The 144,179-nt window shown below is 43.3% G+C and overlaps 1 protein-coding gene across 5 annotated transcripts; it reads right to left on the reverse strand.

Moving 5' to 3' along the window:
• Positions 1-6,814: 6,814 nt before the first annotated feature.
• On the reverse strand, positions 6,815-65,257 carry CYYR1 (cysteine and tyrosine rich 1). Of its 5 annotated transcripts, none has more exons than XM_074600127.1 (4): positions 65,081-65,257; positions 62,914-63,016; positions 10,955-11,112; positions 6,815-7,838 (listed from the first exon to the last, which is right to left on the reverse strand). In XM_074600127.1, exons 1-4 carry the CDS (start codon positions 65,172-65,174, stop codon positions 7,705-7,707), a joined length of 489 nt encoding a protein of 162 aa, XP_074456228.1. In that variant the 5' UTR covers positions 65,175-65,257; the 3' UTR covers positions 6,815-7,704. The 5 variants fall into 5 exon arrangements, with proteins under 5 accessions (XP_074456228.1, XP_074456220.1, XP_074456238.1 ...); XM_074600119.1 differs by having other exon boundaries at positions 62,914-63,019; XM_074600137.1 differs by lacking the exon at positions 65,081-65,257 and adding an exon at positions 64,890-65,068 and having other exon boundaries at positions 62,914-63,019.
• Positions 65,258-144,179: the final 78,922 nt, after the last annotated feature.

Raw genomic sequence — 144,179 nt, forward strand, 5'->3', positions numbered from 1 at the left:
CCCTGCAGAACCAGGGAGCAGCCACTTGTACTGCTGGGTGTGAGGACTCACGGGGTGGGAGAGGGAAGCCCTCTCCAGTAGGGAAGGATTGCTAAACTGCCCTAGTTTGGTTGTAATCACATAGTGAGAGCTGGTGGAAACTTTGTTTTACTCTACCAGTCTCTCAGATATGACAGGGACCACTTACAACTTGCCATAGCCTCTTGTAGATTATGAAGATGGATATATAGGGCTAGCGTAGCAAGGGCTGTGGGTGACAGCCTGCTTAAATAGGGTTTATAGTTTGTGGGTAAGGAGCCCAAATCTATCACCCAGCTAGGATGGTTTATCTCCAAGTTCATCACTATGTGTACACACACATAGAATCAGAGAATGGTTTGGGTTGGAAGGGACCTTAAAGACCATCTAGTTCCAACCCCCTGCCATGGGCAGGGACACCTCCCACTAGACCAGGCTGCTCAAAGCCCCATCCAGCCTGGCCTTGAACGTGTATCCACTGATTTCCCAGTCCTGAATCAGACGGCCAATCCCCCACCCTCCACCTCAGAGGAAGAGCACCACCAAATGAAGAACAGCAATGCAGCACATAATGTATTTATTTTCATTCTTAAATCTCAAGAACTTACCTGATGAGCTCTCAGCTGAGGCACGGTAGTGGAGGCTGCACTACCACAGCAATTCTTTGATGAATGCCCACAAGAACTCTGCCTTGTTTTTTAAACACAGAAATAATGATGATGATAATTGACAAGGGCAGCCTCAGCTGATTTCCCAAACTCTTGTTATGTGAGGTAGCAGGTACAGAAGCAACCTTGTCTTTTGCCTGTCAATAAATGGCAGGTACCCTGGTATCCCTTTATGCCTTGGCAAGCAATCAGCCACCCCAAGCCCATTACCATAACAAAGCAGCTCACTGCTATGATACTCAGCCTCAAACAAGGGCCAGTCACAAATACACAGATTTATTCCACCTGTATGTTCTGCATATCCCGCCGTACAATCTACATAATCTGTAGTTGTCGAGTTATTATTCAAGCTTCAGGGTATAATGAAAGCGTTTGAGTCCCACTACGTAGGTCCACTGGATTCCCAGCCACAGATGAACATTTTGTTTAATTAAGCACAGACTAATCACCAACAAGTTACCACCTGTGTAAGACCAAAGAACATTAGACATCTAAAAATTAAGCCAGGAAGTGTATTACACTTCAACAAAAAGGGTAAAAACAATTTCCCAGTTGAGTGACTGTTCACAAAGGTCCAGACACGAAGCAGGGGGCTACAGGTACTGAAATCACAAGGCAGCCCCAGGGAACGTCTTGGCTTTGCAGTTGCGCAGATGGCCAGAGAGCACCCTCCCCATCCATTAAAGATGCTCTCCAGTGAAGGAAAACAGAAACATTCAGAGAAGAGGAGACATACTATCAACCTGATAGCTGACAATACACAGGGAAAAAGACATTCCGTAGACCTGAGCTAAACCAGAAAGCAGATGTGGCCATGACTTCTTTGTCCATTTCCCTTTCTTCTTGTTAAACTTACTGACCACATACACAAGAGTTTCATCACAAGCAAGGCTTGGGCTGAGGGTGATCTCAGGATGGCTGCCGGACAGCTGCCCTTCCTCCCCTGAAGAGGAGGCAATGTTTAAAACCAGAGTAAGGCTGACTCTTTCAGAGCCAGGCCCCTCCCGGGACGCTCCTCACCGTGGTGGTGCAGGGAGGCAAGGGCTTGGAAAGTGTTTCCTTGTGATCAGCGCTCTTCGGAAAAGCTCTTTGGCAAAGCAGCAGTAAAAGAAGGACACAGCCCTGAGGGATCTTGAGGGTGCATGTAAAATAAGGGCAATTGAGATGAGTCACCGGTAAATATGCTGTTAATATAAAAAAGACAAGGCAATTTGGATAAACTGGCGAAGGTTGTACCAGCGTTCAGATTAGTTCCTGTAAAGGAGGACTTCCCATCAATACAATGAGGGATCTAATGAGAGAAAGTTGGGGGTGGTTTACTGGCCATGAATAAAATGGTTTTGCCTGTGTTCCTGAAAATGAACGTAGCATAGATGTGTTGCGAAGGGCTAAGATGCGTTGTGTCATGGGCTACGAATGGCCAGCTTGGCATTAATGCAAGAAGGGAAAACTGCCTTGAAGCGCCCCCCCTCCCCCCAGCAGGTTTCTTGTGCGTGAGCAGAGGGCTCAGGTGAAGACTCAGGCCTGGGGAAAACCAGCATTACACAGCTCCCACTTCAGCTTCCCTCCTGCAGCCTTTGGCTCTTTCAAATCAGCTGCCTTCGCTGGCAGCAGGCCAGCTCGCCTCCATGAAGGAACCGGCTCCATATGCCAGGCTGACAAAAAAAAAAACCCACCTTCTTCAGAAACATCTAAGTCTTTGGCTTTCCTTTTGTTTCTGTTGGCTTTAGTCCATTCTTAGTCATCGCTGTGATGGCAATGGCATCCCAAGGCTGCCCTTTCCTAGTCTCCTCCAAGGTCGCAAAATACTAATAGTGCATAGCATAACAAAAATAATTCACATTTTCCATTTCCATTTCCAGTGCTGTGTAAATATTGACCATTTAATCTTCACAGCAAACCAGACAGATAAACATTTCTGCTCCAGTTATTGCTTCCAGCACCTTGAGTTACAAAGTCTCTGAGCCAGAGCTCCCTGGATCCTTCTCTGGGCTGTTCTCCTGATGGCATGGCCGCTCCTCAGCGCACTCTGTGCTCTTTGCTTTCCCTCTTCCTACAGCGACAGGCACTGGCAGCAGCACCAGCGAGCCGTCCTCTGTAGCTCACACACACTCAAAAAGCCTTCACCATCTTGTTTCTCACCGTCTCCTTCCCTTTTGTGAAGTGAGGTACCATCACCCCTCCCTTCTTCAGTCCTCTGTGTGTTCATCTCTTTTGGCTGCACACCAAAATCATGACGGGGTGGGAAGGGTGTTTTTACAATAGGTGCACTGGAATCCAGGCTTGGACCAGGGATCTGCTCTTCTGACCTCAAATGTTGCTGCAACATAAAACCCACCCGTAGACTGGGGGTAGCCACTGGACAATAATAATGGGGACCACTTGATGTAAGGTCTTGGTCATTATTTTCTCAAGGTGTTTTGTCCAAGCACTGACATTTCAGTGAAACTGAAGAAATACATTCAATTTCTCTTAAATCTTTTGTGCAATTTCTGCCTCGGGGTGTTACATACTATTACTGTGTGCTGTTAAATACCTGTTGTGTTTTATTCCAAGGTGACTAAAATAATTATTTTTCTAGTTACTAAAGTATTTGGAGAGCTTCCAGCATGAAAGTGAATACAAAAATGCCAAACATGTACTATTCTAATAGACAGTCATCAGCGCTTTATGAACTATCCCATTACACCCAAAAAATATCATTGTGGTTTCACAAAGGGTCTCAAGAACATTCCCTTTAAATTGAAAGACTCTATTTCTACTATACCAAGAGCAGTGTTAATATCGATCCAGGTGCTCTGTGGAGCAATCTAATCTTTTCATCGTGGCACTATTGAAAATCTGGTCTAGTACACTGGTAAAACTGCATCTTTCAAAGTTACCAACATTAAAAAAGCAAATCGTTACATTTTTCATTAATTAAAAAAGGCTTATAATAGCATTAATGATTCTTTCATCGGAGTGTGTCATTTAGGTAATGGCAGCCTAGCACATTAACTTCCCTTGGCTTTGCCTTGGCCTTTTAACTCCTCCAACTGATTATTACCTAATTTGTAAAGTCTCCCAAATGGGTCATTAGCCCTTAAATACATTTCTCCTGCTGTTTGGTATGTACCCTAGAAACAGTAGGCTGTCAGAGAGCTAACTGGTTTGGAAGTAGCTCTTCCTGGGGAAAAAAAAAAAAAAAAGTTAAAGAAATGCCAGATTAAATTAAGTCTGTGAAATGAATCATGGCTTGAAATATCCCCGATACATGATTAACTAAGACATCACACAGAATGTATTTTTTTCCACAAAGGAGGACTGGCACCAGCGTGTATGCAAGCATATGTGCCCTTGTAAGCACCTGCAACTCCTGCTGCTTCCAACCCCTAACAGCGCCCGTGCAACCAGGCAGTCATCTAATGTGCTAAACTAGGAAACCACGGAGAAAGGCTGACGGCACCAGGTCCTGTACTCCTGACACAGTGACCTTCCCGCTCTGCCTCCCCAGCTAAGCCTCGAAATTGTGAGCCAAAAGCAGAACCACCCGAGATCACAAGAAAATCGATAGCAACCCAAGACCACAAGAAAATCAGTAGCATTTGGTCCAAGTATATGAACTGCCCTGGGCAACGCTACATTCACCACCCAAATTAGCGATATTGTCCACCGCCAAGCAAAAAAAGCAAAAGATCACTTGGCCTTTCTCAGCCATAGATCACATTCTGGTATTTTTTTCTCATTTTCCAATATGATGTAGGGCATGAGACTGAAATAAGTCGGTGTGACTAAGTAAAAACTCTTTGTACTAACCCACTCATCTGCAAGGAATTCATGCGAAACAGAATAAATGACTACTGGCCAGCAGTATCTGCACTGCAGGAACTTTGAATATGGAGGGAGGTATTGAACAAATTACATGTTTCCACACAAAGAAAATAACACTTAAGGTATAATAACACTTCAACTTTTTCAACTATATAAACTAATACAACTTTAGCATTAGCGAATGGTCCCACTCGTTTATGCAGCAACAACTTTGTTCGATTCCTTTACTTTTATAAATCTTTCAGACTCCCTCCTCCTCTTTGGCTGTCTCAGTTGGCTTGCTTCTCTGTACAAGTTCTACCTGGTTTGCTGGAAGGGCAACACCTTTATGTTTTATGTCCTCAGCAAGGACAAGAGATGTGATGTCCTTTGAGATAAAAATCATTGTCTGGTATGACCCAACATACGCAGATGTGCAGAAGGTTAATTAACATATTAAAATCAACACCCTCACTAGTGTTTTCACAGCAAACAAACAGCTCTTTATCACTATTAAATTCTCAATTTCCATATTTTCCCCTGGAATAAGCCACATATACACTGTAGGTACTTCGGTCACTGTGACCTTTGTGCAGTATCATCAGAGGCAACATGCAGTTGCAAAGCTGAAGAACAGAGGACTCTGTGATCAAAGACTTCTAGTTATTTTCCAGAAATGCCTTTTTATTTAAGAAATCTGCTTTATAACTTGTTCTGACAAATCTCATGGCTGGAGAAATTCTTCCTCTAAGGGAAGATTTACGATCCATAGGATAGTTTTCTTTCTCTGTGTTTTTCAGGAGACTGGACTCGTCAAATACAAACTGCTCTTTGATTTGTTTGTCTGCATGTTCAGCACAAAGAAATGAAATAGAAGAATGGGAAAAATGACAATACTCTTTATCTATAGGTAACTTTTTGGCACAGAAATATCATCCGGTGTGATCACCTGGAAAGTGCTGAGGTACTAGCGTAGAATGATGTGGTAGGAACAGATTTCCCGCAGAGAAAACTGCTTATTCTGTTCTTCACGCTGGCCACCACGTTGGCAGGCACATCAATACCCTAGCAGATGGTTTTGAGTAGGGACTGCCAAAATACCGCATGCAGAAGGTTGCCCTTCATGGAAGGATTTCAATTGAGGAATATCCACCTCTTGAGAGGTCATGGTACCAGCTGAAATGTCACAGGGCATAGCCCAGAGCAGGAATAGCTGTAAAGATAACATGTTCGGGACAGAAATGAGAATACAACTTTCCTTCCCTTGAGAAGACTCCAAGGAACGAGCAGCAACCAAAACCTGTGACACAGCTCAGTTTTCCTCTGACTGGTTTGCAAATGCCCAGGTGGCTAATGGGCTGGTGACTCAAGGCTCAGTTTGGCCAAGGGCCACAACACAGATCTTCTGAACTTACAGCGTCAAGGACTGAGGCCGCTTGCGCTTTCAAGTGGGGTTTCGAGAGGATAAGCTTAGTCAGCCTGGAAAGGACAAATACAACTACTAACCCTGAGCAAGAACAGTCAATAAGGTCTTGTTTACAAGAAAGCCTCTGAATAACTTTTGTGCTCAAAGTTAAAAGGTTGCTTGAGCTCTTCCCTGAATCAGGATTGAATGACAAAAATATCAGGCCTAGGGGCTGACAAGAGGTTGTCAGCGGACCTCACTTGGGATATGGTACCACCTTTTGCAAGCTGTTTTTTTATTCATCAGTACGCTGGTATGCCTGAAAATAAGATGAGGGCTACACTGGAAAACATTTAAATATGTTCTGATCTCTGGGAATCAGAGGTAACCTGCAGTCTCTCCCTCTGAAATGGACCTGATGCCACAGCTGTCCTAAACTGTAGGTGCCATATTTTTTGTCACCTTCTGCAATTTTGGCTGTAGCATTCTCAAATTCCCAGCTACCCAACTCAAACTAAGGACGTTCGTCACTTTTAAATCCCCAAAGGGAACCACTGTCTTTGTGTTTCACATATAAAACTGAGAAAAATACTAGCTTTACCATTGAAGAACAATGCTTTAGGTAACCGGATGCTCTATTCTGAAATCAAATAGCTGCTGCTGAATTACAGTTAGCCCCATAAGTATAAGGAACGTTTTAAATCACGAAGGCCTGTATTTCACATAGTAGAGATTCAGTAATTTTGAACAATATGCGTGACAAATGCAAAAAATATTACTGATCACTTACAGTTTTAAAATGCCCAGGACAACATTCAAAAGTAATCTCATGCTCACAGTCTTTCTACTCATTGCTTTGGTTAGGCTGAGTATCATTATTATTGGTAAACAATATGATTTGTTTTTTTAAAAAAATAGTCTTTATGCGATTCAATTGAAGACAAACTATGATGTTTTAATATTTGGGTTGTATTTCTTCTCCCACTTATGAATTTCCCGATTCAGTTGTTTTTTTTTTTTTTTTTAAAAATCAAAGTATCATTTGCTGATATAAAAAGCATTGTAGCATATTCCCAATGTATACAGTATTTAAGTCCAGGTAAAAGTAAATCAGCTATAAATTAGTGTTATTTCACATATAAAAATGCTCTTTGTGTTTACATTTGAGGCCACAAACTAGTCCCAAACTGTTTAAAAGTTGGCACTTAAAACAACCTGCACATGGCTAAAAATAGCATCCATCATTTTTTGGTTATCAAATAACTCCAACAGCACTTCTCTTTGTAATATGCTTTTCAGACCAATATGCACAGCTGATCATTGGGCATTATCAGCCTGAAGCAGAAACTGAAAATAGCTTCAGTCTTCCTTGTTCTTCCTTATTCCCCTTATTTCAAGGAAAGGCACAACACCTGAAGACAACAGTTGGGAGTTTTCTGCCAGAATAAGCCCCATGCGCTGCCTTTTGCGCTTTGGGAACAGCTCGTTGAACCGTTTGCATCACTTGCATGTTCTTACATGGGCAGAGCCCCGGTCCCACCCACTGTAGAGGGCTGCGGCTGAAGCCAAGCACTGATGCAAAGTACTGCTCATCAGGCATTAACTTACAGGAACTGTTTCTTTGGTCACATGTTGTTTAATCATGAAACACAATGGTCTGGAGCGGACAGTATTTTTCTTCATCCTGGCCATGGCAATCCTCACAGGTTATTCCAACACCTGGTGTTGATGCAAACCCCATCCTATGTCCCTGAGCTGACAGTATTTGTCCCAATGGTGCTGGCTGTTTCAACAGGCTGTTAATATCCACGTCAAGCCATGTAATTATTTCCCTGAATATCCAGGGTAAGGAGGGGGTGGGGGATACTGTATTGAAGTCTGTGGAGTTGGCGTGTAAGGTGGAGGTAGGTCAGCTGGGTACTCCATTTCGTATTCGTAACTGTATGGTGGTGGAGCCACTGAAATGGGAGAAAAAAGAAGAGATAGTTAAAAATCTTTTTTTCAGAGGAAGGCCCCCAAGTATTTCCTAGTTGACATTCAGACTTCCATACAACAGATGTAAAGTCTCCTGGCAAATGCGCTCACTCTTTTTTCAGGCTGTCATTATATAGTCGCTATATGTCAATGCAAGTCCTTGCTTATTGCCCTGTCCTTCTCTGCTTAGCCATGTGCCCACCGACATGTTATGCTGCTAACAGTGTTTTGAGCGGCCACATGGCAGATGATACCAAGGTGATGTGACAGAGCTAAACTTTTTCAGGGGAGGAAGGTTGGGTTTTATCAGATCCATCCCCATTCACCCCCTTCAGCAGCAACATGGACTTACGTTGTCTCAAATTAATGGTGTATCCAGGGCTGTTGCTGATCTCGACAGAGCTCTCGACCACCCTCTGGATCCCCAGGAGATGTGTGCCACGTCATGCCATGCCATGCCAAACACAGCTGAAAGCTCCTCACTGCACAGCAGCGTCACACCTTCCAGGGCAAATGCTGGACATCTTCCCAGGATATTCCCTGGGCTCAGGCTGAGGAAGAACAAAGCTTTCACCGTGTTTACCCCAATGGAGACATCTGAGAAGCGCCCTCCATTTGTAAATGGTGATAAATATTCACAAACAGCTGAAAACATTTTCTCAGCTACTTCTAATAACCTTACAGAGGAAGGATGAATTCCGTGATCAAGAAGACAATAAATTCTGCAGAATGATAGCACGGTAGGAACCTAAGGCTCCGTATCAAGACCTCATGAGAGTAGTCTCTACAAATTTTAAGGTCCAGAGCCTGCTTCTTCTCTGTTCATGTCATCATGGATGCTCTCCTAATCTCTTCCTAGATGTCTCAGGCAGACTGGCAGTGAAACAGCACTTGAATAGAGAGGAGAAAGAAACCTAGGATGTTTGTGGTAGGGGATGAGACCCAAATCCCAACGTGCCATGTAAAGCGCTCCCAGCTCTCTGAAAAACCATCTGCGACTGTGTCTGAGGCCAAAGGAAGGACATCCCCTCGCTTGCTGTTCCTGTTTAAAACAGGTAATGGCAGGGGGGAGGGTTGATCACAAATCCTGCGGCCAAAGCCAGGTCAGTCGTTACTCCAGAAGTGTTCATGACAACGGGGAGCAGAGAAATAATTTCAGAGCTTCCCCATCCTCCAAAATCCTGCTGCTGCTGAGAGGAAGAACTGCTCGAACTAATGTTTGCAGCAGGAAAGGGGAGCATGCAGAGTCAAACTCCTGGAGGTGGAGAGACAGGGGTGAGTCATTGCAGGGGCAGACTTGGGGAGGAAAAGGCTACAGCCTTGGAGTCTTCATTTTGCTCTTGTTTTTACAGCTTGCAGCGACTATTAGATTCTGAAATAGCTCTTCAGCAACTCATGGCTGAGAATATTGCGATTTTCTTTCATTACCCATCTCTCTATGCAAAACAATGTTGCAATGATAAGGATGATTATAGATGGTTTTAGTTTAACTAGAAAATAAGAGCATGAGAGAGAAAACAGACACTCAGAGCAGTCAATGTGATAAAGGAACACATAATAAATATTGCATAGCTTGCCTGTAAGTATACATAATGCACCTGGGGTTTGCTGCAACCTTCACAACAGGAGGGAATATAAAGGCAGGGAATCTCTAAGAGTGGGATGAGGGGACTTCATCCGTGAAACACCATTGCCTTTTGTTGCAGTGAACTCTCAAGTTATCCCAAGGCGATTGCTCCCAGATTTGTAATTAACAGTGTCACTGGAGCAAAGACGTGGCTGCATTACATAAACAATGTTATGCTGCTTCCAGGGTCAGCTTTCCTCTTCAACAACAGGGCCACTTTCACATGGTAGGGAGTCCAGACAAATGAGCCTTGCAGACCTCAGCTGGCTGGGTGCGGATCCACCTTTGGATGTACCCCAAAGGCTGGGGTAGCACCTTTGGTCCTGTACCTCAATCCTAGACTGCCACGAGTTGGCAAGTGTGTCGCAGACAGTGGCTCTGCACAGAGCTAGCTCAGGTGCAGCCTGATGTACCAGTTCCCACTCACTATGGGCACAACTGCACTGCAGCAGACCCATGAGAGGAGGTGACTGTCCCCTGGGGTGCCCCAGAGCCTGTGACAGCTTATTAGCTCAGTGCCAGATCTGACTAAAGCTCTGTGCCTCCCCTGGTGCTGCCCTGCACCTAAAAACACATTACACCAAACCAATGTAAATCCACAGAGAAGCCTGCGCTGAGCACGTCCAGCACTAAAAGCCAGAGCTAACAAGCACCGCCAGATCTCAGCTAACTTTGACCAAGGCACTGTGAGCATCTCTGCGCCGCGCTCCAAGTTCCTATCATTTCAGGCAGGGTGCCAGGAGGATGCAGAGAGCTCGCTCCGATCCAGCACCGCCTGCCAGCCAGCAGTCCCTCCTGGGACACACAGCAGAGAACACACCGCAAAGGCGCTTGGGTGCCTTTCTAGAAGTCATCAGGGATCCCGCAGCACCCAGCAGGGTTTGTGAGCTCTGGCCGAGTACCAGCCAGCTCGGGCTGCGTTGGACTCCACATGGCACCACTCAAAGCCTTTGCGCTATGATCCACAGACCTTATTCTCCAGGTTTTCCCCTCTCTGTGATATGCCAGGCCCCCATTATATCAGACAATGAAAGGGAGCCGACTGCACGTGAACAAGAGCAAATACAAGAACCAGAACACAAAAGAAGAATAACTGATCTGTCGCCAGAGAGCCTCTGGCACAGGGAGAAGGTCTATCCTGCACTATGCAGCATCGCCCTGAGCGAGGTCCCAACGTGCTACTGCAGGCACCACTAGCCATACAGCTGTGTGAGTATGGCACCCCGCCAGACCTCATTAGCCCACTGAGGAGCTGAATAAATTAGCCCAGGCAGAGCGCTGCACTGACGAACGCTGTGCACATGGAGCCGTCTTGCGTTTCTCAGCAGGGAGTCGTGCTGTTCCCCTCTGGACTGAGAAGAGCCGGCTGCTGTATTCACGTCCCCCCTTTACTGCGGAGCCGTAACTATCCAACGATATGGTTCTTACCATGAACACGGGTACTCATGCAGGGGTGTTATTTTGCTTCCTTACCTGGGTATGTACTGATAGTGTTGATGTGCGTAGTTCGGATGACCCCTACTCGAGTCCCACGGTTGTTCTTCATGCACATGCAGATACAGATGGCAATCCCGGCAATCACTCCCATTATAAATACTATACCGAAAACAATTCCAGCTATTGCAGTGCCTCTGCAAGGGGAAGGGAAACACGCAGTCAGTCTCAGCCAAACAGTGTTTACAAAAAAAATTCTTTTCTCAAGAGTGGCACCCATTTGAGAAAAAAAAGGACATATTTATTACTGAAAATGCTGCAAATTTTGATCCATCAGGGCACCTGAACAGAAGAAATGAAAGATCTCTGAGACCAAAATGAGAAACTCTTTCAAAGTCGCCTTTGCAATCGTGCCAGATCGCTCTGCTGATTTACCATACATAGAATATGCCCATTCAAGGCCTTCTGAATTCAACAACTTTTAAATATTATCAAGAATAATTTCTTCCCTTTCCCCTCATCACACAAGACTTTTTTTATTTCCCTAAAGGCATCGGTATGATTTTCTTTTGAAAAGAAAGACTAAGTTATCCTCAGTAATACATTCCAGAAGCGTCCCGAAGAGCTTGCATGCTGTGCTTCCACAGGAATGGTTTTGTCATTGTTTTATCTTAGGTCAAAAAGTCCTGCTGCTGCGCTTCTGAGCCCACAGATTAAGGAGAGACTCCTCTTCTTGAGGATGAGCAGCAAGAAGCAAAGCAAATGCCCACTCTTTCACACATCTGCTGCTGCAGCCAGCGTAAGCATTTGAGGCTTAAACGATTTCTTTTAAAACGGTCCAGAGGAAAGAATTTAGCTCAGCCCCTTAAGTAATGAATCAGACTTGCCTTGACATTATATACAGAAAGGAAAGGAAGCCTTATTGCACTGACACATGGGAGAAAAACCTCACCAAGAGGCACAGAAGAACTCCCAATAATACTGAGGGCAAAATCAGCTTTTCTGATGAACCCTAGTTCACTCAGGTTTGTTGTCAGGCGCATAGGCAGTGAAGCATATGTTACATGAAAGATGGTATTTATAGCCTGGCCTTTTTATGAAAAAAACCCGGTGACTTGCCAGAAATATTCTTATTCTGTGCATCTCTTCATCTCCCAGCAAAGATTTCAAATAACAGCCTTGCTGGTAACTTTTTTACTGGACATTTTAATCAATCCAAACTGATAGTCTGTCAACATGAATAAGCTCCGCTAGGAATTGTTGCAATGCAGGGAATAAAACAGGCACTGCAATACGACAAAGACAAACATTAAAAGGAGTCTAAACCACTGTTTGGCTTCCCCATACAAGTGTAGGAATAAGCAGCAGGCCTGATTTTCAAAATGCTGCTAGCCTACTGGCTTCCAAAAAAGTTAACAGTCAGGAGGGACTCAATACTTGAAAAATCCGTCCTTCTATTGAGGAACCTAAATATGAATTTAAGAGCCTGTTTTTAGGCCCCAGCTATTGAGGAACTTGGCCAAGATTTGCAGTAGAATTACTGAATTACATAGCAGAAGTAAACACAGACAATTTGCTGTCTTACTAAAATACACTGCCAGGGAGCTAAATTGCTCTCTCCTGTTATGTAGCAACGAATGAAGAGTGTGCAGGGAGAGCAAACCTGTTAATATTTTGCAGAATATATAAAGGCCTAATTTATGAAACCTTAACTCATGGCAGCAAGCACCTGTCCATAAAACCAGTAGCTCAAGACAGGGATGTGATCAAGTGCTTTGGTATTAACCACTACGAGCAACTGAGAACAACCCTCCCCACCCCCCTGCATCCCTGATGGTTTGCATCTAAGGAAAAGATAATCCAATGCTCTTGGAAGATGTGATCAAGACACTCCCAGTTTTCCCATCCAGCTCTCTCTGGGAACTTTATCTCTACCTTGAGAGAAACTGCCCTATAAGAAAACAGTTTGATGCAGGAGGAGACACTTTAACACAATACTCTCTTCATTCCAGAAAGTTTTCTTATAATACCACAACTAAAAAATCCGGCATAGTGCTAGGTACCCCTATTAAAAAAACACAAACAGTGAATCACTAATGCTTTTGCTATGCTCATTTAGTGGATGAATCACTGTGCTCTTTGCTGGGAGCATTGCATTGCAGAGTTGCAGGGAACTCTACTATGCTGAAATAATCCCTCTCCCAGGTGGAAGATGCAGAACCAACCACTGCTGACCACTGGCCTCAGGTCCTGCATTGCATTTCTGCTTCGTACACAGCCCACTGCTGCCCAGCTCCTGAATCCCAGGCTGGGATGCAGGAGCTGATCTGCCTGGCTGAACTGCTCCAGTCTCAGAAACCACAACAGTTTCTTGCACGTCTAACCAGCTACACCCCGAGCAAAAACCAACCTCCATCCTAAAGGCTGACAGAGGTGGGTAGCAAATAGCACACGTTACCTTCCCAGCGCTAAATCCAAAGTTCTGTATTAACAAAGCCCAGTTTAAACACAGTTTAAACAGCGTTTGTCTCAGCTGTCTTCAAAGGCAAAGGTGTCCCATTTGTTGCAGACGTGGTCAGCCAGATGCCATTCAGTCATCTGCCCTGAGTGATGGGTTGCGCTCTTCAGGCACCGGTGCCTACCCGACAGCCAGCCTCACTCCCAAAGCCCCCTCTCCTCTTCTGCATGAACAGGAACTGCTCCAAAGCAATATCGCTCCACTAATTTAAATGACAATTCCACGATACTTCACATAAGATGTAAGAGTGTTCATACGGAAAGGAAAAGAGATGACAAAAGGTCCAATACCACCTTCAAAAGGAGTTCCCACCTTTCCTGAGATATTAAGCAGATACCTATAAACCTGCCAGCTTGCTTTGGGTGACAGAGCTGAGATCTGAGGATTCACTTGCAGTCCCACAGCTTTTCCTAGTGCCCCTTTGGTGGTGCTGGCTGACTGGCACTAACTTGCCTCTGCGGCAGGGCAAAACAGTGGCAAGGCAAGATACAGCTCTAGAAAGCCCATCTGTATCTGCCCGCATCTGAAATTCAAAAAAGGCTGAAGTCCACTGGCAGAACTTCCAAGGTGGAAAAGGCCTCTCAGTCTAAACACGACTATACTGGAAAGCAAAACATGCTTCTGACAGGATAGCAAACCCAGGTCAGCAAAATAAGGAATACCTGCTAAAGCATTCTTTTGCTGATCCCCACCCTAGCTCCTGTTGGTACAGCCATGAACCAGAAACAGAAATGGTCACCAAAGGAAATATTCACCGGCTTAGCTCTGCTGAGGAAACCGTTAAGTGCAAGTCTCACTCACAGTTCTGAAATCAGGACAAAAAAGCAGTTTAAATAGCTAGACCCACCGCTGCTCATGGATTCAGGTTTTCACACTGCAGTGGTAAATTTAGACCACCCATGGATAGTTACGAAAAGAGAGCCTGAGATATGGAGCAAAAAATGTAGGTCACTTTTTAAATCCGGTTACAGCCTGAGTACCAGCAGAAAGGCGCTTGCTGGTCTCAGTGGGCTTCAGATCAGTCCCAGTGCCACACACGTGAAACTGTTCTAGGAATCGAGCATTTGAGTTGAAAAGGATCTGTTCGAGAGGACTTCAGGAGATGGACTCTCCCAAATACCTGTAACAGAGTATATATAACGCTATACCACTCTCTGATGGTGAGCCAAAACGTAAACCCATCCTGATTCGGAGACCTCCAGGCCCTGCCATTCACAACAGCCCCCGGTATAACCAGGGGCACTCTGCCACTGACCATCAGGCTGCACCTTCTCAGCACCGAATCGCAGGGTAACAGTCATGCAGTAGCTGTTCTGGGCACACAGCAGAAAAATAAAAAATAATTGCTGGTTCTTTTTGTGGAAAGCCTGTGGTATGATCAGAATGCATGAAGAAAAATAAGCATGTACTTTTTATAAAATGGTGAAGTTTCTCTTCATGTTATTAGGGAATTTTTGAAAATAAATATCCTATAAATAAATAGCCCTTACTTTATATTAAAAAATGGTTGCTTTGTCTCTCTTTTTCTCACTGATATTTTAGACTTCTGTAGAGAGACACAGAGGGAAACAGAGATTTTTCATGCTATCACCGCTGTAGAGCTGCTCAAGCAAAAGTGCCTAAGAGAAAAAGGACACTGTAAAGCAAAAGACGACCTAGAAACCACACAGCAGAGTCACACCGCAACTAGGAAGTTTGAAATATAGGGAAAACTTTGAAATGGAGCAATTTGAAGGAAAACATTATGCGAAGTCCTTTACAGAAGCAAAACCAATGAAGAGAAAAAGACTCCCACAGAAAAACAATGCACAGAAAAGGAGAGGGAAAAGTAATGTTAAAGCTGTGGAAATGTCAAGAGAAACTGTCCAGGTAAAAATTAGATACTCAAAAAAGCAGCTTCCAACTGCTTTTAGCAATATCCTGCTGGACAGAATATAACTCTCATTCCCAGCTTAGCGCTTCTGGCCCAGCAGAGCCCCACGCAGGGGCTCAGGCCTTTTGCTGGGTGGCACCAAGGCCCTGGCAATGCTGGAGCCAGGCTGGGCTCTCGCCGCTCTTGCGGACATCACCGCTGAGGTGCCCGGGGCCAGAGAACCCATCCCTGGGGGAACCGGTAACTTGGGTGTCTTACACAAGTGGCAGAGGCATCACCAGTAGTTGCTCCAGCCTGTGACTGCTAGGGTTGAGATGACTGGGGAGAAGGAGAGAGACCGACGAGCGGTCCTGCTTCTTCAGGTCTTAACGAGTGGGAACGGAGTTCATTTAGCGCCACTTTCCCCTCCATAAGGCTACTAATTTGGGCATTAGGCAAGCAAACTGGATGTCAAACTTGCTTAAGACAAGTACTGTCTCCGCAGTTATCTCCACTTTGGGACCAGTGTATCTCAGAGGCCTAAAAATCTTCTGGCTCAATAGGTTAGTGCTTCCTTAAGGAAGAATGATTACTAAATAGGTATCAATTTTTAAATGCATTGCCAAAATTTGCAAGCCAAGCCTCCATAGCCTGTACTGCTATATGGCAGGGACTTCATAGTCCGTTGGAATCATCATATTGACTGTTTTTCCTTCTCAGGTTCTGCCCTAACTTTGCACGTAGTATCGCATGGAGCATAAAACTTCGCCAGGGACCCTGGTTTATTAGCACAAAACTGCAAAGAAAAGAAAAAACCTTTCAGTCAGCCTTTCCAGAAAGCCCACAGACTGTAACGCAAAATGTCTTCATTTCACTGGCCCTGAGACAGTTCCTCCTGAGACTGCCCCCTCCACCCCCGCTTCCCACCCAGGGACCCCCAGCCAAGTGTACGTCCCCAAACTCCCCGTGTCACCGCAGCTGAGGGATGCTGCACAGCGTCTCCCTGGCTTCCTCCTGCCCCTGAGGCATCCTCAACAGGGGATCACGCACAGGTTGGACTCCAGGTACGGGTCAGGACAAACCAGGTAGGGTGACAGATGCCTTGCCAGCCCAGCCTCCAGCCACATCCTTGCACCTCAACGTTGCTTTAGTTTCCCACCAAAACCCTCCTGATGAGGCTTGGGCTGCCCTCCTCCGCTCACGTTAGCACTCATGGCTCCACACCTACACCTCCTCCATGTGCCAGGACAGCGCAAGCTGTTAGCAACATCTTCTGAGGATGCCACAGGGCTGATTTGCATCTGCATGTCATCCTGCGTCCCCACCTGGCAGCACTCCTCGTCCCCTGGGTGCCTTGGAGGCAGGGGGTGCTGCCTGGTGCTCTGCTTGCTGTCCCCGCGCCCCCGACTCTTCAGCTTCGGGTTGTGCGATCCTCACGCCCCTGCCCCTTTTTGCATTTGTTGCTCTTCCCAAGCACATGGTTTTTCTTGATTCCTGTTTTCCTTTAGCCCTTGCCCTCCCTGGAACACCTTTAAAGGCTTTTTTAAACTGGAGAAGCCACTAGGGGCAAGTAGCCAAAAAGACGCCTCGGGAAGAGCATAAGAAAAAGGAGAAAACTTTCTCTCCTGGCCTCCTTCAGTGTTTCGCACCTCAGCAACTTTCTGACCCAGACAGGTTGGTTTGTTTTTTAACTGTATCACTCAGTGGATTTCTCCTCTGCAAACCTGCCTGGCCTCATCCTGAGCTCATGTAAATTTTAGCATCCACAGTCTCACGTGGGAAAGAGCTTCCCAGCTTAATTACGTATCTGAAGAACTGTCTCCTCTGATCTATTCTGAACTGAATGCCCGGGAGATCCACCCAAGCCTCCCAGCTCTCAGCTTGCCAGCCGCCAGCTACCCGCTTCGCACTGCCCTTCCACACAAACCTTCAGCATCACGCCCGGCAGCCAACTCTTCCCCATCCGGCAGGAGCCCCATCCTACTTGGATGTTGTGCATCTGGGGACCGCTCCATGCCTCTCATCACCCTGGCCAACCCTCCTTGTACTTTTTCTCATCCTCTTGTTTTCTGAGAGCCGCAGCAGAAGCAAATATGTCACAAAGGCACAATAACATTTGCTGTTTTCCTCTCTATTTTCTTCTTAAATAATCCGAAGCATTAGATCTGTTTTTTCTTGACTGTCAAAACAGTCAGGAACAGAGATTTTATGACACTATTTACCATAATACCAAGTCTCGTTTCTGAAAGGTAATGTTAGCCCAGAGCCCATCAATTGACGTGGGAGTTTGGGTTGTTTTTCCCTGTATGCATTACATAGTGTTTACGGGCCCTGGATCTCCTGCCTGGACTCATGTCCTCTACCGGCAGTGGCAGGCTAAAGCTAGCACTGGTGAACTTAAGCTACCAGTTTTTCCAAAGCCCAGTTCACTCTGTAATGCTGCATCAATTTAGAAACTGTCATTGCAGAAGTGACAGAGCTCCACACCAGAGATGCATTTATATTGGCATAAAGGTCTTTTCATCCTGTAAAAGCTCATGTTAGCAATTTTACAGAAATTTGACCGAGTATGGCAAGAAGTTGTTAGAAGCATGCGAAGATCAGTATTCCCACTCTGCCTTCACTGTATTTCATTACCATATTAGTGCAAGAAAGACGTGCCATTCTCAGTCTTCACTTTGCTCAGCTGATCTCTTCCATCTCATAATCTTTCCTAATTTCCAGTACTTTTTTAGCTCTCCAATTAATTTATTGCCATCTCTCTGTATCTATGATTTGCTGGCACTGCATCTCTAGAATAATATTAATAATAATGCACGCAATACATTTTGGAATACTACTGCTAATGCTAATAAACACCCTTTCATTTTTTTCCCCTTTCAGGCATTCAGAAAGAAGCTGGTAAGGGATTTTTTAAAACTCATTCTCTGAGATAAAATAAAAAAAAAAAGGTCAATCATTGATCCTCTGATCCAGCCATTGACATTTTGAAAAATGTACTCTTTGGACTCTTAATCAGACTTGATGTTACTTGGAGGGAGGGGATGGTTGGGCTATTTGTTTAATTTTCTTGGCAAACCCTGTTTTACTTGGACCAACATCAGAAGTGCCGTGGGGTCGCACACTGCCTTCTCCTGCCTCCGCCATAGCAGGCAGACCTGTTCTGGGGGGTTTGCCCCCCTCCACGGTTGTCCCTTTATTTACATAAGGACAACACCACGTAGTGAGTGATCCTCTAAGAGACTAGCTTTGCTGTCTGGGGCACTTTGGCTTTATCACTGGGGTATCTTGAGAACGCCATGGTGAAAGCTGATGGAGAAGAGACTGAATCAGCCGGGGTACCCCATGGCTGAGCCAGCAGCCTTCTCACCAGAGTTTTACAGCCCCAGAATGCAGATAATGGGGTAGCATGGACTGAAACGTCATCCAAGTCAGGAATCAGTTAAATAGTCAGCTAGCTGCTGCTTACTGTTTTAAATAAAATAATTAGTTTACAGAGTAGCAACTCAAATGGACCAGGCTTGCCTTTGAGGCTTTACTTTGCAAGTTGTACTTAGACAAAATTCCAACTACACTTCCTTTAAATACACTTTCTACCACAGGGAGGAAGATGATGATTGTTGGCTTCCGTAAACAAATTCTGCCTGCCTGTTAAAACTGGGTACAGACTGTACTTCGGAGAGTACTTCCTTTCTTTTGCTCCTACTTGTTGTATTTAAGGTGTGTTGTTAATGTTTGACTCCTTCCGAATAGTTTCCTCTGTGCCGTTCCCTCTCTACCTTGTTATATTTGCAAGATTATTAACTCAAGCACCAAAATATCCTGAGCAGCAGCTGTACAATGACATGGTAGTGGGTAATCATCCCAATTCCTCACCTCCCTCCTCCCAGCTCCTTGCGTACAGGTCATCACTTTGAGACTGCTCCATATTGTTAAGCTACAGAATTTTGCAGAGGGTTCAAGGATGGTATGTACTGTCTTTTAGTATTGCCAGTGCCTGAGCAATAGGCACCTTCTACAGCTTGTTAAAAGGCTGCTGAGCCACTGAAGCGTAACTGTGGCATACTTGCAAAACCAGAGAAAATCATAAACTGCAAACCAAAAGGACACATAATTACAGCTTGTTCCGGTTTGAGATATCATCGGACAGACTTTTCAGACAATTTGCCTTTTGAGAGATATGTAGACATTTTATGCTTACTTCCTTTATGCCAAACCATACACTTTTCTCCCCAGCACGTTGCCGGCGATGCTGCTTGGCCAGTAGTGCTGCAAAGTGCTTCAAATCAGCGATCCTGGAAAGGCTACGGTAAAGGGAGAGCAGAGAAAACAAGCTCTTCCTCTAGTTGGTTCCCAAACTGCTTCTCCTGCCCATGTATGACAGGCCTGAGATCCTTCCCCTGCCCTAGACAGAGGGGGCGGAGGGAGGGGTGGCATCACTTCCACCCTGCTGAAGACTCACCGTAGGGCTGGCTCAGAAGTAATTTTATGGACAGAGGGAATGGTGCATGAAACATAGCTGGGAGGTGCATGCTGCAATATAGCAAGCACAATACTTAATACGCAGTGGCGTTATTAACTGATCATGGCTAAGCAAATACATTTTGATCAGTCCCAGCCGGTCCAGCATTTTCATCAGACGAATACATGCACACATGCAGATGCTGCTTTTGAAACACTAAGTCTATCTGTCTGGCAGTCCAAAAATTTCAGAACACTGCCAGAATGTGAAAATGAAACCCCAACAATGCATACTTAAATGAAAACAAGAGATTAAAAAGAGGCAGAAATACAGACGTAATGGGGGGAAGCTTTTTTTTCCGAACCTTTTATGTGAAAGAATTCTAATTAAGATATTGCAAGGTTCCCAGTTACCACTTTTCACCCTCGTGCTCTCCTGCTGCTTCTCTGTCCTTGTTTTGCAGCAGCTCCTCTCGCCCCACCTTTCCCTCTCAGACATCCTGTGCTGCTCCCTGCAGTCGTGACCTTCCCTCGCTCCCTAATGTGCTTCACATGCTTCCTTGGAAAGGAAACAGAAGCCATAATGCAATTTCCACTTTCCAAAACGTTCCGCATTGTGCTCACGAATGCAAGGCCCAACCTGATGTTAACCTAAACAGAAAATTATGGCACAATTGTACCTAATGTAGTCTTTGCTTTAATTCAGGGATTTTAATTCTTTTTATGCCTGCAGTTTGCATTGCTGGCTGAGCCTGCCATTTAAAACACTTTCTGAATCAACAGCAACGGGAGAGGCTGGAACTGATGCCCAACTTCCAGCCCTTTGACCATCAAAGAGCAAGAGGTCAGGACAATATGGTGGGCTTCCAAGAAGACCACAAAAGTTAGTAACCCCCAGTAATAACTCACTTTTGGCAGCTGAGTTACTGGGTATAAACACTTCGTAGAATCCCAGGAATATTATCTTTCTGGTAATTCTTAACATACTCTTTCTGACAGTGATTTTATGTATACCAGCTTCTGCAAACGCCTGACTTGGCACGCTCCATGAGCTCAGCGCAGGAGAATCCCGCAGCTCCCCTCCTAGGAAGTTCTTGCTGTAGGAGCCTGACTTACTACTGCACCTCTTGCCTGTCAGATCCTGAAATCTCTGAGCGATCCAAAGTCAAATCTGCCTAGTTTTACCCAGGCATGCATCTAGAGTGTATTTGTACCCGGTCTGAAGCCAAGCCTGTAGAGTCATGGCTGCTAGCAGGGTTGATAGCTCGGCACCTTTCGGTACGCCTGCTGCCAGCTTTGCGCCTGTAACAAACCCCGAAGCCAGCCACGCGTGGAGTGACTCTGATGTGCCAGGGAACGTTCTGCACAGGGCTGACTGCATTTTGGTCAGTGAAACAAGTGAGCAGGAACTAAGGGAAAGGGTCAAAGGATGGGGCTCTTAACTTTTGCTCTATGAGGCAGAGGAACACCAAGGCAGGATGGAGGTGACCCACATATTAATTAATTTTAAAAGAGAAAGAATTGTGATGGTTGCAATTGAGAAGAGCAGTTCCTCACGATTTCCAAGGCAATTGGATAAACAGAGAAGTAAATGCTAGATGTGGAAACCAAAGGAGAGCTCTACCGCACTCCAAGATGTCTTCTGTGTCCTACCTTCATTTTCTTCCTGTTGGCCTTGATGTCTGTTTTCGTAGTTTCACACCACTCTGCCCGTTCCAATCAACTTCACTTGCAAAGTGAAAGCTGGTCCTTACTGCATTTAATTTTCTCCATCGCAAGACTGTCCTCTTCTCAACAGCCTTGTGTATGCCATCTAGCCACTGCCCCGAACACTGCAGCACGAGCTGTAATTGCTGGCAGAGCTATGAGTCAACCATCCTCTGCTGCCACATTCCCTTTGGCTCAAACAAAGGAACCAATGTAAGAGAATGAACTGGTTGTTGGCAGAAAACCCTCTACCCCTTAACTTGACAACCGCACCTTTTAGTTGAAGTTTCTGAAAAATGACAACAAAAACAACAGAAAAAAATAGCAGTAGCACTCTCTGTGTTTCATTTGGGTGTCAGGGTTAAAGAGGGTAGGCATCAGGGTGACTTTCCTCAGCTGTTAAGAGCCGGGACCTGATTCCTGGACAAGGCACCCTCCAGGCATTTCACAGAAGTGCTCGTGCTGGCACGGCAGAGGCCAGGGCTGGGTGGCTCAGGAGGCCAGCGCTGGAACAGACTTCCCCTGCCCGTTCCTGGTGGCAGCACAAACTCGCACCAAACTCAACTGACCGTCTATCTCTGGCTGAAACTCAATGACTGAGTGAATCGAGGTAAAAACACATTATTTCCCTGCCAGTTAAATACTTTCCATGACAGGGTCATCTCTGAGAAGCAAAATGCCACTGAACAGAACTCTAAGACAATGTTATTATTTGGTTTGCTAATGAGAAACCTGTTTGTATTATGTAAAAGTGGCTCTTCTAGGCTACAACCCTGGACTTTCTAGGTTCCCCTCAGAAGCTCCCAAAGAAGGCCATGGTTCAAGCCTTCAGTCTCAAAATACTCTAATGGAGGCAAAAGCCCAAACTTGGTATCTTGCATTCAGCCCATGCTTCATATAAAATTGTATGTTGCTGACTCAAGATCTCCTTCCCAATTATGGAAAAGTTGAGGCCAACAGAAACATTTTTTTCCTTCTTGGTGGTCAGCTCTGAAGACGAAAGTAACCTAGATGCCAATCTAGGAGCTTATGTAGATTGCTAAGTAAGACATATTTTTAATATTGAAAGATTTCTGCCTAGATGCAATGTAGCCCCTAAATAAACACTTGGTGAATCATTGCAAAGAAGTGCACTATCAGCTCCCAACAGAGACAGCACAAGCCAAATATGAGCCTTCAGAGGAATGACGACCACAGAGTGCAGAGGGAGAAGCCACCAGGCAAATGCCACAGACCAGATATTACAAAACCGACTGCAGCTCCTTCTTGTGTGCACTGAACCGGATAAGCAGCATAGAGACTCTCATCCCTGAAATGCTCCCTGCTCATTCAGCCCGTTTTTCAGGAGTCTATCATTCTCCCTCAAGGGGGATAACAGATCTTATTCTGGCATCCTAGGATATATCCTCATCACCTATTTGAAAGTTGCATGGGACCTCAGATCATCCAACTTCTTTTCAGCAACACACTGTTTCTTCATGAATTGCCTCTCTCTGAAGTAAGTACTGTCTTGGGAGAGATACACCTGAGCGCAGCGACGCCAGGCGTGCAAACCTTATTTATCCACAACATCACTGGAAAAGCATACACAGAGTATGAACAAATTGGAGGCTTTTGGCTCCCCCCTGTAACTTCTGGCAAGACCAGCAATGCTTCTGCTCCTTTTAATGAAATGTCGTGTGGACACCAGCACCGTGAGGGAGGGAGCACCGAGACCCACTTGCTGAAGCAGTCTCAGGGCTGGTGCCAATTACCTGGTGACTAAAAAACAGCTTTGATGGTGAAAAGCCAAGCCCCTTCCAGTTCCTGCAAAGCTCAATGCACGTGACATGCAATTCATAGTCCTTCCCTAACTACTAGTATTGTTTCAGTTGTACTCTTTCACTGACATTAGTGAGCTATAAATTACTCCTGGAGCAGAAGTTTATTAACTCCAGTCTTCTTTTTTTTTTTTTTTTTCCTAATTCTTGGAGCTTGAGGGAGGAAGAAGGAGAGAATTTTGCTATTTTATGCAATGAAGAAGAGGAAGAGTGTAACCAAAAATCCTTTTTCACAACAACAACGAAGTGAAAACAACAGAATAAGACAAAGCAATAAGTTAAATGAACATGAAAATATGCCTGCAAACAACACTACTTTATGGACCTGAAAAAAGGTTTTTGACTTTTTCAGAAATCTGATTCTCAGAATATAAACTGTGGCCCCAAATGCACTTATGGTTTATTAAACTTCAACTCAAATTGGAAGATTTTACTGCTTTTAGAATTCCATCTGTTAGACAGAAAAATGAAAAAGATGTAGGATTTTTTTGAACCTTGAATAATCTGAAGTGGTTCCTGGAAGATCTGGGAGAAAAAAAACTGGATTAAGAGATTAAAACCACAACGTCATAAATTATTCGATTCCATTTTGAAAAGAAAATCATAAATTATGTGCATTGCCTCAGTGACAGTGCGATAGCTTTTTAGAAAGGCGGTGCTAGCTAGTACTGTGTATTTTGAGTCTAAATAAATCTATCTGGGCTTTGAATTATCCAGCATTGGGATTTTTCCCTCATATCTTCCAATAAAAATAATAAGACACTGAGAGTTTAATTTTAGAAATTCTGGAGCAGAGTGAAAGAAAAAAATGTTTTTCATCTTCTCTATCTTCCTTTTTCTAATGTACTTTAATATTCAACTCTCACCCCTGTGAAAGCAATAAAAGAGCCTCTTCTGCATTCTTTTCTGCATCAGATTTATAGCACCAATTCCATTTTTCTTTCTCATTCTCTCTTCCCAGGTGCTGTGTCAGAGTTTATGAGGACCACAAAGACCCACTGAGTCTAAGCCAGGGGACATTCTGGCTCTAAGTCACCATTTGCAAAAACCTACAATGAACTTAAAAGTATTTACATAAGTCTTTGCAGGATTCAAACCTTATTATGTAGCATAAGCAAGTTATGGCTTTAGTGGTTTGGAATACCCTCATTAAGCATGCATGAAGTGCCATTTACAAATGTAAAAGGAGTTAAGTGCTTGGGTATATGAATCATTTTATGTTTCTGCAGAAAAGGACTATGAGTCAGAAAACTAAAAAAACCTGAAAATTAAACTGTAGTTACAAAAACATGCTGTGGCTCTTACAGGTTCCATAAAATGATGAAAGCTGCTTTATCTGACAGCAGCTATGCTGAGGATGCAGAAGTCACCGCACGATAAAAACGTGTGCACACGCTACATTAAATAACGTTGAGCTAGGTTTGACCTCTTCCACCTCAGGAGCTGTTTGGGGGCTGGAAAAGAGCCAGTTACTGATGAATCAGCAGTAACTTCCCTTGCAAGTGCATGAAATCCTTGTTCAATTGCCTGCATGGCCCGAACGAGGGACAAGGAAACCCTACCGAGCAGCGAGGGAGAGCAGTCCAAGGACCCACTCCCTTCCTTGCCTTTCCCAGGAGAAGGGATGTTGCTTGTCACTGTGGAAGTGTGCAGAAGAGACACCCCTTTGCCCTGGTCCCTTCTTCACAGTTTGGTATCGCTTTACCTTGCTTTTTCTGCTAACAAGATGTAGCAAATAAAGTGCCCTGATTTCTTTAGGCACAGAGCCCAATGCCTTTTCCCCTCTCATGCAGGGAAGGTGAGAAGCGCTCACTTGGAAACCTCAGGAATGAACTTAAACATATGCTTAGGTTTAAATACCACGCTGCCAATGAAGTCCAAAGTCTTCATGTGCTTCGCTGAATTACAGCCTAAATCCACTGTCTGCCAGACAATTAAAATGTTATCCTTCCATTTTAGTTTTGCCTAAGGTAACAGCTTTGACGCTTGCTCGACTATTTGAGAAGACACGCTCTGCTCCCTCCTCTCGGAAAGGCGAGGAAGCCTGGCAGAAGGCTCTCCCATGCTGTGATTATCACATTTGACAGTCGTTAAACACAACCGGGAACACCAAAGCGCAGGCAACCTTCAGGTGTCCTTTGCCATGCCGCATGCTCTAGTAAGTTCATGCTCTTTAACAGGGCTGAGCGTTCGTCATGGCTCTGTGGAACAGCAACGGCAGCCACAAGCCAGGAGGGCTCGTATCCACGCAAAGGTCTCTGGCAGCAAAAATAGAGATGTAGCGACAATCTGAGCTACTGTGACAGAATGATCTGTAAACGTAACATTTTGCAAAGTTTTCCTTCAGGCTTAAAGTACTGCTGTTATGTCATGACCTGTTACTAATCTAAACTTCACACCATTTTGCAACAGTGTGAGGGAAGTGACTGAATGCCGCTACATGGCTTGCAAAATATTCAACATCAAAAGCATCCACAACCACAAAACCACAAACTAATACAGTTTTCCTTGAGATATATGCTCACGGAGTCAATTTTTTTCCACGTGTCACAGCCCATTACAGTCATTTCACATATATGTGCAACTGTTGGAAAGAGTCAACAGCATGGTGAAGTAACACAGAGAAGTGTTTCCCCAGGAAAACAGAACAAACCCCATTGTACCCCACTGATCAAGCAAGAATTATGCTCTTGAATCAAGAAATGTACTTTAGCCTACACAGTTAATTAATATACCGAACTGGAACACTATGGTACACACAAGGACATGTCCTCTGCCACGCAGGGGCACCCCAAAACAACTCCAGTCTGGAAAACACCATCACTTAAGAAGGGATCAAAAAACCTACTTCAGAGTTTTACATCAAAATGGCATGTGCAGGGTCAATTTAGAATATTACTAGAATTAACACACTTGTAGAGGAAGCTTGCAAAAGAGAAGATTCTCAGTGATCAGAAGAGTCTGGCTCTGAACAGCCTTCCAGCAGATACAGCAGGGGTTAGCTACTCGAGAAGTGCGAATATTAAGCTTGGCACATTTCAGAAAGCAATCACGTGATGGGTTGCCTGTGATAGCGGGAGCCCAGTCACAGTGACCCGGGAGTGCAACGCAAGCAAAAGTTCTGAATTCAAAGCTAAGCTGCAGTAGGTTTAAAAAAAATAAAATGCAAGACATCAAAAGGACTCAGGTCTCTCTGAGTCAGTGCTAAGTCACCAAAGCTCTGGGAAAGCTCTGGGCTCAAAGATTGGGAGAAGGATCTAATTAGCAACCTCCATTCCAGACTTCTCCAAATTTTCAATTCTTTTCTATCTGAATCATAGAATCACAGAATGGTTCGGGTTGGAAGGGACCTTAAAGATCATCCTGTTCCACCCCCCTGCCATGGGGCAGGGACCCCTCCCACTAGACCAGGCTGCTCAAAGCCTCATCCAGCCTGGCCTTGAACACTTGCAGGGATGCGGCATCCACAGCTTCTCTGGGCAAAGGGAAGCTGCTTCCCTGAAGCAGCTGTATGCATTAACTGTTCCCATACAAAACACAGGAACGCTCTTGTATAAAGCAAACTTTTACTCCAGCACAGATATTTTTATCCCATCAGGACAAACAGAGGTGAGATCATACCCTCAGACAGGTCTCATGGCACGTGAAGTGGCATTCTTGGTCACCTACCTGATGGAACCGGACACATGTCACAGACCAGCCAATCTGAACTGCCAACTCAATTAAACTAACTGTACTGTACAGCAAATTTTCTGAGGTATAAAGTAGAATTATGCTTCCCAACTCTGTAGAAGACAAGTGGTAAATGAAAAAAGGCCAGAGTGATGTCAAACAAAAAGGCAGATGGTACAATAAGAAGGCAAAGAAAGTAAAAAATGGGAATCTAAGAGCAACTAGACTGAAGAACCAAAGAGACTAATAAAAGAATTAATTGCTCCTCCCTGTGCCTCTGAGGATCTCTCCTTGTGCCTTTCAAACTTCAAAGGCTACTTGCACTCAAGCAGGCTGACTTGAATGCAAAGGCCCTGACTCAACAAAACACTTCATCACTTAGAGTTGAGCATATGTTTAAATGCTTTGTGGCACCGGGACTCCAGCGCTTAAGGGGAACGAGGAAAGCAGGAACAGAAAAATAAGTGGCAGTATGTTGGACTTGGCAGGAGCAGCAGAACACGCTGTGTCTAGTACGTGACATGAGCTGAAATGGAAGGAGGCTGGGGACAGAGTTAAGAATTAACAGGGTGTCATGGTTTAACCCCAGCCGGCGGCTAGGACCACTAGACAGAAAATTAACTCCATCCTAGCTGAAACCAGGACACAGGGTTTTAAGTACCAACAGCCTAGATGACATAATGGCCAAGAAGGTCATTTATGGTTCAGACCTCAAGTTAAGTGAAGCTAATGCGGCACAGTGATTTCTCTGACACAGATCAGAGTTTAACGAGCAGTGGTGCTCTACCTGTGGATTGCGCCTTGCTTTTGAAACAATGGCCTTGCAGCTTCTCACCCTTCACGTGAACAGTGAACATTTCAACTGAACTGAAGGTTTCGGACAGTCACGCTTCAGGAATCGTGGGAGTGAGCGAGCATGGGAGTGATGGGATTGTCCAAATTCCAGTCGCCTGACGGGAGAGCATCCAGAAGTATGAGACATAAACCAGAAACCTGCGGCTGTCCCACCTGGCACACACGGGCTCCCGTCACAGAATGAGGTCCCATCATGGGAAGCCACCATGTTTTGCCCACATGATGAAGATAAGTCCAGGCACAAATTGCAAAAAGGGCAATGGAGAATGAGAACAGCGGTTGAGTAAGGTATTGGCTGCATTAATTAGCAAATTGGCCACTCTCATATTTGAGGAAATTTATTCACTGCACAAAAGCAGAGAACCACCAGGAACACTAAAGAAAGATTTTAAGACTTCAAAAAAAAAAGGAGAAAAGCAAAGCATTACTGTGTATAATGAAGAAACTAGAGAAAACAGGGGAAAATATGAAGGTGTTCTATCACACAGTTCTCATTTTCAGGCTTTTGCAATGGACATCTTACACTCTGAGTGGCTTTTTTGCAGTTTCACTATTTCAGACTTCAGCTATGTATGTCTGCCTGAACAAAAAACATGACTCAACAATAAGATAAATGCATTTTTATCTGCCTGTCTCTAATGTTACCCTCTTGTCTACAGCACTGAATAGAAGGTAAAGTCAATACGAAACCCATAAAGCAAGAGAATACAATGACTGGTGGAGATGACTTAATGGTGTAATTTAACGGACGTATTTCCTGCCATAAAAATGCACTTGTGCCTTTCTTATGACCTGCCAGCTTGTAAGTAATGAAATATGTGATCTTCCAGCTACTTAATTATCGTAATGTTTCTGTAGTTTGGTTTTGCTTAGGAATTATTTAATAATCCTTTTTCCCACATTGTGTTTCTACTGTGCTTTATCACATAGATAATTACAAAGAAAGTGATTTACAGCTTTTTTTTTTTTCTGATCAGAGAACTCATGTGGATAAAGTAATACACATGCTTGCATGTTTTATAAGACCTTAATTTCAAACATCAGGATACCACTTGATTTTCAGCCTTCATCTCCTGCATTCACCAAAGACAACACAGCTTCTAACAGGACTGCGTCAATGACAAACCACCATTATTTTTAAGAAGTAATTTGCATTTTTTAAAGTGAATATAGGAAAGTAAAATAAAAACAGTCTCTGTAATTCTGACATCTAAGGTATTTATTTTGCAACTACTGTTCAGGACATGCCTGCACATGTTAAGTACAGTCCCCACAGTAAGATATAAATATTGCAGCTGCCAAAGAAGTAGCATGAAGTATCCAAGGAATCATTTCAGCCTTTGCTTTTCTTTATCAGCAACTTATCTTGAAAGGTGTTTCATCTATTTCAAAATCTTTTTACAACGCCCTAATTTCTTTAATGGGTTTGGGAATTACGAACAGACCCTCCCACTACAAGGGAATCACATAATGCTCAGATAAACATCTGTTTAGAGACTGAAGGTTGTGGTAGACCCATTACCAGATTACAAGTGGTCTGGAGACCCTGTTGTAAACACTAACTTTTGGGAAACAGAGAAACAGATAAATTAAATCCTTTCATTTCAAAGCAGCAATTTGATAAAGTGCATTTCCCCCCCCCCCCTCAAAAGTAGGGTTCAGGAGATTTCAGAGAAAAAGGTTTTTACCACTAATGAAAGGCTTAGCTGAAAGCTCATACGATTTAAACCACAGTGTTCCTTTCTTCCTATTTAATTGCCAAAGGGAACAACCATGTTTTAATTTTGCCTTTTCTTCATTTACTAATTGCACAGAAAGCTGTTTCATTTAGCTTATTTAGTTCCTTACAGAATTAAACTCTACAAAAACAAACTGTAAATCATGCTCAATCATCGACAGTTTAGACTACCGGCAAGCAGTTAGGTCTGATTTGAAGTAAGACAGAGTTTAAATGCATATTCCATTCGGAAGTCATGATCAAACACTCCGCTTTTCCAAGCCTTACAGCTGTGCTGGATTTTCAGAGAGGCCCACCAAGATAGGGGTTTTGACTGCCTTTGACTGACGTTCTGCACTGTGCTTCTGGTCCCACTGCTCAACCTTCAGCCTCAGGTGAGAAAACCATCTCAGGGTGAGGGAAAGCAGGAGGTGAGGAGAGAGAGAGGAGATCTCTTTCCCAGCTTCCTAAAGAGCCTCACCTATTTTTAATCAGTCGACACCATGCATGTGTGACAATATTCACAATATGGAAAATAGCTTCTCCTTTCTTTCCTGAGGACAGAAAAGCTGCTTCAGATCCCCAGCTGGCTTGAGAGGCTGACAAATATTAATGCGGATATTCACCAGCCAAGGACCTAGCTCAGAGGGTTTTAGAATAATTTCTCCTGAGTAGCATTCAAATGACCCTTACTGTACTTCCTCTGTGTAAAACTATGGCCAATGACAGAAGAGATAGTTTCTCCAACTCCCCAGCACTGCACAGAGCAGGTACCCACACTGCAGCCCACAGAGGAGTGTGGAGCAAGGGCAAAGTGTGATGAGAAAGGAGCGGCAGAGAGGAGCTGATATGGACACACCACACCCCCCATTCTCCATCCTCCCTGTGCCACTCAGGACAGGGAGGCAGAAGAGCTGGGGATGAAGCAGTGAAGTTGAGCCTAGGATGAAGCCTGGGGCAGGGGGTGAGGTAAGGGGAAGGTGGTTTAGTTTTTGTCTTTGTTTCTCACCATCCAACTCTACTCTTAATCAGCAAAAAATTAAATTACATTTCCCCTGGTCGAGTCTGTTTTGCCCATGATGGTAATCGATAAGTGATCTCTCTGTCCTTATCTCAACCCAGAAGACTTTTCATCTTATTTTCTTCCACCTCTCCTGTTGAAGGGAGGGAGTGAGAGAGTGGCTGGGTAGGCACCTGGCAGCCATCCAAGGTCAAACCACCACAAGCAGATAAATGATCTAGAGATCCAAATCTAATTTTCTTCAATAATTCTGGGTCTCAGAGAGAGATGTTCCAAGATATCCAAGTAGCCAGGACCTACGGCAGGAGGAGTCAGATTTTTAGCTGATTAGAAGGGAAGATCTATCTTAGAAACCCCCGGGACTGGCCCTTAGCTGCCCACTTCACCTCCTCCCCACCATCCACACTGCGGGGACCGTTCAGGTTTCTGTAATTACTTACTCAACTACCACAAATTACAGTCTGGTGTATTAAGAAGACACAAAACTGGAGCAAGTTTACCTTAACTGCATAAAGCTTGACTGCCATTTTAGGGCAGGGGGCATAGTTTTTTCCTTGAATGTCTGGGTTGTTTTTTTTTTGTTTTGGTAATGTTAATGTGACCTCCGAATCAGGGCAGTAGAAAATTCCTCCTCTTCCAAAATTTTCTGCTTGGTGAGAGCAAATACAAAGGAATTCACTATAAAGATATCAGAACTGGCACAGACCAGCAAAGAATACATTATATTTAAAAACGTATCACACAGGTGCTCAGAGGTTAAGCTCACCTATTCTGGTCTCAAGCTGACACGACATAAAATCAGAGGTAGAACAGCTTTTGTGAACCGAGCTGAGGGAACAGGCCATTCATTAAAATGTCACACTGAAAAACTGGAGATAAGTGACAATAGTTTAAATAGAAAGAAAAAATAGAATGAGGGGCAAAAAAAAAATCCCTATTTAGCAGTCCAATAACATTTTAAAGACTTGATAGTAGCTGGTTAACCACCACTTCCAGAAAAAACACAAAGATCTCCCTGATTTAATGTGGAAAGTGAAAAATAAAGACAACCCAAACACCACAAAAGAAAAGGAAACACATTCCCTGTCTTTAAGGCTAAATTCAGCAAATACCCGTTTATCATCTAAATTTACGAAGATAAAGCTAGATCACACCTCTCGCAAATATCTGTGCCCACCTTACGAACCTTCCACAGAGAAACCTTAGGTGCTTTTTTTCGGATGTGTGCGTCATCCTATTATGTGGAGCCATAAAGAAATTAGTGCTGGAAAGGCAAAGCTGGGAAATGCAGCCAAGAAAATCATAGCCTAGAAGTTCCAGTGGTGGCAGAAAGAAGATTTGCTGTTGTCCTGGGGCTAACCGGGAGAAGTGTATGATATTTAGTCCTTTTCCATCCTACCAGTCTCCACTCCTGGGGACAGGATCTGAGTAAGTTTGGCTGAACCAATCAAATAAAATGGAGATGTCATGCTGGAAGGGATAGCCTGGCTGGACTAACTAGAGGTCACAGGCTGGATTTTGCCTCCAGTGCCTGCCTTCTCTTCACTATCTGAAAAGGCAAATGGATTCTTTATACGTTCACTCCTACGTAGCAGGTTTGCTTTGCCAAGATAAACACTGGAAATCATATTTTTTAAGTTGTGGAAGTTGATGCTGGTGTCCCTAACTGAGTTTTACAAATCTTGTTTATGACAGAAAATTAGCTTTATTAAAGCACTTCCTTAAGGTAAGTAAACAACAACCCCATTTTAGGAAAAAAGAGGAGGCACAAGAGGTTGAACTGCAGCAGTTCCTGAAAAAGAACCCAGGATTTCCAGTCCTCCTACATAATAGCTGCTTCCCACAAGCATCCATCTCCCTGCTGCAAAATAAAGCTTTATAATTTCCAAGTGTTTCACTGCACTGATGTGGAGATACTGAAAAGCAGTGCTAGAGGCTTCCTCAAGAGTCAGAGCACGAAGATCTGTAGAGAAATGCAGAGTTTGATGCAGGCTGTAGGATCCTTTCCTTTCCCTTAGCATATGCATTCAAAGGGTCTAACACATAAAGAATGTGCTCCAGAAACTGGTGCTGAGCTGAAGAGCCTTCCAGTGATTCAGTCTGACTCCAGGCTTGAATTTCCTTCATCACTCACAAGGAGTTCTCACACAAGGAAGCTGGCAGTCATAAATAAATGTACAGCAGTTTGTGGCTACCAGCAAATTTCCATGATCAGTTAGTTTGATTCTGGGCTAAATATGAAACGAAACTGACGAAGTTACGGGTTAAGGCACTGATATATAAGCAAGGCTGGCAATAAATGGAAAAGTGCAGCCCCAGAACATACTACAGGTATCTTCAATCCCATCCAGGCACCTCTACTCAGAAACAGACTTTTGGTTTATTGGGTGCTTCTCCTGCCTCGGGCACTGTGGCAAAAAGGACCCTTACTGAAACACTAACCTTCGATGTGCTCAATACATAAGCATTGAGGGCTGCAAATAAGCTGGGTGTAGCTGCTGGAAGTAATGAACTCCAGGCCTTTCCCCTCTTTTGTACAGGAACCCTTAGATGTTTTTCTCACCCTTTGACTGGAGGATGAATGGAACAAGTGAATCCAAAGAGTTACGCTGTAGGTTTGCTTGCTGTGTAGAATGGGGAGGGGGGAAAGGCCACCAGCTTTCCTCAGGTCCAGGTAAATACAGAATACTTCTTCCACTTGGCACTAAGTCATGGGCCAAGAAGCTGGATGGAATGGAGTCACTCCCCAGGAGAAAGACATAGGTATTCTCACCTATCTGTTAATAAACAGGAAAAAATCTGGTAGCGCATCTCATTCTTCCTTGTATTTTCCACTTCTGTGCGGCCATTTACATTCACGCAAAACCACAGTGAAACGCCTGCAAATTAAAAGGGTAGGAGTTTACACTCACTTTGCTGCTGTATAAACGTGCAAGACAAAACGCAGTGGAGGAGGGGGAAAAAGTGAATCAGGCATTGATGGTAGAAGTGGTAGGCAAAAGGAGATTGCAGTGCTTCCATGAAATCCTCATGGCAGATTGTAGAAGAGCCTTTTAAGCGCAACACTGAGACCTTGCTATGCTGGGATCCCGCCATGCCCTATGGGCTATGCATGGCCCGAAGCCCCTGTCAATCTCTGTGATACTCCTTGCACACAACTGGTGCTGTAGCAGAGGGCGAGTTATTTGACAAGCAATGTGCATTTCTCAGATCATTATTATATGCACAGACCTTAAAACCCAGGAGTGAAATGGTGGCACCACTGTAATACAGGAAGACAGTACGCGCTGCTCTGCGAATGTTAATGGCCTTGGGAATCTTAATGGCACTGTTGTGCACTTTTGCACCAGGCAGAAAAGTCAAGAAGGTATGTAATAAAATAGAAGTGAGCTTTTGTAGAACAAGTATGATCAAAATCCCCGCCAATGTGTTTCCCCCCTTCAACATTTCAGTTCTTCTGATCTTTGTGTCAACTTCCCCGTGTTTCAAATAAACCAGGAACTATTAATGCATTTTCTTTCATTTCAGGAAGGAGGCAGGCTCTTAGCTCAGGACTTGGTGATTGGAAACAGTTATTTTGCCTCAGCAAAATGAGTCTGCATGAACATAAAATGCTTTGGAAGCCACGATGGCATTGGCAACATAATTCTTTCAATGTTATCCATGTGGTGTAAATCCAACCTTTTTTGAAATTCATTGCCTGCCAGGCAAAACTATTCATGCATAATACATATCTTGGAGATGGACACAAGATTACTGACATTGTATTACTCCTTATTTCTTTTGTCCTGGAAGCTCTACATTCCTGGTAAATAGGAAAAAAAATAATCTTACATCTCTCATAAAGAAAGATCTCTCAACTATGTTTTTATTTACCATTTCTGAGCACTTACTCAAAGTTTAAGAGTTACTCCTGTTCCTCCTTTTCATAAAGTTTTGAATTTGTTTGCATTGTTCATATAATACCTTCAAAATGGCATTAAGAGCAAGCATGCTTTACAACAAGCCCAACCACAGTACAAGTAAGAGCATGTGTTATAAAGAAGGCATGTATCAGTCATTCTTGGGGTAATTCTAGCTGCAACAAAGTAAAAAATGAAGCAACTCTGAGGTAAACCCGTAACTGGATTAATTGTATTGGATGTAATTGTATTGGATGGGGCTTTGAGCAGCCTGGTCTAGTGGGAGGTGTCCCTGCCCGTGGCAGTGGGGCTGGAACTAGGATGATCTTTAAGGTCCCTTCCAACCCAAACCATTCTACAATTCCATGAATTTTTCTCTGAAAGTCTTAAGTCTACATTCTTCTAATATTCTTCACACTTTTATAAGGCAAGACAGTGCCACATTTTGAGCTTTGCTTTGTCATCTTTTTGAACCTAAGTGTCTCATTAACCACCCTAAAAACAAACACTTGTTCCCAGGAAGAAATATGTGTGTCAGTACTGTGTTGCACACATGCGGTAAGGGCAGTGCATCCTGGACACAACAGGGCTGCAGATATTCAGGAAAACCAACTTCAAACCACGCCAGGCTAACTGTCTCTGTGTCAATGGTATAGTGCCTGCTCATGAGCTTCGCAGACTACAGAAATCTCAGCCGTACTGTGCACAGCTGTTATCTTTGGACACAGATGATCAAAGTCTGACCCCTGGGGCGTTCACGATGGAAATCCTCCTGGTTATGGGAAGTCCCAGGACCCAGCATCAGGTCTGCACTGAGATGGCCCAGGCCTACCCCTCATGTCCATGAGCATGACAGAAGAATGGCCAAAGATGGGTTTGGTAGATCATAGACTCATAGAATAGTTTGGGTTGGAATGGACTTTAAAAGGTCACCTAGTCCAGCCCCCTGCAATAAGCAGGGACATCTTCAACTAGACCAGGTTGCTCAGAGACCCATCCAACCTGACCTTGAATGTTTCCAGGGATGGGTTTTCTACCACCTCTCTGGGCAACCCGTTCCAGTGTTTCACCACCCTCAGTGTAAAAAAAATTCTTCCTTATATCTAGTCTGAATCTACCCTCTTCTAGTTTAAAACCATTCAAATAATTTCTAGGGGCTAGCAGTGGGTCAAATGCAAAAGAAACGCAGCCTCTGAGATAATTAAAGACAGCCTGTAACCACATTCTTCTAAGTTGTCCCACTGGCCACTTGGGAATGTGACTATTCAACTGATCAAAGTTATTTTTAAGGTGTTTCCAAGAAAATTTTTTTGAGTATGTCAGTATGATTTCAAATCTTGGCTTTGTACTAGATAATAGTACAGTGAGCACGATAAATATGCAGAATTACATTGTGTAGCAGAAGTCATGCTGGCAATGGCTGCTAGCAAGGACCTACCAAACATTCAAGCCTCTGACCCAGGTGTATCAGGTTCTCCCCCCATTGTTAATCACATCCAAGTCGGTATTTCTTTCGAGGATTATATGGACTACAATGATAGTACAAGGAGTACAATGACAACATTTGTACTAGCAAATTATGCAAAATATCACATGACAATTTCTTGTCAGTTTCAAAATAAAGAAATAGAGCTAAGAGGTCTTTAGGGTAGCTTTGCATTAGTGAAAATACATCCACTGATGGAGGGAAGTATTTAGTTTTGCCATCTCACCACTGTGATTTTTTAAATGGAATAGTTGTCAAAATCCATTCTGCTTTCACTTCAGAATCAAAATTGACGGGGCTCAAAGAGTTCTTTGTTGGCTTTGTTTAAGTTCTCCTTTCTTTCACTACACCTCCTTCCTCCTGGTTTATATCCCTGTGCATAGGTGTTTGCTCAGTTAAAGCCTAAGACAGAAAGATGATATGGCTATTTCATGGGAGCTACTTGGTGAGGGCCATCTTGGGTCTGCGTATCGCAGCTGTGGATGGCCATGTCTGCACCACAGCAGCAGCACTTTCAGTGAGTTCACAGGCTGCAACAGTGCTGCAGGCCCTGGAAGCTCCTCTGCTCAATTTTGTGAGGGTCCTGGGGGTAAGCGGTGTTAAATAGGACTGGAAGGCAATCAGCATCTGAAACCATCTGGTCCCATACAGGGATGGGCTGCAAAAAAAGCCACTGCTGACTGAGGTGTCTGCCACCTCTGCAACGCCTCTGCAAACGGTTTCATGCGGAGAACCTTTGGAGCTGTTCCAGAACGTTAGTCATTTTTCCAAAGTGCAAAGCAAAAAAGCAAGCACTGCTACTGCCAAGCCAGTGCCCCCCTGTCACGTTATCCGAGCAGCGGCTATGCCCTTGGCTGCAGGGAGCAAACTTTTCAAAGGAAAACAGTCAAGTGCGACGTACGTGTGGAGAAGGCCAGCCATGCAACCCTGAGCAGAGTGAGTGTGTGGTTGTAGCTGTTTGGCACAGTTATGTTTTCTTCTCTCTTTGTCAGGACCTCAACAACCTGCCTTGGGGAGCAAGGATGAAGGAAAACAGTGGAGAAGATGGAGACCAGGGCCGTCTGCAGGAAGACACAAACATGATTGGCAGAAGAGGAGAAAAGAACTTCTTACATGCAAAAGTTATTTTCCATTCTGTTGAGAAATAAATTTAGTCTTGTATCATTAATCACTTTAAATACATAACAGTTTCCACTACTGTTTTGGCAAAAGTGACTTTTCTTTGTGAGCAGCCTTTCAGGATTATTTTCATCCTGCTGCTTTCTGTGTTTGGCCAGGCTGATCTCCTGCCAAGGGCTGCTGCTGAACTCCCCACCGCTCTGATCCTCACAGGACCTCTGCCAGTCCTGCCTCTCCGCTCAGGATCAGGAGCAAGAGGGTGGCCTGGACAGTCAGCCCTGGGAGAAGCCAACCTCTAAATACACCAACCAAAGGGAGCCGTGCCACTGCCAAGAAGGGCCAGCAACAAATGACACTCCGTTCCATTGCCTCTCACATGTCACCGTTTAAAGGCTCCAGAGAAAGAAAAAAACCTCTCCTTCCTACCACATCCAGTAGGACGTTTCTTAGTGGTGACCCAGGCTGAAATAAAACACCAGGACCTATGCCAGCACATGCAGAAGTAGAAGCAGATGCAAATCTTGCACTGTTCTTCCAAGGATAGTGACACAAAGCCCAGAAATTCAAGACCAGAATTTTCCATTTAAAAATTATGCCAGGATTTGTAAACCTGATACAACCTCAGGATTTTTACTGTTCTGATTCATAAATCAGTGATTTCCATCCCACGGGTAAAGAAAGGATTTATATTTGAAAGCATATTTAGGATTTATTGGCAGGATTTGTACTGTAAAGGCATGGAAGGATTTGTAAATCTAATTTCTCACTTCTAAAAGCTTTTGAGGATTTTTGTGTGGTAAATCCAATTAATGTAATTTTAATGTCGTGATTAAAAATCAGGCAACCCTGCCCCCCAAATTTCAAACCACGTCACATCCTCATCAGTGAGAGCCACTGGAACGGTAAGGGTGTCCTGCCACTGAGCAAGGGTTGTCTGGAAAAGCCTCAGCTGCTTATGATGGAGACAGGGGAGACGTGGAGCATGGCTTCCAGATGGATGCTGGACAAGAAGAAACACTGACGGCACAAAGGTCTTCAACTTTTTTCTCAGTATCTCTTTTGCTTGCTCATCTCCACCTCTCCCGAGCCACGGCAGGCAAACAGCCTGGGCTCTCAGCCCCAGACAGGCTGATGGGAGACCACGTCCTCCTTCGGACCCAGCTGCGTCCCCTCTCCCACCTCATCCAGGGCAGCAGATGAAAGGGAAGGAATGGTTCTGCTGGGTGATCGACCCAGTTTGGAACAGCTGTCCGTGGAGCATGGCTGTCTCCAGGCTGATGAACCCAAAGACACCTCCTGACATTTTGACTCTGATGGACTTCTCTTCTGCGTCTATCCCTGTCTGGGTCAGGACACCCCAAAACACGCAGTGATAGCTCAGTTCACAGCACCCACAGCATGGCTTCCCACTGGCACATCTTCACGCCAGAGAGGCTCATGCTTCAGTAAAGACACCACCATCAAGCTTACAGCTTCCCGAGAGACCAAGGTCCAGACACTGCTAATCCTCAAAACCCCGGCCTTCCCAAGCCGGAGAAGGTATACTGCATTATCTCTGCATGGTTTATTTTGAAGACTTATACTAATTTAGATCGTAAATAGATTTAGGTTTTGAAACGCTACTGGTCTCGGGTGCCCAGGCCGGGCTGTGAGGGGGAGCTGCCGGGCGGCCCCTGTGGTGAGCGGCCGGGGCTGCCCCGAGCCGGACACAGCCGGTTCCAGCCGGCTCCAACCCACCCCCCGCAGGGCACGGCTGAGCCCCGCAGCCACCATGGCGGCGCCTCGGGGAAAGCCTCTCTCAGAAAGGGCAAAACGCTGCCCGGCAGCCAGGGCTGAGGGGAAAAGGGTGAGACACGGCCCTGCCAGCCCCGGGGGGAGAGGGGCAGCAGCGGAGGAGGCGCTCCAGGCCCCTGAGCAGGGGTCCCCTGCGGCCCCTGGGGAGACCATGGCAGAGCAGGTGTCCACGCTGCAGCCATGGAGGACCCCACGCCAGAGCAGAACATGTCCTGCACGAAGCTGCATCCCACGAGAAGGACCCACGCTGGGGCTGGTTTGTCCTGCGGGACTGCAGCCCGTGGAGAGCCCACGCTGGAGCAGGGGAAAAGCGTGTGGAGGACGGAGCGGCAGCGAGGAGCTGTCATGGACCGACTGCAACCCCCCATTCCCTAAAATCCCCCTGCGCTGCGTGGAGGAGGGGGGAGGCAGAGGAGTGGGTGATGGACAAGTGAAGTTGAGCTTGGGAAGAGGGGTGGCCAGGTGGTTTGGTTCTGTCCTTGTTTGTCACCATCCGGCTCCATTCTAACAGGCAATAAATTCAATTAATTTCCCCCAGGTCAAGTCTGTTTTGCCCGTGACGGTAATTGGTAAGTGACCTCCCTCTCCTGTCGACCCAGGAGCTTTTTCATCTTTTTTTCTTCTACCTGTCCACCTGTTGAAGAGAGGGAGTGAGAGAGCGGCTGGGTGGGCGGCTGACAGCCGGCCAAGGTCAACTCACCACAGAAACACAAGAGACGCTGGCACAATTCAGGCTGCTGAGGGAGCAGCACCCATGCTATCCTTTTTTCCGTGACTGAAGTTTCACATGTCATAACTCTTCTGTGCCAGTCTGCCAGTATTTTTACTTGTTAATCTAATTATGAGTTTATGTTTTAGAGAAAAACAACAACCACCCTGTTCCTGATGTTTGTAACAGCTAATGTAAGACAAAAGAATTCCAAGTACTTAATGATCCACAAGAAATGAGTTGATTACAGTAACGTTAAAAACAATCGGTATCACATATGCACTTGGATGTTAACCAGAGTCTGTTTTCTGCATTCAAATTTGCCCATCAGTTTCTAAGTCTCCCATGGCAGCAGCTAGAACGGCCTGTTTCTTTTCAAACAATGAAAATGACTTTTAAAGAAACCAAATTCCAACTTGAGGGCCAAGTGTCTGCAGGGTAAGATCAGGGACAGAGTCCATTAGCTATGCCAGGCCCTGCCAACCTGCATCTGGGAAGGATTTGCACAGAGATGCATTTAATGGAGCAAGGGACCGGATATCAGGAGAAATGGGGTTTGAGTGGTGATATAATTCCAGCCCTTGCTCATTTAAAATGTTTAGACAACTCACTTCATCTCATGGTGCCTCACTGCAAACACAGAGTGGGGAAAGAAATGATTTTCTGCTACTTCCAAAAGGAGCCGTAAAGCAGTATCTGGTTCCTAGCAGCTTTGGGATTGCGGGCAGTATAAAATGTGGAGGTAATTCTGATTTAATTTCACTCTTAAATTCTGTGAAAGTGCCTCCAGTAAACAGGGAATATTCTTTATTATGACTAACAGTGCCACAGGGTTTCAACCAAGACTATGAACCTACTCAGCCAGGAAAAAAAAAGAAAATAAAAAAGACTACACACACGCTCACAGATTTGGGAACACTCGATTCCTTCAATGTGTTTATAGGCCGAGCTGATGACAGCTTGCCCCAGGCTGCCCAGGATGTCGGTGCCAGAGCCAAGAATTTACCTCTGACTTTCACTAGTCCTAACCCAGCACTGCAACCTGAATTCTCTCCTTGATACTTTCACAAAATGAAGACGGAGGAAAATCCCAGTATTAGCAGAGATAATTCTGATGAATCACAAAAACTATAGTACGGCTGGAACATGTGTTTCTCTCCCACGCATCAGAAACAGGGATGATGCAGATAATCCTCAACAAACCACTAGCTTGGTACAACAATTAATTACCGACCTTATAAAAGTTTAACAGGATAAAAAAATCCTGCTAATGGAACAGCACAATGTACAATTATGTTTTATCTTTCGACGAAGAAACCTCATTTGTACTAAAATATTGGGTGATTTATATTTTCTGTTTCAACAGATCATTTAAGATTTAACAGATTGCTGAATAAATTGTTTAAATATGCAAATCATCTGGGCATTTTGTAATATTTCTCCAAGGGCTTTTTCCCAGCAGTTCTCACCAGATCATGCAAATTACGGGTGATTCAGAAAAGGAAGCATATAATATTTTAATTGACAGAGTGTTTATTTTGGCTCCAGTTCTTTTACATCTTCCCTCTCAGACAACTAGAAACATGACCTCCAGGAATCCCCATATTCTGTGGGGCTCATGAAAAAATCAAGTATTAGGAGAGATGGAGCACAGGAAATTAAGTGGTTTATGCAGATAAAATGAGCCGACTTGGGGAATACAAATAGTACTAAATTACACTATATAGCCTGCCCTGTACACCTAATTTCCATGATAAACGACGAGCTGTAATGGGCATTCATGCATTCCTTGCACGGCATCCCCAGAACTTCATCTGGCCTCTCCCCATGTCCTGCTTAGAGGCTAGCAGCCGCCGCTTCCCGGGGGTCCGAGGTTAGCTCTGCCATCAGGATCACCACCACCTCGATGCTCAGGGTGGGGGCAGCTCCCCTGCCTGTCGTTTCCACCACCACACACTGCTACAGCCAAACCCCATCTCCATGAAGCACTCCCGACGCGATGCTCGGGGAATCCACCTTTCCACCCCAAAGCCACAAAAAGGAAAGGTTTTCTCCTTCTTTCCCATAGCTGTCGTCTGAGACTAACTCTTTAATTACCCTACTTAACCAACAGCAGCCCAAAATCTGAACCTCTGGGCCAGAAAAGGAAAAAAAGAAAAAAAAGAAAAAAGAAGGGGAAAAAAAATGGCAGCTTTTTCCTTAATGAGTCATGCGCTCATTTAACTTACCCACTACCTGCTGAAAAGGGAGCATTTGTAATTGCGCTACAGAATAACATTAAACACAACATTACTTTTTTTTTTCCTGTTTCTTAAAGCTCAACCTCTGCCTCAACCCAGAGAGCAAGCAACGCAGCCCGCCCTCCGTCCCCGCCAGCCAAACGGTTTCCCCTCCTACATGGCTGCCGAGGAGCAAAGCCTGCAGTGGCAGATTCGGGTACACCGGCTTCAGCATCCGCGCAGTTCCCCAGCCAGCCACTTCAATCAGAATCTGAGAGGAGCCATTCCAGCCCTGCAGCGTGGTGTGAGCTCTGCTACCTCATGCATTATTTCAGCATGAAATATTTATAAACTGGAGAAGAGGGGCAGGTTCCTTCTTTAAAAAGTGTAATGAATTTTTTTTTTTTTAATGAATGAGCGCAACTTGTAAGAACCTGCAACTTGTTTGACATCCTGGGTTTAATAGCCCGGTCCCCACTCCTCACCTATACAAAAGGAGCTGAGATTTCACCCTGTAACCAACTTCTCTTTGAAAACTGAACTTACACCAGGCAGGTATTTCTATATCTTAGGGCTAGTTTTGCTTTTCTTTACATTAGCTCTTAATACCACACCTGTATATTTTTTTTCTAGAAAAGAAAAGATAACAGCATTTGTATCGTAATTATCTTTCTCCTCTCAGCACTTTGTATTCTGAAATTAAAACGGTGGTCACAGTCTGCAGTGATGCACTGTCACAAAACTGGTCCTTGGAAAACCATAGGGGACTACTACTGACGGTGGCAAATATGACAAACTAAGGGCCAAACCAGTATTCCCATAATACAAAGCAGTGGGTGGAAAAAGCCACTGACAGGTAGATTCCCTCGCTCTACCAGATTACACCCGGAAAACATAACTCCTGTTTTAGTTGGAAACCAGAAGGTGGGACTTCAAAAAAGCTGCAGGTAAATTGGTCCTCTGTGGGCACCGGGGTCCTCAGCGAGTGCAGTATTCTTACAGCGTGGAGGACTTGGGGCTGAAGAGCACAAATTTCTGCAAATTAACCTTCTGATTTGACGTGCTACTCTGCTAACGAATTCTGCAGAAGCAGTTACGCAATTGACCTGTTCTCTGTAGCACTGATGAAGCTTTACTGTTTTTACCTACAGATTTAGAAATATTTACCAGCAGAGAACTAATTGACTCTCAGGAGAACAAACCCAATTTTACTTCCTTTGAAACATCAGGAAAACAATTCCAGATGCGTAGTACCTCACAAGCAGGAACACAGCAGTTGTCACTACCTGGCATTTCTAAAGTAATTTGATTACAGAGTAACTACTTACTTTTATTTTTTCAATAAAAATTGAGTGATTTCAGATATACTTTTTGTATTTCCTACCTGGCAAAACAAAGGTTAACTGACCTGCCTTCCACTCAGCCCTGAAACACGTCCTACCTCTGTCACCTGCTAGGGTAAGCCTTAATTTATATTTCCTTCAAGCCTGCACTATAAATAGACTTCTACGGAGGTACTGCGTCTGCAGAGATCCTTATAAATGCCAGGACCACTGTGAATCCAGCCCAGGGAGCCAAGAGGTGTGTGTGGAGCTGAGCACTGAAGCATGCCAGGCAGCCTCTGCCGGCCCAGGGGAGCACAGCTTTCAGAGGGAATGGGCAAATCCTAAGCATCCTGGTTTAAACCAAACCACAAAAAAAGCTTAAGCCCAGTGACAGAACACTAAAAATTAGTTATAACTTGGGCTACCTCTGGAATTTTAAATTCCTGGTTTGGAAACTGCGCTGTTTAAACAACCAGGACAGATGCACCACAGCTAAGTTAGCAGATGCAAATCCTCTGAAACAAGACATTTGCACCCCGTTACTAAAGTGATAATAGGAGAGTACTGAAGTGAGTTGCTAAAAAGATTACGCTTTTACTTTATTAAGGGTAGGTGGTCTGGCTTTAACCACTTATCTCAGTACCAGGAATCTTCCAGGAAATCAACCATTTGCTCAAGCTGGTAACTTTTTTCCCACTGGGGTCATCACTCACTCCCCTTTGGTCACTCATTCCTACAGAGCATCACCTGCTCCACTGGCAGCTACTGCAGTGACAGGTACCACGTGGGGAACAAAGCCTTGTACTTAATCTATTTCTATCTTGCAGGACATATCCTTACCACCACCACCAACAAAAAAAGCTCCATTTCACTCAGTGCAGCACAGGCTGCACTAAATCTGTGCCATCTGGTGCAGACGCACACAGTAAGTACCTATTTAAATTTAGAGAGCAGTTACAGCACGACCTGCAGACCACAGCAGTGGACACTGATGTCTGAGTAACATTACGTGCTTCCATTATCACCCTGCCTTTTAAATGGAGCCCTAAAGCTGACAGCGCATTAGCTATTTTTGCAGGTGTTGTCTCTGTTACACACCGCCTTCTTCGTGGCAATATAACTAATTCACTGGGAACTGACAGACGCGGACTGTACATTGCTATATTCACTGCCTTGCTTGCTGGCATTAAGCGAATACATTCAAAATGTATCCGCTTTACATCAAAGCACCTCTCTTGGAGTGCACAGACTCCGCAGTCTTGTGTTTAGTGTGTGACTTTGCTTCAGGTTCTAAATGGAGATTACGCTGATTTTTAAATGCGCTGCTTGAGAGCTGGAGACATCCAGGGGAGCTGTAATAAAATTTATATCCACGTGATCGGTTCAGAAATACTGCTGTAAGAACTGAAAGGGATCCAGCTCCCAATAATCATAACTGGCTACTAAGCCACCATAACTGACATCAGTCATGACACTGACTGCTCGAGTCAGCAGTAGGACTGAAAAGCAAATGCCATTTCTGCTCAGGTGGAGGAGGAGAGGACAGTGTTACCACTAGGAAGGTGACAGTCCTCCAATCTCCTCCACCACGGCCTATGAAATACAGCATGAAACTTTCTGCTGATTCCCTGGGAGCTGAACCGGGACTAAGGTTACAAGCCAAGCAGATTTTAAAAGAAGTTCATTACAAATGAAGTGACAAAAAAGAAACCATCTACATGGGTTACAGCAAATCCATACACTCCCAGCGCAGTCACTCGTACTTACAAAATAAACAGTATTTTAAACAACACTTCGGCCCTTGTAAAACGATTCAAGAAATGTTACAACATGCCTTAGCATAAAACTATTCTCGTTCCCACCAAACACAAAGGCTTTCAGAAACTTGTACCAGTGTTGGAAAAGTCACCTAGGTTCAGACATCACTATGTATTTTGCAGTAGATGCTTCTCTCTTATGCCCTGTTCCTTGTGAGAAGGTGCCCAGACGGCTCTCTGAAAGCACATCCCCTGCTGCCTTGCTGACCCCACTAGAGTAAAATGCCGCCTTCTCCTTCTCTTTCTCCTCGCTGCCCTCGTGAGCTGGGGTAGGAGAACTTGGGGATAGGTGGTCACTGCCACGTCTGCACAGGTGAGCCGGGCACATGGAGGAGCGAGCTGCCTTTCCATGTGCTGCTCATGCAGTCAGAGTGCCAGCAACCTGGCCAAAAGAGGAGCTGATTCATGAAACGGCTTCGGCCAGCTTGTCATACCCTGAAGACAGGCCAGGCCTTCCATATTAGGTGGATGATGTTCCTCCACAACCCCTCTCAGCTCCCACACCCTGCAGGTCCCTGTGCAAGACAGAAGAAACATCCCTGGGAACTGGAGCTTATATTTGGAGGATGACAACCTCTGCTATCCCTTTCCTGCCTCTCCTCAAACACGACGCCTCCCTGGAAGGGACAGATGTGCTCCACCATCACCCCTCGTGTCTCATACCTGCCTGCTGAGCTCTGCCGCTACCTTTGTGAGCTCCTCTGGACAGACAGCTTACCATGAATTAATACAATTACATAAAGTAAACCAAACCCATCACTTGCCAGAGCTACGAAATGGCAAGATGCAGGCCAACAACTGATTTCCCAGGGAATAAACAAACACTTTGAGAAGTTACAAAGAAGCAAAACAGTAAATTCACCCTGCATACGGGTGGGAGAGGCTTTACATCAAGGCAATATCTTCTTAAAGTTGCTAGATCTGTGTAGTAAACCATGCGGAAGGTGGTCCCCTTCAGCAGATAGTTTCTGGACAAATTTCTAGAGGCCATTTACTGCATGAAGTTGGATGGTATGACCTCCTGCTTCACAAAGAAATGGAAGAATGCCACAAAGATCCTACACTGATAATGCACTGCTATGATGATCAGGTTCCAACCACCTATTTTATTTCAGAGATTAAAATGGCACACATGAACCAAGCATCAACCATTGCTGTGCACATAGACCAGAGGTATTTATTACCAGTCCAGTACTACAGCCTCAACAAGACTCCTATTGACTTCAAGATAAATCAAGCTGGCATTTTCAGGACCACTGGAAATCTGTTTTCAGACTGTAGAAATTAAGGCTGAGACAGACATATAAATGCAGATTTTAAATTTTTTTTAAAAGACAGTCTTGAAAAAATCTTGCTAAAAATACAACTATAAAAATCCTGTTTCAACAGATTAAATATAACACTGCTATGAAAAATATGCTAAGTAGCTTAAGAGAATGAATATATTGTTACCGAAATCTATTTCAAACACGACAGAGCTTATTTTCACTCTCTTCTTGACCTTTATTTGAGAAGATGCCCTGAAACTCTAGGTATTTTATATTACATCTGATGGCACTAATTCAAAGGAGTTTTCAACCTATATTTGACTATCGGAGATCACAGCACAATCCAAAGTTGCCCTCCCTCCCCCATTTAATTCACCATTTTGGACAGCTTTCAAATATAGGAATGCAGTCACATCTGATTAAGAGTTTGTTTATTATATTTCATGGTTTAGCAGAAATAATGTAAAGAGGTTAGTGGAGACTATGGAGGGATAACAATCAGAGTAATTGAGCGAGCAGAAAATGCAAGAGCTTTTTGAAGGGGGTGTGTTTTCTGTTGTTTTTTTTTTTTATTTTATTTTATTGTTTGTTTTGTTTGGGTTTTTTGTTTTGTTTTGTTTGTTTTTGTTTTGTTTTGTTTTGTTTTTTTTTAAAGGAACAGGAAATAGCCATGGTGCCAAGACTAAAAAGTCAGGAAGTAAGTGCACTGAACTCAAAGTACAGAAAGACCTGCAGTTTTCTAATATAGGGGGTAGAACTTTGGTCATGGAAAGCAAGTGTCCCAAAAGCCTGGGGTGACTCCACAGGAGACCACCTGCAGAAAGTCTGAGTCTTCTGAGGCCTCCCAGAGCCTTTCCTCTGGAAGTAAGCCTCTTGCTGGATACACGAAAACGGGATCTGGGATCCCTGAACACTTTTGAACATAAGGGCTGGAAAGCACTTTGCTATGTTTGTAATTAAGTTGCACAGGCCATTTCGCATTGTATTGTCACTGAATTCCTGAAACACCACAATAAAAATGACAATTAGAACGCTGAAATTTTTATTGCCTTTTCTTAACATGCTAACATCACAGGAGAACACATTTTGTTTGTGTTCAGAAAAGTTATGCCACAGAAAACAAGAAAAAGGCATCCCTGTACTGCTTTTCTAGTTGTTGTTTGTCCTGGCCAGGAGGTACTGCTGCTCCAAGTAGAGGGCACCCTCAGCTCTCTGGCCCTTGTGCATCCCATTTGAGCTACCCAACTAATATTTCGCCTGGCATCAGCTCTGATGAACAGTAACAGCTGGAATAAGGCCAGCAACATATTTCATATGAGCTGGTAAAGAATTTTGGCCACCAAAGGCCCCAGCAATTTACAGGTCTGAAACCTCCCATAGCAACATCAGAGAGGGGACCTTTTGCACTACTGCATGCAATACGCCTTAAGGGGCCAAGTTTGAATCTGTATAGAGATATACATGTATAGAGATATACACTGAAAACATCTCCCTGCAAGACATATACGAACGTTACAATCCCACAGCTTGGTGATAACCACGTAATTGAAAGCTGCACCACAAAGTGTACAAAAGAGGAACAAATTAAGGTCACAGAAACCCCCTTAAATCTGTCATCTGAGAACTTCCAAAGTGCATTCATTTAAAATGTATCTTTCTCACACACACACATTTAGGACCAGGGATTTTGCATTTACATCCTAGGTCCTGACTGGAATTGGAAAATTTTCAGTGCTAGTACTAATCCCCGAAGAACCTCACTGCGAACAGCCCTCATTACACGATAATTCTTTGCTGCCTTCACTTTTTGACATGTCAGACAGTTCTTAATCCTTTTAACTTCTTAATGAAGTAGTTACACAATGGTGGCGTCCTGTGGAAGGTCACCGATCTGTCCCTTGAGAGCGCTTCCCTGGCACATGGCATGGAGAAAAGGGCTGGGATCCTGGTCACAGGGACAGACGGCTCTGGGACAAACACCACCTGGGAGGATGGGGCTCCCAGCCTGGGAGAGGCAGCAGCAGGAATTTAGGGCTGAGGATGCTGCAGTGCACTACTTCCTCTGAAGAGATGTCCTGCTTGCAGCTCTGCTCCCTGGGCAGAGGTAATGACAGCTCCCACCCATAGGCTGCAGCCCAACCTTCCTTGGGATGGCTGATCCGTGCCTCCACACACCCCTACAGCAAGAGAAGCACAGCATTGTCCCCCTGGGGAACAGCAGCGATGATACTGTGCCTATGCGAAGAAGAGAAAGCAGAGCTTTTTCCTCTGAACCGTTACGGTCCTGCGGTGGACAGGCTGCACTTTCTAGCCCAATCTGTTTTTCTTTTGGCTCCTGAGTCTGTTTGGAGCTGCTACAGCAGAAGAGCAAACGCCAGGCAAAGGGAGCTCTTCCAAGCGATGTGCTCACGGCTGAGGCTTTTGTGTTGCTGCAGTCGTCATGAGTGCTGTCCATGTCCACCGGCAGGCCAGGCAGGTGGGACAGAGACAAAAACTAAAATCAGCTGGCTATTTTCTGAGGAAGAAGCAGCTAAAAACCACAAGGATAAAACACTTGGCTACAAAACAGGGGCCAGTTTGAAGTTCAGCCTCAAGCAACTTCTTAAGTAGGTCACAGCACAAAACCCAAAGCTGAAGATTTGAATTCACAGAGGGAGAAAGCTCCAATCCCCATTTTATAGGACAGGCATTTGGTTTGTGTTGCTCTTGCGAAGGTAATATGAGGATTTTGTTGACCATACCAAGGAAAAAGGTACTTCTCATACCTGAGCATGGCCAGAGGATCACAGGGAATCCTTATGGTGGTGGAGCTGCCACAACACTCTTCTGAATGGGCCAGAGGCAGCCCGGAAGATTTTGTTTGCCAATTTTGAAGGAAAATCTCATAGCTCTTCTCATGCTGGACCATGTTTTCAGCCAGTGCATGTCAGCATCAAGTGACTTGAGGATTTTGCCCAGTTAATTGACAGTTTGTATATCGTGACACAGCGGAGTGATAAAAATACAGCAACAGCTATAGCAGTGCTACTGGTGGTTATGAAGGAGCTGTTAGTTCTGGCAGTTATTAAAACCATTCAATGCGAGTGACAGATAACAGTAATAAATCAGCTGACTTGTTTCACATATCCACACATCCAGTGATTTTTGTGAGCACAGCAAGTATTCAGCCTGGAAAAACAATGGTATCTCATTACAAAGCCCTATCAGCAACATACATTAAATTACTGACACCTAACGAAGTCAAAGTGAAAACCCTCACTTGAGGGGTAGCGCCTTCAGATTTAAACAGCGGCCGCTAACTGCTAACTTGCTTTCCAGTTACTGGTCTCACAGAGCAGTAATTACTTTTATGTTAGCTAAAAGCAATTACTTGCATTTTCCATCAATGCAAGGGCTGTATCCCGAAGGGGTGGCCTTGGGAGCCTACTGGGAAGGTGCAAGAGGCCACCTATGCAGCGAGAGCATGTCCTCACCCACCTGCAAGGTCTCCATGTCCTCTCCGTCGAGGTCCCAGACTCTCCTGGGGAGGCCCCTCCAGCCACCCCTTACTCGCCAGGCGAAGGCCAAGCACCAGGCTGGACCAACGCACCCAGAACTGTGCCATTCCTGGAGCACGGGACCATGGGCAGGACAGGGAGGATGAAATGGAGGTATCTACCAGTGATGGGCAGCAGGGTCAGGCACCTGCCAAGAGAGCACACTCAGAGGAGGAGCTCATAGCTACCGACATGCAACCTGCTGTTTTCCTACAATTATTGGAGCACAAATGCCATGAGCAATTCTCCTTTAAACCCCAGTATACAAAGGACAGCAAGAGAGTACCAGGCAGCAGTTTTCCACCTTTGACACAGCCCTGCTCTCCCTCACGCAGTTGGGGCAGCTGGAAGCTCCTCAGAAGGAGTCCTGGTGATTTTCTGGATAAGCCAGCAAGCCTCTCCCCCAGGGAGCAACCTCCCCATCTTTTAAGCAACAAGAACTTCCAAGTAACGCAACTTCTTCACAGAAGAGGTAAGTCAATCTTTAATGAGAGTCTAACCTAGTCATTGCAAGTTCCTGGAGTTATTTGGGATTGGAAGTAGCTCTGTGATGACAACAAATCTCTGCAATGAAAATAAACCAGAATTATACAGAAACTTAACTGATACTAACTCAAAGGTACCTGACTGTACCTGTACCTTACATATTTCAAATGACATGGAGAAAATCTACAGGTGTTATTTTTCTGAACCCCTGAAAATATCTGACGATCTAGTGGGCACTCAGCACAGAGTGGTCATCACAAGAGCCCCCCTGCAGTCTCCCACCACCCACCTGCCTGAGCGGGATTCCCCAGCATGGCTACCCAGCCCTTTACAGGGGATCGTAGGGCTCTTCGTATGCCTACTGGGCCATCCTTCTGGGGAATGACTCACAGACACGCAGAACAAAACCTCCCTTGTTGGAGGCAAAAAAAAAAAGGCCATCCCTCCTTTAAACAAGGATGCATGGCTCAAAAACCCAAACAAATTCACTTTGTAACTTGCCAAATGGGAGTGATGTAAACCGGGGCTGTTTCCCTAGCAATGCACGGGCCAGTTGACACCCAGAGGTGGTTGTCCACACTGGATAAACAATACTGATCACTGTCTGCTGTGCAGATGCCAGCCTGGAGGTCAGCTGGTAAGCGACTGCAGAGGAATACCGGAGAGAGACCTTCTACCTACCAGCTTGCTGAGGGCTTCAAAATGTTTGATCAGACCAGGCCCAGAATGGAACAAATTCTTACTTCTGTGGCTAATGAGAAAGGACCTTCCCAGGTCATCAAATCCATGCCCTGCTAGCGCAGGCAGCCGAGCCCCAGAGGCCATTCCACGAGCTGATAACACTTCCTCACACACCTACTTCAGATGAAAGGATGACTGGGGAGGGGCCTGAGGAGCAAGCAGGAAAAATTTCCTTTTGTGAAGGAGAATATGGAATTTTAATGTAAAATAAATTATGTTACAAGACAGCGACAACGTAAGCTTACCAAACATAGATGTTAAATACCATAGCTCCCCTCCTAGTCTCAACACATTATCTTAATATTATTCGAAACATACAGCAGACATGCCAGTATGTTTACAGCACCCCTGTCATATAGCAATTTTGCAAGCATTATTGTCAAGCTGACATTTTATTACATTTCTGGAAATATGCTAATTCAACATTAAGTTTTGTTCAACAACCGTGAAGGCTTGGGAACAAAGAGATATTACGCTTTACTTCAGACAATTTTAAATGTTGCTGAAAACAGAGAACGAGGGCCATAACTTTTCATCCATCCCCTGTCCCCTTGAAGCTCTATTCTTTCACTCTCCACTGGAATTTAATATCAAATTATCCCTGCAAGGAGCCACCGGAGGAAAGCAATGCGAGGTAAGCAGATTGGCGCTCCTGTCATCCATTTTCATAATTTCAGTTTATGTAAATAGGCCAGCTATTTCCAAGCCAAACACAGGGTTACCGCCATGGACCGAACAAACAATATTAGCTTTCAGCCATGTAAATATATTAGCTATCATCAGATGCAGCCTCACTGAGGTCTCTGGGGACTAGCACCAGGCAGCATAGCAAGCGGTCGGCACGCTGCAGTGCGGGAAAACTGTGCCCCAGAGCAGAGATGTCGGCAAACAGAAAGGCAGGCAAAAATAACTGTTGACTTAAAAGAATGCAATGCTTGCACATGAGGTGCTCTGACAAAATAGGTTTGTGGGAAGGTTGTTAATTACTTCGAACAGATTAACATCAAGGCTTCCCATTCACAGCTGAGAGCGCTTTTGTGCTGGACGTGGCACGCAAGGACTCCTCACACGCAAGGCCATTCTCCATCCCAAGAGGTTGTCACGGTTTTCATCTGAACACGCTTACCAATGGCACATTCAATGGCTATATTCAGACATGAAACTTTGGCTCCAAGTAATCAAAATTCTGCCCATAACCCAAATAATTCATCTTTATTTGTGGTAGCTTACACTGCTTTCAGAACTGAGGAGTCGTCACCAGCAGGATGGCAGGCAGGCAATGATGCCCAGATGCTGCTGCCTTGCCTGACAGGATATTGTGAGCACAAAACTGAAACAACTGACAATCGTAAGTGTTTTGAAACCCTTGGAAAATGATATGCTACACAAGTCGAAAGCAAAGATGATTACAAAAAAGCTGTATTCTTTATACAAAATATCACACTAACAAAATTCTTGTTGTTCTTCCAGGAAAACCTCAAAGATTCCAAGAGATGTATTTCAACAAGGTCTTGTACATAATACTATTAGAGTTGCTTTAGTCCCAACAATGAAAAGTTAAGTGTTAAATTTATGCTGGCTGCCTTTTTTCTCTCCTCTTGCATTTCCAAAGCAGCAGATGAGGAGATGCCCAAAAGCTCAGGGACTTGAAGGATTTGATACAAACAAAAGAATTAAGAGCTACAGTCATGTACCATTTAAACATCATCACATTATAAGTGCTACTTATACGTAAGTAATTAATTTTGGGTCTCTCCACTGCTTGCCCGAATTCTCCTCAGCCTGCTGTCAGAATATTTCTGCTTCTCTTTTTCTCCACAGGTCCATTGCAGAGGTGCCGTGACATGGGAATGAGCGTTTGCAGCGCTCCTCCCTCCTCCCCGTTCCCCACCCCAGGCAAAGTCACAGGGGCTGTCTGGGCTGTAGCGCTCCCGGCAAGGGGGACTTGCAGGCTCCACGGCCTATGAGTCTGGAGAACAAGTCTTATGAGAAGCAGCTGAGGGAGCTGGGATTGTTTAGCTTGGAGAAAAGGAAGGTGAGGGGAGACCTTATTGCTCTTTACAACTACCTAAAAGGAGGGTGTAGAGAGGTGGGGGTCAGTCTCTTCTCCCAAGTAACAAGCAACGGGACAAGAGGAAATGGCCTTAAATTATGCCAGGGGAGGTTTAGATTGGACATTAGGGAAAATTTCTACACTGAAAGGGTTATCAAGCATTGGAACAGGCTGCCCAGGGAAGTGGTGGAATCGCCATCCCTGGAGGTATTTAAAAGACAGGTAGACGTGGTGCTGGGAGACATGGTTTAGTGATGGTTTTGTCAGTGTTAGGTTGATGGTTGGACTTGATCTGAAAGGTCCCTTCCAACCCAGGCGATTCTGTGATTCTATGTATACATATGTATATACATATACACATCACGTAGAAAAGGTAACAGGCAGCAGCTGCCACCCCCTCCCCTCTCCTTGGCAATGTTCCTGTTCTCACCAGTTTACGTTACCTTACCCGGTGGGCTGCAAACTGCTCCTGGGGGACTCTGTCCTCTGAAGAGCAAGACAGAGGTGACTCCCCCTCCATGGGGCGACATGCCACTCTCCAAGGCTAACTGCTTCCCTCCTGTCCCAAAGGATTATTTCTATTCTGTTCCTTTTACTGAGGAGGAGGAGGGATTGCCAGTGGTGAGGGGAAGGAAGGAAGGGACACTGCTTACATTCAAGCCCTTCTAACCTGCTGTTGGAAGGAAAAAGTCAAATGCCCAGGCACAACAGGAACAACCAGTAGAGAGTATCAGAGACCAAAACTGCAGTTAATGTGATAGCATAGGCACAGACATTTGGGACTGCATTTTATAGACCTAGTTTACTAACACCGGTGCCCTGTGGGCTGCTCAGCAGCTGGAAATAGCTACAGGGCAGCAGTACCCTACTTATACCTTCATTAGATCACCTTGACCATGGACTGTATAAAGGGCTGGAGTACAGATAGTTTGCACAGTCCCTTCACGCTTCAATAGCAGTGTAGCAAGTTCACAAGGCACCTAAAAATAAGGTTCACTGCGTTTTGGCTGACGAACAGACATTTCAACAATAGCTGTAGATCCTTAGTACCTCTTGTGCTCGTGACAAACTGTACCGTGGGCCTCAATAAAGAGAGAGAAGCTGGAACATTCAGCATTAAACCAACCCTCCCTTGTGAGCAAAAGGAATAACTCCATTTAATGATAGCAGTAAAAATCTCCTATCTGTGTGGATGAGCCAACAGAGGGAGACACGATGATGAAACTTGCCTGTCCAGTTTGTGGTATTAGTGCCACCCCATCCCATACTAAACACTTATGTAAGGAGTAAGTCCCAGGAGAAATATTGTATTTTACAAAAATAATTCATTACAGGAAAAGAAAAAAGAGGTTTTTAGGATAGCAGAAGAGATTCTGAAAGTAAACGTCACAACTTTTTTCTTTTTTAAAGAGAGAAAAATAATGGAGAAAACTTCATTGAATTTCTAAAGATTACATGAACTGTGGAATTTCTATCTCGATGAGGTTATAAATCTCGGAGGAAGTTGTGGCTGCCCTGTGAATTAATAGTTCATTTCCTTTAATTTTTAATAACTCACTTATATACGCCGAACTTTGTTTCCGTCCCTTAAAGAGACACATTAAGATTAGAATGAGAGTTTATCTTTCTAGGACAATATTGTTCAAATATTGAATTAGTGCTACAGGTTTTATTTGGATTGGCTGCAATTACGCTGTGCGCAGCACCAAACGGCCCTCTTGCACAGCTTTTGACCCAGAATTATCTTCATTAATAACCCTGCTCTGAGTTGGTGTGATCTTACTACAGAGCAACCAGTACAAAATGCAACAGACTAATCCTCTGAGAATCCCACGAGCTCAGTGAAATCTCAGAATTAGGCAATAAAACAGAAATTCTCCAGTTGGGGCTAGAGGAGGCATGTATGCATTGGATGTGCAGGGATTGGATGAGTCAGCTGAGGTGGATTTGTCCTGTGTATCTCCCGACCCTCGAGGAGTGACACACCTAAGCAGCACTTGAACAGGGAGCAAGGGAGCATGAAGTAGCAGTGAACATGGAAGGTACCACAGTGAAAAGAAAAGAAAAGAAAAGAAAAGAAAAGAAAAGAAAAGAAAAGAAAAGAAAAGAAAAGAAAAGAAAAGAAAAGAAAAGAAAAGAAAAGAAAAGAAAAGAAAAGAAAAGAAAAGAAAAGAAAAGAAAAGAAAAGAAAAGAAAAGAAAAGAAAAGAAAAGAAAAGAAAAGAAAAGAAAAGAGAAAAGAAGAGAAAAGAACAGAAGAGAAAAGAACAGAAGAGAAAAGAAGAGAAAAGAAGAGAGAAGAGGAAAGGAGAATGGGGTTTTTCTTACACTTGGATTCAACAAGGTACTTGAGCTTACAGCTTGTCCCATTAGAGCCAAGTGCATGAAATCCCCACTGAAGTAATTAGCTTATTGATTTCAACATGATGAGGACTCTATCCATTGCATTTACTCACTGCCTTGAAGTTATAAATGCATTTAACTGCTTTGCTGAACTGGTGCCTAGCAGACTACCTGAATTCTCTCACAAGCTTTGGATGTACAGATGTCTGAACAAAGCTACAGATTCTTATTGAATTCAGAGGTGGACCCTTCCCCAACTTGAAAAAGGGAAAGGGGTGTGTGTGTATAAAATAACAGACAAAAGGTAAAATTCTTATGAAGAAAGGACAGTATTCTTGTGATCAGTGTAATCCCCAGGCTCAGTCTTTACATCAGTCTTACTAAGTGTTAAGAAAACATTTATCTTTTATATGACCAAACCTTATGGGAAAATCCTACAGGCCTCCAAAACAGACCACTGCAAGTGATAAACACAAAATTATCTCTCCTTTTCACCGAAAAATCTTTTCAAAATAAACTGCATATAAGCAAGCTAATTTCACTGAATTCCTTATGAATGTTTATTTTTCCCCCTTAAGAGTTTTCTGTAAGCCACGGAGAGCATTACAGTGATTTATACCTTAATGCTTCCATTTTCAGGCCAAATTCTAACACTCTTCTAAATGATGAGAAACAGATGATCCACAGGGATGTCAACAACTCAAGTTTTAGCACAAAACCGTGCTAGCCTTTTTTCGTATGAACAACTGAACTTGCATGTTTACAAAGGCTTCCAGTTTTCACTAAAAAGAGTATTCCGGTTCTTATGGCTACCTACTAAAATAAAACCCCCTAAACTTCCACAACCGATCAAACAAACAAAAGCACCCGGTCCAATTAGTCCCAAACATTTCAAATCAGTTAGTCAGACACCCCCCAAAAAAAGAGGTGGGAGACCTGAAGCGGGAGCTAACTTTTGAGAGCTGCAGTTTGGCAAACAAAACCAGTTTTTTTGCATTCTGAGCTGCTTGTCACAACACAGGGTCAGAAATGAAAACACAGAGGGCTAAAGAAGAGGCGCCCTGTGCTGGTGCTGACAAGGGTTTCCTCTGCAGCCGTTGTTAAGAGCAGACACTGCTCTGGTCGTAAATCTGATTACACATTCTCTGCTGAAGGATATGAACTGGGACAATAGGCACGGAACAAAAAACAACGGGAAGTTCAATCGCTTCGCAAAGGTCACATTTCGAATACCAGTTCTCTCTCCAGCAGATCTTACAATGAAAATGTGGTCTTTCTCTAAGCTGCGGCTGATCAACCCCCTGCACAGAGAGAGCTGGATACCTCTCTTGCAGAGGTTTTCCCCGTCTGACGCACGGATAGCATCTTTCCACAGGTACTCCAGATGTTTATGACCAAGGATTAAAAGGCTGAACTGCTGTTCACCTCTTAGAATGAATGGGAAATGGTTTTAGTCTAATTATCAGTCTTGCCCTTGCCGATGACACGTTTACAGCCAGCCCCCAGCACTCAGCACAAGCATCCTCAGGCTCTGCTCCGTGTGCTCATTCAGGGAGACTCACCTGATCAGAAGCCACAACTCAAGCCAAATGGAAAAAAACAATTATTGAACTAGGCTTTTGGGGCACCTCTGGCATCTTATCAGAAGTCACAGAGCCAGAGACATAAAATGGCAACTTCCAGGTAAATTGCGGTTTTACATATTGTCCCACAGTGCTTCAATCGTGGCAAATTTTGAACATTATGTTGATGGAGAGGAACACAATTTTATTTTAAGCAGAGTACCATACAACTCTACTGCAGACACAGAATCAACCCCAGCCCATATGCTGCTTCACATATTTACTGTGGGATGCCTGAAAGTGTCTAATTTTAATTATTTGGAATCTACAGCGAATGCCAAGCTTCCTGATTATTATTTTTTTTTATTCACTATGAACTCCAGAGACTACATCTCTATATTCTGAACTCTTAAAATGTTAATTCTGTCCTTTGGTGCACTCCTCCTCCATACCCACCCTCCAACCCATATTCTCATATCAAGTGAATCAGCTTAGGGGACATTCTTCCTTTCATGAACAAAAATGGCATTCTCTGAGGTCAGCTGCTTTTCTCAAAAGTACTACTGGATATAATCAAGTACTTCACATCAAATGCCACACTCAGATACACTACACATGAGTTTTTCTTCAGGCTGAAGCATGTACACAATTTTTACACAAAATGTATTCTCTGCCTCTTTTCCTCCCATTCTCTCTGTCTGCCTTCCTTCCTTCCTGGCCACATTGTGCAACCTCTAGACTTAAAACAAAAAACCCACCCAAAAAAATCACCCCCTCCAACATACATTAAGTTCATGTAAATAACACCTGATATTTCAGCGGTCAGAGCAGGCTGTTGCTTCCTCATTATCCCTAGTAAGATTTTTCCACCTACTCTCTTGCAAATCACCATTCAAAACCTGTAATAAGATTACAGTTCTCTAAAGTTTTTAGTTACTTTATCCTCCAGTTACTTTTGAAGTCCTTGGAATCATGTGTTTTACTTTGTTTCGCTTTTCTAAATGAAAGTTGCCTTACAGTAAGTCATTGTGAAGACATTTACCAAGAAACTTCATACACTTTGCAATATAATGTAGCATCACTGCATCTTAGCTTTCTTCTTCTCCTTAAGCCAATATACCAGCTTACTACCCTTAAAGACTTATCCAGGAAAATATGGACCAATCACCAGGGCTGAATATTTTATCAGTGAGTTTTCTTAAATACTGTGGGCTAAATCTGGGTGTAACTCCCATCATTTCCGCTGAATATTCAACTGGCACAGTAGTATTAATTTGAAAGAACAGCTGGACTATTTGTCCTCTTTGCTCCATTATTTACCTGGAATCTGGGATCATTTCACAGCAACTCACAGCCGCTGGCTGTGAAGTGATGTGAAAGAGCAAAGGCAGCATCCAGAAGCACCCCCGACAATATGCAACTATTGACATCGCTGCCCAGAGAGCTCCCCACGGCGCAAAAGTTACCTGTGGGAGATGATAAACACAAGGCACAATGTGGTGGGAATGACTAAACTGGCAATTAGCCCACAGAAAATCCACCTGGATAAGCATGAGGGCCAGACAATCTGGGGCCTCTCAGGAGCAAATACGAAGAGCACTGTCAGAAACACTCAAACATAGACATCTGGGTTCTGCAGAAGAAACGCCTTTTGTACCGACTGCCACCTCTGAGGAGCTCTGGGGTTTGAGGCTGGAGCTGAAGGCAATAACCAGATGTCTCCCAATTCCTCTGAGTGACAGAAGGCAAAATGCTGCCGGTTGGTTAGTTAGGGAGATACTGTTGTGGGCAAACCTGGAGCATCTGTCACGGAAGAAAACATGCTGCAGTCCTTGCAGTCCCTAGCCTGGTAGCAGAAGCAGAGTGAAATTGTTAAAAGGTCAGTCACAAATGATTCAATAGCTTAGAAACTAGCTGAGGAGGAGGAGGGCAGTTTCAGTTTCTTGATACCAAGGGCTGGGGAGATGCTGATGACTCGGAAGGGTGCCTCCACCCTTCTGTTGGGGAGTCGAAACGGTGGGCAGGAGGTACAGTCTCAGCACTCGAACATCCCTGCACCTCTTTCTCCATCCCACAGACACAGCTCCGATATATTGCACAAGTCCAAACAGAAATCTGTAATTCTTCCAAGAAAAAAACATTTTTAGAAGGGCTAACCATGAAGCATTAGATGCTGGGCAAATAAATAGGAGGAAATGCATATGCATCAGAGGAAATAATGACAGGCTGTAGCTATTGAAAAGTAGTAGGAAGGGAAATATATCTGGAACGTTAATGCTGTAACAACTTGCTCTGAAAGGGTATCACGAAGGGGGGCGAGGAGTAGGAAGGATGTGTTACTTTACATTAGAGATGCTCATGGGATTACAGATGACTCAATCACAGACCTTGAATGCTTACAGATTATACCTGTAGTCCAACTAAAGATGGAGTTACTGGAACATCTCTTACAGGCCCTGAAATCCTCATACTAGAGTGAGCCGATAACTCCGCATCTGTTCTTCATATGTGGAAAGAAAAACAGGCTAATCACAGATGCACACAGCCTAGAGGATATTTGCTGAAAACCTCATCTGACTAAAGAAAAAAAATAATTCCCCAGTGTCCTAAAAAGATGATGATTTCTTAAAACAGAAAATTCTAAAACCCTACATGGAATATCTCAATGTTGAATCTCATTTTAATGAGTGAAGAGAGTTAATTCATCACCTAAAAGCTACAAGCAACTTAAGTATCAATGATCATGAACTAGTCACACTGACTCTGTTTTTAAATCAGTATATACATTATTGCCTGGTGTTTATAGTCTGTTTGAGCAATTGCTGGCATATGGGTCTAGAAAGAGAAGAGTGAGAGTCGTGAAACAAAAGAGAGAATTTTTAAAAAAGAACCTACTGCACACCAAAAGGCTTTTCCAAAACCGCAAAAGAAAGTTACGCTTGTGAAAAAAAACATTCCAGAGAAGATACAGTGCAGAAACTTCAGAAAGACATGCAGATTTATAAAGAACAGAGAAAGCAGAGAAATTAGGAACAAACAAATGAAGCACAGGCAACCTCTAAAGAAGCAGAGGAGCCAACACAACACTGAGGGCTACTAATGATGCTTAAGACAGCAAAAATGCACTTCTGAAAGCACCCATGCAGATCGAGTCCATTGTTTGGCGCAGACAGTAGGATCAAAAATGACAACATGGGAAAAGATGGATATATAAAGAACAGTATTACGTGGAATTATAAGGACACCTATTTGTTGGATTAAAAATGGTTCTTTGAAAGATTTCAACACACAGTTAACAGAAAGCAGATAGTCACTAGTGGCCATTTCCAAATTCCAGGGATAGTGGCTTCTTCTAATGCAACTTCATCAGTTTGTCATTTTGTGAGTGAGGCAACATGAAACTTCTGCGGGAAAAGCTTGCACGTAAAAAAAAAGACCAATATAGTGCCAAATAACGAGAAGGTTATTCTTACGGACCATAGTTAAAGTCACAGTAGCATCTTTTGCAATGCAACTAAATGCAAGGTAGTAACCCTAGCAAAGCATAGTTTGCAGGCTTAAAGCAGGAGACGTGCTTTGAAGACTGTGACTTAAGGACTCGGAGCTGTAACAAATTGCCAAGTTCATTTATGTCTTCTGTGATCATCACAGATAGCTCCTTCAAAATAGGGACTCAAAGAAAGATACAGGAAAAAAATAATCCTAGCAAGGCTTCTGTCAAAACCGCGTGCTCAGCCCTGCTAGCCACACTTGAAGAGGGAAGTGAAAATACTAGAGGGAGCTCAAAGGAAGGCCAAAGAATTGACCCCTGGGCAGGGCAAAACAAAACAAAGCAAATCTTACATGTGAGGCTGACAGAGTTCACCCAGCTCAGTGATAAGGTTGAGAGCTGTCATGATGACTATTTAAGGCCACATTTCAAACTTGCAGATAAGTTAAGAGCTGACAGTAGGAATTTCAACCTTCGTTTCCCATCAAAATTTCCCATCAATGTTAGTAAATGAACTATAGAATAGTTTAGCAGGACAGATGGTCAACTCATTAACGCCTGAAGTTTTCAAAATGAGATTACCCATGTTTAAAGAAGACACACCCAAAACAGCTTTTAGGGAAAAAAAAATAAATCTACGGCTCAATCAGGCAAAATGTCAGGTCAGAGAAGTATAATGACTCCTGACTGGTCTTTGAGTCTATGAATTGGAGTACTTAACCATGAAAAATTAGAAGAATCAAATGTCTCCGAGACATGTTGTGGCAAACGGCCCTTGTAAGAGCCCCTCCAGTATTCAAAATCATCCAGATACACACGAACCCTTCCCATGTGTCACAGCCACTTGCACTCAGCTCTAATTCAATAGCTGTTTACATTTGTTAAATAAACATACAAAAGACTAGGTGTCAACCTGGCGCTGAAGGCATGGTTTGAACATTTCAGCAGTCACTCTAAAGAATCCCCTGGTCAAACCTTTCCAAAGCAGAGCTCTGACATCAGGCTAGACAAATGCCAGTGATGTTCACGGAGAAGTGGGACACAAAATCCACTTGCTTTGTTGCTCTATGGGAAGGCTTTTTCTTATAATGTAACATCCTATGCTATTGTGTCCATCATTCCTAACCACATGTGAGCTGGAATAAGATATTCAAAAACTGCACCTCCTTCCACGCATGTAAATGGGAAAGCAACTTTGGAATGAGAAAAGAAAAAAAATATCAAAGCAGACATTCCCTAGGTGAGCGGGGGAAAAAAAATCACTTGTCATTCTCCAACAGTAATCAATCTTAAGTACACGCTTTTTTATTTCCAGAGGAATGAAGGATTCTGGTGCTCTATCATCATTTTATTTACTTTAGCTCAGGAAGTGTCTGATCTGCTTTAAAAACTGTGGATCAATTCTGTATTAAAATACCATCACTCTGCCTACTCCTTCAAAGTGCTATAAAATATGCTGAAGGGAGCACTGGCATGTTCTCCAGGTACCACGGCTAAAACAAAACCTGCAACAGAGGAGCCGTTTTAGAAAAAACAGCTACCACCTTCCCACTCACTCCTCCCCAAGCACTGAGCAGTCCGTATGACATACCTCTTTTTCCTTTGCTGGTTTTAGTCAAGAATACAAACCAAAAATACGCCACAGGCTGCATGCTAAAGGTTAAGGAAATTACTGGTGGGCTTGACGAAACAGAAGGTAAGATGCCCTGTCTTGAAGAACAACATTTTATGTTTTGTTGAAATTTGTCCTTGCACATGAGTGTAATACTTATGGGTTGTCACTTAAATTAAGCCCAGAGCCTAGAGTCAGGTACACTAGCACGCAGGCTTCTCTTCTTCCTCACCAATGCAGAGCTAACAGCTGCACTGGAGCCTGTGTTCTTGATCAACACTTTACTCCTCTATTTTTCTCTAGATAGGAAATATTCATACCCACCTCATTTCACCTGCTGTGGTTTTTTTAAGCACTGTGAAACATGCTATTCATACTGCAGTGTTAAAGGGTCAGATTACCCTCACCTAGAATCTATTCAATAAATTCCACCAAAAGTCAAAACACCCCTTGACAAAACCAAACAAGTCAATAAAAAGGAAAAAAAAAAAGAAAAAAGAATCTCAAGTCCAAGTCATTTGAATAGTGGTTTGACTCAGGTATTGTAACAAAGCATTTCAACAAAACCCACAAGATTTCTATTCACAGTTCTTTTCATCTGAAGAGCTTGAAACAAAGTTCTTAACCACCTCTAAAGCTTACGTCCACAAATTATATAATTCTACACAAGCTAAGGACATAACCCTCAATTTTAGCAAGCTTTCTGGTATGCTTCAAAAATATGCGCTACGTGAGACTTTAGAAGAATACTGATGTTTGTTACCAGCAAGCTAAAACCCAAACCAAACCCAACTCAAAAAAACCCAAACCCTGCCACTGTTTATTGTCAAAACACAGTTTCCCACAAACCGATTTTACATCAAGTCCATGAACACAGCACATTGGGTTTTTTTCGAAAGCGCAAATATACTTACGAAAGGACATTCCCAATGTAGGCATAATACGAACAGCAGTAGGGAGTAGTCCCATCACAGCAGTAGGCTTTGCAGTCATTATCACACTGAGCCAGACAATCTTCTGCTGAATAAAAATAACATTCATGCGGTCAAATGGCAGCAACAACAAAATGCTGTACAGCACAGCTTTAAAGAAAATGCAATCTAACAGTTTTATACAATCACAGGACTTCACTCGAGGCGCGACCTGACCCTGTAATCCAAATGGCAGCCCGTTCCCACTCATTCTGCACTTCAGTAGGAAGTTCAGAGTTAGGTACTTTGTGTATGGGTATTTTGTATCTGGCCATATCAGCTCCTTCTCATACTTAATCATTTAAAATAAAAAAAAGAGCATTTTGAAACGTCAAGACGCCACAGATCACCTTTTTCCATTCCAGCAAGGAGTGCAGAGGGACACCTGAGGCTGCGCTGCCTGTCTCGCTGAGCTGCAGGAGAGGAGAAGGAAGCCGAATGGGAACTGGCTGCCTCCCCCGGTCTCTGCCCAGCCCCAACCCCGGGGTGTAAATCAGAGCTGCCTCGGGCTCCTTCGTCCCGTGCCAGCTGGCAGCGGCTCTCCTTGCTCTGCTGCTCCAGCCCCGTGGCCACTGCCAGCGTGGCACGGCGGTGCCCAGGAGCGGGGTCAGCAGTGCCCTCTCTGCCCCACCGCCAAGGATGGTCCTGCCCAGCCAGGGCCATAAATGTTTCCAGCAGCGATGCCCTGCCGGGCTGAGGAACAACACAAATTGTGAAACAACAGTATGAGAGCTCTTTACAACTAAGAAACGTGGAAGAACATGCATTCTTTTGTTGCCATGAGAAGCTATTTTAAAGCTATTGGCCTCTCGTCTCTGGGTACTGCCAATGCACTGTAAAAGCATCCTCTTCCTGAATCTCATCCCAGTCTCACCTTCCCCACTGCCAGGACCTCAGCTACCACTTGGATGAACCCAAAAGGACCCCCTGCCTCACACACCCTTGGTCACCTCTTCGGTCATGCAAACGCACGCTGCCACAGTGGAGACCTGAAAGCGAAGGTGACAAACTACACTCCTGCATTCCCGATAAACCATGGCTCCCCTTCCCCAGGCAGCAGATTGTGCTATGGGGTTCCCGCTCTCCCGTTACTGTCTCTCATCTGTGCTGGCCCAACTTTTGGCGCACCAGGATCCAGGCAACGTTATCTCCTCTCAGCTGCAGCCACGCTCCCCTTCCCGACCCACCTCCGGCTGCAAGTTCCCACCTGGCCCCCAGGCTCCTTTGAACATTGACTGCGTGGGGAACGGCTCATCCATCCCAAAACCTTAACCTTGCTTGTTAGACTAAGTCAGCTCTCTCAACTTGCTCACTCTCTGTCTGCTTGAAAACAAGCAGTGAGCGCGGGGAGGGCCGGAGAGGGCTGTGCGAGGCAGCCCAGGGGCCAACTCACGCATCTGTGCCCCAAACCCGTGCAGTTGCCCCTGTAGGAGAGACCCGCACCTGCACAAAAAAGCAGAACAACCAACCCACCAGTCTGGAGACCCACAAGTGGATCGGGGCAGTCGGAGGGATGGCAATCTCCATAAGGAAAGGGGAGCCCAGCAAACAGCAGGGGCCCTGCAGCGAAGGAGCAGCAATGGGGAAGGACTGCCATGCCCACGCATGGGGCTCCCGGTGCCAAGGCTTTTGCACTGCTGCCCTCGCAGCACTCCCCATGCCAAGGCGTCAGCCTTTCTGCGCCATTACCCATTTTTGGCACCAGCCCTTGTGCCGCCATCTCTGCCCCCAACCCAACCACGGCCACTCCACCGGACGCCGGCCCAGCAGCCGCCCGTGGCTCCCGCTCGCCCACCGCACCCGGCGGTACCGCGCGGTGCCTTCGCCCCTGCCCCGGGGCGCGGAGCCGGGACACCCCCGGCGTCTCTGCCGAGGGAAGGGCGCGGGTTTAACCTCCCCGCAGCCCGGGAGGGACTCACCCTGCCCCGGAGAGAGGTCTGCCGAGACAGCCCGCAGAGCTCTGCCAACTCCGGCTGCCAGTTCCATCACCGGCAAGAAGGGGAAGCCCCCGCCCCTGCCTTAAACCGCCGGGCCCCGGCCCCCGCCGCCCTCCCAGCCCCGCTCGCACCCCGCTGCCTGCGGCTTCGCGCCTCCCCGCGGCCCCGCTGACCTGCCAGGAGGAGGAGGAGGAGGAGGAAAGGGGGCAGCAGCACCCCCCATGCCGGCCGCCCCTCGGCCCGGCCGCGCCGCCCCGCTGCCTCCATGCCGGCGGCGGGCGCGGAGCCGCCGACCGCCCCGTCGTGGCGCGGCGCGGAGGCGGGCCGGGGTGGGGAGGGTGGCGGTGGCGGGCGGCGTCGTCGGGGCCGGGCCGGGCCGAGCCCGCTGCCCCCCGCCGCGGCGGGGCCGCCCCCCGCGGGCTGTCCCGGCGGCGCCCTGGGTGGCGGCGGCGGCGGGGCCGCCCCGTCGCGGCCCGGCCCGTCGCGGCCCCTCACGCTTCCCCGCCTCCCGCCGCCTTTGTCCGCCTCGGCCCGGGGCCGGGGGTGGCGGGGGGAGCCCCGGAGGGGTGTGAGGGGCCGCGCCCGTCTGCCTCCCGCCGCCTCGCTCCGACGTGGGGAGGTGTGTGTGTGCGCGTTTAGTGGTGGTGGTTTCTGAGAGGATAGAAATCGCGATTGTTTGTAAACAGGGATGAAAATGGTGATTTGTTTGTAAGCAGAAGCCGTGCGTGGGAGGGGGCGGGCTCTGGGGGAGGTGGGACGCCGGCGCTGCTGCTGGCGGCCGTGGCGACGGCAGAACCGGGCTTCTCCCGGTGCCCGGCGCCCCCCCAGGCAGCCGTCCCGGCGCTGCCCTGCCGCGGGGAGCCACGGCGCCGCCCTGCCGATGGCTGCGAACCCCACGTATGCCTGTCCGTGCTCTTCCCTTACACATCTGTTAAAAGATTTTTCCATCAGCAGGCCAGAACCGTACTCCGAAGATTTTTTTTTTCTTTCAAGAGTCAGTTTTGATGACGGTTTAAACGCTGCTGTGATTAACTCCGGGCGAGAATTCCCACGGACGGGGCCTGGCGGCCAAAAATATTCACCCCATGGTCTCACAAAACAAAAGGGTTAGCTCCTGACTTTGAGCGAAGAGCTGCAAGTCGAGGAATGCCCTTTGAAAGGCTGAAGTATGCGCACAAAAATGAGAAACATCCACAGGTGTTTCTGCTCATAAAGGGCTTCCTGCTGCTGGCAGCTCAGAGGGGAAGGCTGACACAGAAATATATAATGATATTTTTGTAAAGGATTTCGCTATTCTACACTAACAACAACAAAACCTCAAACCGCCAAGCCGAATCACTTGAAAGCCAGTTGTTTTGTTTATCAATGCACAGCTGGGTGTTTTTTAAACACCAACCAGAACTTGACCATCCACAAAGAAAAACAACTTTTCGTGTTGTCCGTGCCAACCTCATAAAGTTCAGCCAGGCCAAGCACAAGGTCCTGCACACAGTCGGGGCAATCCCAAGCACAAATACAGGCTGGGCAAAGAATGGATTGAGAGCAGCCCTGAGGAGAAGGACATTGGGGTGTTGGTGGATGAGAAGCTCAACGTGAGCCGGCAATGCACGCTCACAGCCCAGAAAGCCAACCGCATCCTGGGCTGCATCAAAAGCAGCATGGACAGCAGGTTGAGGCAGGTGATTCTGCCCCTCTACCCTGCTCTGGTGAGACCCCACCTGGAGTACTGCGTCCAGCTCTGGAGTCCTCAGCACAGGAAAGATATGGACCTGTTGGAATGAGGCCAGAGGAGGGCCACAAAGATGATCAGAAGGCTGGAACACCTCTCCTATGAAGACAGGCTGAGAGAGTTGGGGTTGTTCAGCCTGGAGAAGAGAAGGCTCCAGGGAGACCTTATAGCGACCTTCCAGTACCTAGAGGGGGCTGCAGGAAGGATGGGGAGGGACTCTTTATCAGGGAGTGTAGTGATAGAATGAGGGTAATGATTTTAAACTGAAACAGGGTAGAGATATTAGGAAGAAGTTCTTTCCTGTGAGGGTGGTGAGGCACTGGAACAGGTTGCCCAGAGAAGCAGTGGATGTCCCATCCCTGGAAGTGTTCAAGGCCAGGCTGGATGGGGCTTTGAGCAGCCTGGTCTAGTGGGAGGTGTCCCTGCCCATGGCAGGGGGGTTGGAACTAGATGATCTTTAAGGTCCCTTCCAACTCTAACCATTCTATGATTCTATGTTTTTAACTACTCTGCAGTGTGTATCCCTTAGTTTATGCAATGGCCTGAATTGAATGTATAAAAGGAAATTTCATTTATATGTTAACTGCTGAGAGTAAAACTTGGACCAGGTAACTTAATTTCAAAGGAACTGCGTGCTCCCCATGTCTTCGTCCAGTCACAGGCCACAGTTTGTCCCTGAACAAATCCCCAAAAAAATAATATGGTTATGCCAATAGATAGCAGTAGTAGTAAAGGAAAAGGAAAATAATTTATCAGGTAAAGAAGACTCCTTTAGGTAGGTAACTCCCAGAAACTCTGTCATCTCCAGGTTTTTAATTTTAATTAATATCTCCAATCACCATGCCAGCCTGTTTTAGAAAAGCCTTTTGTTCTATTTTTGTTGTTGATTCCTTCCCTTGCAATCCCCTCCCCTCAGCTCTCTCAGCAAGTCACCTTTCAGTATTTCCCAAAAATGTTGGATAAAATTGTCCACTAGTTGTACACTGGCATAGCATGTTTGATTGCTGTACTGGTTTGCACATAACAATCTTTTGGGCCTTCTATAGCTGTTACTTCTTTCTGTCAGCACGGGACAAGTCTTTTGAACCTCTCTAATGCTCCACAGCCCTAATTATTGCTTCCCACGTACTGTCCTTTGGACAAAGTATTGACAGGTCCATCTGACACAGAGAAATATCTCTGTCCTCTTTTCCACTGCTCCCAGCATCATGGAGGGCATTTGTAGAAGGCTGAGAAGAGGGAGAACGATGTCAGGGGGATATCGTCTGGGGTGCAGTGAAGGCCTTCTGGGACCAAAAGCTATTTCGTGTTCTCAGAAAGAGATTTTAAAGGAAGACTACTTCATAGCAAAGAACAACAGAAGATTAGAGCTAAGGTCCTAGCCACAACAACACTCCTTAGAAAACTCCGTATCAGCACCACATGATGGCAAAATCATCTCTTACCAGAAATGTTTTTTGAAAGATGGTTCTGCAAAGCATGCAGGATTGCTAAAATTATGTTAAGTCTACAAGCCCTGAAGTGCTAATCTTCAGGCGCAGTTCAAGGAGAAAATCCCGCTCCCAGTGCACTAGTGTTTTGAAACTCACTATGATCAGGCATCTCTGTCTCCAGAAGCTTAATTAGCAGTTTAGAAACAGTAATTATCACACGTAGAGCACTAGAGGAAACTTAACAGAGAAAAAGGCACATGCTTAAGACAAGCATTTAAACTTCTTTACCTCTAGACTACCTCTAGAGAAATCACTTCAAAACAATTAACAGGATATCTTATATACATACCGAAGATGTCTCTTGCTGAACTCAAGCTGCTAAGCGGCTGAACATGAGGAACGATACATCTTCTACATGTTTTCCAGCATGTATCCAGCCGACGAACTTCAAAGCACCTCCAGAAGAGCCTGGACATACTTTGTGGCAGCAGGAGAGATGCCGAGTTGGCCAAACTTGGGCAAACCCATGGGTCTGGATGGAGGGGAGGCTGGGTAGATGTCTTTTCATCTCTGCCCCGTGTTATGCTGTAATGGCATTGAGGGGTGGTCTCATCTTCTGGGCATTAACCACCTCTTGGCCTTGCAAGAGGGCGTGCCTCAACCTCTGCTGACATTAATGAAAGGCTTCCCAATGACTCCACTGTTAGCTGGACCCGGCTCTTAATTTCTGATTCCCTGCCATCTCCCTTTATTTATCTCACCACTAGTAAAAAGGCTTAATCTTTTTTCCTCCTTTAAATGGAAATCTTTTTGCACTTCTAATCAGTTTCATTGCCACTTCGGGATGCTCTTTCTGCTAAGCCTTTTTCTGAGGATGGCCTGAATACTAAATGCAATATTTAAAATGGATTTTCAATATCAAACCCTGTCCTCCTTTGACAGAGTGCCATGTCTTTTCCTGACCGCTCCATTAGCGCCCATTAGGTCTATTGTAGTATTGGCATATAGTTACACGTACACTATTAATGACTATAACACAAAAAACCCCACATGCTTGCTTTCTTTTTCAAAAATGTTGTCTATGATTACATTGCTACTTATCGCCACACAAGCCACTTTATTATCTCCTTCGAGGTTTCTGGTTTCTGCCGCTATCTTTGACGCTGGAGAATTTATCACAGAGCTCCTAGAAGGCTACGAGACAGTCTTGTTCTTCTCCGCGCAGACTGCCGGTCTCTGTCACACGAGGGATGTACTCAACACTCCCTGTTGCCGTATAAAGCTCGCAAAAAGCATAACGCAGGAATGTCATTATTCCTCGGCAGCAAACAACGTATCTTACGGCCCCTGTGGTTATATCTACCATGTTAAGGTAGGTATAATCTCTGCAGTACAGCAGTTATATTCTACAGAATAGAATAATTCTACTGGTAGAAATACATTCTTTTTGTAAACTCGCATAAAAGCTAGTGAAATCTTTACCTGCATTTTGCTTACAGAAGCTCAAGGCAGCAGAGAAGAAGATAGGTAGATGTTTTTTAATTATTTGCAAGTCAGAAATTTCCCTGTTCATACCGTCTTCAGGCATGTGCCTGTGGGAAGGAAAATAGTGGAACAGGAACACTTTTTGCATTATTTCTATTAAGTGTCTCAAAAACGCTGTATCCTTTCGGGTACAGCACCAGGCAGGGATTTATAAACCTATGCTGACAGTAGGCATCCGCCAACAGGCTGAATTTCATTCCGACTTAATAAACACGATTTAAAAATACAGGCATTTGTGTTGGTTTCCTTAATGAAACATTTTTTTAATAAACTAATCAGTAGTGCTTGGTGAAGCTTAGTGAACAGTAACAATATCTGGGGAAAATTCACTAACCACAGAACTCTTGGGTTTAGGCATTATCATTGATGTTTTTTCTCTTCCATACCACCTCCCACCCAAACAATCGATTTTTTTTTTCATAATTCAGGATGAGAATTCAGAATCTGAGTAATGAAATAGTCTTTCTTAAATATCTATATTTCTTTCGAGAATCTATGATTTTACTGTATCGAAATCGGAAAGATAAGAACTTAATTCAGACTGGACTTTATTTCCTTTTGAAACTAAGCATTAGCCATTAAACACTCCTGACATAAAATCCATGGTTGAAATGAGTTAACTATCAAAGTAAAAGGTACTAGGAGAGCTAGCTTATCATCTGACTAATAATTACCCTCTTTTTTTTTTCTTTTAAATATCAGGGGTTTTGTTTTGAAATTTTTATCCTGCGCATGATTTTAGCGGAAAATGGTAAGTTTTTGTGAACAGCATCCCTTTTCAGAATGATGGTGAGTGAGGAAGGTATGTAAAGGCATGAGCAACAAGCTGGAGATTACCAAGCTAAAATGTGGTATCAGTGTCCTGGTCACTGTTATTTTTGACGTTCCCTTTACAGAGACTTTTAAATGATGAGCCAAACCTTCAATTATGTAGGGAAGCACTGAAATAGGATGGAGAGCTCTGTACCAAATTTACCAAATTATCTTAGTGCCAGGTAAAGTGAGGTACCCCAGAAAGCAATAAATCCCTATCGTTTGTCAGGGGCTATTACCAGCAGCCAAGATTTAGCATAATTCTAATGCTTAGTTTTCTGCCTTAGGAAAAATCTAGCAGCCCAGGATTCAGGGAACCATGAATATGACTTAAAGCTCTCTCTCACATTGATTCAGGGATGCTACACCCAAGAATTTGGCCTGGAATTTTTAAATTATGTAAAATACTTGTAGAAAACATTTAGAAACTACTAAATATTATCTCCTCTTTAATATAGTTGATTGTTTACCAGTACGTATTACTGTGCCGTAAACTTCATAGGAAGTGTTGGCCTCTGTCACATTCAATGCAAACAAAGCAAGACCTGTGAAGACACGACAGAGGCTAACATTAAAGAACTATTTACAATAAGCAGATGAATGTCCCCACTTAAGAAACAATGATCTCAGTGAACTTCAAGTTTCTTCTCCAAACAGAACGCTTTTTTAGTTTTAATCAGAATCATTCAGAGCACAGTCATGATGCATCCACCATTCAATGTTCGGCACGGTTTTAGAAGCTTATGTTGGGGATAGGTGGATGAAGGTTTCATTGTATCAGCATTTGCTGGTGAAGGATGCATTAGTGTCCAAAGAACAGCTCTGTCTGATATGGTACATTTTCTCCTACTAAGTGTGCTCTATCTTGCGTTTTCCCAACACATCGTGCATTATTTCAGTTTGTCTTTGTTATTTAGCCCCTATGATAAGAGCAGAATGAAGGGGTGGTAGGAAGGTCTCTGGGGCTTGGGATTTTTCCTCCCTCCTATAATGAACCTACTGAAATTATTTTTCCTGAGAAATGTACAGTGCGGACAGCCAAATGTCACCTTTTCCTGGAGCATCCAGCACATAGGATGAGTAGCCTCAAGTTCCCGTATCAGTGTCCGTTGTAATTACTGATGCTTGGCTGGTATTTGTGACCTTCAGAGAACTTTTTGTCTATGTGAAAAATATCATTAGTTTTAGTTTTCTTCATTGCTAAACAGAACTATATAGGAAAATGAATTATAGAAACAAACGCCAGACTATAGATTATTCTTTTCAGTCTGCTGGTAAACTGGATTACAAAATAATACACTTATTTACTTGAACAAAGATAAAATAGCAAGTAGCAGAAACCAGCTGAGACTGATGGCAAATGAGGAGTTGCACACTGGGAAAGAGTTGTAGCTTCTTGTATTTAGGAGGGAGGACATAGTTACTCTCTATTTAGGAGGGAGGATGTAGTTATTCTCTATTTAGGAGGGAGGACATGGTCACTCTGCTGTTCCTTTAGTCCCTGGCCTACAGTTTTACGGGTTGAGACAGGTAGTCTTCTGTAGTGCTGTGTTCTTACATACTTGCTTGGGCAAAGATAGCTGTTTGCTATTTTTTTAAAAGGCCATCTTTTGTATAACATCCTTTTAATCCTTATGGTTGCAACAAAATATACGTGGCTCCCAATGCTTGTCAACATTGCGTGACTTGACAGGAGCCATTACATTGGAGAAAGCTTAACTTTTCCTCTTGAGGGAATATAGACATAGCTGGCTTGAAAGGACGGCAGCCCGACATGCTGCTCATGGAAATGGTGGCGGAACATCCCTAGTCCAGCAGATACACCGTGCTAGTGGGCCTGGTCATTCCCTTCAGTATCCTATTTTCATGAATTGAAACAGGAGAGCGGTATTTGGTAACGTTATTTTTTTAAACTGTCATACAAGAGAGAACCTGGTCCCTGTTACCTGGACTTGAGCACTTTGCCTTTCAAAATTCTTTTGGCCTGTGTATCTGCACCTCAAATTCTTATATAAATTGGTAAGAGGGACAGCAGTGGTAGATGAGGAGTTGGCGAGATGGGGAAGAGAAAGAAATCCAACTACCATACTCACAATTCTGCAACTATGAAAGGGCTCAAAGGCACATGTCTGAAGGTGTCCACTTTTATTATCTTCAGTATTTCAATTGCTCTAGTCAAAATGCAGTTGCTCTTCCTTGAACAACTTCAGGATCTGGAAGCAACTCTTTGGCTATTTCTCTGTCTTACATAAGGATGCTTTCAGAAGTGGCAGTGTGCTTTCATTGAAAAACAAAACAAAATGTTCTAAACTTTGCAGTTGAAGAAGATGACAAATGTTTTGGAGCAGGGTAGAACTCATTCAAGTTGGAGGCAGAGAGAAGGGTCAAGGCAGCACCATCTATATTCAGCAGTGTTCCTAATCATCATGGCCAGTGGCACTGGAATTACTATTCAGACTGTACGCTCATTAGCACCTTGGCAGCTTGCTAGTTCACTAGAACTGGCAATAGAAACAAGTGATTTGTATTAATAAACTGCGGGGAAAAAACACATCCTCACAATTGCTAGATGTTTTTCAGTTTCCCAAAAAAGCTCAGCTGAACAACTTGTCTCCTATTTTCAATGCTCTCTGCAAGCATCTTTGTATTGATCCCCATGAAGTAGAGGACATTAGAATAAAAATATTTTCAGTATTCTTACAGTGGTGTTCTGCACCCTGGTGTGTAGGGAAATAAGGTAGAAAGACTACATGTCTTTTCTAATCCACTATGAGAAGTCAGTGACAGAAGCAGGATTTGAAAATGACCCTGAGCTTCCGCTTCAAGTGCAGTCACGAATGACATCCCAAATACAACACTAGAAATTTTAGGTAGATTGGTTTCATCAACAGAAAGTTAAGAGAAAACTGCCCATACCTTGCCATGACACTCTAGCCACACATATGAGTGAAAAAAGCCGCTTCAAGAACAATGGCTCTGCTCTGGTTCAAAATGCAGGGATTGTGTAACCCTGTATAAAAGCTATGAACGCGTTGCTCTTTTTCCTAGTAATACACTAAATACACACTTATGTGCATATATATATTATATAAATGTGTGTGTATATAAATATTTTTCCATTTATACATACACACACATATATTCGTATATGTATATATATAAATAGACAATGAGCCTGTGTTCTGATAAACAAACATACAGAAAAAAACAGTGATTTGGATGTTTAGTGAAGCTGGAGGAAGAAAACTGAAGTGCAGTGCAGAAGTCATACGTATCACCTGTCTTATAACTGAAGGGTGGTTGGATGTTGTAGAAGGAGAACAAGGGACACAGCCTAATGCTGTCCTCTTAATGTTATTGTCATTTTGCTAGCTAGATGGTGGATAACCCCAAGCCTTACCCCTCACTTCCAAGCCTCGCAAGAGGTTACAGCAGGATTCCAGAAGAGTGAATAGTGGTGAGTCTCCTCTGTATCAGACAGCACAGAAAACCAAAGCGGTTTGGTCTGGTTCTTGGCTGTCTGGCTTTTGGGTACAAGAGCAGCACAAGATGCTCATCGTGGAGAAGGAGTGCTTCTGGCTAAGGCTAAGGGGCAATGTCCTTAGGAGGCGCTGGATTCAGAGGAGGAAACTGCAGTTGTCAAAGACTCTGCCCCTCTACTCTGCTCTGGTGAGACCCCACCTGGAGTACTGCGTCCAGCTCGAGTCCTCAGCACAAGAAGGACATGGAGCTGTTGGAACGGGTCCAGTGGAGGGCCATGAAGATGATCAGAGGGCTGGAGCACCTCTCCTATGAGGAGCGGCCGAGAGAGTTGGGGTTGTTCAGCCTGGAGAAGAGAAGGCTCCGGGGATACCTTATAGCAGCCTTCCAGTACCTAAAGGGGCCCTGCAGGAGAGATGGGGAGGGACTCTTTATCAGGGAGTGTTATGACAGGACACAGGGAACTGAAAGAAGGTAGATTTAGATTAGATATCAAGAAGAAATTCTTTCCTGTGAGGGTGTTGAGGCACAGGAACAGGTTGCCCAGGGAAGTTGTGTTTGCCCCATCCCTGGAATTGTTTAAGGCCAGGCTGGATGAGGCTTTGAGCAGCCTGGTCTAGTGGGAGGTGTCCCTGCCCATGGCAGGGGGCTTGGAACTAGATGATCTTTAAGGTCCCTTCCAACCCGAACCATTCTGTGATTCTGTGACTCTCCCCATGCTCTTCCATGGTGGCACTGTGCGAGGCCCTTATGTGAGGTGGTCACAGGCTCCCTCCTCAAACCCTGAGATCTGACAGTCTTCACGTCCTGGGGCTAGAGACAGAGAATGAGCACAGGGATTCAGACTAAGTGCCAAGGACTAATGAATGGAAGATTAAAGCTCACCATTCTGAGAAATGCCCCACAGACATCTCACCATGACTTCTTGCCATAAGAAGGACTTACTGGAATCAAGGAGCTGTTAACAGAAATAAAAACCACCATTAACAGCAACATGTCTAAAAAGTGACAAATGCACCTTCTTTATTCTTCCCAGACACTTGGGTATTTGGAGGTCCTGCTGTCTCCTACAGAGATCAAGGCTCAGAGGCTTTTGTTTAAGGAATAATTTTGGAAGAGGAAAACATTTCCCAGGGATGTCATAGCCCGCTACCATAACAGCTCAGGTGATCAGTTTTCAAGCAATGGCCCACTTTTCATGGCATGCCTTAACTTTGGGAGTAGAAGGTTTTCAATCTCTTAACGTTTTTTCAAGCTTTCTCTTTTGAATTGGGAGGCAGCTTGTGTGCAATGTCACCCTTGCCAGCAGCACAACAGCTGTTAATTGTATTCTGCGGAGTTCGTCATGTGGTGACACAAGTTGTGGAACTGAAAAGCAAAGGGCTGGAACAGCACAGGCGTATAATCATAAGGGGGAGCCATTATAATCATGCTATATACATTCCGTTTTGGAACTGAAAAAATTATCTTTTCAGAATGATGAAAGACTTGGTAAAATGGATTGTAGGAGTTAAGCCAAGAGATTACTAACTTAATCAGAAGAGAAGGCATCTCCGTGTACATTGAGATTTAATTGCATCTATCCAGAATTATCCTGTTATAATGGATCACACAATGGATTACCCAATATACAATTAGTAACTATTTTTTATAAAGGATAGGGAAAAAGTATGTGCACTGGATGCAGTAGGGGCAACATTTTATCAAGTACTTCAGCCCTCACCCGTAGGGACATCCTTTCTGAAGCTCCTATTTAGGTACCAGAATGTGTCAGCTTATGAAAACCATTGCAGCACAGGACTTTGTCCTCACCATGTCATGAAAGCAACAGTCTGTGCAGACTTATTGAGGGTCCCAGGAGGGTGAGCGATGGAGGAGGAAGGAACACAAGGAAACTCTATATCCATGTGTTGATGCTGAGTGGCTAAAAATCTGTTCTGTTTGAATATCGTGTCTCTACAACTCCTCAGCACCCATCTTGTCCATGCGCCAAATTTGATAGGTACAGGATTTTACTAAGAACACAGCAATGCAATCATGCAATTCACTTACAGGAGAGCTGCCTAGACTCTCCTACCAGCTTGGGTCAATTCCGATGAAAACCAATGACATTATGTCAATATGGACAGCTGTAACTGAGCCCAGTCCTGCAAACACCTTACACCACAACTTCCTCCAAAAGGAATGGTAATGGTTGTTACGCACCCATGCTCCCATTCTGCTCCTGGTGTCTCCTTCTCTTGTTCTGGTGTGGGAATTGGCGGCATGGCCTGGTGAGGAGGACTGGGAAACTGCCCTGAGTTAACCATTACTTCCGTCTTTTTTAAACTTTTTTTGTTGGGCGATTTTCTGAGAGCAAAATTGGACCAGATGTCTGTGCAAGGCACAACTTATATAATGAGCATATCCTTTCCATTTCCTTTGTTTTATCTGGAGTCCCTGTCTGTCCAAGATACCAGCCTTCTACATTGTATTCATTATTTCTCTTCCTGGCAGACATTCCTGTGATAAAGCATGAGTTTAAAATTCCATTCACCTGTTTACAGTGATCAGAGGTAATTATTGTAACTGGTTGATGACCCATGAGGGTCGCTTCAGGGAAATCAGATGGAAAACTGAAGCTATGAAAGGTCATTTTTAATCAATTCCTCTCCTGAAAATCTTCTCCAAAGGTCTCTAAACTTTTGGTTGTATACTCAGATAGCAATGCAACACTGGTTAAAAAAAAAAAAAGTAACAATGAATACAAGTAATTCTCAAAGATGTTTCACAGCCTATGGATAAGTTCACAAGTCATTAGTTAAAATAAAGTGGTTGTCAATGAAAATTAGATTTGCAGACAGTTGTCACACAATGATTGATATTTTCTTTATTCAGAACAGAAAATACTTCTGCCTATAAAAAAAGTTGACGTCTTAATTATAACCACTATATTACACCAGCTGCCCACGTGCAGTTTTACTAAAACATTAAAAAAGGAAGTTGGCACATATAATACATAGGTGTTCATAACCATAACTCTCAAAAGAAATACTGTTTTGGCTTCCTAAAGGCAATACCATTGGTCAATAATATCTGTGTCCATATGACGTGCAGTCAAGGAGTGACCTCTTCAGGAGACAGCGATACTCTAACTCCTGTTTGACAGAGATATCCGTACAGGGCATGATAAAGAAAATGGAAAATACCCATAAAAAAACCAGTGTTCTTGAGGTTTAGGTAAATCCTGCTCTAGCTTTCAGATTAAAGAAGCCCACTAAATTCATGAAAAACATTTGAAAAATGCCATTTATGTTTGGAATTCGTGACTAGAGCCTCTGCTGTTGTAAATTGACATAGAGCCTGTGAAATCTCAGCAGTTACACCAGTCTACAGCAAATGAGGATCTGGCTCATGATGTCTATGCACGTGTAGCTTGTAGAATGTGCAAACTGCAGGAAAACATAAATGCAAACTCATAAACTGAGAAGATATTGAACCACAGGATCAAATCCCAGTTGCTCTTTGGAAGCCAGGAACAGAGGGCTGAAAGCAAAAAAAATGAGAGTTATCCTCAGAAGTGGCAAGGATTTCCTTTGTGAGCTCCCTAACCTTTGTATTCCTTGTTTATCAAACAATAAATTAAATTGGACAATAGCAGCTGCCCACAGAGGGCTTAGTTCACTATTGTTTTGTGAGATACATTGAAAACCAACAGCAGAATCTGCAATAGAAGCTAAGTTATATCTTATGGTTCAAATTCTACAAGTATAATAAATCAATAAGTAATACACTTAAATGTGTAACACTTTACATGGACAGCATGACAGTAAAAGAAAGTAGGATTTATTTGATAACAGAAAGATTGCTGATGAACTTGTGTTATAGCAAGAAACAGCATAACTAAAATTGAGGGAAGAAAAATCTTGGTCCCTTGCCAACAGAGAATGTAAAAAGGAAGCTTTTAAATCTTTTCTTATTGTTTGTTCCATTATTATAAGAGAATGACAGAAGTCTTTACTAATATGCTGTGCAAGTGAATGCATAGTTCATGGTAGCATCCGAGTCTGAAGGCTGGAATGTAGCTGAATATACCTGAGGTCGTTTGTTATTTGGAGGAAGAAAGAGAATCATCATCATCCACATTTTCCAGAACAGAGGTCATTTTACAGATTTTAATAGGCTTAGACTTTAAAGGTCTATTTCCTACAAGAGCTGCTTTTTTATAGCCATCTCTCTGTTGAGTAAAGAACAAAGAAGCTCTACTTTGAGCCCAGGGATACCTGCTCAGTCTCTTCTTCAAATTCTACAACAAAGACCACCACCACCATCCTTCTAGTTTCAAAAATGCTTCTTGCCTAAATTCTGTATTCCACAAAAAAACTTAAAAAAATCCCTGTAAAAATGCAGTTGGTTATGCTGAGAGAGGGCAATATTAAAAATCTACAATGGCATTTTACCTTGTTTGACAAAAATAACTGCTTTCCTTCCTTCTGACAGTAAATGACTTGTCTAATTGTTGTAAGCCATTTACAGGTATCTAGGATAGGATGAATCTGGGCATTCATCAATTTGAGCGTACTCTTCTCCCGTACAAAACCAAAAAGATGAAAAAGCCTCATTTTTTTATATTTCTAGAAATGGTCTCATTACTTCCACTGGTACGGGACTACCTGTTTGGTAAAGTTAAGCTTGTGCTTAAAAGCTTTGCTGGATCAACACCTAAAAGTTGTAACTTTTACCAGACTGTTTACTTTTGCAGATGACTGCTCATGGACCAATCTGTTTACAATGGTGGTCCTGTGTATTTTATAGAAAATTACACATTATAGAAAATTATAGAAAATTAAGGCATTTTAAACTGCATGCGCAACAAAAAAAAAGTATAATAAAACATTTTAGAAGTCTCTAGAAATGATTTAAAGGAGATCACTCTTCAGTGTTGATGTTTTCAAAGTTGATATAAACTGAGAACCTGCTTAAGCAGGACGCTCAAACCTATCCGTGATGTTGGTTGACTTCAAAGGAAGAAGACGTGTGTAATTATTTCCTACATAAGGATGAGCTTAATTTATAAAATCTTTCATGAAATGTTCCTGAAAACAAATGGAAAAGCTCAGTGGAAAAGCTGGGATGTTCCTTTTCCCAGGGTGTAAGGTTTTCACATCCAGCTACTATCAGCTGTATTGCATATTTATTCTGTCATTTATCCTGTCCTGTCAGGACAGGAATACCATATATTTATATATCATTCTCATGTTAAGGCAAATTATTTTTGTGGCAGATTTTTATAACTCTCAAAATGCTAATATATGCTTCATGTTGGGGATCTGGGAAGCTTGGAGAAGCCCCAAGAGAGGCAGCAACAGGCAGAAAGTAAGTGATGCACCCTAGGTGCAATTTTTTATATGACTAGGACTTTCATGACATGTTGGATAACATATATTTCTTCATGTGCACCCCACTAGCAACTCAAAATATATGTTCAATTCAGTTGAATAAATGAAACATTTTTACATACAAAGATGAACAAGAGTACTGTCTGTAGAAAATTTAATGGACTTGAATGACTCTCTTAAATGGTAAATAAAAGTTTGAATAAAAGGTATAATTGCCTATTTACCAGATAGGCTGACTAGAGTAACTTCTGTATTGTCATTCTGGTCTGCTGAGTACGTAATATGCTTTAAAAAAGTTTAATTACATACTTAGCTGATAGACTAATAGCTCCGGTGGGAGTAATTTTGCTCTATTAAGTATGAATAAATATGTATTTACTCAAGATGGAACCTTCTTAGTCTCCTGAATGAAAGGTAAGAATTGTTGGTTTCTACCCAAACATGAAAGAACCATAATTAAAAGAAACCCAAACCCAGGAAAAGGGCAAAATAAGGTATTTTTACCTACTAGAATAACTACATAAAAATAAATACATGAAAAAGATTTCACAGGCAATAAAGCATTGAAGTAACACTTTTCCAATCTCTCCCCAGATAGCGTTCCAGCTATAAATATCCACAGGTGAGAAGGAAACATCCCTTACGTCTTTAAAATGGCAACAGCCATATAGTATTTTCTCTCCTTGGAGGACAAATTGTTCTACAGAGAATACATGGGCTGGCAGCTGGGAGGTATTTGCATTCTGTGGGGCTTGGTAGGCATCAAGAGAGACCTTGAGGAGACAGGACTTCCAGGTGCTCTGAGCAGCTGCGTCAGCAGCTCCCCACCAACCTGTTCAGCACACACGAACAGGTGCACCCACTTCTCTTTGAACAGGCTAGAGAAATAAATGCCCAGCATCCCTTGGTATGCTGGGACAGCTAGGTACAGTGTAATTTAACATCCTGCTCCAAGCAGGGCTGACATTAAAGTCAGATAAGGCTGGTCAGTCTTTGTACAGTCACGTTTCAAATATTTCCAAGGATGGAGGTACTGAAAGTTCACTGGGCAACCTGAGCTAGTGTGTAAACACCATAATTGTGATCTTTTTACTTCATGGTTGGAATTTCCCTCCTTGTGACTTGTGAACATTGCCTGCTGTCTTTTTGCTGTGCACCTCCAACCTTTCTGAGTCTGTCTCTTCTATAAACCCCAAAAGATAGCTGAAGGCAATTGGTCCTCTGGCCACCCCGAAGCCATTTCTTCTCCAGCCTGAACAAACCAAGCTGCCTCAGCCTCTCCTTGCACATGATGTGCAGCAGCCCCTTAGTGTCCTAGCGGTTGGTCCCCAGACTTGCTCCAGTGTGTTGGTGTTTTTCTTGCCAGTCCTCCAGCTGGGGCCTTAAAAGAGCTGCATGTAGGAGAAGCATTACTTCCCTCGATCTGATGGTTATACTCTTTCTAACTTGGCCCACTATGAGGTGGGCATTGCACTGCTGCTCCTATTTGACCAGTTGGCCACCAGCACTCCCAGCTCCTTCTCTGCAAAGCTGCCTCCTGAGCAGTCAGTTCTGCTGCTTCATGGGATTATTCAATCCCAGGTGAAAGACTGCATTTGTCTTTGTTGAACTTCAGGAGGATTTTTTCAGCCCATTTCTCCGGCTATTGAGGTCTCTCTGCATGCAGCTCTCCCCTCTGGCTTGTCAACCACTTACCCTTGGTTTGGTGTTATCTCCACAGTTGACTTCTGTCACACCACCCAGGTCACAGGTGGAGGTGCCAAACAGTTGGGCTCAGTACTCAGCGCTGTGGAACGCTGACAGTAATCAGCTGCTAGCTAGATTTTGAAACATTTGAGTACTATTATTTGAGCCCATTGCTCTTGTCAGCTTTTCACCCATTTTACAGTCCACACACCCAGTCTGTACTCTTCAAATTTGCTATAAGGATGAGAAATAATAAATGTGTTTTGCACTTTATCACTCTGAGTCCATACCGTGACTTCATACAGATGCTGAATGGAAAGGCAGAGAAACAAGCGATCCTTGTAGTGATCCATAGTTGCAGAATGCAACTTGCCATCTTCCCTACGCATTCAGTACATTTCTCTATTTAAGTGCACACCCTTGGACATATGTAATTTTTCTGATGAAAAACCACAGTACTGCATGACCAAGAGTGTGAGTTCCTGCACGGAAGCTCGGAACGATGGAAATGGCCCTCCATCATCATCAGGAAGGCATACATTAAGATTTTTCAGTCCCTCCCAATCTAGATTGTGCCAAGTCTAAGATACATTCAGACAGTATGAGGAGTATATTTGCAGCTGGCTTTTGACTATTTTTTCCCAGGAGTTTGCAATGGAATGGCAGGTACAACACTGACAGTAGCTAGTTAGAGGTAATGGATGGAGGACTGGCTTCTCCCCTCGCAACCGAACTGTTGAAAGGAGTTATTCCCTTGGTTTGATGAAGAGTTGCACCAGGAGCTCAGGAATATCCTTCGATGGTCAAAAAGGGAATAGGCTAGATTTGTAGCTCATGGATCAAGACCCTTTAGAGAAGGCTGGTATCTTTTAAGAGCAAGCATATACAAAACTGAGATAGAGATGGCCTAACAGTCGGTTTAGGAGGCACAGATCCATGCTACACAGGAAAACTTGCTGGCTGTGTGTATTATCCCACTTCTAATGTGGTGGAATAATGGTTTAACGTAAGAATGCCTGTCCCAGACCAGAGCAGATCTTTACTTTATTCAGTACTATGTCTTTGATGGTGACTAAGAAGGGATGCATAGGATGGAGCATAAGGAAGGTACAAAGCAACATTGCAATGCTTCTTCAGTCTGAGACTCAGACTTGTTTTGTTTGATAATCCTTGAAGGAACCTTTCTCTATGAATGTGTATGAATTTCTTTTTGAGCCCCTGAGAAAGCTTATGGCGCTCACAGCCTCCAGCAGTAAGGGACTCCACACCTGAGCTATGGATTGTATAAGAAGGTGACTCCTTTTATTTGCTCTCAGCCTGTTGCTTTTATGATTCATTTGATGCCCCTTTGTTCTTGTCCTGAGAAGCAGTGAATAATCATCCTTTATTTACCTCTGCATTATCATGACTTTATAGACATCATAAAGGTCATTTATCTTCCAGGCTGAAGGATTCTAGTCTGCTTAATCTCTTCTTGTATGGAAGCCCCACACCTTAGCCATCTGGGTTAGCTTTTGCTGCACCTTTTCTCATAGTACTGTATTCTCTCGAGATGGGGGGATGAAGGTTATGCATCCTGCTGAGGATGCAGCTACCATCTAGACCTATACAGCAGCCTAGTGACGTTTGTTCTTTTGTTCTCTGTTCTATTTGCTTTTTTGACCGCTGCCAAGCTTTGAGCTGACATTTTCACAGAACTATTTATTATAATTCCAAGATCCCTTTTCTGAATGGTAATTGCTAGTTCAGAGCCCATCATTCTATATGCAAAATGAGGGTTGTTTTTCCTCTTGTGAATCACCTCACAATCAGTGAAATTCGTATGCTGTTTTATTTACCCATCATTCTTTTAAGAACCTTCTGCAGCCTGTCACAGTTGGCTTTTTTCTTTACTTTTGACCATTGCCCTGAAAAATTTAGTATCATCTGCAAATAGACACTGTGCTCTCTACTCATTTTTGGATCATTTAGAGGTATGTTAGACAGCATAGGTCCTAGCACCAATTTCTGCAACCTCTCCCATTTCGCAAAAATGTCATTTGTTCCTAACTTTTGTTTCCTGTCTTTTGGTAAAGTATTAATCCATGAGAGGACTTTCCCCTTTTAGTCTGTAGTAACTGAGTCTCTTGAAGAGCCTTCTGCTTGGAGAGGAGGAAGAAATCTTGCTGAAAGCCTTCTGTAGATGTAGCAGACCATGAGCCTGTGATGGTTGTCTGTGCGCTCAGTCCACGCAGTCAACTTCAGAGGACCCATGTGGATTTGTGAGGCATAACTTTTCTCTAAAAAAATATAATGTGATCTTCCCCAATGTCACTTGTCTGTGCATTTATGAATTTGGTTCTTTAGTGCAGCTTCTGTCAGTTTGCCCTCACTGATGTCATAGAATCATAGAATCATAGCGTTGGAAGGGACCTCTGGAGATCATCTGGTCCAACCCCCCTGCCAGAGCAGGGTCACCTAGAGCAGGTTGCACAGGAATGTGTCCAGGCAGGTTTTGAATGTCTCCAGAGATGGAGACTTCACCACCTCTCTGGGCAGCCTGTGCCAGTGCTCTGCCACCCTCAGGGAAAAGAAGTTCCTCCTCATGTTTAGGTGGAACTTTCTATGTTCAGGTTTGTGCCCATTACCTCTTATCCTGTCACTGGGCACCACTGAAAAGAGCCTGGCCCCATCCTCCTGACACCCACCCTTTAAGTATTTATAAGTGTTGATAAGGTCCCCCCTCAGCTGTCTTTTTTCCAGACTGAAGAGACCCAAATCCCTCAGTCTTTCTTCATAATATAGGTCTTCATTTGCCAGTATAAAAAGAAGAAACAACAAAAATGCTGCTGCTAAAAGCTGTTGGGAAGAGGAAGTGCCCATGTTTTGTTTTCTGCTCTGACTCACCTCTGGTAAATTCTCTGTCCCAGTGGATATACTCCCTGCTATAGTGTATGATAGGGTCCTACAATAGCCATTCTCTCCTTACCATGATAATCTGAGATGCAGTTAATGAGAAGAATGAGGAAGCTCTTCATGCAAGGACATGGTTGACCTTGGAGTCCTCATGCAGATGCTAAATAGCACTGTCACGAATAAAAGTTTTGCACATGCAAAGACTGATTAAACAAACCCCACTGGTAAAGACCTCAGATTTCTTTTGGTTACGGACATAGCTATGTGTTGATGTTTACTGAAGCGCACCTTAATATGTCTTTTCCCCTGTCTTTCAGTATTTTAAAAAAGTAAATAGTAGTTTCATAGGACACTTGAATCTTTACGCATGCCATATGACAACAAGGTTGTCATGGAGACTTCTCATCCTTGAATACTGGTGTAATTAATGTAGAAGAATTCATCTCCTTTTATCTGCATCAGAGTTACAAGACAGTCTCTTCTTTTTTGTCCACTTTTTTTTTTTCTAGTGATATGACTTTTCTTGTGATAACAGTGCAAGGTAATGTAAAGTGCAAGTGCAAGTAAATGTAAAGCTGCAGTCTCCTTACCTCTGAAACAGTGAAGAAAATAAACAAATACAATGTTCGCTGCTGCACGCAAAGACTGAGATTATAGCCTGTGTGAAAAATGCATCAGTAACAACACAGTAGCAGCTACTTGCAGTAGGATGCATACAAAGCAGGAGGAGAGCCGGAAACGTGACGAATCACAAAATGGCAGCTCCCCTCCGACATGTCTCTTCCTTGTAGTATCCCTAATAATTTGTCACGTGTAATGTGGAAACGTCTCTTTAATTAATTCATTAATAGCTCAGTAGTCACCCAACATACAAAAATCTGACCCGGAAAATTTCCTTTACCCGACATCACAGAAGTAAATATATTGCTGTTTGGCGATTATCACCAAAAGCAACAGGTTGCATTGATAGTGTAATGCTTTGAAAAAAAATAAAGCTGCATATTTAAGAGCTGTTGGATGGAGAAAGGGATGTTGGCTTTAAGTCAGTGGGAAGATTCTCTTGCAATTCTGTATAATTCTTTATTTACATTTGGGATGCTCTCCAAGACTGGACCAGAGTTAGGCTGCCTTATATATTCAGGCCACTTAGTTTTTTCCTTCCCTCCTGTCTATCGTTAGGGATTCAGATCCTGCCTGGACTGGATGATTCTTTTCACTGCAGAACTAATGAAACCATGAGTGCATGAGAGACAAGAAAATGAGCTATTACAACGAAATAGGGTTTCAACACAATTGTTTAAAAGTCATTTTTGTTTTGCTTTTGTTAGCACCTATTTAATTTCAGCACCTCATGTTCTGTATAAATCGGCAAGGTTCTGCTAAAATTTCTAGTGTCTTAGCGTTTCACTTAAGAATTTGAAATAAACAACCATTAGCCTGTCTCCCAACAAAAAACCCTATGTTATTTCTGGTTTTATATATTCCAGGGTATGCTGTCAGTAAAAAGTAATATATGTTCTCAATTCACGTTAATTAGCTCAGCTCAAATGCTGAAAGATAATCTCTCATGCTGAACTTACTTAATGGTGTTTTTTTCCTCATGGAGACATAAACTAAGGTACAAATCAGGCAGAATTTAAGGACAACTGTAAAAAACATAGAAAACATCACCTTTCAAAGTCTTTGATATTCCATCTGATATTCAGTAGAGCTTCCAGGAGTTACAAGATTTCTTTTTTCACTGGTATACTTCCACCCTCTCTGATATTTTTGAAGTGGAAATACAGAAGAAACAGCTGATAAAAGCCATGCAACTCGGTCCTTGTAACTTTATTTTTCTGAGACTAATTGAAGTAAGGAAACCTTGGCTTTCCTTTCAACATATGGTCCAGTTCTACGTCTACCATGAAGTTGTCAAGTAGATTAAAGGCAACAGACTTCAGGAGCAGCAATCCTTTCTAGCGTACAGGTGAGAGAGGCCAGACCAAGCTGCAGCACTGCAGTGGGCAGAGCACAACCAACTGGCTATTGGTGAAACCATACCTTCAGGGACCACTTCTGCTCCCTGCAACAGCTGGCCCTTAACCAGAAGCCTTTTGAGCAGGGCCTAGACTGGAAAACAGAGGATACAATCTCAAATTCTGGCTCCCTTACAATATTTTGGGGGCCCATGTACTCAAAAGGGTTTTCAAGTACCTGACATCCAGTGACCAGAGGTACCTAAAGACCTTGAGGACGCTGGGCTGTAGTTCCCTGTTCATCAGCGAGTCTGTTCTCATCCGCCTCCTTTTAACCTTTTTTTCATCCCGTCTGTTAAAACTGAAAGAGTAATCCTTTATTCAATACCTCACAGAGCACCTTATTTAACTGAAAACCTGCTCTCATGTTCTGGGTAAATTAGTAGATGAGATGTACCCACAGATGACGTGGCTGGCACACTGCTTCTTGCCTTCATAGCAGTTGTTGTGAGCCAGATGGCCACAGAGGGGTGTGTCATGCCATCTGAGTGGGACCCCACATCTGCTGCATCAATGGAAAGGGAAGAGCACAGAAAGGCTGGAAACAAGCCTTGCTAGGAGATGGGAACTGCCAGAACTGGGAGTTCTGGCCACGCAGGGCTGCATTCAAGTGTATTGGACCCTAATATTATAGCTACATCCTCTGTGGAAACATTTGGTGGTAAACAAAAGAAAGAGAGAGAGGGAGAGGAAGAGTGTCTCTGCATCCATGACTGTGTCTCTGTGACTGGAGTGTTGTTGAGGTAACCATAATTTGACACCAGATGTAAAGCTTACGTCTGCTCTTGATGCTCTTCTGATGTAACCATTAAGAACCTTAAACCATCAGATTCAGATTTCTGGAACTCGTCCACATCTTGTTGTAAACCAGCTTCTCATATAAAATGTACATACCCTGTATTTTCATTTCACCTTTGGGTTAATTTCTAAGGGTCTTTCTGTCTTAATTTGCATAATTCTCTTGGAAGTGATTCCAGAATGATTTGTTAAACAACCAGAGCCAGACAGAGTGCCTGGCACCTCTAGTGACATGAGTTACAATGACCCATATGGAATAAGAGATAGGACAGACTTTCCTATCTAAGGGTATTTTACTGACAAGAGTTTTAAGATTACTTTTTCACTTACAGAAAAATAGAAGCAGATTTTCTTGTCATACGTTTAGACAGAGAGGTTATTAACAGCATTTGTTGTCCAAACATTGCAGGCGGTGAGCTCAGTTTGGGGCACAGGGATTATTATGTGGTGTAATTCATTCTGCATTATTTTTGGCTCACAGAAGTTAAATGGAAAGGAGAAGCGAGGGTTTGTGCCTACCATTGCTGCGTGGAAGGCGTGTTACTGTGCCAGTGCCCAAGGAGCCTGTTGGCAATTACACGGCAAATGCCCAGGTAACGCTGGTGCACTTTAAAGGGAAGCCCGTGTTAGCAGCCAAATTTTATTTAATGAGCAAGAAACCAGAACTGCCATCCAGGCTGCTGTGAGAAGTCAGTATCAGATGGGACTGCAGAGGCACCGTGGCTTGCCTCAAGCACAGTTTGGTTCCTTACGTGGTTCATGTTACGCACCTGACACCTAGCTCCACTCTGCGATCCGTCTGATTCTGAGCAAGGTTCTCCTGCACTTTTCCCTATGTTGGCACGCCATATATTTTAGAAAGGAAGTTGGGAACGTTGCTAGCCATTGCAAATGCCCCGCATCGCAAAATACGTGCTTTGTTGTGCTGTCAGTGTTTGTCAGTTCTGCCCTGGGGGACGCTGGTGTCCCAGCCAGGCTGGGCTTGCCCTGATGGGTCCTGGAGATGGGGCCTGGCTGGAGAAGGAGGGCACCACACCACCCTCATGGCCCTGTATCCACCCTTCTTCCCCATGTAGGACTTTACTGGGGGTATTTAAGTTACCCATTGCTTTTTCTTTTTTTAAATCTAAAAAAACATGTGTTTGGCTCTCTGACTGCAAAGTCTGACTTTTTTTCTTCTAATCAGGGAGAAGCACCTCAGTTCTGCGGGCATCATTGATACCAAAACTGGGGATTGAAACAAAACCCAAAAATCAGGTGCGTCTCCTACTCCTCTCCACCCAGAATGATACAGTCAAAGATTGCATTGACTACATCAGTCGTGTGATTACATGTTCAGCTGATCATCTGCTGCCATGGCCTCCTAAATCTTGCTGTGACAGTCCCCTCTCACAGCAGTGTGACCTCCAGTTCCCACTCCCAGATGCACGGCTGCACTACGTCATATGAAGAGGAAGGTGGTTTGCTACTTTGCCTCCCAATTACTGGGATGACACTGAACCAACGACTTCATCCTTCCCAATGTTGGCTGCTGTCCTAGCACTCGTGTTCACTGGAAACTTTGTTAGCGATGGTTTTATAGAGCCTTACAGGTCACACTTCAAATGTCAAATAGCACAAAACCAAGTCAGGGATGGGGAGGTCTCCAGAGAGAGCCAGCAACCAGATGGCTCGTCCCTTTTTACAATTATATTTTGAGATAACGTCAGTTAAGCCAGTTTAGATCCATTTAATGAACACCATTGTAAAACATTCTAATTTCTACCATTTCGAACCATTCTAATTTCTTAACCAAAATACAGAATAGTGTCCACTCAGTCAAACCACACAAGCCTAAATACATTACCTCCACGTGTTCCATTTATTAACAATATTTATAATGTCCTAAAAAGTTTTTTTAGGAAATAGGTGTTTGTAGGCTGGTGTGCTGTGTGACAACTTCAAACAGACATAACAGATATACCACTTTTTTCTGGTATGCATTAAAGACAGTGTTCCTACTGAGGTATTTGTATTTTGTCCAGTATCACTTTGTGGTATATACCTATAATAAGCTCCCAAACATGGGGTAGTTGTCTGATCTGGTTTTGCTTTTCAAAAGGTATAACCCTGATTCTGCTACCTTCAGTCACACACAGGCTTTATTCCTCGAGCGTTTACTTGAATGCATGGGGAATTCACAGATAAAGAGCACACTCAATGCAAGAAAAAGTATCACGATCTGGTTCTAAATAGTAGAATTATATGGATGCACATGGTATTTGAACTATTGTTTTGAAAGTATATTACAGTAATAACCCCTTACCTGCCCGACAAGAAATAGAACTGACTAGTATATCACAGGTATGGCAGGGTTTTTTTTCTTAATGAGTCAATTATCAGGAAATCATCAAGCTTCCCTCTCAGTTTTTCTGTCCCTGTCCCCAAATTTAAATAACGGAGGAACAGTTCTGGAATTATCTGCTGAAGCTTATACACCATGTGCTTTAAAAACCATTAAGAGTGCGAATTTCCTAATGCTGCTTGATTTCTTTTACAGCATCAAAATATTTTCAAAAGACAGAAGTCAAGCACTCGCTGTGGCAGAAACAAGTATTATGAGAAAAAACATAATGATAAAATCAGTTTCTATTAGCTAACAATGCTGACAGGCAGGCACAAATGCAATATGGATCCTATGGTGTCCCAAAGCTATGTTTTTTATGGCTTTAAAATGAGGACCTTCCACAATGAAAAATGAGTTGATTTTCCTCCTGATGTTTGCTCTTCTCACCATGAATTTCCCCATTAACTGCTGCTTTCTTTGGCAATCAGATCTTTTTATTTTCTAGGAAGTAAGTTGTCATGTTAGTAGAACAAAATGGACTGTTCACAGAGTAAATGACTTAGAAATATGTTGAGAAAGGTGCCTGCTCCAACAGGGTCCTGTTCTTCAGCTCCCTGCCCTGTTGAATGCTCTCACTGAAATAAACAGGATTGCTGTCATTGCAGAGGTTTTCAGAAACGCGTGTAATCGATCCCATTGCTTGGCTCCAGTTGTGCAGTCTCTGATGCTGAAGATGAAGGAGAGTGCTGGATCCAACAAATAGCAGAGTCAAGTTCCTGTGCCATGGGAAGGTCTTATGCCAAGATTCAAGGAACAATTTTTTTTGAGCAGCCACTGGGTAGTGCAAAACACTGACTATGACAAAGAAATAACAGAATAATGTTGTTAATTCAGTTTCAGTGTATTTTATTTGATTGGCTTAAAAGCGGTGAAAACACACTAAATACACTTTTCGTTGTTCTAAGTCATCCACTGAGCCCAGAAGGATTAGAGCTGAACTTCTAATGTTCCCAGAGAGGGCTCTTTTAAGCTCTTTCTCCCTTTATTTCTATTAATCACAAAGATTGTACAATGCTTATTTCAAAATTACTTTTAACAGCCAGTTCAATTCTGACAGCATGCTGTTACCCTTTTCTAATGCATTATCTTTTTGTATTTTATGGGTCACAGACTAGGATATATGAAAACTTTCCCTCATGCTGACAGCACAGGACAGCCAGACAAATCCCTGTATCTATCTAAATTAGGCTATCAGACCACAAAGTTTCTGTTTTGTTTTATTACAGCAGCTCAACACCCTGGCATAATTCAGAAGCTATTCCAACCATTTTCTTCATTTGATTCTCCCATAATTGTGAAAAAGGGGTTTGGGAAGAAGAAAACACAGTTCTCACTGTAACAACATGCTGTTTTCTTGCCTCTGGGTGCTTCAAACCCTAGTCTCGATGCAGATTTGGATTTCCTGTCTGGTTTTCCCCAGCTCTGGAGGCTTTGAAGACCTCCCTGAATCTTCCTGTGCCTTGGTTTCCCAGCTGTGCAAGTAAAATACAAACACTGCCTCTCTCTTGTTGGCAGAGTGCTAAGCAGAGAGAACTCTAGTTGTAGTACCAACAACCAAGTTAAGACAACCCATCAAAGATATCTTATTTGTAACACATGGCTCCAAACAGGTCTGAAAGCCTTTCAGCACCTTTCTTTTATAATAAGATGGACAGGCAGCATATATATAAAAGACCCTAAGTCAGTACTAGCAGACATGAACAGGACATTAATGTGTTTCTACAGAAGAAGAGAGCTGATGGATTTTGTTTTCCTTTTTTGTCTAAAACTTGAGAATCGAGTTTTCAGTTTGAGTTAATTGCTAGTCAGAGGAGCTGTGGCAATTTCCTCCAGCTGAGAGGTCTGCCCGCTACAGCTTTAGCCTGGTCTCTGAGCTGTGTGATACGCTGCTGAAGAAAAGCAATTTTAGGGCTAATGTTAAATTCTTTTGTCACAAAGCTGTTGTCATATCAAATACAGTATCAGCATGTGTCAAAAGAAGAATCGTGAGAATAACAACACTGAAAAAGCCCCATAATTCTATTTTTACTGGAAGTAAAATCTCTTCGAAATGATTCCAAAGGATGTGAAATGCAGAAAACTGAGTCATACTGCGATGATTAGAAAGACATTGCTCCTCATGAAAGGTTTGAAGCAACTGGGATTGCCATGATCGTGTCTGTTCACTTAATATAGGTTGGTTACAGCAGCCTTTTGAACTAGTTTACCTAATGATTCAATGTCTTTCCTGCTGCAGGTAGAAGCCATTAGCCAGCCCACTCACAGCTCTGTTGTTTAAAACCACTCCAACTCAATTCCAGGAAAGGTACCGGATAAGCCATCTTGGTGGTTGCCCAGGAAGTTTCTGCCCAGGCCCTGAAGGCACTGCTAGCCCTGACTGTCCCTGACCAACCCCAGGACCCCATCTCAGCAGCCCGGGGCCATCAGCCCCCTGCCCCAGTGATGCCACAGCAGGGCCAGTCTCCAGCTCCCCATAACCCTACCCTGCCTGGCATGGGTCCCCCCAAGCCAGACCCATCCACAGGCCCAGTCTCAGCCCATGCCCTGGAGGTGCCCGATGCCCAGGTTTGGGGCTGCCCCATGCCCCCTGGCTGCCCTGCTCCTGGCTGGGTTTGGGACGGGTCCTGCCATGCCAGGGGAGCCCCTGCCGCCCCCAGTACCCTGGTCCCCAGGGAGCCGACCACTCAAGGCAGAGCCCTGATGATCTAGGCCCAGCGTCACCTTTCTGAATAAAAGTTCTATATTAAGAGCAATTTTTGGACAGTCTCAGGTTTCAAAGCTAAGGAAGATTTGTGAAAATTTTTCATCGCCACTGAAGTGTTGAAACCATAAATATGGAAAAAGAAGTAGTCTCTCTAAGTCTTACTGCAAACTGTCCAGGGAAATTCCAACAATGCCGTTTTTCAGTGTCTGAATAAGCATGCTTATTCTGGATAGATCATGCAAACCCTGCCTATGTTAGGAGAAATCTGATGTCTCATCTGTGAAACATGTAAACAGAAGTTAGTGCCTCATCATGGCGATGTGTGTGCTCACACATGCGTGTGGGGACGGCAGCAGAGCAGAGCCTGGAATGGCAGCTGCAGGGCAATGGGAGAGGGACGCCATTTCCCCCAACCGAAACCAGCAATAAAAATTATTCCTCAATAGAATTCTTTGACAGCAAGGCAGAGACACATAAAGAAAGGTAAATCTCCTGCAGGACAGTTGTGATTATATAGACAGCGCCCTCTTAGAATATTAGTCTTCGTAAGGGCTAAACCTTTTTGGTTTGGAATAACTTCTCCCTTCCCCACAGATTTATAGTTCCTTGGAGGGAAGGAAAAGGTTTTCATAAGGCACATTTCAATAGCTCAGCAATTTCTTACTTTATGTGTTAATCTTTCTATGAATCAAGTAAGTATATAATGGTTTAAAGGAGATACTTTGCGTGGGCAGCGTATTGTCTGGAAGCTGATACTGCAATGGGTTTGTTAATGAAGTGACAAGCATCCATGCAGTAAAAAACCTGATAGCAAACTTGTGGTCAATGATGTGTAACTTCAGCTGGATGAAAAACACAGTGGAGGGCAGACGTCTGAGTGAGAAAAGCAACCACAAATGTTATAATCAAGAATATCATTAAGCAAAGCCTGAAAACATAAACGGAAACAGAATGTTTGCTACACTGCACTACATTTCTCCATACAGGTCCGTCCTACAACACAGAGAAATTCACTTGTGGGAACATTGCATGATTTTAGCGTGGAGTCACACTCATGCTTTGTTTGTTTACTCATTGTGTGCTTGGCATGGAACATGCTACTTCGGAGAGGGAAATGCCTACCAGAGCTTCCGCATTACAAACACATATGCTGCCCTATTACTTTGAGAGCTTACCACGGGGCCCTTTTCCCTGTGGTGGGTTCCTTCTGTTACACAGGAAACACCCACGTATTGCCAGTTTTCACCACCCCCTGCATCTTTCGGGGTGCTTCCAGGGAGGAAATAGATAGCAACTTTTCAACTCCACATTAAGAAGTAAGTTTCTTATTCTCTTCCTCACATACTGTGTTTCAGTGAACAAGAAATTGATTCCTCACTGATTAAAGAAAAATTTATGAAGCCATTAACTATTTTCCCATAATTATAATAAGGAACCAGACTCTGTTATGCCTACAAAAGGTTGTTATGAAGAACATCAACAAGGATGGCCGAGGATGGCAGAAGATCTGTAGGAAAAGAGAAAAACCACAAGTATGTAGGGCTATTCAGGTATGAAAGGGAAGCTGATGTTAAATTGTTAATGGGAATCATAGAATCATAGAATGATTTGGGTTGAAAGATCATCTAGTTCCAACCCCCCTGCCATGAGCAAGGAGACCTCCACTAGACCAGACTGATCAGAGCCCCCTCCAGCCTGGCCTCGAATACTTCCAGGGATGGGGCATCCACAACTTCTCTGGGCAACCTGTTCCAGTGTCTCACCACACTCACAGGAAAAAATTTCTTCCACATATCTAATCTAAATCTACCCTCTTTCCATTTAAAACCATTACTCCTCACCTTATCTCTACAATCCCTGATAAAGAGTCCCTCCCCATCTCTCCTGCAGGGCCCCTTCAGGTACTGGAAGGCTGCTATAAGGTGTCCCCGGAGCCTTCTCTTCTCCAGGCTGAACAACCCCAACTTTCTCAGCCTGTCTTCACAGGAGAGGTGCTCCAGCCTTTTGATCATCTTCATTGCCCTCCCCTCGACACGCTGCAACAGGTTTATGTCCTTCTTATGTTGGGGGGCCCCAGAGCTGGTCTCACGAGAGCGGAATAAAGGGGCAGAATCACCTCCATCAACCTGCTGGCCACACTGTTTTTTTGATGCAGCCCAGGATGCGGTTGGCTTTCTGGGCTGTGAGCACACGTTGCTGGCTCGTGTTGAGCATCTCATCAACCGACATCCCCAAGTCCTTCTCCTCAGGGGTCCACTGGAAGAAGTTGTTATGTTTGAACAGGGAGGTGGAGGCACAAGCTGACTTTGAGGCAGCTGGAATAAGGACAAACAGTCTGCCTCGTGAGCAAAAGAGAAAACCAGAAGAAACCTCACAACAATCTCATCAGAAACTTTGTGGAAAAATGTGTAAACCCATTTGTTCATTTATTCTGTACATAACTATGGTTATGTAACATAACTCTGGCTATCCAGACACAATTTTCAAATAGCACACTTGTGCGTGGCACCAGGAGCCATGGATGTATTGCAAATGACCAACATACAGAACATGTTTTGTCCTTAGTGCCACCATAATATTGAATTATGATTTTTTGAATCCTTTTAAGATATCTTATTTTTTTTCAGCCTTAAACTTGGTTAACTAGCTTTTATTGTGGGTTTTGCAAGAGAGCAGCAGAAGTCACTGTGTTAGCTCGTCTTTTATATGGCTCTTGTCCCTGGCAGGCTTTGTGTAGACATCACAGGTGATGAGGTAGTGGCACACAATAATTCTGAAAGAGTTTTTCACAGGAAGCATAGACAAGGAGAAAATTTTGAAATGAACATGAGAGAAGCTGCACTGGTGGAAACCAAACACTAGTCTAAGATTTTGGATCCAAATAACTGCTCCCTAGGAGGCCAGAGACATTTGTTTGCCTTTGAATCTAAGCATATGGACAGTAGCGTATGGGCCACAGGTAGAAAACACTGTAGATACTTTTCCTCCCTTTTCTCGTTAATTACTCGGAGACTGAAATGGCAACTTCACAATGGTCAATACATCCCTACAGATTCAAAAGAATTGTAATCTACCTCCACCATAACAACCACAAAAGAATAGATGGGAATTTCATAGCATCCTAGTAATTAAGCAGGAATAGGCCAGCGGACCTTAACAATAGCTACAATAGTTTCAGCACCTTCTAGGCAGGGATCTCAGAAGTACTCTTAACTTTATACTGCCTTCCTGAGTTATGCTTGAATATCTCAAGTAAGTATGCAGAAAAATGGAAGGACCAAATGCCACATGGCTGAGATAATAAGCAAAACCAGTAACAGATCTAGAAACAGAACTCAGGGTTTGTGACTTCCAACCTTGTTTTCTCAATACACTCTCTAAAATAGAAGTGTTTGCTCAGCACTTTCAAAATTTGGAGCAAAACATGGTCTAAGTGAACATGACTTCACATTAGGTCCTGGTAGACATTTTGCTCAAAAATCACCTGTTCTGGCTTTCTGTCTGTGACAAGAATAATGTAGGTCTGCATTGGCAGCCTGCCAAATGAAGTAGGAAGAGCAGTCAGTGTCTCAAAACCATTCTCCATAACACTAGGACTAAAGAAATTTCAAGAGGAAAGAAGGGAAGCTTATGTTGTTTCCTGCCCTATTTTAGCGTGTGTTGGGTTGAAAGTTCAGAATCTGTTTCAAATTTTTCCCATACCTAGAATGGCATATTTCACAGAATTAGAACCATGCAAACCTCAGTCCTGCCAGAACACCTGGACAGATGCCATTGTGGGGAAATCTGCTGATGTCCACTGACTTGTTATGAAGATAGCGCTTATCGCTGCTGCAGGTTAAGAGATTCTGAATAGTTTTGATTAATGCTCCTTCACTGGTTGAAAACAAGAAAAGAATCACTATACATTTGGATGATCAAGTTCCCTCATGGAATATAAATCAAAACATAATAAATTTATTAATTGTCATAAGAAGGGAGATGAAGAGTCCAAAAGATTACTTGCATACTTACTGTCTCAAATCCCTTAACATCTAGCAAATTGCAAAAGATTTCAGGCTTTCACTAAAATGCAAGTCAGATTAAAATGTGAAACCTTACAGTTTACTGGATATAAAATTTCATAATCGATTTTTAATAGTTTAAGATTAATTCTAGTTATATAGTTCCTATTAATCTGCTGAAGCGTAGAGCTGTAATCAGGAGAGAAAATAATGATATTTTGAATTCATTATATTAAATCGTCTTGTCTGGACTCGTTGCTCTCGGTTTCAGTTCTGAAATTCCAGGAATTACATGTAAAACATATAGTTCTAGATAAATTATTTTTAATATTCTTTCCCCCTGTTATTATTCTTCTAAAATCGACCTAGAAAAAATACAGTTACTTACCCTGCAACTTCCAAAATTTAAGTGAGAAGCAAAAAAACACCGAACAACCAAAACTCTATTCCAACTTGTATAACAAAGCATCCTATTAACTGCTTTATTAATGCATCACAGACCTTGTATTTAGGTGGACACCTTTTCTTGATTTTATAGATTAGAATTAAATTCCAAAAGCTGTAAGGAAACACAGACTTACCGTATCTGATTTTGAGATACAGCAGTTTAGCAAGGAGTTCAGATGTCAAAGGAAGTGTCTGTACAACAAGTTGCAGCATAACGTGGAGACACATTAGCTATTTTTTAAACAAGAAACAGCACATGGACCTCTAGGCTACCATGGCTGCCTCCTTCCAGAACCTGACCTACCTTCCTGAAAACTACTTGTAATATTGCCATATTAATGCTGTGAATGTAGGACATGGTGACTCTTGTCTTCCACTGAAAACTGCAGGGGTAGTCACACCACTTGCCTTCAAAATGGTGTGTTTCCTTGCAAAATGGTAAAATAAATGATAAAAGAAAATGTTAAGTTCATACACTTTAAATGTAATGATGTTCAAAATTCAAAAGAATCCATTCAGACATGGTCTGCAGTAACACAGCAGGGAAAAGATGAACTGGTCTGGCCTACAAAATAAAGTAAAGCGGGATTTGGGAATTTAGAAGAACTTGATATGGTTTTTTTTAAAAAAACAAAACAGCCACAAATAAAATATAACCTACCCACACAGAGGAGAAGAATTAACTATGACTAACTACTATTTCTTGCCTTCTTACGCAAGATTTCAAACGATCTGCTTGAATGCAGGGGAGACTCTCGGGAAGGACAGCAGCCCTCTGTTTTTCACCATATCCCTCAGAGCTCCTCAAGAGAACAGGAGAAAAATCATTAGAGCTGTGAGGAACTTCCTCTCTGTTGTACTCCCAGAGCATGGCCAATATTATATACCTTTAGAGATTACCCCCCAGAGGCAGTGGAGGACAGCATACATCTCCCATACCCCAGCCAGTCCCTCTACCTTACTTAGTATCACACCTGCAGCAAGGGCATCATTTATACTGCCTTTATAGCCACATATATAAGAGGCACAGCAGAGAATATACCCAAAGCACTGATCTTAACTTCTCACCTTAAACAACAACAACAAAAAGAGTATCTCAGGATGGTAATGCTGGATCTTTCTGATCCAAACCCTAGGATTCCCTGTGAAACAGTTTGCAACACTTAGACCTCTAGGAAAGATTATTAGCGATAATTGACCTTGCTCTAGTGAAAACTCTGTACCCTTGATTCTAGCTTGCAATGCTTAAGTGCGCCGCTCAGTCAACTGTATCACAGTAACGTTGATGTCATCATGTTTTACTATTATAAGATACTGTCTGCCACTAAACATCAGCAAGACATTCAGCCTGTCGCACATGAGCAGTTAATGGCTCATGGCCTGTAACTCTCAAGTTATAATAAATCTGAAGGAAAGAGTCATTCTGCTAAATGTTATCATCTGTGTCACTGCTCGTTACAATACAAGGCGTAAATGTGGGGCTGAATTTTTTGAAGGGTCCAACACAAACCTTGATAGATCAATTATGCTTACACTTTGATCTCTTTTGAAATCTGAATAAAGAAAACTAGAAGGCAAGAATACCCCTCATAGTCTTTGGGAGTGTTCAAATACCCCCAAAATATTACATATTAAAAACCCTTTTAATCTAACCTGTCCAAAAAGCTTGGAATAAGACGATATTCCCTGCACTACATTTGAGGCCACTTTATCTTTGGTCATAGTGAGACTGAGCTTCTCTTAGCTGGAAATAAACATGACTCATATACTGTCCTGCAGAGATTAAATACTCTGCACTCAATTAATGTTCTTTCATAATGCCTTGAACTTCAAAAATAGATAAAAAAAATAAATTACTCTTTTGAGAAATAGGATATTGTAGTTCATCCAGAATATGTGCCAACCTACTGGGTCTTTTTCTTCTTAGCATCCTGATTGTGCCTGGACCCTGGAGTCCTACAGACCGGCACTTTTTGCACAGTGACAATTGTGTGGGAAGGGTGGTGACTATCTTCTTGGAGCTAATCCTAAACTTCTTTTCTTGCTTTCTCACTTGCTTGAGGAAAGGTAATTTGCTTTGGCCCTATACCAGGAGAAAGCTGTAGCCATCTCCTGTTGGTTCAGCCACACTAGCTTCTTTAGTGGAAGAGTGAAAAACAGGAGTTTACATCCTCTCCATACTTTCCCCTGCCAAACCGTCAGGACTGATACAGATCTTGGCTTGGGTTTATCATCACACAAGATGGTATCAGGCTGCTTCTGCTACAGAAAGGCTGCCTCCCTCACTCTCCTCTTAAAATCTGCTTTGGGTTTTACCACAGTTAGTTATGAGACTGAGATTCAAAGTGTTATAAGCTTAGATTCTTTAGCCAGAATGAATTATGGTGCCTGTTCCAACTCTGGTTTGTTAATAGAAAGCTTCCCCTTCCAGGATTTATCTTACCTTACTTCGGATACTTACACATTAGATGCCTAACTGTACCCACTGCCTGAATTCCTACTGTGGTCGGTTGATAAAGACAGGCAGCACTCGAGGATGTTTTACTCCCTGTAAGTGAGATACTGGCTGTGGAGACATAACATACTGCCAGAGGATGCCTGTCTCCCTCTTCTTTCTCCCTTGACTAACCAAGATTCAATGCTTAACTGCTAGGAAGTTGAACAGATGGATCCCACCCCAGGCAACACCAAGGGACTGGATCAGCTTCCTAAATATTAATTCTTTTTATCTGCAGAAAGACTCTGTAGAAAAAGTTTGTAATTAAGTAAAGAGCTTGAATTCAGTAGTTCCGGTGTTGGAGGTAGGTAGATCTAATATTGCATCACAGTATTGGCATGTTTAGACCTCCTGGGCTGAAACGTGCTGTGCTGTCTGTCTGTCCCCTACACCTGATCATTTAGAATCACTCAGTTATTTCTAAGGAGATTAAGAACAAACATGTGTTGGAGGATTTTTGGTACAAAGGGGTCATCCTGTGAACACTCCAAGCACCGAAGAATTGCTAACAACTATGTAGGCTTTGTTAGTTTGAAGGTTATGTGAAAACATTGTAGCGATGTTAGAAATGCTGAGACAACTAAGATATGAGAAAGCGTGCTGAACTCAGCGTGCGAAATGCAGAACTTCACCCAGGATATAGGAGGGGTGATTGTCCGCATGGACAGATGCTTTAAGCCAATTATAATATGTTGCTTACCGCATGCACAGCTCGTGCAACCAATCAGCAAATTGTCGGCGCGTGATGCGGAATCAGAACGTCTATAATAACTGAGCTATCTGTGCAATAAACGGGCATTAACCTGATCATATTGGTCATTGTGTTATTGTCCGAGCCTTCCGCGTCGACAAGTGGCGCCCGAACAGGGACCCTCAGATCGGTGTTGGGATCAGCGAATACCCGATGAGCAACCGACGGACAGAGGGGGTGGAAGAAGCCGGTCGATAGGCGAGTGCTGCCCCGGCACTTGGGAAGACGCTAGCGCATCAAGGTAGGGAATCTCACTCTGGCCAAGTGAGCGGCCGGGGAGGAGATGGGGTCTACACTCTCCAAAGAAGAAGAGGCAGTAGTTAAGCTCTTCCAACATATACTCTCTACGAGAGGATTGAAGTATGATACGCCTACCTTGAAGGTGCTCTTAGCATGGGCGCGGGATAAAGGACTTATCCCCACTGTTGCTGCCGCTTTTGCTCAAGATACGTGGGCTAAAATAGGAGCGGTGTTGTGGGATGAAGTAAGTAAAGGATCCAAGGAGGCGCAGAAACTCTCCACCGTGTGGAGGTTAGTATCAGAGACTTTAAAAACAATGCAGGCAGAACACACTGCGGCTGCCTCTGCCTTTGCAGCATTAACACCCGGAGTTAAGGATGTTTCCCCCACGAGTCTTTCTTTTGGGAGATCGCCAGAAGCTGTTGTCCCTCAACCCCGGGGCTGCAGAATAACGCAGGGGAATGTAGCGAGTCGTGCCGTTACTGCCCCGAGCCAGCCTACTCCCGCTACAGACTCTCTTGAGACACCTGTTTATGAAAGTGGAAAAGAGGAAGAAACTACGTTTCCTCCTCTCCCTCCCAAAGACACTGTTGTTGAAAGTACCGAAGGAGACCCCCCTGAGGATTCCAGGGATCAGCCAATGCCGTACCCTCCTCTGCCACCCTATACTCCACCATCAGCCGGCAGCAGCACTAGAGTACCACCTGGTGTACTGACAGACCATCAATTCTGGGAGTTGTTAAAAAAGTTGGAAGCGATGGAAGCTCGTCTAGACGATCAATCCAGTTCACGAGCTCCTCCAGCTTACCCTGCTCCTTTGCCATTGCCTCATCATGCCTTGTCGTGGCCACCATCGTCGGGATTTGCGGGGGGTGGGGGAGCGGTAGGAGGGGAGAAAGAATTGAAAAACCGATGGAGGGGAGTAATTAGAGATGCGGCAATTGAGGGTGTGTTTCTTGAGCCTATGGTGTTTCCGGTGTTTGCTAATGTGGGGGTTGGAAAGGATTGGGAACCGTTTGGTTGGAAATTGTTAAAGGAGGTGAAAGAGGCTGTTAGTCAATATGGACTAGGGTCTCCCTATACCAGGGTTATGGTGGAGCATTTATTTACTGCAAATTTACTCAGACCACATGATTCAAAGCAGATTTCTCAAATGTTGCTCACCCCTTCTCAGCAGTTGCAGTTTTTCAGTGTGTGGCAGAACCTATGTGATCAGGCTGCTGCCACCCCGCGTCCTCAAGGTGATCCTTTGTATGGGGTACAAACACAGATGTTAATGGGGACGGGACCTTACGCTCGGACTGACTGGCAAGCTAATTTTGCTGTGGAGGTTTTGCAACTCAGTCAACAGCTAGCTCACAGGGCTTTCCTAGGGATTAGAGGAGAAAAAACTCCTCCTGCTTTTACAAATGTTCACCAAGGACCTACGGAGCCTTATTCTGGGTTTGTTGATAGATTGCACGCGGCTATTTCTGCTCACCCTGACCTTGATGAGACCATGAAGGCGAAGTTTTTAGACTTACTTGCTTTTGATAATGCTAATGATAAAACAAAAAAGATTCTTAGTACCCTACCCAGAGGCAGTACCACTGCGCAATTGTTGGAAGCCGCAGAGAGCGTCCTTGCACACGAGCAAGCCACCGTAATGGCTGCTGCTGTGGGGGCTGCTGTGCACCCACTTGTCCAAACTCAAAAAGGGGGAAAACGCGATAGGAAAAGCTGTAATTGTGGATATTTCAAGGTCATCTCATTAATCATTTAAACCGATCATTTCCTTTCCCTTTGCAGGAATCGGATCTTTTGGGGTCACTTCCAGCAGTGGGACATCATGCTGGAAATAATACTGGCAGGCATACTGGCAACTTTAGCTTAGGATGTATTGAATTGGGAGGGCAAAATCCAGTATTACATAGAGATTATGGGTTTAAGATGACAGGTGCTTTCGCTGGTATGCAAAATGTTACTCCCACTGTTTCATTTATTAAGAGTAATTATTGTCAAAACAGAGGTGCTGACCTAGGACTGTCATATGGAGGGATTTGGAATAATGCATCTTTTCCGAAGCTACTTCCACCTGGATATTTTTTGATATGTGGTGACCGAGCTTGGGGAGGCATCCCTAGTCGCACAGTAGGAGGACCGTGTTATTTAGGCAGACTTGCCTTGTTTGCTCCTGACAGGATTAGTCTTATTAGTCTTAGGAACTAGTCACGGCGATCGCGACGAACGATTACCGATTTTACTCCTGAGTGCAGTGATCGCATCGAGTTTTGGGATCGCCTGTCAAAAATTTTTGCAGGCTTTTTAGCTCCAGGTGTGGCTGCAGCCAAAGCTTTAACAGATCTAGAAAAGCTAGCCTGTTGGAGTATAAAACAGTTTAACCTGACTTCTGAGATGATTTCTGCTTTACTAACAGATGCTGATAGTATACGACATGCTGTGCTGCAGAATCGTGCTGCTTTTGATTTTTTGTTGTTAGCACAAGGCCATGGTTGTGAGGATTTTGAAGGGATGTGTTGTATGAAATTGTGTGATCACTCACGCTCCATTCATGACCACTTAGCCCAGTTACAGCACAATATGCATAAGCTCACTCAGGGTCATTTGTGGTTGGAGCAATTGTTTAATTCTTGGGGACTGGCTGGCTGGGTACAAGATTTGTTGAAACAGGGCCTTGTAATTTTGATTGTTGTAATGATATTGCTGATCATTTTACCTTGTTTGTTTTCTTGTCTACGAAGATCTTTAGAAGTGTCTATAGAAAAAATGTTTTCAGGTGCTTGGACTGTTCAAAAACAAAAAGGGGGATTTGTTGGAGGATTTTTAGTACAAAGGGGTCATCCTGTGAACACTCCAAGCACCAAAGAATTGCTAACAACTATGTAGGCTTTGTTAGTTTGAAGGTTATGTGAAAACATTGTAACGATGTTAGAAATGCTGAGACAACTAAGATATGAGAAAGCGTGCTGAACTCAGCGTGCGAAATGCAGAACTTCACCCAGGATATAGGAGGGGTGATTGTCCGCGTGGACAGATGCTTTAAGCCAATTATAATATGTTGCTTACCGCATGCACAGCTCGTGCAACCAATCAGCAAATTGTCGGCGCGTGATGCGGAATCAGAACGTCTATAATAACTGAGCTATCTGTGCAATAAACGGGCATTAACCTGATCACATTGGTCGTTGTGTTATTGTCCGAGCCTTCCGCGTCGACAAACATGTTGCCTGGTTTATACTAAAAATTTCCTATAGAATTCTGCATGTGACAGTTCTAGTAGTTTTTGGCTACAAGTTCAGATGTGGCGAGGAGGAGTCATACACTGTGGGTTGTCCCCTGCAAAGTCTTACCCAAATTTGGCCAAATTATGTGCATTTGTAAACATCAGTTCACATTGCTCATCAGAGCATCTGGCAGCTGTTAATCTCTGTTCATTCCATCTGCTGTGGGTTATTCCCTAGTGTAGTTCTTTCAAGGTCTGCAAAAAACTCCCCACTGCAACTTGGAGGTTACACCAGTGTTCCCCTACCCTGGTCCCAGCAACGCTGACCAGGCAAACAACCCACAAAGAGCTGGGTTAGAACTGAGGGAAGGGAAAGACCGGCACGGAAGGAGCCTGGGACTAAAATTGAGGAAGGCTGGGGAGGAGGGGAGGGAGGAAGAACTTATCAATGAAGCCAGAAGTGGAGGGTGCAATATTCACTAGAGCAGACTCAGTGTCTGGATGGGGCACTGGGATTCACACAGGTCGGCATTAGCCACTTCTCAGGAGGTCAATAACCAGGAAATGAAGGCTGTCACCTCCCTTAGAGTCAGCCGTGAGAGTGGAGGGGATGGCTCAGGCCTGGAGAGCCCACGTGGTTCACTTTGGCTTTTAATTACTACCCCATATAGGACTGACAGAGAAAAAGCCTTCCAAAGAATCCTGCTCTACTCACAGTTCTCCTGCGTACATTTCTATTTGAAACAATAGGTTGTACAACACATGTCAGGTCAGGATTCAATCCTGCAATCTTTTGTCATATTGATTGTACCCGGAAAGTAGAGAGTACTTGGAAAATCAAGCAGTAGACTAGAATTCAAAGTCATTGGAGTTTTCTTGCTTTTGCCAACCCAATTATTAAGGCATCATAAACATGCCTCCATAAGAATGTAAAAGTTTAAAAAAAAAAAAAATTATTTTTATTTGCTTTCTGGTTTTCTGTTTCCACTATCCAGACATCAAATATCTCTCTGAAAAAAAGCTCTTGTTTATAAAATTAAGAAAAAAATAAAGCTGTACATTTCACGTAATGACATGAATTAAGGAACAGAAAGGTCTTGGTGAAAAGAGAGAACCTGCTGATACTGAGCATGGCCCTGGGAAGGAACGGCAGTACAGCACAGGCCTTCTCATTGCATGTCACAGCTGCATTTATTCCTGTCACATAAATTATGATAGAAATTCTGTGCAGTACATTCTGCTTGAAAACCAGGGAGCAAATATAGCATAGCATAGAAAGTGTGTACTTCCAGCGCTCACTCTCTTCTATCTGGTTCCAAGAGGAATAAAAAAAAAAGTTATTAATCTCCTTTCTCTGCCTCCTCCTATCTTTGTCGTTACTCTTCACTGAAAGAAGAGGAAGGGGAAGGAAGGTTAAAAGATGAAATTGTTTTGTGCCTCATCTTAGAAATGAACTAATCCTCCCAGCCCCCTTCTCATAACTCCAGCTGCCAGGTGAGACTTCTTTTCAGCTGCTACTACCAATACAGGGTTTTCTGAAGCAACGTGTTGCTCTCTGGCAATTTCCAGATTCTTATTGTTCAAACTTGCTATAAGAAAACAAAATAAAGTTTTTGATATCCCCTGCTTGCCTTGAACTCTGCAATAAAGAATAAAAAAGCCATAAAATGAAAGAAATCTAAGGCCTCCTGCCACCCCCCAACTGCTTTTTAACCCAAACTCATGGCCTACTGCCATACCTGAGCTTTTTTTTCCCCCTTCTTTCTTGTTTGTGACTGCAAATCCAAATCTGCCAAGCTGAACAGTTTATATTTTATGGAGTGAAAGAAACAAACTGTCCAATAAAAATGCCACTCTCCTGCTGAAACTATTGACACATCATTTGTTGTTCACAGTTGAGGACTCTGTATATTACTCACAGGCCTGGTGCTTACAAGGTCAGTGAGTGACACAAAAACATGGGAAACAGTGAGTTAAAAATGTCAGCCTGAGAGCAAAGAGGCCCTGTCATCCTCCTGTGTATGATCTGATAAGAAGTGCTTATAATATTCCACTAAATGTTAATGGTGCAAGTCCATCAAAGTTAAAACTATATTTAATATTACAAACCCATGCTAATAAGATACACTCAAAGAGGCCCTTGATAACATTATGCACTGTTACTTTTAACACATGAAGAGAAGGGCATACATTAGGCATTTAATGTTATCTTTTTAGGTGCCAAATGAACCGTTGGCTGAAACAAAATGTTTAAAGCCCTGATCCATCGCTGGGACTACTGGGATGAATAAAGAGTGTAAAACTCAGCCGCCAAAGAAGAAGAGTGCCAGAGCCCTGCCAGTTTGTCCCTACAAAATGTGCCTCGGGGTGCATTCCAAGGGAAGTGAGCTGCAACTGATGCCTTGGGAGAAGAGCTCATGGGTCTGCCCATCCCAGGATCAAACTTGGGCTTGTTTGTAACGTAACCATCTAGGACTGACTAGTTAAAAACTAAAAATACTAAGCTGGCCGCCTCATTCATTTCGCTTGTCTGTGCTTAGCCTATTTGCATTATATTTTTAAAACCCCCACCAGCATAACTTTTGAGATGACGTTTTTCGGTGTGGTCGTACCCTATTGACTCTCATACGTATCAGAGAGGTTGAAGAGTTGAAAAGAAGTAGGTGGCATTAAAAAGACAAGGAAATGCCACTCTGCTGCAGTCAGAGCACATCACTGCTTGCCCACGCGGGACCTCCTGCACCTCCTGCACCACCACCTTCCCCCTGGGCCCGTGGGCAGAGGCTGCAGGTCTCAGGCTAATGCAGAAGGAGCCCCTTGCACTGAGGGTGCCCCAAGTGGGACAGCAGACATCTTGGCCTGGACCCCATCTCTGAGGACAGTTGCTGACACTCTGAACAGGGATCACTTGCAGGCATCAGTTCGGCTGAAATTATTGTCATCTTTCAGTTATATTTCAAGGCTCTGTGACTGAGACTGGGAAGGCTTTGTAATAGCCACGGCAGAAAGAGTGCTCTTCATGGTCTTTTCTGCATTACAAGTGTATAAAGCTCTACCAGGCCTCCAAACTTTACCTATAAACTGTTAAATCCACTAGCATAGCTGAATAAGGACAGACAGGAATAAAGTATTCTGACATTTCTTTGGTGCAATGCGCCCTATGGGAATCATTCTACTGCTTCCATTGCAGACACTTCTTCAGTTTAGCTTTTTCCTACACCTCAAAGTCACGTGCTACCTAATGAACCTAAAAACCATTATAATCTATCTTTTTGAAAAAATCATTCCACTGTAGACACCCCACACGGTCCCTACTGAGGGGCTGCCATAACTGGGCAAGCAGCAGGACACTAGAGACAATACAGTGCTGTTGCTTGTTTGCTTGTATGTTTATGCTTCGCGACTAAAATAACATCAGATAAACATTTAAAAATGTTTACTTCCTTTACTTTGAAAGGCTACTTCAGCATCATTTCCAGGCTATTTCTTCTCATAGGCAAATAATGCCCTTTAAAACGCAGCTACTTTTAAGAACTATAAGCTATAAAGGTATTACAGATGTACCAGCATGTGCTGAAGGACTGGTAAATAAGACACAATGTGTCACCTTAATTGAGCCAAGCAGCAAATGGAAATGTTTGCTTAGACTTGAATTGGATTGTATTTAGTAAGGTCAGGCATCACCGCCTCTTGCTGCCCTGGATGCCCAGCTTCACCGTTAGCATGGGCAGAGCCAGATCAAATGCACTGAGAAATACGACAAGGCGCTACCGTCAAGGGTTCGAACAGAAATCAAACTAACCCTTTCCTTACTGTACATCGAACCAGATGCTAGCGTGTGTGCAGGATTTGATGTTCAGTATCTCAAAATGAAGGACAGGATGGGGACAGAGCATAGGCCAGAAGCCTTAGTGGCACTCTAGCCACGTTTTGTAGGGCATTTCACAATTTTCATCCTAGGATCACAGGGACCTTTATGAAGAAGGACAGAATTTTGTAAAGTCAACTATATTCATAACATTTGCTTTCTTTGTTCAGCTGCAGCCTTCCTGCAGAATCTGAATTAGAAGTGGGGACCTTTCTTTTGCCGTATCAGTCATGCCAGGCCAGGCGAGACTGGAATACAGCTGGCAGAAGAGACGGGGCCAGCTATATTTAGCAGCTGCCCTTTTTTCTCTTCTTTCAGGCTGTGAGTGCATCCCTCATGCACGGGACTCTTGCCTAGGACTGGAAAACACGGCTCAGGTGTGATCACACCAGGGTGCCAGAAACAATTCCAAACTGGTAGTTCAGAGTGGGTCATATACTTGTTATATATTTCCATGATATTCCGTTTTCTTAATCAGTTTGTATGCATGACTATATCTAGCCAAATAAACTTCCTCATTGCTGAAGGAAGCAATAAAATAGCAAACGATCAAATTCAGCATTAATTTCTTGCATTTTTGAATCTGAACAGACAGATAATACACTTTTCACAGAGTTATGACACCAGAAGCCTGCAGCATCTTTGGGCATCGTATTGGTATGAAATAACACATATCTTTCTTCTAGTGTAGACAAGGCTATGAATCATGCATAGGTTCTAAAATTTCAGGTTCTAGTATTTCAGATTTAGTAGCTTGGTAATCATACTGTTAAATGCATTTACTTATGGTAAGTTCAAAATTACTTGCAACTTTCAATCTGTGAGGCTAGTTACATGAAGGGCAAATGAACATATTTGTTTCTAAGAGCACGGATTAAGCCCTAAGTAATAAAAGCCAAATGCGGAGTATCTTGCTGAGACTCGCACTGAAATCAATGACAATTTTGCTGGAGGTACAATACGGGAGACAATGGGGAAGGTTAGAAAAACATGATAAAGGAAAGAGCCCTCCTGTTTTGTTAGAAATAATGATAAAATAATAAAAGCTATTCATAATGGACTGTAAAAATAACATGGAGTAATTTAATTAATTAACATCTATGGCCAGCTCCTTCTGTCTTTTTTTTTTTTTTCTTTTTTTTCTGCATTCCCTGTTTCTGGAAAGCAACATTAGCGACAAGGGTACCTTAGCTTGGAGGCAGTGGTTCATTTTCCTAAGAGCAGCATGCTATTTGCTTGAATCTGTTAATTGTTCGGCTTTCCCCCAGACAGTTTATAAGCAGCCTCTTGTGACCCTCTTAGAATGAAAAGTCAATCAGTTGTGCTGGATCTTGCTACTGAAACCACTTGCGTGAACATTTGTGACCACAGAGACTTGAATGCAGGATCAAGGCAGACACTGCTTGGTCCAGACTGGATGCGTATCCTCAGGGACTCTGCTCTTTATGTGTTTGATAAGTGCAATTCTTTGACTTTTTAATGATATTTATGAATTCAGACGTCATCTTCGTGGAGGATGTCTTCCACAACTGCATATAATTGTACTGCTGCGGTGACTGTTCCCATCTGTAAAACCATTTGCTAGAATAATCATGGTTGCAAACATCTGAATGTAGGTAAAGCCTTTTCATTTTTAAAACGCATTTTCCCATGTCTTCCAGTCAGTAATTTGTCAGTGAAAAAGCACTAAAATGTTTGGTATCCCACAGATGGGAAAACTAAAGTGATCAATCAGCTGCTGGCTTTGTGCTGCTAACATACACGAGAGTTTTGCATCCCTCATTTGATTTTGAAGGTCCCAGCTGAGAGTGGGGAGTGAATGCCTCCTGCCCCTTTTTTGCCTTATGTCCCTCTGCTGGGCAAGGCTCCAGGCCTGCAGTGATCTCAGATGGATGCATTGCTGTTACGCAAGGAAGGGCCTTAGCTGTTAGGGAAATGCCGATTCCTATGGATGTGGGGGATGTGAGGGAAGGAAGGAAAACCAGGATCATATCTCCAAAAGTGCCACCTCATTAAAAAGATCTAAAAGCTATATTAACCAATTCAGGAGCTATGAACTCCATTCTTACTTCCATTTTCAGTATTGTTTCTGTTAAAATTACAGTTAAAATAGCAAATCTTCAAAATAATCTCCTTCGACTGTTTGATTAATGCAGGTTCTTTCCTCTTGATAGGAATCCTCATTGTGTTTTGAAGGAACTGAGCAGAATAATTTATGTGAGGATTTTTATTCTTCCGTATAAATAGATTATAGAAAATATCATATAATTTTTATATCACTGATATGATTGCTTTGTGTTTCACAGTTGAATTGGCAAGAAGCAGAAACTTATAGGTCTAATAGAGTAAGGTGCCATGTACATTTCCAGACATATAAAAGCATAATAATAATAACAATAAATTGTAATGGTGGATGTAGAAACATCACATACATAGGCAGGGCTGGGTAAAGCTCACTCCTCTAACTAGGGACAAGTTATTATCTCTAGACATTCAGATTAGTCATACCTGACTTCATCTCTTCTCCCACAGCCTTACTATGTTTACTGAAATGAATCTGTCAGGTAGTCAGTGCTAGGATGACTTTTGCTTTCAAACCTATTCTCGCACCCCTTTCCCCCAGTTTGAAGAACTGAATGTGTCCTGTGGTGTTTCTGAGGATGTTTCTGGAGGAAAGTTGTAAAGTTGACTAAATTTCTTCTCTTCTTAATCATCTTTCTTTGTCAACGTTGTAGGTGAGTTCTAGTTTGGCATGAACTTTACCACAGACCCTGTAACACAACAGTGTTGAGTATTGATGCCTTTTCCAAAATGAGATGTTATTTACAAATATATTTTTCTTTTTTTTGCATCACTGGTCTCCATGGCATTACTGATGAATCTGATAAAATTATTGCGGGTCATATCTGCTTTTTAAGAATTGTGTTGTGCATTTCTCACAATGTTTTATTTTCTACCATTAGATTCTACCATTCATCCTAGAAGGTCCCAGACCATTGCCATCGGCTAATCTCTCCCTACAATGGGAATCCTGTTCTCTCAGCTGGGGCATCAGGCACTGCTAGAAGTAATTTTAATAATTTGATTTTAATTTATTTTTATTAAATAAATTAATAATTAACTTATTTAATTTAATAATTTGACTTCTTAACTATTGTCTCAATGATACCCATGTGCTGCTTTATGTATCTGAGATATTGCAGGCTGAGTGCAGAGACACACAGATAAGGGCGCTTCCCCTGTGTGAGCTTCCCATTGAGAGGAGTGGTTTTCCCCTCTGACTGACTTTTAGATCATAGCATAGAATGAAGAAATTATTCTTTTGGCCATGCTTGTCTTCCACACGTATTTGCCAATGCCTGAATACGTATTTTAAAAAACACGTTATGGCAAAATCTGTTTTTAACTTTTTTCTTTTTTTTTTTTTCCCTTTGCTTGCTGTGAAAATTGTCAAGCTAGCTTTTTGTGATCACGGATGATGCCATGAACTTTATTACTAGGAAGACTCTGTGCCATGCTACATAAGCAAAGCACCTCACACAGCCCCCTACGCAATCATGCTAGCCATACCTTAAAAGTTTACAACCATATCAGACACAAATAAAATTGGGGAAGACAGCCTAGAGAAGGTAACGTGTGTGAGAGAAGATGCAGAAGATGCTTTATTATGATGATTATTTCCTGTAAAACGAAGGCTTCTCAAAAAGGCTACTTCAACTTTTGTGTTCATAGGAGAGGTCCAGCAGCATCTTAAAAATTTCCCCAAACTCTTATAGCTGACATGGGGCTGAACTCACTTCACATATCCTTAACAGCCTATCACTTTTACTCTTAAAGAAGTGAATTAAGTCAGGAAGAGAAATAGAGAGCAGATAGCTCTACACACTGGAAGTTTTCCAGTGCAGGGACTAACTTGTTAGTGCTCTTCACCTGTATTCGTGTTGTGCTCAGCACGGTAGGTCCTACTACCAATTAGAGCCCGTGGGTGGCTGCTGTAGAGAAAAGCAGAACCATAGAAAATGATAATAGCACAGGGGTAAGGAAGGGCAATAGGGGAAAGAAAGATAGTAAAAGAAATGACTTCTGAGGAGATGTTAGAGGAACAGCAGGAGGGTGCTGAGCCATTTTTGGTGCAGTGAATAAAATAGTAATGCCTATTTATCAGTTTCTCTTTCTTGCTAAGCTGACTAAATCTCTAAACAGCCAAATTATTTCTTTAGCAAAGAGTTAGAGATTTGCACAGACTTGACATTAATCAACTTATCTTTATTTCTCATTAGGACCATATGCAAAATTTTGTCTAGCCTACAGTTGGGCTTGCATAGGCTAGATAGCTGTGTGAGTATCTGCTGGTGCTATAATTTCTGCCACAGCGATTCAAAAAGGAAAAGGAATAAAGAAGAAATACTATAATGCTGCAGCCTCAGATCTGAGTCTTTTCTTCCCTGCTTATACTCATTACCCTTCTGTTGTATTCATGTTAAGTCGTAAAAGAACCCGGTGCCTGCTACTCCCTTATGCCACTGTCGTGCAGACAACTAAGCCTTAAAACGCATTCATTTGTTGAACATGGCATGATAACACAAATAATAATTATGGTACTGATTTCAGCAAAGATCACACAGCAAGCACTAGCCTACAGCAACAAAGCATTTCATTTCCTAGTATCTTCTTTTTTTTTGGTACAATCTATATGAAATGACCTAAATTAAAAGCTCTTGATGAAAGAAAAAGTAAAACAAGAACCCTAGACAATTGAAACAGAACATGTGAGCTATTTAAAGGCTGGAAAAACAAAATCCAAAGCAAATGGCACCACATTGAGCAATGTGAATCCAGGTTGTTTTACTTTAAATGGCACTCAACTGATCCTTCTGTTGCTTGTTCTGGGCTTGCAAATTGCCTTAGCTGCACATGGTTTCACACTAGGGTCATCAATCCCTGTTCATAAATTCTTTTTTTTATCATTTATGTCATTTGATGTGATTATTTTATCTCTTTTTTTCTCTGTTTATGGGACTGGGAGTGGGAGGAACAGAAGAGAAGTCAGGCTCTATAACATCTCTTCCTCATTTTTCACATGGGGCAAAGATATTTCATGTTGCCCAGAGAGACAGAACATGAAAATTTCTGAGTATGAGGTGCAGATATAAAGAACAAAAAAACCCCCCCCCAAAACAACCTAAATATTTCTAATCAGTGATTTATAGATTTTATCAGCAACTCCTGCAAGCCAATCGGTATTCACTTTAAGTTTGTCTTTCTACGAAACTGAATTGGAAGCTTCAAATCAGCTTTCAGTTCTGCCTTTAAGTACTTGTTACCTGTAAATTTAAAATCAATCCCTCTTTTTCTCAGGCACCGATGAGTCCACATAGTGAGACTGTAAGGTAAAACATGATGGTTTTTCCCTGGAACCGCACCACTCGAGAAGTGCTCGTGGCAGAACTTGAAAAGAAAATTTACATTTTCAACATGTCCTCCCTTTTAGGATGGAACAACAACTATGAAATGGAAGAGCTGCTTTTCACTGAAGTGTTATTGGACCAGCATGAAATATTCTACTTGAAGGGAAGAAGAGTTTTGTCTGAGATCAAGCCTCATCTATGAGCTAACAATGATTTCTTAAGCTCTTATTGGAGATGTCTTGACCTATCTGTATCCAGTGCATACTGACTTTCTGAAGTTGTTTAAGGACCATTTCAGGTTCAAGTAAGATTTATCAGCAGATAGCATAAGTTCACACCGTTCTTTTTCACAAGTTTGATGATCCTATCACACGTGATCAGCAAAGCCCTTTTTTGAGACAGAGAAAGGGAGAAACAGAATTATAGTGACAAACTGACCCAGCTGAGGGAAAAAAGAGTAATCAGATAAAAAAGTAATTTTCTCTGACTGCCCTAGTATTTTTATCTGTGTTGTGGTGGCCTTGTATAGTTTTTCTTTGTGTAAGAGTCACAGTTTTGGGGCTGTCTTAAAAATAATGTGAGCAAGAAGAAATTAAATAAGTCCTTGTTGCATAACGGAACGTCCTTTCCCTTCCTGGCTGCTAATAAGAAAGTGTCTAGAAAGCCTGTCTCTTTCCATAGCTTTTTTAAAAGCTTTGAGAACTTTACATTTTCAGTCCTGTAAATTAGTAATAGTTAGGCACTCACAGGCACCCCTTTACTGACCTGGCTTGCTGTCCTGGCAGGTTTGCTGCTGCTGGGGGCTCTGGTCTAGGATGCTGTTGAGGCTTGCCCATTGCTATTACATGGCGCTCGTCCCCATGGACACCAGTGATACTGCTGATGGAGATCTGGAGCATATCAAGAATTACTACGCAGCTCTGGGGGCTGATAAATGGGTCCGTAGGTCCATTCAAGCCTTTTTATGATTTCCAGTGTGTCTCCACGCTAGACCTTTGAAGGGAACGGGTAAAAAGATGTGCACATCACTGGCTTGAGACTCCACATCACCTCACCCATTTGAATCTTAACTTCTTCATTTAATGGAAGTGAATCACTCAGAGGAGAGCACTGGGACTGTAAGAACATAACAACGATGTCACAAAAGTTGCATTCTTCCCTCTCTTCTGAACAGATCTGCTTATTTGATTGCAGTGGATTGTTAAAGAAAGTATGACAAAAGCCTCCAAAATGGGTAGAGAAAAACATAGGAATTGAAAGTCAGCATCTGGAGCAAGTTCATAATATCAATACTCCCTACCATAGTAGCCAGAACTAAGAGTGCCAAATTTTTACAGTTTTGTAAATAAATCCTTTTTAATCGAATCTTGGTGAACATTTTGGGGAAGCAAATACTCCTACAGAACAAATTACCAAGTGTTTTGTGCTAGCTACACAACATTTTTATTGTTTCCCTTCTGCCTGACTTTCACTTCACTTGTGTAAAAAAGAAGAAAAAAAAGAGACGCATGGCAGAAAAAGCAAGAAGAAATGGTATAGAAACAACCTCCGCTTTCCCTCCAAATTTCAAAAAGTAACTGGTTGCTGTCTGAAATGCAGGATGTTTGTACAGCAGTATTTAGAGAAATTGCCAAAACCTTGATCACAAACTAAAATGTGAGTAGTCCTTTGTCGTGCATCATTTCACAGGTGGAGTCCAGTGAAAATCTAATACTACATGTTCCTGCTTTGCATTCAAATACCTTTCTTTTTCACTCTCGTTATGCAACTCTTCATAGAAAAGCAACAAGAAAATTTCCCCTTATTGAAAAGAAAGGGGTGGTTGGATAATACCTATTCTCCATATTTAAAACTACTTACAGAAACACTATGGAAGATGGTTAATCCATCATTGCTTTATAATGCCAGAGAGAGTTCCCTGCAGGAAAAAGTGTCTCCTAGAAAAAATGTGCAATGCCATAAATGGCTATGTTAGATTTAGACATCAAGGGATGATATAGAGAGGTACTTCTGAAAAATCCAATAATACTTCTGATACTGTCCTACTGCAAGACTAGAGGCTGGCTTTTGCCACTAGCACAGTACATACACTACCACAAATATATGCTGCAAGGATTTTCTTATTGTCTATAAAATTGATTATTTTTAGATAAAAATTAAGAGACAGACCAGTGAATTCTGACATGGTTGAGACACCATTAACTTTCTACAGAAGTTCTATTTATGCCTAGTTATGAAAAGTCTCTCATAACCTGCACATATTTCTGCACTTTATTATATTGCAGTGCTAGTACAACCATTTAAAAAAATCCATATTACGATGCTCGTAAAAAAGGATAGGGCTTGAATATAGTTTGATGGACTATTTATTATAGAGAAATCCACGTACAGCTAAAAAATGAGATCATAACACCTAATTCTGTTCATTCAAGTATTTAGATTCAGTTTTGTATTCTGGAGCTGTATTCGTAAGTATTTTTCTTTATGTTCTTCTGCCTGTACTTTTCTTTAATGACTGGTAAAAAAGTCATAGGAAGGAACCTTCAAATAATAGAGTCAATTTTCCTTTAGCAGAAGTAATAACTTGCACATCTCAAACATTTTCAGTACCTTAACCTAAGCCAATACAGGTTAGACCTCTCAAGAAAATACTGAAGAAGCCACAGTGAAATAGTAGCCTGGACAACCAGATATTAATCATCATTGTCTCTTCCCTCTGTTCGAGTGATATTTTGAGGAGGTTTATGAGCATTCAATGCAATTACTTTCTGGACTGGTTATCAATCAATAGACATCGCAATGCCCTCTTTCTATAGCCTTCTGAGGAATTCTCTCTCCAGCCTCCTCAGATACATCTCTCACTAAAGGAAAAAAAATAATCCTATGTTTAATTCATCTTGGGCTGCCTGCATAAGACCGAGATGCACTGTAAATAAAAACCCACCACAACCGCCTCCCATACTAGATAAGAGCTTTGTGCTGCCAAATACCTCACTTCCTTTTTGTCTTCTGAACAGGTAAATGAAGCCAAATACCCAGCTATAAGAAACGCCTTATTTCAGTCTTGCTAATTCCAGGTGTTTCAAGTTATGAATTTTTACTTTCTTATGACCACGTGCCCTTATTGCCTTCAAAAGGGAAATGTGATTATTTTAGGTATATAAGTAGCTTTCTGTTTATTTGTTTGGTTTTTGGTTTTTGTTTTTTTTTTTTTTTTTTTCCTTTTGTACATTGAAATGTGGTCTTACATTCCAGTTTCTGTCCAGACTCATGAGGTTTGGAAATTTTTATTTTTATTTTTATAAATGAGATTCTCATATCCACATGATCCAGGAGGTATGATATCAAAGCAAAAAATGAAGCCATAAAACTCAGTAAAATTGGTGGATTCAATCACAGTACTGTCAATCAAAGAGCAGATATGCTTACAAAACTGATTTCCCAAATGCACTGAGGTGAACCAAAAAAAGTGTGCTATAAATCTCTGGTGCTTTTAGGAATAATGTGTCTGGTCTGATTGCACTGTTGAGTGTTGCAGAATCCTTTGCCAAAATGAACAGAGTTAAATGAAAGGTGGCTGTACAGGATTACCTAAGGGCAACCCCTAGGGAAGGTGAAAAAATGGACTCCACAAGGAGCATTCCCGTACCTCTAATATCTGATGTTTATAACCACAGAGAAGGCCTCAGTCTTGCCCTGTGACAATGCTGATTTACATGAGAGAAAGAAGGTCAGAGTGCTCTGTTAAAAACTGGGTCTGCAGAACAGAGGAGGCTGTAGATATAATCTGGAAGGCTGGCAAACTTTCTGCCAGCGGAGGCAGCGGCAAGCTTGGAGGCAGAGGTGGGACAAGGCAAATCTGCCTCTGCTGCTGCTACGGAGTTCAGTTTAGGAAAAAGAAATTATTAACCTTGGTCTTTCACTTCATGCTGATTTTATTGTGCTTTGTTTTGAAGAAGCTGTCTATGCCACCTGGCCAATTGTCATAGCTCTAAAGGGAGAACATGCTGCTGACGCTGGGCCAGCTGAACTCATCTGCGGCTGGAAGCTGTAGGTGGGGAGGGAGGAAGGTGCAGTGGACAGTAAGGCGGGAGGTGGTTCAGGGCTCACAGCCAGTGAAGATAAAGGGATGCAGTCCTGTGACTGGAGGGGTGTGTTTGGTGGCACTCAAGGAGCAACATGCAACAACCACTGCACTTCCCCTGTTACCAAATATTCAAAACTTTTGCAGATTACAATATTTAACTTCCCTTCAAATATGAAGTTGCCCAATTCATTTTGTGTATGCTCAGGTAAAACAGAGAAAAGGGCCAGAAAAGTTCTTCAATGTGGAATTAATAAAGTGTTTCTTTACCCTTTCAGGTAGCCTAAATGGAGTCTCCTCCACAAGGCGCCCTGTAGCCGACAGAGGCTAGCAAGCATAGATGCAGAGATTCTGTGAAGTCCAACGTAGGCATAAGTGACCTGAAAAGAGACTGAATAGTGAAGTGACAATATTCATTAAGGATATAAAAATCAGCTTCAAGGTAGTTAAAGAGCAGCAGAGGAATTTCCTAGCATGGTTATTTAAAAAAATGGCAGCTGACATTCAGTATAAGTGAAGTACATGTAAAATGAAATAACTCAAACAACACATGTATAGTGATAGGTCCTCAAGAAAGAAATGGTCATTTCATGGAGACCTTATAGATGGTACAGATGGTTCTCTAAACATATCTCATTGCTGCACATTGACCAAAACATGAGCACAAGGTCAGAAAATTTTAGGAAAGAATGGAGAATAAAACCAGAGGACACTGTTATGCTACTGTTCACATTGTCGGAGAGAGGAAGAGCAGCTTACAGGAAAGATGGCTGGAAGGCAATACAACAAAAGTAGTTTATAAACTCACAGGTGATATGGGCAAAGTGAATATGGAATTTGAAAAGTCACATGAAGAGTTAGGGAGCACCAGTGAAATTACAATGTAATTACCAAATAATTTCTAAAATTAATCAGTGAGCTTGATATGCAACCCAATATAAATACCCTTCTGGTCTGCAGCCTTCCCATACTTGAACCTGCAGAAAAATAGCTCTGCAAGACATGAAGCTACATCTCTCCCTGCCGGCATAGATGTGTGCCTGGCCTTAAAGTCCGTGTCTTCACCAGAGGTTTGGCAGGTAACCCGGGTAATGGGTATGGGGTTCAGAAGGACCATCTCCCTGGGCAATTTTCTCTGGTTCATGGGTCCTCAGCCTCATGCACCTGCCCTTTAGCAGTCCTGGGAAGGAAGAAGATGTAGAAGAAAAGGACTCCAGAAAAGGACTTAGCCAGTCACCAGAGGTGTCCCTCAGGGCTCAGTTTTGGGGCCAGTTTTGTTTAATATCTTTATCAATGATCTGGATGAGGGGATTGAGTGCACCCTCATAAGTTTGCAGATGACACCAAACTAGGTGGGAGTGTTGATCTGCTTGAGGGTAGGAAGGCTCTACAGAGGGACCTGGACAGGCTGGATCGATGGGCCAAGGCCAACTGTATGAGGTTTAATAAGGCCAAGTGCCGGGTCCTGCATTTCGGTCACAACAACCCCAAGCAACGCTACAGGCTTGGGGAAGTGTGGCTGGAAAGCTGCCCAGCAGAAAAGGACCTGGGGGTGCTGGTGGATGGCCAGCTTAACAGGAGCCAGCAGTGTGCCCAGGTGGCCAAGAAGGCCAACAGCATTCTGGCTTGTATCAGGAATAACGTCGCCAGCCGGAGCAGGGAGGTGATCACGCCTCTGTACTCGTCACTGGTGAGGCCTCACCTCGAGTACTGTGTTCAGTTCTGGGCCTCTCTGTACAAGAGGGACATTGAGGTGCTGGAGCGTGTCCAGAGGAGAGCTACCAGGCTGGGGAGGGGTCTGGAGACCAAGTCATATGAGGAGAGGCTGAGGGAGCTGGGCATGTTCAGCTTGGAGAAGAGGAGGCTGAGGGGAGACCTCATTGCCCTCTACAACTGCCTGAAAGGAGGTTGGAGAGAGGTGGGTGTTGGCCTCTTCTCCCAGGTGAATAATGACAGGACCAGAGGAAATGGTCTGAAGTTGCGTCAGGGGAGGTTTAGATTAGATATTAGGAAGAATCACTTTACTGAAAGAGTGGCCGGGCACTGGAACAGCCTGCCCAGGGAGGTGGTTGAGTCACCATCCCTAGAGGTATTTAAGAAATGTGTAGATGTGGCACTTCAGGGCATGCTCTAGTGGCAGAGATTGTAGGTTGTCTGGTTGGACTCAATGATCTTAAGGGTCCCTTCCAACCATGAAGATTCTATGATTCTATGACTCTGAAACAACCTGCCAGAGACTGAGTAAATTAATAATAGGATATCTTTCTTCTAGCTGTTCTCACCTAGCTAGAAAGTCCAGCTCCACGCTGTCTTTCTTCTCAGGCAATGTAGCAGCAGACTGCATGAAAGTTCCTCAGGGTTTTTTTTTTGAGGTAGTTTCACCTTCCCAAGCAGGAGGGAGGAAGAACCTTGGCACAAGATTTCCAGTGTTTGCCAGGGCAAATTTTCAGATACTTTTAGTCTCAGTGAACATCAGCATCAGATTCCTTTTTTAAGGAACAAGGACTGTCATTGTGCTTTATAATCCATCTGATTTGTAAAAATCATTCTCCATATGCTGAAAAACATTTTATTTTCCGCCATACAACAGAAAACAAAGAAGTCTCTTCCTTAAGATCCAAAGTAGGAACTTTTCAGCTGTAGATTTGCTACAGTTTAACTACTTCAAGAATCATATTAAGTTTCTTATTAATAAACATCTACATTTAAGATGTCTATTTTACCTTTATGTAGAAGTCATTTGTCTTCTCCTTAAATTGTAGAAAGTCTGAGCAAGACATAAAAAGTGTTTAATAACTACAATGCCTAAATACGAAGAAAAATCCTAAATCAGAGGTCAGAATAAAACTTTTCCTTGGGGCAAAGAAACATAGAATCACAAAAACATAGAATAATTTGTGTTGGAAGGGATCTCTGGAGACCACATGGAGCAATACTCTGCTCAGGGCTACCTTCTTACCTGGCATTGGTTGCCAGGGCTATGCTCTAGTGCCCTGATCATCTGGTTTAATATCACCAGTCACTCCAGAGAACTGTACTGATATTAAGGTTAATAGATTATTTTAAAATAAAATTTCAGCAGGGTAGATGACATTCAATATAAATAAAGTGCAGCAGATGGAAAATGAAATAACTTCACCAATACATGCACAATGATAGGTGTATAAATACCTTAGTACAATGGCAGGTACCTAAAACGGGTGGCTCTAACATGATTCAAGCTCATCCACTCTCTAAAAAGAAACTTTAGAACAGTGTAAGCTGTAAATAGGCTAAGTAGCACATGGAGTTTTTCTGATTAAGCTTTTCAAAAGCACTAAAGCGTGAACAATTCCAGTCTCTCTGCAATGTCCAGCAGCTTCCCACTGGAGCGCCATGTCAGGTGGCAATGTTCAGCAACATTTCAGTAGGGGTGAAAAGTGTCTTCACATTTTATAAAGGATCCATTTTGTAATTGTAAGAAGATTTTTGAATAGTAATGGAATAAAAGTCTTTGCTATATACCAATAATTATTGCAAAAAGTGCCACATATGTTTAGGTTTAGGGTATCATTTCCTATTAAATATGTGCATGATGTGACTACAGAGAGACACACTCTTTTAAAGAAATAGCTGTAACAAATAGCTGCATCTTCAGAAGCAATCAACAGAATGTTGAATGCTATTGTTTAATGCAGGCAATATCCAAATCCAAACATATGTTATTAATAAGATCAATCTAATTATTTCCATATTGTGACAATATGGAAATGATTGTCATATGAAAACGACAATAATTTCAGAAAAGACCATTTTAAAAGAGAGAAGCTGTAGCAGTAGAAACACTGAAAACAGAGATCTGCCAGCTTGAATGCAAATCTCTCTGTCTCACAAGGCAGGAGAGAGGGATGGGATAAAGCTGTGTCATGCAGACTGCCTGTACAGAAATGCTAACATGGCCGAGGCAGGCAGGCAGGCGTGCTTTGACGCTGCTCACATGAGGCCACTGGGCTATAGTCTCTGGAGTTAACCCATCCCAGAAGGAAAGGCAAACACTTACAAACATCAGTGCCCCCACGTTACTTCCTACTTGGCTCAACGCAGCGAAATGTGGGGCATCCCCCCCGCTGTCCCCCGCCACTGTCTCCCACCACAGAACCACTGATCAGGAGGGGAAGGCACGTGTGAAATCTGCCCGCAGCATCCCTGCCTTCATCCCGAGCCGTGCCCGGGCCGGTCAGGCAGCCTGGGCAGATGCTGCACACGTAGGCACTGCCGTACCCATCCTCAGCCCCCCGCACAGCTCTGCTCTCTGCGGCAATGCTCTTCTCCTCTACTCCGCTCCTCTCTGATTTACCCATCGGACTGTTTCCCCTCACCGCTGACAGAGAGCCCGTTAATTAAAAGGGCCTCTCAGATCGGTCATTTCATCCGAAGGCATTCAGTGGTCAATATTTACCCGTTGAGGTGGCGCTGGACTCGTGGTATTTATTCGGCACTCACTGTAATAAGAGGTGGTATTTAAAGCTCTATTGATCACTGCAGCAACAGGTCTCGTTCTGAGGAGAGGGACGGTATCCCGTGTCACCGCATTCAGCTGAGTTTGAACATTGTGGCCTTTATGCTCAAATACATGGAGCCACTGGTGTGTGTAATACACTGAATACAGCACATCTGCCTGGCTTCAGTGAAGCTGGGAAACATATACGCTTCAGGAAGGAAAGCTGGTGGAGTTATAGAAACTTGATTTTATTTATGTCCACCGATATGGGATGAAATTTACCATCACTGCTACTAATGTGGGTTCGTTTCTGTTGCACTGAACTAACTAAGGGCCTCATCCTTAGCCCTGGTATCAGTGGGAGGGTTTTCATTGGTCTCAGCGAGCACTAAATCCACAGTTCCCACCGTGCTTTTCTCTGCCAGAAGAAAGCAGTTGCAGACATTAGACATTCTGCAAGGGCAGCCGCGGGGCCGGGCACAGCATCTCTTGTCATCAGTCGAATATGAGAGAGCAGTTCGGTTTATAAAAATAGCCTTCCTGTAGCACAAGGATCATTTTGCTTGTGTGTAAGCTTCGAGACAGCAAAGTCAACCTTCATCTGAAATCATGAGAAAGGAAGATTTTCAGAAATGAACAGGGAGTTTTGCAAGATTTTCCATGAGAAACAGCTAACTGTCTTTGAAAATGTACCCCCAGAAGTATATGCTACTTTTTCCATTTTCTTTCCCCTCCCTAAGCTTTCCCTTTCGATCAAATTAATCAGCCATTTTACTAACAAACAGCTGTGGAAAATATCCTTACGTTCATTTTCAATATTAGTTAAATCAGATTAATAAGTTTTAACTTTCTCTCCTCCATAACCCTATCAAATTCTCTTTCAAAGATGTTTTTATCTTTAGCATCTGTCTCATTATATTTAAAATGATCTGTTCTCATCCATTAGAATTTTATACTGGGAGTCTTACATGTCCACTTGTTTAGAAATCTGTCATATAAGCAACCCTCTGAAATATTAAACGGGACTAGATGTGACCTGACAGTTTCAAACTGCCAATTTCTTCCTTGAGCAAAGGGATTTTAGTTAAGCAATGCATTTCTTTCTCCTGCCAGCTTGTAACAAAGCTGCCTCTTTGCACTTGCCAAGTTATCAAAACATTCGGAAGGACTTCTCCTCAGCTCTGCTGATGTAAACAACTGGAGTGCCAAGAAGAGGAAAGCAATTATTATAAGACAACTTAAAACATCTTATCGAACTGTAGAGCTGTTTCCCAAATAGAAGACGAGGGAGACACATTACCAAAGTCATCTCAGTACGGACTGGACCAAGCATTTAAGAGTACACAACAAGCACCAGACTTCTCGACTGGGTGGCAAGTAAGGAAATAGCTTCATACTCCCAAGTCTTCTCTGTCTGTTGGTATAGTCCCATGGAAGTTACTATGCACTTTATTTCTGTAGGCACATCTCCTGTGTAAAAAGCTTGGAGATGGATGCTATATCAAATACCTAATCTATATCTACATCTGTATCTAAATATAAAATATTTAGAAAATGATGAATATACTTAAATTCATTACACGATTTTCTTGAAAGTGACAATCAATACCAGTGTTGCTCTCGGCAGTGAAGAGAGGTGGACAAGGGAAAGGTGCCTCCCAATAGACCACTAACATTTTCCGGTGTTTCATTGCCATGCTCCCCATCGCTAACTTTTTTCTGAAGATTTCTGTAGCACTGCAGAAAGAATAGATCAGTCCTCTGAATATCACCACTGCTGGGTATATACCAGGGACACCCAGCTAAAGTGACAAAGTTTGCATTTCAGCAGGGAGTTCTCAGTTTCCCTTGTGTCAATGCTGACAGCACCTTCGTGGCGGTGGTCGTGACAGCCCTTATGTAGATTGATGAATAGGAGTTTGATTGATTAGTTGTTTAGTCCAATGTTAAATTATTCCTGAATGTCTTTGCATGGAAGAAATCACCACTCCAGCAACAGAGTAGGTTCCATCTATCACTCAGTCACTTTTCCTACAACTCCAAAGAAGATCATCTGCAGACAAGAAGAGATGCTGGGGAAGAAAGGTGGGGCTTGACTGGTGGGCAGCCTTACCGCTTGGTTAGGGAGAGAGGGAAGGTGAAAATAAAACACTCTGAGGTTATTTTACCAAATATTGTTTCAAACTGAAAAGTCAAAATATTTCATTTTCAGTTTGTCAAAGCAAATTATGAATTCCTCCTTTCCACCCTTGGTTTCAGAAATATTTGATACATATAATCTCCACGAAATGGAGATGGGGGCAAGAAAAATTTGGTACACAATGATATATATATATATTTTTACTCAGTTCTGTTTGCTCCTAGCAATAACGGATAGTTCAAAAGCCAGCTCATACATTAGGTAGGGACAGAGAGAGGGTGAGAGGACCCAAGAACAAAAAGCATTACTGCTGTTCTGCAGGCTGTTTAGAGTAAAGGAGTGGTCTTAATTCACATAATTACTTATTTACTTCAGTCAAAAAAAATGCAATGGCACCTAAGATGGCCATGAACAATGTCTGGAAGATAACTACCATGTCACAGGATGTCTGTCACCTGTTGGAATGGATTGGGAGGGTAACGTTGAACTGCTAACAAGTGCAGAGAATGGCTATCAAACACGTCGTTCCTTCTTTAGCCTATATGCAATGAAGCATGCTCTCACAAGGTAAGGACTTAGCACAAATGGTAACTGAGTCTAAAAGAGCGGGAGAAGTACATTTTCAAAAATGGTAGTTAAGAAGAAAAAAAAAAGGAAAAACAGATCACAGAATGGTAGAATGGTTTGGGTTGGAAGACACCTTTGAAGATCATCCAGTCCAAATCCCCTGCCATTGGCAGGGACGTCTTTCACTAGATCAGAAAATATAGATATTGGAATAGGGACAGAACACAAGGCTTTAGGATTTAATTTCTCCATGGGAAAATCTTAAAGGAACTGTCTCTTTCTGTACGCTATTCCTGAAATGCGAGCTCAGGAAAGTGGATATAAACTGGTAGAAAGGCATAACCTTTCACATAACCATAACTACTGTAGAACATGCCCCCATGCATTATGTTGTAGTACAGATACACCAAAAAAACCCCAAACCAACCACAGAACCTACTCCAAAACTGAAAGGGGGAAAAGATGTCTCTCAGCTTTGAAGGGCCTTTACCCTAAACCCTTTCTTAAGCCTCCACGATCCAGAGAGCTGTCACAGCAATTAAGACAGGAGCCCCTTCAAAGTTCACACGCACCTTTTGGGTCTCCCAGAAGGCTACTGCTAAATGTTTTACTCTTTTATTCCTTTAAAAAAATCTCTTTTTCCCAGCAGCAGTACTTTTAGTGTTTCTAAAAGAAAAATATTCAAAAAAGGATAGAATAGCTAAGTTTTTACTATGCATGACCCTACAGAGTAAGTAAACTAAACCCCCAAAAGTCCATGCCTGCTGATCAGCTATTATACTTAATTAGTCAATTCAGTCAGCTGGGCTAAGGAGGCTGATATGACCAGCTTCTCCAAGATGAAATGGGCCATCTAATTATGCACTTTTATCGCTCATTATACCTCCTTTTCAACTTGAAGCACAAATTAATTCCAGGGAATTCAGTGGCTGTGTTAAACTGAAGGCCATGTTATTTAATCATGGAAGCCCTCACTGATATTAAAAATACATATCTCTGAACCTATCATAAATGGATATACCCTGACATTTAGCATTATTGTTCTATTTTTAACCCTTTCCTTGAACCAGTTCTTTGAAGCTGCAGCCTGGGGGTCCCTGGTGATGCAAGTGCAGCATGAACGTGCCTGGCTGGTGCAGAGACAGGCAGCCACTGTCCCAAAGGGTAGCCATCCGTCACTGAGTGACAGGGGAGAAGGAAGGCCAAAGGGAAGGAGGGAGACTGGCATCTCTCCATGACTGTGCCGCTTCCAGACACATCCATGTTGGTTTAGTGCTTGCACTATGGGCTGGGCAGGTGTCCCCAAGATACCAACGGGGTGGCCAGCCACTGCCTGGCCCTGCCACATGCCACTGACCCCCATGGACTGTATCTCCAGCAGGGGAAAAAGTGATCTTCCTACCCCTTGGGCCCTTACCCCCCCGCTCAGGTGTGCTGTTGAGGGAAAAGGTCAGCCATCTGGGGAGGGGGTTGTGAGCGGCAGCTGTCAACCCCAGGATCGAGAGTAGGCTGAGGGTTTGAAGGGACTAATGGACATGGAGGAGGATGGCTCTGTATGGTTTCCACACTGTGCTCCTCCGAACCCCTGCAAGCTGAAACTGGGACCCTGCAAATATCAAGGGCAAATTCGTCCAGAGCCAGGGATTTTGGGGCCAGAGCTGCCTGGGATTGGCCATGCGTTTTTTCCTCTGCCCACGCAACGGGGCAGAGGCAGGGCTGACAAGATCAGCTTCTCTGCCAGCAAAGGGCCCACATCTCCTGGGGGGGATACAGAGCCCAGCGAAGCGGGGAGACCCAGAACAGCGGCCTGGCTTGGGATTGGGGCCCTACTGGGACACCCACTGCTGCACTGGTGGATACGGCCAGCCGCAACCCCAGTCTCCCAGCCAGCAGCCTGGACCTGGCCCCCGATCTGCTCCAGCAAAGCCGGGTGGTGGATTCACATCAGGCAACCATCAGCAAAACTGATTTAAATAATTTCTATTTAGGTATGTAGTAATATAAAACCGGATTTTGTTATCGTGACCAAAGACGTAGCGATACCAGATATTAAATCAAAGATTTTTAGTATCGTGGGAAAAGATTTACCGAAACATATATGAATGGATTGCCTTCCCATCAAGTAAGCTAAATGTTTGAATTTGACCGAAAGCCCAAATTAATTCATTTACCCTTTGCAAACGTGCACCTAAATTTCCTCAATGCATGCGATGTTCATCGCAAATTCCTACATCAGCTGAACTAAAAAAAATAAAAATCAACCGTAGCCTTTATTCCAAAGGCCTTGGAAATGCAGACCACGTTTGGCACGTGGAAGACGGTCTGCACTTCACCACTTTTTTTAACATAAAACGAAGATTTGAAATAAATAAACGGGGTTCTCTGGCCCGGCGGCAGCCGCCGGCGCGCGCTGCCTGCCACCCAGCGGCCGCCGGCGGCAGCGCGCCCCCCGCCGCCGCAGGGAGGGGGGACGACAGGGGCGGGGGGGGCACCCGCGGGTGGGGGTGCGGGTCTGCCACGGCAGCCCCTCGGGAGTCAGGGGTGCTCTCCCCTCCTCCTCCTCCTCCTCCTCCTTCAGACACCGTCAGTGATCTGGTGCCTTCCCGTTCACAACGCCTGGAGTTGGCTTTTCATTCAGCCAGTAATTCTACATAGATTTTAACGAAGTGCTTGCCCAGCCAGGGACATCGATGACATAACTCTGCCATAACTAATATCCTTCCCCTACGCCAAAGTCTGCTTGGACCATAAAAATGCTATATATGCCCTCTTTCATTGCTGGTAAAAAAGGGAGTCAACTTCTTATCTGTTACTCAAGTGGCTTCTATGCCTGTTTATGTATTTATTTCTTATGATTAATTGAATTTGTACTGGATATTATTAAAGAAATTAGTGGATTCAGTTTCCTGTAATATCTACCTGATTATACAGATTAAGGAAGGCTAAAATGGCAAACTTGCCACCACTAGAGCCATGTGTGCATGTGTGTCTTCCTATGATCTTTTCTGCATAGAATCAGAGAATGGTTTGGGTTGGAAGGGACATTAAAGATGATCTAGTTCCAACCCCCCTGCCATGGGCAGGGACACCTCCCACTAGACCAGGCTGCTCAAAGCCCCATCCAGCCTGGCCTTGAACACCTCCAGGGATGGGGCATCCACAGCTTCCCTGGGCAACCTGTTCCAGTGCCTCACCACCCTTACAGTAAAAAATTTCTTCCTGCTATCTAATCTAAATCTACCCTCTTTCAGTTTAAAACTGTTACTCCCCATCCTATCGCTGCACTCCCTGATGAAGAGTCCCACCCCATCTTTCCTGTAGCCCCCTGTTAGGCACTGGATCCATTGCAGCCATTTGCGACCACCCTTCAGTAGACACCAGCCCGGCCCGTTTCAGCAAGCTCTATGCAGTGCATCTGGACACCTTGGGAGAGGATTTATTATCTGCCCACTGCCTATCTGTGCTGAGCACTCCCTTGGATTTCCTTTTCTGCTCTTTGCCATGCAGAGATTGCACTAACGTATTTTATTGGTTACTCATCAAAACAACAGAATGCAGCTGTGACCGGATATTTCATTATTTTACATTAAAATAGGCTAGTCAAAATATACAACCAGCCAGCAATTTGAGGAGCCTAGATGAAAATTTACCAGGAAACTCTAGATGTCCACCTTGCAAATAAAGCTTTTTGTCATATTTGATTTAAAAGCCACACTGCTACCATTAACTTCCCATTCAACTACATCAAATAGAGGCTGAAGAGCAACCAGCTCAGCAATTAGATGCCAATGAGCAGAATTGAATAGAACATCTGTCTTTCTTATCATACATACGCTTCATATTCATGGCCAGGGGTTTTGTGCTGTTTGTGCAGCCATTCAAGCAAATAATGAATCAAATTCCAATGTAGAGGAACCTTTCACTTTATTTACAGTTTTACAAATCATGCAGGAGCTTTTATTTTGATAACATAGCCATCAGATGCTGAAGTTTACCAAATATCCTGTATTCAGATTATTTTGCTAAAAATAGCTACAGAGAAAGCTACATCACTGGTAGTGATTAGTCTGACAAACCTGCTACTTGGCTACAGCAGATGACGCTGCTTCGGAAAGCCCAGATGATCCTTTCGCAACCTGCAAACCTCTCCACAGCAGCACCGTTGCTATTAACGGCACCCGAGACCCAGGCGCTGCTGAATCAGGTGCCGTATGTGAACACCTAACGATGGCCGTGCTGCGCTTCAATTGATTAGTTGAGGAGGGCTTTTGCTGCTGAGGGGAAACCAACCAACATTTTCAAATTTGTTCAACCTGCTTTTGAGTAATGAGCTCAAGCCACTTAAGTTCTACTGAAGTTCCTTGTAGCTGATAAATCTACATTTGGTCTGAAAATTAATCCAAAAAAACCACCTGAATCCCTGTGCCTTAATCTGATTTTTGAGCCGTTTGTTCACGCTTTTTCTGAGAAGCACTCTGAAGCCAGAAAGAAAAGCAAAGGCTTTCATTCCCTGTCTCGTGCCTGAACGGAGAGCCACCTATGACTTCAGGGACTTGCAAGCTGCTTATCTGCAATTCCCAGATGTTTCATCAGCCTGACCTGGGTGAACAACTCACACCCCAGTTTCCATTAGTTACTGAACAAATTACTTTATGCCAGCTGTACTAGAGGTGTTGCTGCCTCCCTCGCTGCTCACTACCCAGTGACGTGGCCAACAAACATCACTGAGCAAAAGCACTGAGATGACAGGGACTGCCACAACGCCGTGGTACAGCCCTTCCTTGTTCTTTTTTCCCCCCTTCTCTCTCGAAGAGTGTTGACTTTGTTATTCTTCGATGTATAATCATCTATATCTACAAAATTAAAAACTCAGAGTGTCTGCTCAAACAGTTGATTTCTAACTATCCCCAGTAAAAAAAAACCAACAACCAAAGCCCCACCAAACATTCAATGCTGTCTCAATGTCCTATTCTGCTCTTTCAGAGCTCTAGGTACTCACATCCAAAATAATGTGCACAATGTTGTTATTGGCTGCAGGTAAATGGCTGTAAAGGCAAGTCTAATAACACACTGCTCAGATTTCTACAGATGCAGTTTTGCCTTTCAGCTGAAACATATTTCTCAAGGCTGTTACTGTAAAAGTTAGAATCCTTCTTTTAAGATGCACTTAAAACAACCAAAAACCCCCCCACCCCTAAAACCCGCAACCCCAAACCTCAGACAAACTAATTAAGGACCTGTATCTGACATTTCTTTAAGAGTTTCTGCTACTGTTGAGCTCAGTTTTCCCAGGCAACAGCAGAAGAAACCCCTGGATACGATCTCAGCAAACAGGCTGTTCTGGAAGAAGCCTGTCACTGCACCAGAAAGGGCAAGAAACAGCGAATGAAAATGAGTGCATGTGTGGCTATTTCTCAACAGATCCAAGGAGTCAGCACTTCAGCTTTTTTACTTTCTCATTTTTTCTTGTCTTTCACTTCTATTTTCTTTCACAAACAGGCTCGTAGTGGTCCGCCTTTCGAAAACTCTGCAGGTAGCCTCATCCAGCTTACAGCAAGCGAGACATTAGTCTGTCACTATTAAACCAAAAAGAATGACGATGCAGGACATTCCTTTGAAATCCATGAAAGATGTGTCTCTGGGCACTGTACTGCTTCCCTCACATTCCTCTCCTAGTGCCTACTACATGACATGGTTTGGCAGAAGCAAGTCAACCTCTGGCTTTTCTCAGCTGACACAGAATGCATCGTCCTTCTCCATAGATTCCTCAGCTTTGCATAGCTAACAACTTCCCCTCGGAAAGCCTGCTCCTATCACATGCATAACGTCTTCCACCTCCCAGAGGATGGAAGTTGAAAAGGTAGCATCTGTCAGGGGATGAAGACTCCAATGCGAATTCCCAACAGAAAAAAGAAAAAAAAAGCATATGAGAAATTGGTAACACAGAACTATCCCCCGTGTTGTGTTCCTGCCTGAAGAATTTGCTGCCCAAACAGAATGTTTTAACAGTGGCAAGTGGATGGTCCTGCCCTGACTTGTTAATGCTGCAAAGAGCAACTCTCACATTCACTTTCTGAAGCATGCAGAAAGCTATAAAATGCATACACATCCGAGAGGAATGATTTTTCAAGAGCCGTTTGCTTACCGAGGCTAACAGATTATGGTAATAAACTATCATCTATTTATTCCTGAAATCTTGAAACAGAAATCCCGTTTTCTAAAATGCTGAAGCAAAGCCTTTGATAAACATTTTCAAGTCACATTACAGAAATAAAGGCGTTCACAGTATTACTTATATGCAGATACAAAACCATGATGAACTATGATGGTAGGAAAGGCTTGTTGAGAGAGGCCATATCTTTTACTGGAACAATAGAGAGCTGGAAAAAAACCCACACAGGCTCTTCTTTGGGTCTTAAATGTGTAAAAACCTTTGCAGTTCCGACTAGAGTTGGAAAACTTCTCCCAGCAAATTCTTTATTTGTCGAGAAATGTAGTTTTAGGGCAGACAAAACTCTTTGCCAAATCTGAAGTATTCACAGTGAGTTACAGCCAAGAAGAGAAAGAGCCAGAATGTCAAATGGATTTATCCTATTTCTTCTGAAATGGAAACAATGACGGAGCTCATAAACAAAAGCCCTGACACAGGCACACAGACACATGCAGGCGGTTCACGTTCCATTCACAGAATAGCAGGCAATCCTCCACAACCTAAAGCAGGGCAGCTGGCAAGATTGGCCTCAAATGTCCTTCTCACACTTGGTACATCTGAGTTTTCCACATTCTAGAGAGCATCCTCACTGTCTTTTGACCGTTCGGAGGTACAGCTTTCTTGCTTGCACTGGTAACCTGTGTTATATTTTCACCTCACTAGATCGGTGTGGGGGACTGAGCCAAAGTCAGACTTTGTGTGACCATATGCAAGAGTGCGGGGAAATAAAAGGAAGAGGAAAAATTCCTTGCATTTCCATGCCACAGCTTTTAAAAAGATAATTTGGCTTTAAAAAGAATAACAAAAAAAAAGTAAAAGATTTTTTAGACTTCCAACTCTTCACTCCCCTGTGTTCAAAATATCTGTTTCGACGTGATGTTCTAATATATGTGCAACCAAACACCCATATGCAGCAGTATTTCTTGTTAGACTCAGCAATAAAGATTTCTTTTTGAAAAACATCCCATTTTCAAGCCAGTATATGATTTTGAGCATTCTCATATGATTGGAATCAAAAGGGAGCCAAGGTGAACTAAGAAACAGCATAAACAAAATAGATGCTTAGATGACGTGATTTATTGAATGAGACTAAGTGATTTACTGTTTGCAATTTGTAAAAAGGAGAACAATCACAACAACATTACAAATCTCGATTTCTGCTGTATTTTTAATCTCAAGAGATAAATGCTGTGCAAAATGAATCGAAATAAGAACACGCAGCTCAATCAGTAGTGAAATACAGCTGCCTCTAGGATGAGAAGCAGCAAATGCTGATGGGGACAGTAAGAACAAACCTCAGAGGAAAACAGGGATGGGGAAACTGTAAATGCTGTATGGGGTGACATCTGCTTCCGTGGTACAGAATTGAGTCTGACTCCAATAAGCCCAACACTAACCCAAAACGTTGGCAGCATAATGGCAGAGGCAAGCTTCACCCCCTTGAACCGTTAACTCTTCTTCCTCATCTAACGCCTGTCCCAGCTCCAACACTGGTGAGGTCTAAAAGGGATTAAAAGCTCAGGAAAACAGATGCAAAAGTGCATCATGTTTTTCCCTGGGAAAATAGCAGGAGAAAATGCCAGGGATTATTCCCCACAGCTCAAAGGGTGAAACTGTGAGCATCTTCCCTGGTAATGAGAGTGCCAGACCCCCTGAGGACAGGGCTTATGATCTGAAGTGTTTCTAAGACAGACTGTAGCTGCAGCTGAGCCCATATCTCCTTCTCATCACCCCAATCCCCAGCTGCGCCTATTTAACACACCATTTTCCAGCATTTGCAAGGGGTCGGATCAAATCCATCTCTCTGTGGTGTAAGAATTAGAATTACTGGGGAGAGGATCTTACCATGCTGCTGTGTGGTAGTATGAGAGGAAGAAAGGGGAGCAGTGATACCGGACACCAGGGACCCCCACCCACAACTGATGGATCAGTCGCACTCCTGGTGTCTTGTGTGTCCTTCTCCCCTCCTGTACGCTGGCGGGTGCCCCTTCGGATACCTGAATTTGTGATGCACGTTCTCTCCCTTCGGGTTAAACACTTACATGACAACAAGAACACAGGAAAATATCAGTTAGTAGAGCGGGCTGCTTGCCTGCGGCAGTTTTGCCCCAGAGTTTTCTTCTTGGCCTCCAAACAGCTCATTATCAGAAGGGAGAGGAACGATGCAGAAGCCGTGCAGCAACATCTTGCTCTCAACACCTCCAGCCTACATCAGATGGAGAAATCAGCTTGCAATAAGCAGAAATATTTCCTGACCCAGGTTCAAGCATTTTATAAACTTCGAGCCTCTTTCCAGCTGTAGAGATAAAACACTGTACTGAAGCAAGAAACACTGAGAGCTGTCAGAAACAGACGTCTTCGCCCTCCCTCACTGTGTGTGGCACAACCGTTAAGGAAATTTGTATGGGATTTCACAACAGAAATGAACGCATGTTTTGGTTCCGAAAGCCTCTCTACTTGATTTGTCTCACTGTTTCTGCCGAGCAAGGCAGCGCTGGCTGCATAGCCCTGCTGCAATGCAAAACGTTACACAACAAGGCATTTGCCGAGCCCTCTGACAAAAAGACACCTAAAGTAGAGAAATAGTATCCTCCCAACTGGAACATCCTCCTGCAGGAACCGGCTGGTGCCTCCAGGCTTACTGAAAGGCTCCCGCAGTATCTCAGCCTGCGCAGCCCCCGTTGTCACCCTGCATAGATGGCAGCTCCCAGGGAGCTCCCAGGGGTTCGAAACCCAGTGGCACAAAGTACCGCAGTAAAATCCACAGTGGCACTGAACTAGGAAAGACTGAGAAGTCTTTGAAAGACAAATTCAAGTTTCGTTAAAAAAACCCAAAAATCCATGTTAAATAATCCCCATTTGCACCCAGATAACAGCATTCTGCAGAGAGCAAAAATACAAATTGCACAAGACTGTGTTATACCTTATTTTGAAGTTAGGGAATACATTTAATTCTACCGTACTTGAAAATTTCCTAATGTCTTCTAAGAACAGATGTTCACTTTTCTGAAGAAGTCAATGTGGTTCATTATTGTCCTCCTTCACTACCCATAACAAGAGGGTCTTTATACACGGCTACAGCACAAATGCTAATTGACACTTGAGAATAACGTTGCTAGAGGGGGAAATTGTATGGAAGTGCTTCAGAGGGTTTTTTAAAAATTAATGAAATCTTCTAGATTTATTCCCTTTAAACTGAAATGGTTTCTTATGAAATTCTGATGACAGTTCTGAAGGTAATTTCTCCCAGATCATGCCCCTCAAGTGAGCAGGCGTGCCATTGTACAGCCACAGTGTAGAGCCACTGCTCATGGGACATGTTTCATGGCATCTGTGACACCGGGGTTTCTGCACTGACACTGTGCCTTCCACTCAAAAATGATGCAAAGGTGATCAAAGTGCAACACTAGTTGTCAACCTTAACTTCCAATCGCTGTTGCTGATTTTAAGATTTAGATGGTGGGGTAGTAGTGATGTTACCAGGGCATCTGGCATACTGAATTTTTATTCCTGTTGCTAAAGCAAAACATACCCCGTTATCTAAAATAACATGAATGATAAAGTTTGGTTTCCCTCTTCCATGTCCTCCATTCTTTTCCTTTGTCCTGTTGCAATTCCCTGTGTGTTCCCTCTATCAAGTCCTTACAGCTGTTATCCCTATGCAGAGCACAGCCCCGTCTCGGGTGCTGCCAGAGTCCTGGACAGCAAATCCAGGAGTTGGGGGTCATCCCTGTCTCTCTGCACCCCTGGAAGCACCCTGTGGGCTGTGCAGCCTGGCTCTGCTCAATGGAGATGGGGGATTTTCTGGGCGCTTCCTCTCCCCTCCAACCTTGGGTGGCCGAGGCCCAGCTCGCTTTTTGTCCTGCGTGGGCTGAGCCGGACAGCCCTTGGCCGGCCGAGGGGAGCCGGCGCCATGTCCCGGCCCCGGCGGGGCTGCAACTCTCTCACCCGCCTGTGGTTTCCAAAGGGGACCCGCCAGATTCCTGAGCCTTGAGGGTCGCTGGAGCAGAGCCATGAGTCAGTGCGGTGAAAACTCCCCTCGCTTTCCCCACGGCAGGGCCATGTTTTTTAATAAATGCAGTAAAAAACCCAAAAATGCGGCAGGGGTTGAAAATGACCCAGCTGAAATAGTATAATTGGATTTGGAGAGGGGAAGCCTGTTTCAAAAGAAAATTCCTGGGATGCTTGTTTTTAAAGTGGTAGCAGCAACCTCAAGAAAACAACGAAGCATCTGCTGAAAAATGCAGGGTAACACAAGGTCTGTCCTCAGGACTTACCCTAGCGCATCTCTGTTGCCCTGCAAATATCTCACGTCTTTGAGAGCAAAATCATCTTCAGCACAACAAAATCAAGGTAAATCGCTCCAGACATTTCTGAGCACAATTTGTCAGAGGGTGTAGTTCCCACTGAGGTAAAAAGGGCATATGTAAAACTGGACAGGAAGACAGCTTTCAGCCAGCTAAGGCAGGTAATATTTTTGGGGCAACTTTTTAATATGATTTTTGAGATACTAGTAACTCAACCAAGTCCCAGTGCTGCTTAAAGCAGGTTGTAATTGCGCTCTGCAGATGACGGAGCGGGACTCTGTTTATATGACAATGCTATATGCTGGCTTCAACTGAGCCTGGGGAACCACTGTGCTAAACACACTACAAAACCAAACCTAGAATAAATTATAAATCTGAACAAAGAAGACAGGCAGAAAAAAGTATTACTAATAATGCTTCATCTTCAGAGAAAGAGACTGAGACAGAGCCTGTCTTGCATCTGAATCAAAAAGACTGCACAATTTTGTTCATAGAGAAATAGGGTGAGCCAAAATTAGAGGCAAATTAAGAGATGGCAAAGTTCTGAATGTCTCTATTACCCAAGCGATTTCTTCAGAGGGCCAAATTATTTCTAGCCTCTGGGGGAATTTGGTCTACTCTACAGTATCCATACTCTGTATGAGAAAGCCACCGTTAAAAGCTGCCTTGCTGAGGGATTCAATGAATGCTTCTGCAGATCAGTGACTTTTTTTTGAAGTGGAAATAGTTGCTCTTGTATCAGGTGGTTTGCTTTCAAATCCTCAGATCACACATGTTAATTGTAGAGCTTTTTTACACTAAGAATGTACATGAAATGCACACATAGGAAAAATTTGTTGTTATTTGGCTGGATAAATGTAGAGAAAGACTGAGTTTTTCTCATGATATTCATTCTCCTGAAGCCATCACTTGCAAGTCAACTGTATCTGGCACAAACTGTGCAAATTCATAAAGGACATGCAAATGAAATAATTGCTGCATAACAATTTTCAGTCTGGACATGAAGATACCCTGTGTTATTGTACTGGGTTTGTGTGGCAAGGTTTTGGTAGCAGGGGGCTGCAGGGGTGGCTTCTGTGGGGAACTGCTAGTAGCTTCCCCTGTGTCTGATAGAGCCCATGCCAGCCGGCACCAAGATGGACCACGGGTGGCCAAGGCCAAGTCCATCGCTGACGGTGGTAGTGTCGCTGGGATAACATATTTAAGAAGGGGGGAAAAAAGCAGTGCAACAGCAATTGCAGCCAGAGAGAGGAGTGAGAATATGTGAAAGCAACAACTCTGCAGACACCAACATCAGTGAAGAAGGAGGGGAAGGAGATGCTCCAGGTGTTGCAGCAGAAATTCCCCAGCAGCCCATGCTGAAGACCATGGTGAGGCAGGTTGTCCCCCTGCAGCCCATGGAGGTTAACAATGGAGCACATATCCACCTGCAGCCCGTGGAGCATGCCATGCCAGAGCAGGTGGATGCCTGAAGGAGGCTGTGATCCTGTGGAGAGCCTGTGCTGGAGCAGGCTCCTGGCAGGACCTGTGACCCCTTGGAGAGAGGAGCCCGCTCTGGAGCAGGTTTGTTGGCAGGACTTGTGGCCCCATGGGGGGCCCACGCTGGAGCAATCTGTTCCTGAAGGACTGCACCCCTTGGAAGGGACCCATGCTGGAACAGTTTGTGAAGAACTATAGCTCGTGGGAAGGACTCACGTTGGAGAAGTTTGTGGAGGACTGTCTCCCATGGGAGGGACCCCAATCAGAAGAAGAAGTGTGAGGAGTCCTCTCCCTGAGGAGGAAGGAGCAGCAGAGACAATGTGTGATGAACTGACCACAATCCCCATTCCCTGCGCCACTGCAGGAGGAGGAGGTAGAGAAATCGGGAGTGAAGTTGAGACCGGGAAGAAGGGATGGGTGGGGGGGAAGGCATTTTAAGATTTGGTTTTATTTCTCATTACCCTACTCTGATTTGATTGGTAATAAATTAAATTAATTTTCCCTGAGCCATGTCTGTTTTGCCTGTGATGGTAATTGGTGAGTGATCTCCCTGCCCTTATCTCGACCTATGAGCCTTTCACTATATTTTCTCTCACCTGCCCAACTGAGGAGGGGAGTGGTAGAGCAGCTTTGCTGGGCACCTGGCATCCAGCTGGGGTTAATCCACCACAATTACATAATATTCACTAGCACCAAGAGACAGCAATAAAAGAAAAAAAAATAAAATACTTAGGTATATTGCAAATACAGAAATAATAAAAAAGTAAAGGCTGATAAAATCTCTGGATGCCAGCAGTTCCAGTGTATGGTTTATGTTCACTTTTTACTACCCCCTCTTCCTGTTTGCCTGAGAGCTTATCTTTGATGAAAAACACAAACATTGTTTAAGGTCTGACTAATACCCACAAAAACAAGGACAGGCAGAGAAGGACACGAGAACTCCCATTTCTATACATTCTCTGATGTCTTACAAATTGGGTAACATTGCTGAATGAAGCATTACACTTACATCTGAACAAGTGATGATCTGCAATTGCTCAGGTTAGATTTTTTTGCCTAGAATAGGATCACTTTTTAGCTGTATAGGTAAAATTTATCACCAATTATACACAAGCAAACAGTTCTTGCAATGGTTACTTGCAATGGTTACGTGCAATAAGGTTTCGGTATCCCTACCCCTCTTTGGTCTGCATTTAGGCTGACATATAAAGCAGGCTTTTTCTTTTCTTTTAAGGGCTGAGTGACATTTAAAATCAGGCATCTCAGCAGGCTCTTCTCCTAAGGATTTCAATATTTGCTTTCCATAAATAATCTCTCTAAAATTTTCTGTTTCTTTGCACTTCTCTGCAGGAAAAACAATTCGCTAATATCAAGCATTAAGGAAAATTTGCACAAGGGCAGGCAAAGCAAATTTCTGTTTTATTCAAACAAGACACTCCCTCAGTTTTTGACCTCTTTTCTTTGAAGACCCATAAGCTATTAAATGCAACCTACATCTTTCATGTTGAATGAAACAGAATTTCCCACTTACCACTTCCAAGTACCTAAATTTGGGAGTAACCACATAGAGATGCACACCAAATCATCTCAAAATTTATTTAAAAAGTTTAGCTTCACCTATTGCACATTTGTCTTCAATGGATTTACTTGTGTTTAAAGGTAAATGGGTCCCAAAACATCAAAAGAATGAGAGGTCTGAGCTGACACTAAGTTCACAACAGTACTTCTTTCCTGCTTTGAAGTACTGAATGTGTCTGAGCACGCATTGTTCTCCATCATCGAACACTGAGCTGCAAAATCATACTGCAATGTGACTTTTCTATTTGCAGTCCCTTTGACAGGTTTGTTACAAGGCATATCGTGAAAGCACCAAGATACTTCACCAAGAGTGAAAAAAGGGTTTTACAAGAGTTCTGCAGTCTGGTTAATTGGATCATTCATCACCGAAATCTGTCTGTAGAACACAGTTAGTATTTGCTTCACAGCTGATCATTGATTATTTTATGGGGATGAATACATTTATTAAAAAAGATCATTGGCCTATAATTTCACAGATTTCTGCATGCAACCAATTATGTAACTGGTAAGTTTCTATTAATAAAACTCCCTTCCATAAATCAACCAGCTTGAAAAAATATTTCAGTCTAGCTTCTGCATTTTAACATTTCTAATGTTGGTTGTTCTTTTTTTTACTCTGCATTTGTGCAACCTCTGTTTTTGATGGAGAAGGAAAAGCAGGACTCTGGCCATCTACGACACATTTCCAGAGTTGAGATAGCTAATTCCTTTAAAGAATAACCTAACTGGTCAAGGCACTCCTATAGCAAAGCAAAGACTTAGTATGCCAACTTCATGGTGCATCTAGCCCCATCAGTTCAAGGGGCAAGGGACCAGAGGTCATTGCTGAACCTTAACCTCTCTCACAATGGCATGCAGAACTGCCTGGCCAATTTCCTCTGGGTTTTATTTAGCAGGCATGTGGCCAGCATGGGAAGCAGCCTTTCCCACAGATGTTTAGTATAAAAGAAGCTATTTATCAGTGTGAGTTATACAGTCAGGCTGTGATCAGAATAGATCAGGTCTCTATGTAACACAGCAGTTCCCATGTTCTCTGAAACAATAGGTTACAACAGCTAAATTAAAACTAATTTGTGCCTGGAGCCTGTTTTCCGCATTATTCTCTTTTGGAGCACACTGATTTACACCCATTTCTCACCAGGACTGATGTTTCCTGGGAGAAAGGGAAGGGTCACAGGGCAAATGGTGGCACTGTACAAGGTGACCATCTGAACGGACCTCGGGCAAACACCAGGGTTTTCTGACAGCCCAAGACCCACCTCTGCTAGCCATTCCAGCAGTTCCCTTTAATACAAGCATTTTTCTTCCCCCAAAGCCTTCTAACATGGTGCTCTTGTTGCTTTCCTTATAAAAAAAACAAACTGATATTAGGTCCTTTCCCAAAACAACTGGACTGTCTCCTCTCACATATTTGCCATTTGTTAGGAGAAGTACCACTGCACTTGTTTCACGTGCAAAAAATACCTCAGACATAAATCATTAGGTTCTTCTGGGACCACAAGGACCATGGGTATTAATCCATGGTAAATTGTTGGATTGGACAAATTCTCCATCAGGCCTATGAATGTCTCTGAATGTAAGGCTTACTTCTCTCTAATGTAATGAGACAGATTGATTAGATATGTTTTTTGATGTATATCTTTGCAGCACATTGGAAAACATTTGGATTCAGCCTCCTCTGTCTTCAGTGATTTATACTTACCTCAGACAGAAAATTTTCTTCCCTTGCCGTACCTGTGTGAGAGCTGTGGTCTTCAACAACCCCACAAGAACTTCTTAGCATCTTCATAGAGCTTTGAGTATTCTTAGTTCTGTCCTTGACTCTAAAGCCACTTGGATGCTTTATAACCTCAAAGAGTAAGAAAGTTTCTTTTGTAAAGTTTGCCTTGCAACAGTAATAAATATAATCAAATTTACTGATTTACTGAACTCATTAGAATGAAAACATTGTAAAACAATCATTCCAGCACTTGCAATTAGAAACAAAAATAATATAACCTTTCTGGGGCAGGCAGGGGGCAGCTGACATGAGTTTAAGCAGCACACTTCATTTCTGGGACTGTAACTGAGCCATCCTGAACCTGGGCACTTCCAGAACCTGGGTTTTAAATCTAGTCCTTGCATAGGAGTCTGAGAAATGGATGTTTCAATCCTCATTTTCTTGAGTTCTAGAGCTTTTCTTAAATTCTAGAGCATTTCAAAAGCCTCCAGGCTTTGGTTTGAGTCAGAAAAAGCCAAACTCCTTGGATCAGAGCTACAGAAACCTCAGTCTCCTCCCCCAGTCAAACCAGCTCTATCCCTTTTCTTCCCCAGGAGTCACTGACCCAGCCCATGCCTGTGTTCCCCACGCTGAGGCCAGATGGTCCCAGGGCCGACAAGGGGATTGTGAGACCCAGGAGAGCCACTGTCTGCTCCAGCCCTGGCTCTGCTGCTGCATCAGCCCTGAAAACTGCTGGATGCAATGTTGTGCTCAACTCTGAACCCATGAAGCCCATGGAGATGGAGCGTCAGAGCTTTCGCCAAGAAACCCTAGTGAGTTTCAAATTAGCATAGGAGAAGAGAGATGCTTCAAAGGCTTACGCGTTTAACCACATTTGGGCAAAATTTCATGAGCAAAGCAGTTTTTCCACAGACACACACGTCTCTCCCTGTCCAGAAGTCAAGTTGCTGCTACAAAGCATGACGATCTTGCCCTGTCCCAGTAGAACACTTTTAAGAATTCAGGGACATGGGAAAATGCATCATGCCACAATTATCTTGAGAACAGATGACTTTTTTTTTTTTTTCAGCAGAAATGTTAAAAAAACACATCAGTAACTGTAAAATAAAACTGCAAGTGTTCACCCTGAGGCAGAGGCCTGGCATAAGAAATTTCAGAGCACTGAAAAATAATTTACCCCAGCAGAAGCAGGATTTTACAAGGGAAATTGTTGGCCAAATGTAAGTATTGGCAACATTGCCAGCTCTGCTTATAAGATATAACACGCCTATGCAAATCAGCCAGTTCTTGAAAATTTGCAAACCCCAAATTCTGTACCTCAGTCATATAGCCAAAAGGAAAGTTTATTACTTCAGGAGATGTTACCCATATTTTGAGTAATGTCTTTTCAGGAAAAGCTTATAAAAGATTTAAGAAAAAAGAGAACTCAGCTGGCACAGTGTTACTAGAAGACACTTGGTGATGCCTCCAGCTGCTCTGCTACCACTCTTTTGTACTCCTCCAGTTTCAACTGGAGTTACGTCTTTCCCAGGCAGGGTGAGGCCCCTTCGGGTCAGGACTGTTACCACATGTTGTCTATCTCCTCAGTTTCAGCATCGTTCTTTCAGCGCATCTCCAAAGCAGTCCTGCAGGCTCCCTTTCTGCTCTAGCCTCTCCTCAGCATGCGCGTACTGATGTCACTGCAATGTCACTTCACAAGGGACTGTGGAGAATGAGGGCTAGACCGTGCTTTCAGCCTCTTTGCATGCAGACCTCTGCCATGCCCATGTCCTTCATGGGTAGGGGTTGATGTTTTGCTCAGAGAGAACATGGTGAACATCTTAATGCAATCCCTTTGGCACTGTGAGAAGCGAGATAATATTATCTTTCTCTTCTTTGCTCTACACTCTCTTGTAGTATGTGTAATAGAGGAAAACATTGTGAATTTCTAGTTGTCTTTATCAAATGTCAGAGGATACACAGGAGCTCGCCTCCGAGACACAAATCTATATGAAAACAGACTTTGGGGGTTTTGCTGTGCACTGCGATAACTTGCTTGTTGCTTGGGAAATGTGATCAGTAGTGCTGTAGGCTGGGTGTGCACTGCACTGAAACCTCTATTTCACCCAAGCCTGGATGCCAAAAATTTTGCATTCAGTTATCACAGACCAGAAAGCAAGAGCCCCAAGTAATAATTTGCGCTGCAAGATAGAACATTCCCACTTCTTTGGCAGCTTTCACGCTGGCCCCTATTTCTCCCCTCTTCTAATAATGAGGAGTTGGTAAAAACCAAACTTCTTGGATTGACCCAGCTTAAAATACACTTTTGCTGTCTTGCTTCTAGTAGACTCAGTGTATCAGGCACCCTGTCTATAGTCTCCACAGCCTGGACTCTTCTCCATTCGTGCATCCTGGAACAGTAGAAGATCTCTGTCTTTTGACATTCACCTAAGTATTTATTGTATGTGTCCACGTCTCTATCCTGCTTAAAAGAGTCATCATAGAAAAAAAGTGAAATAACAGGGGAGGGGAAGTCAATAAAGGGAGAGAGTAAAAAGAAAAAGAGGAATCAGCTAATTTTTGACAGATAGGAAAATGCAGCACACCTAAAAATCTCCTCAGATCCTGAAAGCAAAGAGAAAAATTTGACAAAGATATAGCTATATATTGCAAGGGTAAAATAGGATGCATTTTAATATTTTTAAGCTAGGTCACATTTCAAATTTAGTATTCTTACAATAGACAGATGAGTATTCTAGCATTAAATACATTTTCCCCAATATGCTCTTTTATATTTTACACACAATTTGAAACATCTGGTAAATTACTTGTTTTCCTGAAGCACAGCAGAGAGCATGCTTGGATGATCCACTGCTGTTTGTGAAATGTTTCTCTCTGTGGAACACTTCCCTTCTCCCATTTCCTCTCCATTTTTGCTGTTTGCTTATTCTGAAAATAATAACACTAATCTGAAAGTACCATAACACATTAGAGTATTGATTGTGCTGTAAGAACAAAACAATAATATACAACAGATGCAATGTTTTACTATCGAAAGACCACAATGTTAATAAGGTGGTGTCTTTAGAAATAAGTATGGTTCTCTTCACAGTGATGAATTGAGATGCCACACTACTGTAGTACAGACCATTGTGCCATAGCTTATTTGAAATTTGTAATTTATTTTAAGAATGGCTATTTTTTGACAGGCAGCTTGGTATAGAGGTGTTCTCTCTTATTATTCAGCAAATGTAGTTGAATTCCGTTTATCTTTTAATATATGCCCTAGTTTTCAGTTTTCAGCTACAGTTATAAGTAGCCCCTAAAACTGGTTTGACTTTTTGTTGCACTAAAACATACAGCCCATTATAGTACCATATAGCCTTCTAATGGCTGCTGTTTTCAGGATGCCATCATCAGCCTTGCAATAATTGAGAAAGAACATAATCATAAACAAGATAGGACTTCTTGCTAGCTCAGATGAAATACGTTAGACAGACATTTCAGGAACTGTTACCTTCTGCTCTTTGACTAGAAACACCATAAGAGATAACAGAATAAACAAACCTCTGCAATGCATTTATATATCTAGCGAAGCATTATGTTGAGTGCTCACTCCAATTCCTAAGCCTTCCAAGCCCCATACCTGTTTCGTTTTCTTTTAACAATTTTAGTTCTGAAATTAATTACATTCTTAGCAATGGAATTATAGCAGTCAGCATGCTCAAAGAAGTTGCATTCAAGTACAGCAAAATAATACTGACCTTACACAGGCCCATATTCCACTGGGCCAAATTCATCCCTTCAGTCGTTTCAGTGCCATCTGTATGCTAGCATACACATTTCTCGTCTAGAAGAAATTAAGAATGAGGTGAGCAGAAAGTATCAGCCACTGCAAGCCCAGTCTTGCAATCCGTCCAAGAATGGTGCTCTCTTGAGATGAATAATTTATAGGAGTGGGTTTTGCATATATGAGTCCAGTGAGTGCATAATTTGAGTGTGTAGATTTCTGGAGTGAAGACTATTTCTTTTCCTTGTATCTGTGTGAAATTATTTCCAGGGTTAACTAACAGTGAAGGCTTTTACTTCCTCAGTCCTTAAAAAAGATATTTTAATTGTTTATTTTGCACATGACACCCTCAGCTGGCTCAGGAACTAAATGCAAAATGCAGAAATACAAACCTTTCTCCCTAATGCAGATGGCTCCTACATCAAAAGCAAAGCATTTTTTCACATGATAATCATTTTAGGAAGTCTGGGGTGGGGGAGAGCTTATAAAAAGATATGGCCCCTTAGGCAACCTATCTTTTAAAAACAAAAACTCAAAACATTAATTACCATGAAATTCACCCAGGCTGAGTAATGACCACAACTATTCTCACATTATATCACAAAATATAAACATATGTTCCGAAGTAGAGCTGGACATGAGAAGTGATGGGGTTATGGAAAGGTAATGGGGAAAGGCTCAAGGAATCTCTCCCTCTATAGACCACAAAAATTAAAGAAAAATGCAATCACAGAACTGGAGTGCATTGTCTCTTATGAAAAAGAAACACAATCTGTGGAAACTTGTCAGATTTTCTGACTGGCAACTATTATCTTCAAAAACATAATGAAAATAGCACTTCAGACAATAAGCAATTGGTACGAATTTTATTTTGTAAATGATAAAGTTATTCTCTCACTGAAGTCTATAATAGGCCTACCTTCTAAGTGGAAATTTGAGAGTCTAGAGGAGTTTCAATTACTCCAGATCTTTTCAGATGTTTTGCAAGAGCAAAGAAGTAATCTGACAGCCCTAGGTCATTGATGGAGAAATGGGCAAAGGGAGGAAAAGGAGTGAGGACATCCACAAGGACATCTGGCCTCGGAGTCCAGCTTCCCTCATCCCCTCTTCACACCACTCGTCACACTAAGGTCAGCAAGAAATGAAGGTCAGGAATAAACAGAAACAAACAGAAGAAAGCATAAAATAATAATTTCAAGCTGTATAAGAGATGTGAAGGGAGAACGCCATATTCTGCATATTTCTCTTCAATAACTGGAAATTACACTGTCTCGTGACTCTTGTGCCTCCCCTTTAGGGAAAAGCAGATTACAAATGAATCAACACCCTTATTTTATGTTAACTTGAACCATTAGGTAGTTTCTTTGCTGTTATGACAGTTTTTCTCCTCTAAGAGGTCCTTATTAATATTTTTATTCCAACAAGTCAGGATGACAGTTTATTACTTCATTTCTGTTAGAAATAATATCTAGCAATGTGTAGTCATCTAAGACTTACAGAATCTGTAGATACAAATTAATATTGTGTGGAGTACGTGATAGACAGAAAACTAAACTGCTGGAATCTTCTACATGAAAAAAAAAACCCTCAAACACACAAACCTAGGAGGACTTTGATGAAGGACTAATAAATCT

The sequence above is a fragment of the Larus michahellis genome, chromosome 1, assembly GCF_964199755.1.
Source record: "Larus michahellis chromosome 1, bLarMic1.1, whole genome shotgun sequence".
Lineage (NCBI taxonomy): Eukaryota > Metazoa > Chordata > Aves > Charadriiformes > Laridae > Larus > Larus michahellis.

Bases quoted from the DNA above. Each gene is read 5' to 3' on its own strand.
- CYYR1 (XM_074600119.1), bottom strand. From the start codon at position 65,174: ATGGAGGCAGCGGGGCGGCGCGGCCGGGCCGAGGGGCGGCCGGCATGG. The intron at 11,113-62,913 runs GTAAGTATATTT...TTCCCCTTGCAG, and splicing joins TACATTGGGAATGTCCTTTC to AGGCACTGCAATAGCTGGAA. The intron at 7,839-10,954 runs GTAAGGAAGCAA...CTCCCATTTCAG, and splicing joins CACTATCAGTACATACCCAG to TGGCTCCACCACCATACAGT.